The 142887-nt window shown below is 40.6% G+C and overlaps 6 protein-coding genes and 1 long non-coding RNA gene across 20 annotated transcripts in view; 4 read left to right on the forward strand and 3 right to left on the reverse strand.

Moving 5' to 3' along the window:
• SPX (spexin hormone) overlaps window positions 1-6428 on the reverse strand; it is a 7188-nt gene extending 760 nt beyond the window's left edge. The window contains exons 1-6 of the mRNA XM_013301306.3: window positions 5853-6428; window positions 4837-4917; window positions 4650-4707; window positions 3168-3230; window positions 2437-2520; window positions 1-248 (exon numbers count right to left, since the gene is read on the reverse strand). The exon at window positions 1-248 is cut by the window's left edge and continues 760 nt beyond it. Of these exons, the coding sequence (XP_013156760.1) occupies window positions 190-248; window positions 2437-2520; window positions 3168-3230; window positions 4650-4707; window positions 4837-4917; window positions 5853-5858 (351 nt within the window). The 5' untranslated portion in view covers window positions 5859-6428 and the 3' untranslated portion in view covers window positions 1-189. The remainder of the gene's footprint in view (window positions 249-2436; window positions 2521-3167; window positions 3231-4649; window positions 4708-4836; window positions 4918-5852) is intronic.
• An 11570-nt stretch (window positions 6429-17998) lies between these two features.
• On the forward strand, window positions 17999-18728 carry LOC129784762 (inositol 1,4,5-triphosphate receptor associated 2-like). The gene is made up of 3 exons (XM_055808642.1): window positions 17999-18281; window positions 18490-18566; window positions 18646-18728. The coding sequence occupies exons 1-3, from the start codon at window positions 18190-18192 to the stop codon at window positions 18726-18728; spliced, it is 252 nt and encodes an 83-aa protein (XP_055664617.1). The 5' UTR covers window positions 17999-18189.
• Window positions 18729-22563: 3835 nt separating this feature from the next.
• On the forward strand, window positions 22564-24529 carry LOC129784671 (uncharacterized). The gene is made up of 3 exons (XR_008747682.1): window positions 22564-22609; window positions 23845-23922; window positions 24475-24529. It is a non-coding gene; the product is annotated as an uncharacterized LOC129784671 (long non-coding RNA).
• Window positions 24530-26836: 2307 nt separating this feature from the next.
• IRAG2 (inositol 1,4,5-triphosphate receptor associated 2) lies at window positions 26837-55594 on the forward strand. 2 transcript variants are annotated; one of them, XM_055807293.1, is made up of 28 exons: window positions 26837-26880; window positions 26976-27075; window positions 28653-28766; window positions 29131-29232; window positions 32478-32641; window positions 34284-34398; window positions 34829-34991; window positions 37240-37301; window positions 38233-38298; window positions 39264-39375; window positions 40510-40657; window positions 41472-41553; window positions 45035-45081; window positions 45170-45234; window positions 45359-45472; window positions 47592-47674; window positions 47810-47882; window positions 48698-48752; window positions 48839-48866; window positions 49431-49571; window positions 50001-50135; window positions 50962-51109; window positions 51976-52013; window positions 52616-52693; window positions 52798-52862; window positions 53335-53436; window positions 53621-53725; window positions 54800-55511. In XM_055807293.1, exons 1-28 carry the CDS (start codon window positions 26852-26854, stop codon window positions 55041-55043), a joined length of 2778 nt encoding a protein of 925 aa, XP_055663268.1. In that variant the 5' UTR covers window positions 26837-26851; the 3' UTR covers window positions 55044-55511. The 2 variants fall into 2 exon arrangements, with proteins under 2 accessions (XP_055663268.1, XP_055663267.1); XM_055807292.1 differs by lacking the exons at window positions 26837-26880; window positions 26976-27075; window positions 28653-28766; ... (3 more) ...; window positions 34829-34991; window positions 37240-37301 and having other exon boundaries at window positions 39267-39375; window positions 54800-55594.
• DNAI7 (dynein axonemal intermediate chain 7) lies at window positions 55444-79472 on the reverse strand. 5 transcript variants are annotated; one of them, XM_055807290.1, is made up of 16 exons: window positions 79409-79472; window positions 78136-78156; window positions 74754-74835; window positions 73189-73280; window positions 71967-72068; window positions 69506-69643; window positions 67383-67529; window positions 66143-66246; window positions 64438-64717; window positions 62581-62683; window positions 60162-60328; window positions 59077-59221; window positions 58067-58281; window positions 57212-57379; window positions 56870-56983; window positions 55444-55782 (listed from the first exon to the last, which is right to left on the reverse strand). In XM_055807290.1, exons 1-16 carry the CDS (start codon window positions 79409-79411, stop codon window positions 55513-55515), a joined length of 2151 nt encoding a protein of 716 aa, XP_055663265.1. In that variant the 5' UTR covers window positions 79412-79472; the 3' UTR covers window positions 55444-55512. The 5 variants fall into 5 exon arrangements, 4 of the variants coding, with proteins under 4 accessions (XP_055663265.1, XP_013156776.3, XP_027646266.2 ...); XM_013301322.3 differs by lacking the exon at window positions 79409-79472 and adding an exon at window positions 76543-76590 and having other exon boundaries at window positions 78136-79139; XM_027790465.2 differs by lacking the exon at window positions 79409-79472 and having other exon boundaries at window positions 76543-79139.
• Window positions 79473-79606: 134 nt separating this feature from the next.
• On the forward strand, window positions 79607-82634 carry ETFRF1 (electron transfer flavoprotein regulatory factor 1). 2 transcript variants are annotated; one of them, XM_055807531.1, is made up of 3 exons: window positions 79607-79625; window positions 80385-80485; window positions 80580-82634. In XM_055807531.1, exons 2-3 carry the CDS (start codon window positions 80441-80443, stop codon window positions 80793-80795), a joined length of 261 nt encoding a protein of 86 aa, XP_055663506.1. In that variant the 5' UTR covers window positions 79607-79625; window positions 80385-80440; the 3' UTR covers window positions 80796-82634. The 2 variants fall into 2 exon arrangements, with proteins under 2 accessions (XP_055663506.1, XP_027646257.1); XM_027790456.2 differs by lacking the exon at window positions 79607-79625 and having other exon boundaries at window positions 79934-80485.
• Window positions 82395-109456, reverse strand: KRAS (KRAS proto-oncogene, GTPase). Of its 8 annotated transcripts, none has more exons than XM_055807530.1 (7): window positions 109270-109399; window positions 108007-108264; window positions 101678-101856; window positions 99153-99312; window positions 92235-92350; window position 89304; window positions 82395-86049 (listed from the first exon to the last, which is right to left on the reverse strand). In XM_055807530.1, the coding sequence occupies exons 2-7, from the start codon at window positions 108115-108117 to the stop codon at window positions 85933-85935; spliced, it is 684 nt and encodes a 227-aa protein (XP_055663505.1). In that variant the 5' UTR covers window positions 108118-108264; window positions 109270-109399; the 3' UTR covers window positions 82395-85932. The 8 variants fall into 8 exon arrangements, with proteins under 8 accessions (XP_055663505.1, XP_055663503.1, XP_055663501.1 ...); XM_055807524.1 differs by lacking the exon at window position 89304 and having other exon boundaries at window positions 85866-86049; window positions 92227-92350; window positions 108007-108129; window positions 108227-108244; window positions 109270-109404; XM_055807523.1 differs by lacking the exon at window position 89304 and having other exon boundaries at window positions 85866-86049; window positions 92227-92350; window positions 108007-108129; window positions 108227-108264.
• Between the last annotated feature and the right edge of the window lie 33431 nt (window positions 109457-142887).

The raw sequence follows: 142887 nt of genomic DNA on the forward strand, positions 1-142887 counted from the left end.
AAGCACAAACTTTACAAATACTTCCCTTATCTGGACTAGTAACTTTTAATCCATTTGCATTCAAAATTTTGCAGTGCATATATACGTCACCCTTTGGGAACTTAAGTGAGGATGGATTAAATACTTTGTTTACACAAGTCATGATTTCAGGGTCTATGCAATACAAATGTTAAAGACATTTGAAGTATTTCACCAGCTTGCTAGATTATCTGTCAAGTAGCCAGGGTGATCACTGTTTTCTTCTTCAACTGTAAGACAAGACACAATGGGGAAAAGTAAGTTGTAGATAAAGGAAAGTTCAGTCAGCCAGAGTTTGCAGGAGATAGAAGTGCCTCAGGCACAGGCCTAGTGTAATGTGACTGCTTAGCTGAGATGCAGGCACCTGTAGAAATAATCACGTCTTCTCCCATTTTAAATGTAGGAATTGAAAAGCAAAGATACAAACCATGTCCGGAGTGGTATCTTAGTACAAGGCACAAATTTTTTATGCAGAAGAAAATAACATATTTGTTCTTTATTTACACGTTTTTCTCAGTCAAGAGGATTCTAAAATCACCTGCAAGCGATCTTCTGAAAGTGCATGGCTTACCCAGGTTTGGCTGTCCTGGTATTCCCTACCACAATGATGGCAATGTTATTCCACACAGTGTTTTTCAGACAAGCTGCCAGTTCCTCCTAGCTTTCTCAGATATGGCCCCTTTCATTTCAGGGGGCTGTTGCTGTCCACTGTCTCCCCTGGAACAGCGACAGCAGGCAGGAGAGTACCACTAAAATTTATGAATCTTGAACTTGAAAGGATTTTCTCTTTTTGTTAGCACACAAATGACAGTCACTGATTTATCTCTAGAACTTCTGAAATAGTTTGTCGAAAGCACTGCGTTCATTGTTAATTTTGCCTTTCTCTCCCAGTCGAAACGTCACTGGATTTTTGTGGTTAGGGGAGTTCTGCCACAGCAGGGGGAGGGAGCTGAGCCTCGAGCCCCAGCACTACATGAGGTACAGTGGGAGATTTTCGGAGGTGGTGAGAGCAGGAGTGGCTCCAGCATATCTGTACACACACCAGGTAAATACTGTGAGGTGACCCTTACACCCTCTTTTCATTTCAGGAAAGGTGTGTGCTGAGGAGATACCTCGGGAGAGATGATACTGCAATGATGGCCAAGCAATTATTTATTAATTGCTGATGATGTCAAGGGCAGTAAGAAGCCTCTCTTATCATTCATTTCTGTGATTTTACTAAGGTTTTACTTCACATTTCCTAATGCAAGTAGAGCTCTTTTTTTCCCATCATGATGACAGCAATGAATAAGGAACTCACAACCAGGACAACCAGAACAAAGGTAGCTTTTAGACATCTTCTGAATCAAATAGGGGAAGAGTGTAACTCAGAAAAAGTCCTGGGATTGTATAGGCTCCAACAGCCTCCACAGCAACCAGGGGACTCCCCGCAGCCTGCAGGGGGGATCCTCCTTTTACAACCTCCCTATCCCCAGACCCACTTCCAAAAGCAGTCTATGCACCTGAAGAGGTAAAATGTAGAAAGACAGAGGATAGGGATAGCATAGATGTAGAGTCTCAGCCCGGTGAGCTGTATGTATGCATCAGACGACGAGGGGTTCAGGATAATGGCTTAGCAGGAAAGCTGGTCTATGGAGGAAAGGTGAAATATATAGCAGGGTGAGGGAGCTGGGGAACATTGGAAAGGGGATCTTCATCCAAGGGAGTGCAACATGCATGAAGGACAGGAGGGAACGCAAGTTATTTCAGCCTGACTCAGTAGCTGGGTTTTGCTGGGGGTTATTGTGGAAGGGAGATGTGGGCTCTGAGGCCCTGAAGTGAGGAAGCATGTAAGCAGGTGGTGAGGGAGCAGGGGGTGAGGATACAGAGACAGGAGGGTTAGGCAATATCTCTGGGAGGCTAGGAACACATGAATGAATTTGGGGAATTTTCAGACCATTTCAGTGCTCTGCCTCTAAATGTCACTGGAACCCCTCACCAGCTGTGCCTCTCAGGACCCTGATGTGAATCCCACAGCTTCTGTGCTGGGGGTTTTAAGGATTCTTTTAAGCCTTTACACGAGGATGTAAGATCCAACAGAGGAATGAAAATTTCACAAGCAAAAAATATGCTACAGAAAAAGGAGCCCCAGTAGAGTTCTGTTTTGGAAAATTCAATTCAAAATTGCCATTCCCTTGAATCTAAACCAATACAAATCTGAAAAGCAAATTAAAAGCAGAATATACAAAAGTTTACCTACTGTTGTTTATCTGATTCATGTTCTAATCTGTGTAACTGTACACTCTAACACAATGCACTCTGTGGAATAATATCTCATTTCAAACCAGACCTTTTAGATCTATTTACTAAATTGTTAGTAAATGAAATACTGATTAACCCCATTTTAAAAAGTCAGGATAAGACAAAACATGTGTTTACCTTCTTGTGCTTTCCATAAGGAGCTAAGGAACAGTGCTGCAGCTTCAGAAAGAGATAAAGGATTTGCATTTTGGCTGCGTGCTTCTAGAATTATAAAATCAAAGATGCGTGGTTTGTTAGTGTTTGACGACATTTCTTTATTTTGCTCTTTGCTTTTTCATCTCTATAGCTAGAGACCGAAAGACAAAAACATGCTGTTGTCTCCTTCACTGTATAACATTCTCTGCTCAAAACCAGCCCGATAAATATCTAACACTGAAGAGACTAGCAACCTTTTTTAAAAGGAGGCTATTTCAAAGTCACTTAGAAGGTAAAAAGAACATTTTCTTTTTTTCATATGTTCAGTCTGATACAATATTCTGTTTCCTCCAGAAATATTATCTAGCATGGATTAATGTCATCTACTTTTGTCATTTCTCAATTCAGCACAATTAATAACTTGATTTGATTTTTTTCTAGTGGAAATAGGAAGTCAGAAGTACTGATGGTAATCCCACTTAACAGCCAGGTCAGCTTGGAACTTACATAAATGAAGTCACACAGGTACACGAGAGAGGAAAGTCAGACATCTTTATCACGTGCGTTTTAGAATGAAGGAACTAACAAAAAGGAGTTTAATTGCTTCCGTGAACTTGATTCCAGGAAGACAAATCCCCTCCAGTTTCCATAGATTTCTCCCATAATCTGAGGAAAGATTGATGTGTTACATACAACTGTGCACATGTACTTACCAAGCTGCATTCTGTCATACAGATCCTTTTGCTGCCTTTCATCTGAGATGAATCGACGTCCCTCTACAAAAGCAGCGGGAAAAGGGTGAAAACAACCTCCCAAATCCATTGTAATTCCTACTTCACAATCCCTACAGTGGTTTTTTTTCAGTTTACAAAGTTACAGCATTACTTCTACAAACATAAAATGGGAGGCATAAGTCCATCCCAGGGTCCTTCCAAATCAGCAATAGCCCATCTTGAACCAGAACACTCCAAAATGCACGTTATTCCATAGAACTGGTGTTTCAGCACATTTCATGCTTGTGTTCACCTGCTGTAGGAACCGTATGTATGGAGGTATTTATTGTCTTTTCCTCGCTCTTTCCATGCCTGCTGTACAGTCAAAAGCCTTCAATCTCTTTGCTGGACTATAAAGTATGGCCTATAAAAGGAGTATTTCTATTTCAAAAATGAAAAAAACCACTGAAAAAAAAAAAATCACATTACTGCCTATGCATCAATAAGGTTGGTATAGAAGTAACAGTGCATTAGTCAGTTGGAAGAATCAAAACAAAAGAGGGCCAAATTCTTTGCTTTTATGAACAGAAATAATTAATGTCACTAGAACTTCTTTCAGTTACACTTACAGTTGTTTGGAGCCTATATTTATGTTGTGGTATTATTGTTTGTATTGTCTCTCTTTTGCATTTTGGATTGTGAGGTCCATTATTTTTTTTTCCAAGGAAGCTATTTTTCTTGATCTCTTAATATCTACCCCACCTGATAGCTCTTAATTTTGAAACAATTCAGAATATAATTTTTTAAAAAAACTTATTTCTGTTAAATCTTGGGGATTTGCATCAAAGAACAAAATCTCTCTTTGGCTCTAAATTTTATCTTTCCATTTAATTCTTCTTTAACTTTCAACTAACAATAGAAACTCTAAAGATCATTTGCACAACCTTAACACCGCAATATTGATAACAGTTACATCCAAGTTCTCCTTAGAAGAGGTGGTTGTGGTGTTAATACCAACCCTAATGCAAGATGCTTGTAATAGGAATATGTGTTCTATTGCTTGAGAAGATGTTTCAATAATGCCTGAGTAAGACTTAGGAATGATAACTACATCCAGTATGTCTTTAAACCCCTCTAAGATTATTTCAGATAAGGAAACTTTTTCCAACAGGCTTTACAATCAAGCTTTAAACTATGTACATTTTCTGCGCTTTGTTCTGCTTTTCTTCTTCCAACACTTGCTTTCTTCATTTTGATTTCTTTGCGAAATACTACTACTACTGGTGATGCCACTGTTTCAGAGACAAGAAGAAATAACTATGACAAGATAAAACAACTAATCAGCACATCCCTGCAGGCCTCAGAACAACTACCTCCACAGCGTCCTTGGAGGTTTACTGCTTGTGTGGAGCCAAGCAGATCAGGAATAATCCAGTGGTAATGAAAGTTACCTCCTCAAAACAAAAAAGGCTTGGGACTTACGTGCACCCTTTAAATAGAGCATAGCCTGAGGAGTCCAGTTTCTCCTTTGGAAATGAGCCTTTATGCCAAAATAGAGAAAAGAGACACGTCAATGTTGCATGTCATTACTAACCAGTACAAGTACTTAAACTGCACCAACCTGTGAGATTCACGGATGCTGCACATTCAGCCTGAGCGAGCAGTTTACCTGAGGTGCACTCCAGGAGAAAGATACGAAGGATGCTGCCAGGAACAGCGCCATTGCAGCCGCTGTCAGTTTGCGCAGTCCCTGTGCACAACAAAGAACCACAAGGTGCAGGAAAAGCTTTTCAGATCTGTAGATCCTCTCAACTTCACATCTAAATGTGAGGGTATTTCCAGTCACACTTTCTTCCTGTCTTGCTATCAAATATCCTCTTGGCTCAGTGGCTATTTCAGCTTCAATACACAGTGATCTGATAGGAGGATGAATGTTAAATCAAACATACATTATTCTCTTTAGTTATATTCATTATAAAGGTTCCATACTGGTGAGAACTGCCATCGAGGCAAGCACCATTTGTGCTCCTATTTACAAGGACATTACATTCTCCAGAAAGTAGAATAATGCATGAACTAAGGGGGAAAGGCAATATAAAGTATATCTGGATTTTACCAAAGCTTGAATAACAGAGTTGAGACAACAAGCAAATGTAGGAGACTTGCCTTTCCAAACAAACCAACCAACCATCCAGGAAAGTGAATCACTACTTCCTCAGGAAAAGGAAAATTTAAAATTTAGCATCCGATTTGTATCAACCACGATTAGACACGTGTCACGAGACAGGCTTTTTTGATTCTAGGAGTTTGTTCACTGATGCAGCACATGCAAATGAAAGCATTGAGCATGAATCCTCTGCAAATAAGTTGCACGTCTGCTTGTTCGCACAGACCATGCTATTATCCACGTATTGGTAACAGTGATGGGCAACAGAAAGCATCTAACATTGTGATTCACGGTGGTTTATTTCATCCTGGCTTTGAGAGTGCACCGTGCTATTAGTTTATTTTTTCAGTGCAGTTGTTTCAAGCACACTGAATATAATATCTATGTGTATATTTCTCTCAGGTCATTTTGAAGTTAAAAATATCAAGCCCCCCCTGTGGTTCCTAAATATTATACTTACATGAAAAAGCATTAACTACAAACTAAATATTTCCCACACACCAAAGAGTCTCACTCACCTTCATATTCAGTTCAGTGGCAAATCTTAGGTCTTCTTCTCTTGGGATAATGGGTCACGAGATCTCCTACAGGTTTGGGGATCCCTTTTTAAATCTTCAGAATGAAGGTACCCTCCCCTTCTGCAGCAGGGTGGAGGAGTCTAAAGGGATCTCTTGTCAACCCGGTAGATGGAGAAGCAGAAGGTCTGATGCTCCTGAGGGAAACCCGTAGTCTTGCAGGAAGTCAGAGAAATGATTGAAAGATAAATACGCTTGGAGATGCACCCCATTAGCCAGGTGAATACCTTCTGAATACATCAGCATCAGTCCTGTGCATTTGCAATACGTCACTTTCTTGCTAGATGATCGATAAACACAGCCAGAAGCACGTATTAATATGGACAATGAGTGTTAACCTAGGATAACCTAACATATATCATATTCCTATCCATTGTGGGAGCTGGAAAAGTTAGTAGATTACTCTCCAGTTGTAACATACCAACATGAAGAAAAGGGTGACTTGCCCAGTGTTGCTAGCTTGAGGTTATTGCTGGCATATATTTAGAGGTTGCCGTGTCTTGTTTGATTCTCTGACAATCTCTTGTGTCTAGCTTTCTTATACACAAGTAAAAATACAAAGATGAATTAAAAAAACACAAGAACCACCCCAACCCTTAATAGTCAGAAACACTTTTCTGTCTCATGGATTGGTTGGAGTAAAAACCTAGCTCATGGGCTTGAATGGGTCAGGCAGTGGAGCAGTAAAGAGAAAAAAGGCAGGAAGAGGCAATCAGAGAAGCCATTTCCATAAGCTGCTTCCACATGACTGTTGGACTCTTTGCAGTCACGGATAGTGGGTTTGGTCCTCAGGCAAAGAGCTACTCATGTTCAATGCCTAGCCTTGCTGGTTCTGCAGCTAGGGTTCTTTCCTCTCCTCCTTCTTTTATCCCTTTGCAAAACGGGAAAGGGAAGCAGAAGGGGAAGCAAAGAAAAAAAGGAGCTAGAAATTTGCTGATTAGAAGGTTGGCCAATAGAAAGTTTACTGAGGCAGCATCACTAGCAGGACCAGCTTGTGGTGTAACAAAAATACAGGTCAGCCCATACCTGTGACAAGCACATGCTCACCTATGCGGACTCTGAGTGAAGACTGTGCAGGTAGACACTGCTAAGGCTTGCTATGAATCTTTCTTCCCTGACATGGGGTATCTGTAGACTGCTCTGAAGCACACCATTAGTGAAGGTACAATTGCTCTCCCGCTTTTGGGGGGATATTGCTCTGTTCTCTGTTCATGCCGGACAGAATTGTTCATCAAACACAGATCTGGCATTAGCTGCAGCTCACTCTGGTAATAGATGCAGGAAGGAAGAGGGAAGTTCAGGTTTTGGCCTCGTGCCGCTCCAGAGATGGCTGGGAGCTGCTGTTACACGTCCATCCTTTTAAAAAGGCCATGCCATCATGCACCCTAGCCAGCAGAAGGGATTCTACTTGAATCTATTTCAATGTGAAGACTACATTTTCTCTGCCCTTTTCCTCTTGCTCTGACAGATCAGAGACATTTTTTGATGATGTTTAACCTTAGCCTTAGAAGGGGACTGTGCATTGCATTTAGGAGACATTTAACAGCGAAGACTTGGAGAAGATAAAGCTACTCGCCTATTGCTTTCTGGAGTAACTTCAGAGCCTTTTCTTTATGTGCAGACCACAGGACCAGAATCAAAACATACAACTGAGTCTGTGAAAATTAACCCTATTCCTTTGGTATCGGTCAATGTAAAGTATTCCCTCTTCACAACGGTTTTCCGTGATAGAAAAACCACAATGTGTTTGGCACTGAAAATAAGCCCTGGTTCTCCTGCTACTGGAATGAGACAAGTTAAACAGAAAATAAACTGTGAAGACAATCAGCTCAGCCCCTTCTGTTGGAACTGGGGAAAAGGGGAGGTGAATGGGAGTCATGGGAATAGATTTATTTGGTTACCACACTGTAGAAAGACAACTTCAGCTTTTCTTACCTTTTGACCACTTCGCAAAGCCTGAGCTGCTCTGAGTTCGTGTTGCTGGAGTCTCACACTCTGTTTCAAACCTGGCTGTATTGCGAGATTCCCACTCACCTCCTTGGAGAGATGGGGGCTTGTTTGAGGCTGCCTGGAGGGCAGCAGGAATATAAACTGGTCAAAACCTGACCTGGCTCGCTGTGGGATCAGGTGATCGTCAGCTCAGAAGCACATGCAGGGCCTTGACAGCGTCCTCTTAAATTAAACAGTTTTAATGCTCTACTATGAGATGTCTCTAATGGCACTAAGGTGTCTTAAAGTGAAGCCTTTCACTTCAACCTGTAGCAAGTGGCAGGGTACCTTGCCCAAACACCAACCAGGGCACCTGAGACATGCCCATGGGGCTGCCAGCTGTGACACAGGACCTGCAAGGGACCCAAGACTTGTGGAGAAGCAGCTGAAGGGTAGGCAGTATCCCTAGAGCACCTAAAATGACACTAATTGCTTTTGATTAGGAACTGAATTGCTCCTACAGAGTGGAGGGAAACAGGACTTCAAAGAGCACCCTCTGGCCACAGAGTGCAGAGTATTAAAAAGGAAGGACTGAATTCCCTTCTGGAGATGTCTGCATCTCGTCATCAGCTTCAGACAACATTTTTTGACAAAGACAACATCAGGTGAAATGAACCCCATCCCAAACTAAATTTCCATAATGGCTTTTTTTCCAAAAGGTTTTTATTTTTCCCTTAAATTCTGCATGCTTTTGTGACTTAGGGCCCTAAATCCATTTATTTTTACTATGACCAGCATTTCTAAGTTGCTTTGGTGTTAAAAAAAAAAAAAAAAGTATTTCAAACCCACTTCCCTGGAAATCTGTAAGAAGTCTGCATGCAAAGCAAAGAACTCCAGGTTTGTCAATGCTACTTTAGTGCTGAAAATTTAAAAGATATTTCTTCTCTATTCACAGCTCTTGTCATGATCCTATGAGAAGGTGGTCATCTTACACTGCCCAGAAATCTAACCACTTCTGGGATGGCGTATGGGACATGATTTATTTGCAAACAGAACTAGGAGGCAATACTTTGGGAAGGAAATGCATGTATTGGGAGTGCTTGCATTCACAAAAAAAATGTGCATTTGTATGGGCATATGTAAGCTTGTACTCTTGAAAAATGAAGTAGCCTATAATTGGGTTATGGATCATAACACACTAAAAAACTACAGCACTTCAGGATGATGAGCTGTACATGAAACACCAATTGTCAATGCTGGCATTTCTCAGCTGATTCATATAAATGAGGAAGTGGTTTGGCATGTAATCAATACCTTAAGTGAGGGAAATAGAGTGAAGCTTGCTATAGCAGCAGGACCCCTTATTAGAAAGAGCATAACCTATTCTTATTCTTAAAGATGATCTAAAGGGCAGAGACTGCTTATCCTGACACTGTAAATGATAAAAAGCCAATTTTGGGGATTGAAGTTCAGTGCTGAGGTGGGTGAAAAAGTTTTTGTGTGGTGGAGTTTTAACTAGTGGGGTCAAACATCCATCACTGACTTGTATCACAACCACATACTTCCCCAGATCCTTCCCTAGACAGACATTGTGGTGGTCGATTTTTGAACTGCAGGTTAGGACATTAGTGATCTGTCGCTTGGTCGTGTGTAAAAAGTATAGCTGTTGTGTGAAGGTGGCCAGTAGGTGTTTCCTTTGTGCTTTCCTACTCATTTGTTAACTCTTTGGGAAATACATCTCACTTCTGCCTGGCACCTGAACAGCACCTAGCACTGTGGAGTTTTGGCTCATACACACCAACCATAGCATCTTAAAAAGCTGTGAAATGTCATGGCAGAGTCTGCAAAGCAGGACACTGCAAATAAAGAATTTTGTGTTTAATTTGCAGTAAGGGGTTTTAAGTTAGATAGTAAGGCAAACTTTCTAACAGCAGCACAGTGCAATATAAATAGATTGCCTTGGAAGGGTCTCTTATCGCTGAGAAACTCAGAGAATAGATTAGCCAGCCCCTTCTCAGGTCTCAGTGTTAAGCTGGTCCTACCCAGAAACATGGTGATGAACCATACGACCTCTTAACATCTTCGTTCGGGCCTGGGTTTTGTGTTTCTGTGGTCTTTCAAAGCTGACTCTGGACTTTAACCCCGTACATCCCACTCAGACCAGGGGAAATTTGTGTCTAAGTTCCATATTCGCCTTGTAAAACCTGTTGATCAAGCAAACCTTATCTGCAATCCATCAGGACATGTTATGTGATCCATTTTATGTCACACAAACATATTTTTTCAGCATTATTTTTCAGAATAGGCCCTAACTTCTAGAATCATAGAATCATGCAATAGTTTGGGGTGGAAGGGACCTTTAAAGGTCATCTAGTCCAATCCCCCCTACAATGAGCAGGGACATCTTCAGCTTCTCTAGGAAGTTGTATTTTCGTGGTGCAGCTCTGAAGGGAAAAGATACTCCCTGATGTAAACCAGGTCCGTGGTTACAGAGGCCATTAGTGGCTGGCCCAAAATTTATCGGACTACTCTGTCACACATTCAGCACCATAACGTCTATGGGCCTGATTCCAGTGCTACTGCATAGTTACGAGAGTTGCTTTTCTTCTGTTCTCGAGAAGAAATGTACTAAAAACTACCTGAGGTACAGAACAAGCTGTAGAAAAGCCAGTCTGCTAGGGATTATGTAAATGCCTCACACAACAGAGGTAACAGAGCCTTTGTTGAAGACTACAGCGTGATCCATGACACATTCAAGTCCTGGCACTACTGTTCTCACCAGTGTATTGAAAGCTAAGAAATTCAAGGGATAATTGTAAGAAAAAGTTAAATATGTTATTTGGGGTGAGGGAGGTTTAAAGGTATCAGGAAAGAGTAGATATCCACGAATAGTTGAAAGGTGTCAATATGACAGAATGGGTATTACTTCTAAAGTTCAGTGAACCATGGGATGGTACAATATTTTTTTCAGTAATGAACAAGTCTGGGGAAAACATCAGGAAAGAAAGACCAGCTGAAAAACGGTTTTCTCCGGTTTGCAAGCTGGAAAAGAGATCCAACCAAGTACAGGCATTTACAAAGTACATTTGCAGAAGCTGTACAGTTCTTCAGACAGGCAGATACTACTGAACACATCTCACAGAACATACCTTTCTGTAATGACAGAAGCTCCAAAGGCCAAGAAGTCATCTGACCTTTTCTTCCACCCACATGAGCTTGGCAAAGAGGATTTTTGTCTTTGTCAAGAAGCTACCTAGTGGGCTACAAAATACACTGAGCATTACGCACGCAGCTGTCACCTCTTGGCTGAGCAGAACATCCATCACACAGCCTCACCCTTGGAGCTCGCCAACCTTGGGCAAGAAACGCATGCTGCTGCTGAGCAGCTGGATGCCAACATTTTGTTGTAAACAGTGGGTGGAATTGGGAGATACAAAAAAAGGCAAGTTACACCGAGAGACCGCATGATAACCAGACAGGTGTCAGAGACTGAGACAGCCTGCTCCATGTTCTTGACAAAGTGCCCGACCTCTGTGAGCACGGTCCATAAAATGTGCAGTCTCTCGGGCTGGTTTTCCTTACCCATTACCTTTAGGGATGGGGAGGGGTTGATACATTTGTATAGAAATACACATATTTATATGCAAAATACATAACTTGTGTAAAGGAAAATATTGTTACTGGCTAAACAGGAAACTCTGGGGAGTATTTTCAAGACAAACCACATAACTTAGGACCTCTGCTGTATTAACATTTGGTAAACTTTGAAAACATTTGTCCCCAATATTTGCCTATGCATACTTAACATGAGGTACACTTTGCCCTTAAGTAGCATGTATTTAAGTTCCACCATGCAGAGAACAGCAATCTTACTAAAATAAGAGTAGTTTTTTGTGTTACACTGTTCTAACAACAAGCATCACTGTGGTTTGAAACAAAGGTTGGTTCTAGAGGCAGAAGTCCAGTTTAGGGGCGAAAAAAATAGCTCTACCTGATGCACCAGGTCATCAGAAGTGACAGGCATTTCAGATGTTCCCAAAGTGGGTGGGAAACCACTTCAGCGGGCTCTGTCAGTGCCTACCTGTCTCAGCCCACAGTGAAGCTCTAAGCAAAACAGTGTAGCACAGCAAAGAAGGGCCATGAGCCACGTGTCCTTGAGCTGCACACTGTGCAAATGGGAGGAGTGGGACCTTCCTGCTGCTGGATCCCCTCCACCCCCCCATCACTGAGGTTACTTCTTTTTGTACTTTTTTGCAGAGCTGGATAAAATAGCACAAAACCCACAACTGATTCAGTTGTTGCACGACTCTTTGATTCCCCCTGTCCTGAAGGAATACAAAGGAAAGGACTGGTTGCAAGCTATTTTTTGAATTAGAAACTTTATTGTGAATGTTACATCACAAGATTTTGTGCAGCTTAACAGCTTAACTATTACACAGTGAGACTTAATTCTTTACAAAGTCCTGTGGTTTGTCACCTGAAGCAACACAAAGCGGAGGCAGACTAAGCGTATGAGGCTTTTATGAGTGTATCAGGTACCTAGTTTGTATCTCAGATCCTGCGAATGAAGCATTGCTTCCTGTGCCCCTGCTTTTCTTCCCATCTTTCTCAGTGTAGGCTGCAAAGTCCTTAGGCAATTAGGCAAGGGTCGTTTGCTCCCACACCTGCACAGTGCTGTACAGCAGCACAAATAGCATCACCACCTGGGGAACCTCCCTGAAGAGAGGTCACTTGTTCCTCTCAAGATAGGAAAAAATAGGGGTGCTGTTTTAATGTGGGAGGTTTTATCTTTAAATCAATAAGTTAAAAATCTTCCCCATACACATAAATGTCTCAAAGATAAGAGATAAAAGATCCTCACCTGGATTGGTTTGATCTCAGAATTGTTACCTCTGTATTACTATCAACTTTACTCCTGGAGGAAAGAGTGCCTAGTTAAAAACACACATCTGCTAATCAAACCAGAACAAATTCCATCAGCTCCATGGTCTTTGGTAATGCTGCTGGATCACAGTGCCAAGTTTTCACTTTTACTTAACAGTTTTCCCATGAAAGAGGGAAGAACAATGTCAACTCACTTCCACATTTTGGGTTTTAATCACAAAGTACCTGTGAGAGCACTGCTAATTTTTTTCCTATGAGTGCTGCAATAGATGGGGAGGTGTCGTTTCTCCAAGTGTCTGGAGAAGTCTGATGGGCTGCTGTTAGTAGCTACTGGGCAGGCAGTAGTATCCCCTCAACATTATTCTGTTTCCTGTTATTTGTACAGCATATACCTTAAGATCCACACTGTTAAAATGAATATCTTGTTTGAGAATTTATTACTAAAAAGAGGACTTGGTTATCAATCCTAATGACAAAATTCTTTTATTTTGCTTACAAAACCAGGTGCAGAGCAGAGTAACAGAGATTCTTCAGTACACCATCAGCCCAAGAGTCTTCAACACTTGTTTTCCCCTAAAAAGTGGTAAGAGCTATGAAATGTATACAGTTTCTGGATTCTCTGCTCTGTCACAGGAGAAACGGGGAGAGATCTGCTCCTGCCTGAAATTTTGTAGTAGGTGGGAAAAGCAAGAAATAGCTGCTAATAGAAGCAAGAAACACCCCAAGTACCTAAGTTGAGACACAGCAGTAAGCTGTAACATTGTTTCCCTCGCTGTTTTAAAAAAAAAGGTAGAATAGCAGAGAGACTTCAGGATGCACTGAAATTCCAGGCAATTCATTAAACAGCTGCAGGAGAGATGCAAGAAAAAAAAAAAAAAAGTAGAGTGGAGACTGATGCTTGATTTGCACCTTGTTGTAGCTCATTCCCCCCTGAGCCGGAGAGCTGTGGCAGGCAGCAACAGGTGTCCCTTGTAAAGCTGATTTTCCAGCAAATGAGCCCTCTGCTAAATTGAGTGCCAAAGTTCATTCAGCTAGTCCTTCTCAGAGAAGCAGCTCAAATAGCTTTTGTTACCCTGGGCCCTGTCTACCAGAGAGGAATAGAAAGTGTCTTCCATGTGCTAGTGTAAGTATAAGGTGTGGGACTGTTTTTTGTTTTGCTTGGTTGCTTGCTTTGAGTTTTTGGTTTTTTTGGGGTTTTTTGGCTTTGTTTTTTTTTTTTATGGGGAATTACAAGCAATATTTAAAAACACACTGTAAATAAAAAGATAAATATTCTTTAATGGAGCATTACTTATATCTGTTTGAAGGCTTGTGTGCATTTAGAGAACATACTTATAATCTAGCTGCAATGTTTTTTTCTTTTTAAGAGATGTTCTGTGTGTCTACTATAGGAGACTGCTTCAGCTTCCTGGTAGTTATTCTTAAGGTGTACATATTTTATAACAACCATAATAATTGAAAGAAGTCTCTTTAAAATTATTCCAAGATTCTTACTGTTGTCACTTTTTTGAAGTATCCTGTGGCTAAGGACATGTTTGCTAAGGTAGATGTTACTGCTTACAGAAACAAAGGTAGAAAAATAAACCTTGAGATCTTGACTCTGCATATATAAAACCAAGCTTCTGGCATGCAGAAAGTTGCTATAAACCAATTTAAGTAAAATATTATTTATGTCTATTGCAATCTAAATTAAAACTTACATGTGATTTTTCTGCTTTGCTTCACAAGATTATACAAGTGGCAACTCTCACGTTAAATGCTAGTGAAGCATGTTGCTGTTTTTCAGAAAATAACTATTTTTTTTCTACTGAAAAGGAAAGCAGGGAGCTAACTTCCCAGGGAGGGGGAAGTTGCTTCATTTTGTTTCTTGATGCACAGTTTGAGTGAAAAGACACAGTTCAGTGAAGTCTCTGTCCTTCTGGGGGGTGAGTTGGTATTTGTACTATGCGGGGGGAAATCCCTTCAGGGTCAAGGAGTCTGGTGTTCTGTCCCCGCAAGCAACCACGTCAGTCCCTCTCACTCACGTGGGCTGCCTCATGAGCTCTAGTTGTAAAGCTGCTGTTTAATTTTCCTTTCCCTCTACCCCTAGCAGAAGTCTGATGTGTGATGGTGCTGTTCTAATAGACTGGCTACAAGTGAAATGCAGTCTTGGAGCGTGTGAGGATGGTTGTTGTTGGTCATGTAGTTTATACGGTTAATATACACTGGACTTCTCGCTGCTCCCCTGCTTCGTACTTTAAAGCAAGTGTTATGATTTGTATGTGTCTTGGTTTTGAGGGTTTTTTTTTAAACACTGTATAGAATCTTGTGGAGATAAGCAATACAGTGTATTTTTAGAGCTGAGGGGCTGAAAGTGATAGAATGGTGGAAGATAGATTTTGTTTCTTCTGTCCTTGAAGGCTCACTTGAAATGCTGAAACTCTTCTTGGACTCACTTTTCCTGCCTCCTCACCCCCCCCAACCCAGTATCCACAAAGACCAAACCCAAAGGACAGCCTCATATTTTCCTGAAAGTAAACTTATTTAAATCTTTGCTTCTGAAACCTGTCACGAGATGCTTTCAAGAAAGAATACTTCAACTGACTTGTGTAGCTGTGGCTGCAGGGCTTGACTGGGAGGCCACAGAAGGAGATCAGAAACTGATAATGTCTATAGCTGTCGGAGATACCTTCAGTAAATAGCTGGACAATTGTTGCTGTTAGACCTGAGCAAAAAGTTATGGAAGCAGAGGAGGAAGTACATGCTACAGATGTGATCAGAAGTAATAGTTACAAAAGTTCTGTGAGGCTTTTGTTTCTTTTTAATGAACACTTTTTAGATTTTTTTTTTAAGACACCCAATTTGTGATAAATTCGTCTAAATAATATTGCTTAGTGCTTCCTTTAATGGAAAAAGATATTCAGCTCCTGGGTTGCAGAGAGTTCTTATTTTTTTATTTTTGTTCTCCCCGCCCTCCCTGGCGTGGATATTGTATGTAGGAATAAGTAGTGACGTTTCAGAAAGTATTTCTTCCTTTCCTTCCCTACCTTTTCCAAATCCATATCACTCTAGTTGCCTGGAGAAATAAACATCCTGACTGAAGGTTTCTGTCCCAGCTGGTATGTAGACCAAGGATTTTCAAACCCCTTGATACCAAAGCTCCAGCTTGTCTGTTGAATGGAAAACTTGGCACAAAGAGTATGTGTGTGCTCATCGTCCTGGCTCTGACATCCTGTTCCTGTTCTTTCCAGATACTTTGCAAGAAAGGGGCATTGATAATGTCTTCAGAACATGGAGCTAGCAAACGGCATCACAACCCAGTGGACAGTATATGCAGAAAGATCAAATCTATCCAAATGATGGATCAGGTCTCTAACCCTGCTCTGCAGATACCAAAGTTTCAGTCCTGTAACTTCGACAGTCCACAGTGCGGTATTAAAAAAAATCTGGAAGAAATACTGAAGAAAAGAACTCTTAGAAAATGTGATAGTGCTGGTCTGCACTTAATCAGTCCCAGTTCTTTCTCTGCAGACTTGATGTCACCTTATCTCAGGCGTCTCTCCTCTGACTCGTGTTCTGCAAATGCTACCTATTCAGTTCTTCAAAGTGAAGAGAGATCCAGCAGCTTGTCGGTGCCAGGGTGCCCTATGGAGAGCTGTTCTCCATCCTACTTCAGATCCAGAGAGGCTAATACCCAGAATAAACTCTGTGCTCTATCAGCTATTGAATCTAAAGATATGTGGTGTGAACAGAAGTATCTTACGTCTAGTCCAAATTTATTTTTCTTCACATCTGATAAAAAGCCAGAAAGCACTGTGATCCCATCTCCTGTGCCAAAGAACTTGCCTTTGAGTGAAAGAGGTAACAGTCCTGGAAAAACACCCTCCCAATCCAAAATACTAACCATTTGAACATTCGGCCTACATAGATGGCGTTTATTTACTACTTAAACTAGTAACAATATATTTGAGAATCACTCCAATAAGACTTCAAAAAGTTTGGAGTAAAACCTTGTATTTTCTCTAAAAAATATTAATGTGAATGTAAAAAGCAAACAAGTAATGAGTCAAGCCAAACACTTTTTCAAATTTTCTAATTCCTCTTTGTGGATAAGACCTTTAGCTATTAATTTAGTCTGCCTTTAATATAAAAAGATATGTGTGTTTGGGGGTGGGTTTCTGAGGCTTCTTATTAAGTTATTAAGAAAACAATCCTTAAAAATATGATCATGATTATTTTTTCTACAATATATCTGGAGGGGGAGAGAAGAGCTGGCCTCTTAGAATATTCTTTTCTGTATGTTTAGTTCATGCAAAAGAATAGCCAGAGTTGCCAAAAATGCCTGTGTTTTCGTTTTTTAATCATCTAAAAAAACCCATACAAACAAAAATTGACAAAAAATGTCATCCAAGCTGTGGAATGCTATGTATACTTACGCTATTACAAACATAATACTGTAGTTAAAAACAGTGGGGTATGAGCAAATAAAGATGGACAACAAACTTATTCTCCATAGGATGGAAGCAGCCACCGGAGTGCAAAGCTGACTTGTATGATGTGAGCTTGATCTGTGAAGAAGACCTACTGACCACTATCTTTTGTGCATGTGACTTAGAGCATACAGGTTTGCCAGTGGCTTTTCATTGCTCTGTTTTGTTCTCCTCTCTATGAATTTTCGAGGCTGGGTTTGAGTTATGATTCCTGAAACATGCTAATCTGTGATATGATTAGACTGACTAGCTCCCTTAGCTAGGTGTGTGTGGCAGGTGCAGAATAAACCTATGATTCTTCTGCATGGTGCCCTTCTCTTCCCTCCTCCTTCCCCCTCCAGCTGATCTCTACACTAAAAGGCAGTGAAGGAAGTTGAGAGGCAGCATGATTCCAGCAATCACCCTTATTGAAATGACTGTTTATTTCTCTTAGGCTTATTCCTCTTAGAAAAGAGAACTTTGGGAAACTTCAGAGCAAGAGAACTCCTCTGAGTTCCACCTCAAACATGACTAAAAGTGGTAAAGAAAGTAGTTGTCTAGCAGAGTAAGATAATGTCACAGGGTTTGCCTAGTTTGATGACATACCTGAAAGCAATAGCACTGCAAATGTGTCGTTTGCTTTTTTTAAACTGAAGTCCACGAAACTAGTAAACTGTGTTTTCACACTTCTGTATTAGTAAAACCAAACAAAAAGCTCTCAACTGTTTCTTTCCAGATCGAACTAGAACGCAGGTGTCAATTGCTTGTCTACAGCTCTTGAGGGCAGTTCAATATGCACTAGTGCAGATCAGTAGCGTGCCTTTTTTTTTTTTTTTTTTTTTTTTTTTTTTTTTTTTTTTTTTTTACAACTTTGTGTGATGGCCTGCTAGGCTTTAGAGTCTGGTGCATGGACATCTGTATTTATTTTAGGAAAAGTATCAGTTTCCAAGATAGTTGATTATTTGAGACACACAACTAGTCGGGGATCGGAAGACAGTGGTCTTGAAGAGCTGTGCAACATGCTTGACCCAGATCAGAAAGATGTCTCTGTGGACCTGGAAACATACCATGCCATCATGAAAGAGTGGATTGAGGACTGTAAGAGAAAATGGTAATAGTGTTTTTATCAATCAATCTCATAAAAGCTTCCGTGAAAACAGAATAGAAAGCTCTCCTGTAGCTTGTGCCTTCTGTAATCAGATGGTATCGGGACACTGTGACTACAGTGTGAGTTTTGGCTGAAAGCTTTTAAATGTTGCAAAGCTGGTAAGCAATCCAGTGACATTGATTTTGTGACTCTTGATGCTTCCTTATTTCAGGGAAGATGATGCCACTGAGGACCCAACAGCAAACATGGAAGACCTGGAATTTAAAGTGCATAAGAACACCTCTGAAGGTGCAGACCTCTTTATTCTTGTTTGATTTGGGAAAACTCCACTTTTTTATTCTATAACCAAAAATCCCACCTTTTTCAGCAAAAAAGATGCCTGTCCAGATGAATGTTACATCAGGAAGCTTGGAGGCCTTTGGTGGTGATGTGTCTAAAGGAGACATGTAAGTTCATTTAAGCAATTCTTGCTCAGAATTTAGTACTCTTAGTTTTGAATTACTTGAGAGCAGTTTCTAGAACCACTGTTTCAGAAAACTGTCTTGGCAGAGTTGTAATGCTGAACTTTGTCTGCAGTAGCTTTTGATGCTATCGTGTTCTTCCTCAGCTTTTGCTCCAACTTAAAAACACACTAGTAACTTTCCCTACTGATATCTTGGTCCTTCTGTGTCCATTTGCCGCCTTAATTCCTTGTGGCCAGAGTTTTGCTGTGTTTCTTCTCCTTTTTAAACTGGTTCCTTCCCTCCTCGGAGTTTTTAGGAGTATGACAATAAAGACATTATCTCCTGAAAATCTGGTCCTTGGTTTTGCTTGGGTTTTGGTTTTCTTTCTTTATAGTCGTGACTATGATTTGGGTTCTGTTAATAACAAATCACTTAAACATCAGAAATTTCAAAGATAAGATTTTTGACTACGCATAAAATGTAAAAGTTAAGATCTGCTTTCCATTGCTTCCCTACTGTTTCTTGGGATCTCAAGAGTGGTCCTTGTTCAAGTTTCAGTTGAAAGCATAAGTGGGAGGTGATTTAGGGGGAAAAGAAAAGGATCCAGAAATTGTGGCATTAATACAAAAGTATTACTGGTGTCCTAAAGAGGTGTTTAGAAAAGGCTTAAGATACTGTCATGCAGGCATCCAGATGTGGCACTTGTCTAGTAGCATACCTCAATTACGGGGAGCATTTTAAAAGTACTTAAAAACAAAACAGTTCCTAGTGTCCACTGAATTAGAGAACTGATCTGGAGATGATCAAATATCTCTGTGCAGAGAAAATGACTGTACACTGCAGCATTGCAAGTCCTCTGTGGGCTCTCCTCTCACCTCTGATCAGTGCAGCACAGCATCAAGACTTCTAAAAAAAAGTCTAAATGGAGAAAGGTGATTACAGTTAATGTTTCCTCATTTTGTTACCGGAACAGGGAGACTTCTGACTTGATAACCTGTGTTGCGGACCTGCAATACAACAACCAGAAGCTTCAGGAAGAGAACAACAAGCTGAAGCTCTCGCTAGAAGCTGTGGATGAGACCAACATTAAGCTACTGGCAGATAATGAGGGTCTACGTCAACAAATAAAAAGGTGAGAGACACAGACCCTGATGGCACCAGGTCTACAGTGTAATGGCCATTACAGTAGTTTTACAAGTGGTCTAGCCTTACTTTATGCTTTTAACCTCACCAGTGCTTCATGAGAGCAACTTTCTTGACTTAATGTAGTACCTGTAAGGTTTATCCCTCGTGCGTGATTGTTCTGCTCTGTACCTCCTCGTTCTTCTAAAATCAGTCATTCATCTTATAGTCTGCCTCTTGCAGCATGAGGTGCTGCAGAAGCACACAGGCAGAATCTTAGAGTAAAGCTAAACAAAATGAAACTACTTTTTTTTTTTTTTTTTAAATTACCCTTAACATTATGAAGAGAACAGCCAAGTTCTGGGAGGCTTCCAATCCTGGACCACACACTTGCTGCCAAGCAGAGGGGAAATGAGCACGCAAGAGCTGTTTTGCTAGTCCCTTGAGAAACTAGTGAGTTGTCTTGCCAGCTTCGTAGTGCTGCAGCCTGGGGACCCATCAATGCCGCAAATATGACCCTATTCATAATGCTCATCTGATCTAATTAATTCAGATGTGATATAGTTATGTCAACTACCAAACTGTTGCCAGTATCATCTGGGAGATTAAGGCAGGAGTCCTGCAGCATAGCTGGCATGGGATGTGTGCCCTCATGCCGGACCATGTCCTCTGCAGCCTGGAGCTAGCCAGGAAAAGGGCCTTGCCCCAGTGGTTATCTATACACTGGTTGGGGTATCAGGTCAGGATAAGAAAATGATGCAGATCTTATTCCTGAAAACCAAACTGAAATGGTTTCCATAACTGCTAACAATGAAGTATTGTAAGGATGAGCTTGTGTGCTCAGGTAGCCTGATATATTTGACTGTAACAAGCTAGGTTGTTAGGTGGATGCAAACAAGAGTGGGGTTTGGTTTTGGTTTGGTTTTTTTTTTGATGCTATGTTTGCTTGGGATTTCATACCTTACTGTGAGAGCAAAGGAGGCTCATAAATAGAGGATAAGTTTATGAGCCTTTACTTACGGAACAAAATTAATGGGCTTAAACTTAGTTGCTGCTCTTCTGTTGTGCCAAGGAATAAGTCCCTGGTGGCTTCTAAAAATACTGTTCTTGGTATTTCAAGCCTAATGACCAACAGTAACTCACTGAAGTTTCTGTGGATTTACTTCCCCACATACAGCATCCAGCATTCTGTGCTGAGAGCAAAATCACTGGAAGAAGAACTAGAAGAAACAAAAACTAACCTGAACCTGTCAGAAGAGATGAGACAGCAGATTCTCTGCCAGAATAAACAGCTAGTAGGTGCTTTTGTTTCTTAGCTTATGTTGTACAGTATCTCGTACCTTGCTGTGACACTGGCAGGGCCACTCACACTGTAAAAATCAGTAGCATGACTTTCTCTGTACCAGGGGGTACTGAAGCTTCTTGGAAGTGTCTTGAAACGTGTTGTGTTAGTGTTATGGAAACAATGAAGTATTTGCATGGAAGTTTCTCTAAACTATTGTCAGTTACAATGAAGAAAACCATTAAAAGGGACAGTCTCACATATAACTGTGCTTAAGGACCACAGCTCTCATGCTGCCATCATTGAGCCCTGTCTGTTCTGAAGTTGGTGGTATTATGCCAGAAATCCATGTGACTTCTCTAGAACCAGCAGGGACAGGAGACTCTGTTCAGATGTCTGCTCACAAGAGTCACTTTTCAGAACACCCCTAGGATGTTGTCAAGACCCATGTGGGCTGGCAGATATGACAAGGGCCCATCAGAGACCTGTCGGTGCTGGGCTGACAGCTGGAAGGCAGGCAGCACACCTCGGCGTGTCTGAAAGGGCACAAGTGAGAGTATCTGAATCGCACCCCAGGTGTCAGAGTAGCAGAGGCTGTGTGGCTGTAAGAAGTGTAACGCAGCCTGGCAATAAGGCTGATGTGGCCGCAGCTTTGGCAGGTGTTGCCAGACACCAGAGTGTAGGGTCTCTGGTGGACACAGGTTTGCGTTGCTGCTGTGCCTGTGATTCACGCCACAGTGGCCACCCTGCATCTTGCTGTGCAGAGGTAGCTGCAAGCTGGTGTTCTACAGCTCTGTGCCCTGCTGGTGCTGGGCATTTAGAAAGCAGGAAAAAGTCTTCCAGGCCAAGCAAGAACACAAGACTTTTTGGTGCTATCCTGCTGCGGCATGTGTATATTTCTTCCTGTTTTGCTTTAATTGGAGATTACATGCATAATTCACCCTGTGAGAAGGAGGTGGGGTAGGAGAGATAAATATTGTTAGAAGTTTTGTAGCCGTGCTTGGAAGTCCCTTAGTTACTGTCCCCTGTGCAGTGGAGGTACAGAGTGGGATACTACCTTTTTCATGTCTGATTAAAAGCAAACAAAAAAAGGTGTAGCGTGGCTTATAGACTTTCCAGACTTAACTCCAGGATGAGCACAACTAGACTTGCTCGCTCTGGCCTTGAATGCCTCCTTCCTATCATCTATGGTTTGAGTTTTACTCTGATTTGAAATGCCTGTGTCAAATCCTTCAGTGAGGGTTCATGAGCTGGACCAGCCCCAGCACTCCCCTCCTGGTGTGCTTTCTGGAGCACCACAGCTTCATATTGGGCTCTGGATGATGTGGTCTGTTGCTTTTTCACTTAGGGTGGCTTTGAATGTTGAACTTGACATGCTAAAAACAACTTTTTTTTTTTGTGTGTGTGTGTGTCTGTCTCCTAAACCTGATTAGGAAAGGGAAAATCAGTCTCTCCTCACCAAAGTTACTTCTCTCCAGGAAGAGGTAAAATAAATTGTGACTTTGCAAGTGTGTGTTCTTGTCTAGTTAAATGCTCACAATTTAGAAGTGAAATGTTTGTCAGACTTTGAAGCCTGACATGCTAGTTAGGTTATCAAAATACCTTACATTTTACAAGGATGACTTAACATAAAGCTTTGTATCTTGAAGTTGCACTGTGCTTCAAGTTTTGCGTTTGCTGGGTAAGTAAGGATACAAGGTTGAAGAAGCATGGGGGACAGGGACAAACAGTTCTCCCCTTCTCCTTTTCTCAAAGTACTATAAACATTCCAAATAATTCTAGTTAACACAGCTACCGATATATTGGTATATATTGAATATATATATTGAAACAATCTCAATCTAACACGTTTTCTTTTCATATTCACTTCTTTTTCTCTCTTTTAAGATCCAAAGGAGGAGCCCTGTATGGAGCTGTAACTCCACCCCCCCCCCCCTAAAAAAAAAAAAACCCCAAAACAACAAAAACAACAAAAAAATTGCAGTGGCTGAGGGCTCCACTCAGATGGATCCATCAACACTGGCCAGGAATCTACACGAGTCTTGTAGAGAATATACTGCTAATAGAGCTCTATCCCTAGGCGCACCTTTTTCCCTCCCCACACTCCCCCCTGTTTTTTGTTGGGTTTTTTTTTCCCCAGAGAAGTAGTAAATCTTTATTTCATAAAACTAAATATTTCATTAATCAGTTTTTACCAGGTGATAAAATGTTTAATACTTGCTTACAATCTGTATTTTAGACTGGTTAGGTTGCAATAGAGAAACAGGTTACATCATACATAGTAATGAAAAGCACGTAGTAGATTCTGGAATTTCTCATCTATTATAACAACGTGGTAATCTTGTTCTTTGCATGTTTACCATGCTCAAAATTTAGTCTTTGTGAAAAACTTGCAAGTCCAAATAGCTATTAAACTGCAGCTTTCTAGAAATAATTCTTGTGCTGCAGGCCTCAAAACTTTTCTGTAGATTTTCAGGTCTGGTGGTACTTATAAATCACTTTTTGAGGTTTTCTTTCTTTTTTTTTTAACAGTGTTCTGGAGAAATGGGGAGGAAAGGAGCACAAACTATTTCAGTGGGGCAAGCACACGTGCATAACTGTTGGTAGTGCTTTAGAGTAGGCAGTATCTTGGGGGTGGAGATGTCATTTTGCTTAGCTCCTTCAAGGAGAAGCTGTCAACCCATTCAGGCTGTGCCTAAATACTCTGTTTCTTGTTTAGAATATTAGGAATAGCATGGACACCGATGGACTTCAAAAGAAGATTTTAGAGCTGTCAAAAAATGCAGCAGATCTTCAAGTAAGCATTTCAACTTCAGGAGGAACAGAAAGACAGCCTATAGCTTATTCGGGTCTGGTGAAGGGAATTTCTGCTTCTGGAAGGTAGGCAGCCCTGAGCCTGTCAATATTAAAGAACTGCAGTGCAATCATCGCTCGGACAGTGCCACAGCTCTGGCGAAGAAGGTTGCTGTCTGGAGGCTAAAAATTGGGCTAATATAAACAATCCACAGTTTCATTCTTTCCTCAAAGTTAAACTTTGAGGGAAATTTTCCCCCAGTATTTGAGAAAATATATCACAGCCATGCTTTGCCTGATGTTGCTGAAACTATTAGTCTGGACAGACAAGAGGAAACAAAGGTGACCGAAAGTGGAGAACGCTTCCACTTTTAACTGGGTACAAGATTTGAACTTTGAAACACACCAGGCAAGGCATTCAAAGAAGAATTTGATTATTTTTTTTTCTAAACAAGGAATGTTTACCCTTTTCCCCCTTCGAGTAGGAGATCAGAACAGACTTGTATTACGGTGCATGCTGATGACTAGAATTATTTTTAATCTTTTCATTCTTCAGATACAAGCACATATCTATGAGAACACTGTGGTGACTAAAGAGGCAAGCTTGCTCCAGGTTAGTTGCTTTTGCTTCATTACTGTCTTGACTGAGAATACTGACTATGGGATGATTTGTAAAAAGGCAAGGCAGTAGTCTTCACTGTGGCACTTCTATTTCTACTGTTCTCACACTGCAGAACCTGATCCTATAAATGGCTTCAAAGTAGGCGAGATCTGCTTTAGGACCTGCATATGAGTCAGCATAATTAAAGGTTTCAGGAGTATACTTTTATTAAAAAAAAAAAAAAAGAAAGAAAATATCAGAACCTATTAAAACAAAACAAATTTGAAAACTTCAGAAAAATGTATGGAAACTTCCAACGGCTACTTCCTTCAGCAGCTGGTAAGAGAATATATCTGCAGAAGATCCTTCCCTTCGTGAATTTTACTTAAATTGTTGAATTTGTGTCAAACTAGAGATGGTGATTCAGAGCCCAATGGAGAAGCAAATTTGTCCTTTCTCATTTCTGATGTGTAATTATCTAGGCTTTGCTAAAAAGTGAACATTTTTGATGTTTTTAAGCATGTAAATTTTTTTTATTTGAAAACAAAGACTTAAGAATACATAAGGGCATTGACATTCTCTGGATTCGTGAATTACACAAATAGCCTTCTAGGCTAATTGTGTTTATTTATCAGAACACATTCTAAATCAGCTGATAAAATATTTGACTGTTAGGCTGTCTGCAAAAATAAGTGCAGCTGAATTAAGACAGTGGCAAGAGAATCTAATTTCAATGTGATCTAGCTGATAATTTTGTAGCTGGGTGTTTTTTAATAGTGTTTTTATTTGCCAGAAGCAGCTTGAGGGCACAAATGAATTCACTTTTTTTTTTTTTTTTTTCCAAAATAGCTTTCACTTTCTTCTCTTTGAATGATTCAAAGCTTTTCTGGGGCCACTCTGGTATCCTTTTATTTTAAAAAGGTTTGGTTGTTTTTTTATTTTTTTATTTAGTCTGTTGAATAAATGGGAATTTTGAAAGCAGACTGATAGATTGCATGTTTTTGTAGATAAAGGTAACTGGTTTGTATAATCTTGAAGAAACTGGTGTGGAAAACTGACTGCTTGTTGGCATTAGGATCTGTGGGATAAGTTTATACAAAAGCTAAAAAAATTCCCCCTCACAGCTCTTTATCCAAAGGTAGATTGGATAGGATTGGTCACTGAACATTTTGGCATAACCTTTCTTTTTGCATACCTTCTGCGGGCCTGGAAGATAGAAAACACTTTATTCTGCCCCCCCCCCCCCCCCCCCCAAGCTTCAGAACCACGTATCTGTTGTCTGACACTGCCAAGGCTGGAAGCCTGGTTCTATAACCTCACTTTTCATGCTTGGATTTCTGTGTATTTCATCTCTTTTTCAAAACTCAATTGTTTTTTTAAGAGGAAGAGTAGGAAGAACTCATAAAAGGGATGAGAGGACCAAAGCTCCTACCTGAAGTTCCTGTTTTCGCAAAGATACACTCGGCTTGTCTATGCAGTGTCTTCCACTGTAATGGCATAACAGGATTTAAGCCCATTGCTAGTTTGTGATAGTGAGAAAGATAATATTTCTAGTAACACCTCAGCCTTGCTGTGAGGGTTGATACGTTCTCTATCAGCCCTTCAATTAGGTGGTGTTTAATATGCAGAGTGCTATGCTCTGTGACTTTAATCATGAAAACCAAGAGAGTAAACTCAGAACACTGCAACTTGTTTTAAGGGTCATTTGGGATTAAAACTCATGCCAGGCATAATATAGTCTAGGTTTTCAGCTAGAACTAGAGTGCTTCTGTCCAGTTTAATCTGCTACTTCTGGTAGTGAAACCTGTTAAGTAATAAATTAAAACACAGCACCTGGAAAGTGTTTTTCCATCTCCTTCGGGAGTTACATAGAAAAGGTCATCTTGGCTTTCTGTTAGCCAATATGCAAGGTAATTGACTGTATTCTTCTAAAATTGAAGCTCTTTTTATGTAACTATGTTGCTGCTCAAACATAAATCGTGCAGCTTGCTGCTGTGGTGTAGGATCAAGTATAGCGAGTGCTGTTTTGGTTACAAAGCATCATAGCCGTAAATATTACAAATACACAACCTGACATCTAGCACATTGAAGTAAGCTTTAATGGCTCTTTTCTCCACAATCCCTGCAGAAGGAGCAGGACATCAAGGAACTGAAGTTAACCATTGTGGAGTGTTCCTCAGTAATAGAGGTATGGGACTGAGCTTAGGTTTTAATTACACAAGGGGAAAGCATGCATATCCTATGCTTATTCTGTGTAACAAACTAACACTCTAACTAAGTCTGATCTATGTTTTAGACTTTACGGGCAGAAAAAAATAAGCTACTGGAGAACATGCAACATATGCAGCAAGAGCTGATCTCGTGAGTATTGTGAACATGTTCCAGAAAATGCAGTTCATCAAATGTCAAAAAGGGCTGATTATTTTTTTTCTTCTTTCCCCCCCTGTCTCTTCTAGAAATGGGTTGAGTTTCCCACTGTTGTGTAAATCTAACGGTAATATTCCTGAAGGGATGAATTCACTGCACTGTGAGCTGGAACTTGCTCAGTCTTCTGAGGTATGAATCAAATCTTTATTGAATCTCATCCCAGTTGTCTTGTATCAGTAAAGGAAGAAGAAAGCTTGTTCCCTGTGAATTGTTAGATAGTCCTGGAATTCAAAGCCATTAATCCTAGCACACAAGGATAAAATGTGAGGGTTACAATATTGTCCCAAGTACATTGGAGAAAGTCCAAAAAGCAAACAGCACTGAGATCTGAAAAATGTGATGTACAAAATACATCTGTAAGAACTAGGGTCATACATTTAGCTGGAAGAAAAGCGGACTGATAGGAGAAGATAGACGTTTTCAAATATATAAAGGGTATTATGCTGAAGAAAGTAAGTTGTCTTCTTGTTGTACTACCTACACCAGACACAATTTCCAATTGCAGGAGAGGAGGCTTCTTTTTCCTTGAAGTCTAATGCAGTGAAAAAGAAAATTAGAGTAAGCGTCTTGACAATGTTGAGGAGTCTTCATCTAATTTATTCTTTAGATACTCTGATAAGCATCTTTCTGTAGGTACTACTACCTTGCTCTTCAGCAGGTGTGATGGAGACTGATCTTTAGAAGTACTGCCCTGTTCTTTCTTTTTTTTTTTTCTGGGGTCTTTGGGTAGTGACTTGGAGGAGGACAGGAGAGGCATCCTTCTGAGTCTGCCACAAGCTAACATACTCTTAATACTGCAGTTGAGCCTGTTGGAGTTGCAGTGTCCCCCATGTCCTCTGAAGAACACCTGGCAGGTGGTTTGATGACTTTTGGGAACTATGCTTTTGATCAGACATGCTTCATGTAACACTGGAAGCTTGGTCTCTAGTTTACTGCTCTCGTAGCTTTCCAGCACTCCAGTGGAGCGCTACTGGGAAAAACAATTTACGTGTACATTATGGTTTTATTTCAGAGTTTTTATCTGAGCTATTCTGTGCCTGTTTCCCTAAAGACGTTCCGTGGAGTCCCATCCTTTCTTACAATGCTGTCTTCCCTTCAGATGCAAGCTGTGCAGCAAAGCTGATAACAAATATATGCTATTGTAGTGATTTCTCTTGTAAGACTTCACTGTGCTGCTACTTGCTTTTGTATGTGGGGCATTTGCAAAAGAAAAAGAATCTAATAATGGACTAGAACTACAGGCCCAAAAATGAGAGGTGTACTTGGCTAGGCAGCTCTGTTTCAAAAATAATGTATTGTCCCCTATTGCAGCTCCCCACGGCCACAGTGAGTCACTATGTTTACCTCCCCAGATGCTGTAGTGAGACACAATCCCACCAATTCACCTGTAAAGCGAGTAAGGGCTCTGCTTATTCATCACTTCACAAAGCCTCTTCTGAATGAAGATAACTAATTATTGACTTCCTCTTGCCTACTCCTGACATGAAAATTTACCGTGGATTGCTCAGCAGCTTGGCTGGCTTGCTTTTTTAAAATCCCCATGACATGATGGTTTTGAAAACTTTTACAAGCTTCAAGTTTCAGTAGCTCTGACCTTCTGGTAAATAGGATGCAGGGATACTTCTGAAAAGTCTAAATGTCACTGATGCTGGTTTGTAATAAGGAGATGTCAAAATAAGCTAGCTGGATCTTCCATCTCTTCAAAGATTCTCAAGGCTGAATGGACGTCCCTGGATGAAACGCTGGATCGTGAAGTGCTGCTTTTGCTTCAAGGACCTGAATATGCAGGAGAAAAATTTAAGACTGTCATGCACAACCTGGTCAGTGGCAGAGCTTGTGTGAATAAGGATGTGCTCTTCTATCAGCCTTTTAATTAGGATTTCTCTAAGCACTGATGGTCAGATCGTGTTTTCTCCTTTTGAAAAAATAAGAATAGCTGCTCTTGGGGATGGAGGGGGTTACACTTAATCTAACAACATTTTGCACCTACTCCAACACCGTAACTTATAACTTGGGTAATTCTGGGCATTGTGTCAGGCTAGTACTAAAAATGCCAGCCAGGGTTTGGTTTTTTCGTGTGGTGTGTTTTTTTTTTTTTTTTTTTTTTTGAGGAGGAGGGTGGTGGTGGTGTTTGGTTTTTGTTGTTTTAGGGGGTTTTGAGGGTGTGTTGTTTTGCTTTTTCAGCAAAAGGAAGCCTCTGGAGCAGAGGAGCTTGTCATGACTGCTTTACAATGGGTAAAAGACCCTGATGTGAACATGCAACAGGCTTGGGAAAGTAAACTTCTGGTAAGCAACTGCTTCTCTGAAGCTATTTTATCAAATAGAGGGGCTGTGCAAAAACTTGAGGTGGGATCTTACTGCTGCATGCTAGGTATATTAAGTACTTGAGATCATAGCAATCCATTTGGGAGTTAGAGATGTCTGTATGGAGAGATATGTTTTGTAACGTTTTTTTTTTTTTTCAAAGAGAAAGGGGATGATTGATTTTTCCACTTAAATGCTGCACTTCTCCTGACTTGTGCAAGAGCTCGCTTTGTTAAAACTGTGCTTGAAGGGTAGATAAAGTCAGTTTGAAGAGGAAAATGAGGTCAGGTGGCAACACTATATTGCGTGAGCTATGAAGCTTTTTTTACTACTGCATGTTTGTGTGCCTTGAGCACCTCCTTTCCCCTGTGTTCTGAATCTGGCTATGGTAGCAGACAGTTTTGCCATCAACAGGAGGAAGGAGGTAGGTTTATAACCAGATTTCCAAACTAAAACCCTCATGGGGTTTGCTTTCTTTTCAAAGGCAGAGAGTTCTGCTTTTGCTGGACACGTTCCACAGTACATATTTTACAACTTATTCGTGCATAATTTATTTTTACTACTTCTCATATCTCTAGGAAGGCTTGAAAGTAAAGACTTGTGCTCAAGGTAACTGGCAAAAATAACTTCCACATGTGGTAGCAGTGATCTGTGGACGCAAGCTCTTGCTCTATCCTGCCCTCCCATGTAAGAGCATGGTTTCTGAAATCTTGATCTTGCTGCAGGCAGCTTTTTCTCTAATCTGCTCCTTCTTGCTAATCTGTTGTTAGGAATACTGTTATAGAAAACTCTACTAAACTGTATATTAATGGTATCTTTCAGCTCCTTAATACATGCAAAACCCTTAATTCATCCCACTTGGGTAATAGTAAGTGGTACCAGGGTATGTGCTGTTTTAAGCTGTTAGCTTTTAAGCAGAAAGCTACTCTTCTTTTCCTCTAATACTGCAAAATGTAGCTGGCCCTCTTCACTTTTTTTTTTTTCTGGGCAGATGGGAGAAATCATTGGAGGCAGCCAGCTTTTTTTTTTTTTTTTTCCTTCTTTTTGATGTAAATCCTGAAATCTTCCCCTTGGAGAAGCTGCAAGCATCTTGGTCTCTTCACCCTGGTGTGACTCTGAGTAGACTCTAGGAAACTGCTGGCTTGTGCATTGATGTAGGTTTTTGATCTTGACTGAAAACTTTCTCCTTTGAAGCTGTCACAGCTGCAAAGTGCTTGTTAACTTACCATTTGTGTTGGGATTGTATTCCTGCTCAACATGGGATGCTGAACTTTTGGTGTGGGTGTTGCAGTTGATCGTGGCAAATGAACCCTATTCTGGCTCTTAGAGAGTGATGCATTTAGAAACTAAGCTAAGAGATGATCAAGGAAGAACAAGATTCTTCAAAACCAAAAGCGTCCTATCCTTCTGGGACCTGTGGGGATGGAAAGTGACTTCATGTCAAATGTATTGTCTTCACCTAGCTAGAACAAGCCAGATCTGTGGGAAGTATGGTCTATGGTATATCTTGGACCATGTACTGTCACTTGAAGACTAAACACTTCCACACAATTCCCTCTGAAATATATTATGGACATGCTTTACTGAGTTTCAGCGTTAAATATATTTTAATATATATTATACATGAAGTAAATTCTAAGTATGCCTGTGGTTTTGTGTGTACATGCATATACTGATGGTGACAAAAACTTTTACGCCCTTCTCCTGCAGGAAGGCAAGACTGTGGCACATGTGCCCTGATAAACCTATACCACTTGTGTCAAAACTATGCTGTTTCTGAGAGCAAGTGCTGCCTGTCTTGGCTGACAAACTGATCTTCAGGATGTGGGCATTTGCACATGGTCACATCCCATGTCATCCCAGGAAACATATCTAGCAAAACTGCTCAGTCTCTGTGGATTTTTATTTATTTTTAGCTTGATACTTGATGTGTTACACTTTTCTTGAGTGAAGCAAGTAGATAACGTGGCCCATATTTGTGGGATTGATGTTTTCCCCTTTGAACTAATGTTCATATTTCTGGGATTTTACATCATTCTTACCTGACCTTTGTTTGACTCTCATTAAACATTCTTTAAAAGCTGAGAACTCTATTTTGTGTATTCAGTTGAACAAGGTCAGAGAAATAGGACTGGATTGTTCTTTCTCAGTACTTTATACTGCAAGCCACTGTTCAGAGAAATACGAAGGGTGCAATGTCACTTAACACCTCATTTTTTACCCTCTTCCCCCCCCCCTTTTCTTCCCACAAATTAGAGGTAAAAGCAAAAGCCTTGGTCACAGAGGTCATCCCTTGGACAGATGCCATCTGCTAGGCGTGTATGACAAACTGAAATATTGTCTTGATAGTTTTGGTGGGGTTTTGTATTTTGCTGTAATGCAAACTTAAATTGGTGCCAATGGACTCAGTTATACTTTGAGGAAAGCCTAAATTATCAATTTTAGGGCTTCTTGCAAGATGGTTGTTATTAAAACTTTCCATTGTGAAATGTTTTTTCTGCTGTATCTGGGCATCTTGTGATGGAGTTTTTCTGGAGTAAGTTGTAAAGATTCCCTCATGCACCATGTAATCAGCTGCCACACTTACCATATGTACTTGATAACCATGTATTTATTCTGCAATGGCTAAAGAGGAAGAGGACTGTATGTGTACTCTAGATCTGCCCAGAAAGAAAGGCTGAGAGTGACTTTTCACTCAGAAGTAACTTCTTGAAAAAAGTGGGAGCCATTTGACAAAAATTGAACTAGCTTACTATCTCTTGTGCAAACTGTTACACATTGCTCAATCTAAAAAAAAAAAATTTCTTGAAGTCCTAATACTTGGCAAGAGTCTAGCCTCTCTGTCCCCATATCCTATCAGATTCAGGAATTGGAAGGCACAGGTCTGAAGTTTAGGTAGCTTTGTTAACCCATTAGACTGCACAAAACACTTTTGCACAAAACCCACCCATTTCTCCCTCATCTCTTCCTTATTAAAATGTATTTCTCCTCACTTATCTCTCCTCTGCGCCCCACCCCCCCCCATCCCAACCAGATGCTGAGTGAGTAGATGACAAAACATTGTCAATCATCCACCTTCTTTATTACTGATAGCATCAGATGTAGGTGATGATATTAAATGGTGGAATAGGGAAATCTATTCTCATCATGTAAATTGGGGCTCTGGTTTACTCTCTGGCTCTGCTCCTCATCTAACCACATGACAGCTCGGTTTCAAAATTCCACAGGCTCTCAAGCAAGAACTAGGAGAAAAAAGACACCTTTGGATCCAGAAACTTCATCTCTTGGAAAAATACAAAGAATCCCTAGATAAGGATTTTATTCAAATGGCAGGCGATTTGAGGAGAACCAAGACAGAGCAACTTCACCTAAGGAAAGAACTCTCTGCCAGGTACCCCTTCAAAGCATGTGGGTCTGTCTTGGGTTTTTTTTTTTCCCTCCCTTTGGGTGTTTTTATTATTTGTTTTTTGTTGTTGGTGGTTGCGTCTCTGTTTGGTGGGGTTTTTTGTTGGGTTCGGGGTTTTGTCCTGTGGAATAAAAAGTTTACTGATTTCTGAAGGCTTTTTTCATGGAGGAAATAGTCTGCTGGTTTGAAGTGTGGATCTGGTTTTAGCATAACACATACGCTATGTGGGACTCTAAGGTTTACGTATGAAGTAGAGTCTTGGAGCTGCCTTTGGAAACACCAGGGAGACCACAGACTGAGCAGTTATAGCAAGAAGGCAGGGCCTATCTAACAGGTGCAACCATTAAATAAAATGTTGGGTTTGTGTGAAGCAGAAGACCTGTAAAATATATGCCTGCAGGTATTATTGCTTTGGGAGACAGTTGCTAGCTTCAGATGATCTGTGTCAGTTTCTTAAGGGTATCACTTCAATGAGTTATCTCATTACATACAAAAATGTAACTTAAATTTCAGTTTATTGGCACATGGTTCCTGCTATGAGTTTTGATATTACAAATATGACAGCAAAGGACAGCAGGTGTAAACCTCTGCCTGCCCACCCTTCCTCTTCTCCTTGGGCATCCAAGAAAGTAGCCAGTCAAACTTATTATTTTTTTTTCTAGAACAACTAACTTGAATTTGTTATCTTTGTGGAACCCAGGCTTACCTATAGTATCATCCTTCTGCTATCCTATGCTAAATATAAAATTTTGCATGCATGCCTCTACCTGGATTTGGGGTGTAAGGAGCTCCCTAGGGCTTTGCATCCTGGAGAGCCAATATGAAGCAGTCATGATGCACTTTAGCTTGACTTACATTCCATTTAACATTGTTAATATAGACTTCTTACATGCTTTCCCTTTACTCAGAAAAGAGCTGACAAAAAAACTGATGGCTTGGTTTCTTAAAGCTGCCTCTCTATCAAAATTGTTTATGGCGGCAGCAACAAGAAAAATATATGTGAAGATAAGTTAGAGAAGAAACAGGCAAAGGGTTTCTGCAGTGGAAAAAAAGGGTTCCTTGAAAGTTATCATCTTTAGCGCTGGTTCTGATGGCATCTGCTTGCTGTCAAGTGGAATACCCTCTGAAACACTGGGAAATCAATCTGGTGAAGCTGTGTAGCTGCACTAATAGCTCTGGTGTTTCTTTTCTAGAATGATTGACTCTATATCCCAATACTGTTTCTCCAAAACCATGAGACAATGCATTCTTTTGACAAAATTGTAAAAGTTTGTGCTGCTAAGCTATTCCTCTGCAAGAGTTCTCTGGATATTCCATGAGCTACCTCTACAGTACCCAGCTGGTTGAGGCTGGCCCTGCCCTTGTGCTGTTAGGCTGGGAGAAACCAGGGAAAATCTCCACCCCTTCCTAATTCTGGAGCTGCCATAGAAAAGCCTTGTCTGCCTACTGGGTTGAATTGTGCTTAGCAAGAACTAAGTCCTTGGTGCTGGGTCCTGGGGAGCTGCAATATGTAACGGCTGAATGTGGTTCTTGATGCATGTCTCGACAACTAAAGTGTGTCATCTCCTGGGCATGCCTGCTCTAAATGTCAGTAACGGATTGTGGTTTGTGCTCTCTCACCCCACAGGCAACGTGAGATAGTAGCTGTCAAACAGTTACAAGAAGAAACTGCTGGCCAGGCAGAAGCCCTTGGTTTAGAGCTGCAAAAAGCTACAAAGCAACTTGAGGATGCCAGTAAACAGGTGAGGGACAGTCTAGTTCCTTCTGTGCAGGAGACAAGCAAGCAGATGCGAAAGGCTACCTACAATGCATCGCTGCTCTTGGGGAAAGGAAATCATGTGTTCGGAACGGAGTGCCTCGTTGCAAAAGTGTAACCAGCAGAGGAAGTAAAATTTGAGGGGGTGGTGACAACAGTTTGCTGATGAAAGAGGCAGCATTGCATATTTGTGGTGGGTTAAAAAAAAAAAAAGAAAAAACCCAGCCAAAAATAGCTTCCATACACAGTCCACCCCAACGTAAAAATGCAGAAGTTCAGAGGGAGCTTTATCACTTCCTGAGAAAGAACAGATGCAGTTTGGTTTCATTTACATGAACTGTAGAGGTTCCTTGTGTTAGCCAGGCTGCTGTATTCATTTTTATTCCCTTTCTTCTTAAATATTGTTTTGTGCTTAGGTGGAGGATCAAATTGAAGCATTTCACACTGCTTGTGAGGAAGCTGCATCCTCAAAATGCAAGTTAGAGGAAGCCATTTCTGAGCTGCAAAAACTCAAGGTTGTGAATGCAGCTTTAATGAGCACCTGCCAGTTGCTTCAAGAAAAGGTGGAGGACCAGAAAAGTGAGTAACTACTGGCAGCATGCCAGCATTCACTCTTGCATGGGCAAATCCTTTATGGTCTAGTTATGGCAAGGGGATATAGGACTGATTTGCAGGTCATCCAGTAGAATGCTCTGTGGAGTCCTCCCCCCTGCCACCTCTCTCTCCCTGTCCCGTCTGTTTGTGTGTGTGTGTCGTGGTGTGTGTGTGTCCCCTCTTCTATTTTCCCTTCTCCTTTAAGAGGTCTGCAACCACAGCATCTGGGCTGAGAATCGGGTGGGATCTCAATGAGTGGCTGTTGGGCTGGACCAAAGCTGCAGAACCTCCTACCAAAATCTGCAGTCCTAGGAGGAAGCATTAGTAACTCTACGGGTGGCACTGGCGCTCCTTTACCAAAGGTCCTGTTCCCATACCTGAATGGCCCACCTTATTCTTAGTAAAGTCATACCTTTTTCTTCAGCTTCCTGTGCCAAACAGAACTGATCTTTACGTTCTGCATTCTGCTTGTATTTGCTTTGTGTTTTTGAGTAATGCCATGTATTACACTGCTCTCCTTAGTAGAAAGCAAGCGTGTCATTGCATTGTACACATGCAACTCTTGCTACAGAACCATGGAAACTTCATACTACCTCTTCACTCGCTAACATCAATACTCCAAAAGCTTGGGCAATTGGAGAATACAGTGGTTTGATTCCAGTACTTTTCTTTCCAAATTCTGGAGTGCATATCACTTCCTCATAGGGAAAAAAAAAAAAAAAATGACTGACAGGCTACTGAAGATTTGGCCTCAGGCACACATTTCCCAGGGCAATGTGACTATGTGCATTGTAAAAAAAAAAAAAAAAAAAAAAAAAAAAAAAAATATTACATGGGAACCCTGTGCTTTAGCTCTAAGGCACAATTGTTATGCACTGATGTGGCAGAAACAGCTCTAGACTGCTTGCTGATTTCTGAACAACAGTTTGGCATTTTTCACATGTGTGTGCTCATGTTGCTTTCATGCTTACTGCTTCCTTCAAAGTGTGGAGTTTGAGGTATAACAATGGAAATAGTGTGTCATTTTACAGCTCTGAATAGACAAAGCTCTTCTGCAAAGTGAGCTAGAGTGAGTAAAAAGAGAGAGAACCCCAGAGATGTGGGAGAGACTGGTGCCTCTGTGACTCAAAAAAAGAAAAGTAAATTATAAAAAAACCAAACAAACCAAAACAAAAAGACCTTCCCCACTCAAAAAACAAAAAAACCCCAAAACAAACAAACAAAAAAACCAAAACCAAACCAAACATTGCCACTCTGGAAACGGCTGTGACTTTAGCTTTAAATGACTCCAGGTAGTTTGCAGAAATCTCTTTATGCAGATAAATGGAAATCAACCAGTAGATGTGTAGAGATGTTGTGAAGTCTTATGAAGAACAGGGCTGCCAAACAAGGATGAGAGTGGGGGAGGACAACGATTTATCTTGGTTCCTGCAGAAAGCCAGATGGGTCTAGTGCCCCTTCCCCACCTACCTACCTACTCCATTCCCCTACTTCCTCCCACCTGTGTGGTAAGAAATGAGAAATTAGGGAACCTGTTGGCCAAGGAAGCTACTACACAACCTCAGCCAGCCTGGCACAGCTCCTTCTGTTTCAGATGACTAATCACGCCTCACCGCTAACTGCCGTGGCCCTGATCCAGTGAAAAGACTGAACAAGTACTGAGAGCCGCCTGGAATTTTCACTTGGCCACTAAAGTGACAGTGCTAATGAAACCTCCTTTCTCTCACACACACATCATTAACTGTAGCATAAAAGCTATGGCTTCTGGTAGAAGTCACCAAAGGCAGGCCCTGGCGTTGCCGGACTTGAACAAAGACTGTTTCCAAGTATAACATGGTGCCCATCGACTCTAAGAATTCTGAATAAGATGTCAAGTTGGAAGGACAATTGTGTCTCTTCCAGTAAGCCGTGATGGAGTCATCCGTTTCCATAGGAGCTGTGTGTGGCACCTGAACACGGCCATGAGGAAGCATTGCCCCCACCTTTATTGCAAGGGGAAATGTAACCACAGGGAAGAAAGTGCCCGGTGTTTTATGTAGGGTGGAACTCACAAAACAAAATGCACTTCTAAAATTCTCTTTCCTGTGAAAAATGGTTTTAGGTATAACCAGACTAAAGCAAAGTACAATGGGTTTGTGATAGGCAGAGGTCAGGTTTAAAGATGCTGTAACGTCCAGCTACTTGTTATCAAATTATAAGGAACCCTGTAAGACTTGTAAATGTCTTTTCATAGCAACTGCTAATGCACTGAGATGGGAACTGCTTCAAAGGCGATTCTGTGAATTGCTGTGTCAGGTATGATGCTTGTTTGGTGGGAGAAGAAAAGGTCGGCTTGCACAGGAGGTGTTCTGGTGGAAGGATATCTACAGCTGAGATAGGCTACAAGTAATTTGACAGCATCTGGTTCCTTCTCTAACATATACACGACTGTGGGGGCAGTAAACTGCATGTACTGATCTGTATGTTATTATTTTCCTTCAGTCTTCTGGAAAAAATGGGCTTACAGGTGTGATGTTGGTATTCACTGAGAATGGTTGTTGGTGATTGTATCAAATGGGGCTGAGGGAAGCTTTCCCTGATGCATTGGTGTGATTTGTCTGTCACAATCAGCCCTCTCTTCTGCAGACAGTCTTGTAAACAAATGTTTAAAATCTTGTAATAAAATATTTTTCAGTATCCGGATATTGGAATAGGCAGTGAAATAGTTATTACCTTTGTGCCCCTCTGTGGAAATGTGTTGGAAATTATATAACTCTGGAGTGCTTTGCTTTGAATAAAAATACTTTCTTCAAGTTTGGAAGGAGGTGGAGGGGGAGACATTGTGGGAAGACTTTTTTTCCTAACTGGCTTTGGTAAGGAACGCTATAGCTCAGGGTCTGAACGGTCTGGATTTAATGCAGAATAACAGTGTATTTCTAAAGAGAAACAGAAGAACCTAAAATTTATCCTAGGCTGTAACAGAGGCATCCAAGGAGGAGAATTAAAACTATGGACCAGCTGCATGTGAATAAAACTTGTATTCATGCATAAAGGTCTGCAGAATTAAAGGCTGGAAGTAGCAAGGGGAAATGGCTGCATAGTTTTCCTGATAGCTGAAAACAGTTCAATTGGATAACGTTCCATTTTGTTCATAATTGGTAGTACTGTTCCTTCTCTTTTTTCCTTTTTTGTTTGGTTTTTTTTTCCCTACGTTTGCCTGCCTTAAACTATTTCTCCATTTCAACAGTGCTGTGCAGAGTTAGAATCTGAGTGTGGTCTGCTGCCCACATCAGCTGAGCTGGTAAAAGGGAAGGTAAGTGTGCTTGCTATGACTGTTGCTGAGCCTGTTAAAATGTGACGCTAGTTTTGTTTGGATTTTTTTTTTTTAATGACTTGAAAGAAATAACTTTCTTGTGAGAAACTTTGCCAAGTTAAACATTCAATGAAAATAATTTCAGAACTATTTTTACGTATGCATGCATACACATGTATACACATACAGAAGTGTACTCAAAACCTTATTGCAAAACTGGTTTCCTATTGCTTCTGAACAGTCGCTGTGACAAGATACAGGTGTTTGATAAATTGTGTTTTGAGAGGTATCGGAGGCTGAAGATGGGGCTACATCTTCCCATTTCTTTTCCATTTTTCATCATTTAAGCAACATTGGGTCAAATGCAGCTGCCTAAGTGTTGCTTCAGAAGTTTCTTCTAGCTACCTTCAGATGAAACCTCTTCAGCAGCAAGCAAGTGGTGTGCATTCAGGGGCAGGGGACAGCCAGGGCAGTGCTCTGTCTCCATGCTGCTGAGCTGGAGCTGCCCTCCTGCTCCTGCTGAGGGAAACCTGACCTGTGTAGCAGGTGCTGAACACTGGATGAATGTTCCCTTTCTCAGTCTATCTGCTTGGCTTGGCTGAAAAGGGCAGTGGGGTTTTTTATGTGGCATTTTGTGTTTATTTTTTGTAGTGGTTGGGTGAGTGGGTGTTTGTTTTGTTCTTCTGTCCTGCTCATCTTGCCTGGCTATGTAGTATCTCATTAGATACCTAGCTTGAACTGACGTGTCTGTGCAAATGTGAAGTTGACTTATTCTATCTTTTCCTGTATCTGTTCTGCATGTTAAGGATATGAGCTTTTCTAGACAAAAAAGCAACAGATAATGTATTTGTATAACTGTTAGTATTACATTATGCAGATGCAACTGTGCGTGTGTGTGGGTAGTTGGTGGCATTAATGTATTCAGCGTGATTGAACAACAGCAGCACTTTCTATTTTTCAATTAGCAGCTCTACTGCTCTAAACAACTGTGGTGGAGTGAAGGGCCCACCTTGTGCACTGAACTTCCCAGGACACTGCCCTCGGATATTTCATACCAGCACAGCACGCCTCTGCTAGGTAAGACCTGGTGGTGTTGGCCGTTTTTCTGTCTCTCCTGAAATATAGGAAGAGTTGATAGAACAGTATCAATGGTGCTAAAAGTGCTAGTAGTGTGGAAAACCTGTTGCTGGCTTCAGCCTATTTTTGCCTGTAATCCAAGAGGCTGAACCATGTTTATAATGCTCGTAAAGAAAGTCCTGAGAAGGTGGCTGTCTGTCAGCCTAGCAGGAGTCCCCAAAAGCTTAAGGAACTACCAGTACAACCCATGCATCTAAGCATGTTCCTGACAAGATGCTTGCCAGTCTGTTTCAAGAGCGCTCAAGTTATGTCCTTCCCATTCACTCTGACTGGCACACACTGAGATGGCAAGTGATGTTCTGCTACTTTGCTACCGAGGTTAGTCCTGGTTTAAAAGCTTGAATGGGTGACATAGCTACTGAGATTAAAATAATTTCATCTGGATTTCTGCTACATCCACAAGGTGCTTGTACTTCCCTGCAACGCTCAAGCCTTATGGCTATGGTAAGTGTCCCTGACAGATAAGCATTGCAGGGCCACGGAACTGCAGAGTGCATTTGGAATTTTACAGCCTAAGCGTTTCTTCCAGCAGAGTCAAGAGTCTCTTCCCACGCAAACTATAAAGTGGTGAAACATAATCCTTATTCCGTTTCCTCCAGTGGGTTGTAGATTTTCCTTGACTGCACGTGCTCCTTGTAGGATTACCGCGCTGCCCTGAGCAGGCTGTTTCAGCAGGCCAACTTTGAACGCTGTTGCAACTTGCTGTAATATCAAAATCCAGCCACAAATAAGGCAGGTATCCTCAGCTTGCACCAGTCAAGTATTGACTTATAAAAGAAGATCTATTTCCTAGCCCCCTCTGCCACACAAAACGATTCACTACAACAGAACTGTCCTACATGGAAGCTTCTATAACCTGACTGATGGAAAATCCTCATCCCCAGATGCTGTGGGCTCTCCATCTACAAAATATGTTAAGGCCCTATAACCTAACCCTTTCATACTAAGGTGGAAGCTGCCTTATTGCAAATCTGTTTGGTTGGTCGGCTGCTTGATTATTTTAGACATAGTCAAGAACTGACATGTGACTAAATCCAACTTTACTAATGTCTGTTACTCTTGTCTCTTTAACAGATGCTCTGACCTTGGAAACCTCACGCCCAAGGAACTTTCCTGTGCACGGCTGGGATCAGCCTTGTAGGCAGAGCTCTGGCAGCCACGCGTCTGAAAGCTGTAGTCTGGGACACACGTCCAACTCCGATGTGACATCAGTGGGGAGCAAGTACGATGGCAGGATAACTGCTTTGGGGTGAAAGGTGGAAGAGTCCATGGGATCTGGCAGGTTCCAAGGGAAAGCTGTAGCCCCAGCACATGCAGAGTTAAACAGCAGGGCATCTCTTATAGGAAATACCGGCCACTTGGTGGTCAGCTAAGGGTGTGACGGGGTAATGCTTTGCCTCTGTTCACAGATGTAGTATTAAAATTTCTTACTGAAACTGTTGGTATGACCACCAACCAGATACAGTCAAGGTGTTTCCATGTCATGCTGGAGAACTGAGGCATGATGTAGGCACCCTTATGCCTATTCTCAGTATTTAACTCACAACTGACACTCCCATTGAGGAGCCAAAATCCTATTGGATCTGAGAAGTCACACTTTTTTTGCAGAGTTTAAAGCAGGAATTCTGAGGTTCTTGCTTATCAAACTGCTTTCTTAGATCTTTAAAATAGAGATTGAACATCTTAAGATTATGAAATCTAGCTGACTAGAGTCGGTGAATATTTTAAAAGCCAGGATGTTCCTGAAGATGCAGAGGCAGGCAGTCTGCAGCAAAAGACTCAGCAGATCTTAAAGCTTTTGCCACTGGTTTTCTATAGAATTGTGCAGTGTGGAGGAGGCTGGGAGAAGGGCTGGTGGTGGTTCTTGCTGTTCGGGGGAGGAGGGATTGATGTTAGTGATGAATTTCTCTTTCTCTGAGAGACCAGCTGTCTGACTATACAGATAGCAGTGAATTCAGTTGTTATGTACTTAAGAAAAATTGGCAATATATCTGACTGTTCTTTGGGCAATATGCAAATAAAATGTGTATTGCCAGGTGGAAAATATACTCTGCTGGTAACTATACTGATGCAGACCTTCCTGTTTCCATTACAATGATGGACGCTTCACTTACTGAGGTGAGTGCTGTCTCTGATGCCCGAGATATGGTTTTGAATGGGTTCAAGCATTTAGTGCCTTACTCGGACCCAGACTGAGCAGCTGTAAACCAGCACTGCTCCAAGGCAAATGGAGCTGGCATCATTCAGTGGGGTGCTGGGACATCTTGTTCTGTGTGGGGTAGTCCCTTCTATTTGGGCATGCTTCTGGAATACTGTAGTTCTAGACCCAAATGTCTTGTTGTTTGCATGCATCTGGGTCACGCTTTTAGCTGGGGAGTATTTTAAACGTGGTTTCAAGGCTTGAGACAGTGCTGTTTGTGCAGGAATATAAGTTCTGACAGGGAAGTCTGAGTGATTTCGGTCCTTTTATCTACCTGCAAGAAGCCACAGGATGCTTTATTGTGAATGCTGCCTTTCTCTGCACTTTCTCCCATGCCTACCATGTAACAGCTGAAAAATGACATCTTTGTGTGAAAACTTTCCTTCGGCTGCCGTGCTCAGATATGCCTTCACTGCTGTATTGAAATCCCTCATCTACAGCCTGAGCTGCCAGTTGGCTTTATCATAGCAACAGCAAGATGAGCTCCCGTTCAGCACACCTAGATATGCTCCGTGCCGCAGTGCTCGCTATTGAAATCTAGACCACAGCCCTGTCGTGCAAGGCTTCTCATTAGCTTTACAGATTTCAGCATTGGTGGTGGTGGTGATGACAGAAGAATATTGGTCAGTAGTTTCTGTCAAACTGGAAATGACTAGTGCCAGACTAATGAGCAGTCAACCTCAAACCCACCCTTTCTAGTGCATGGCAGCTGCAAGCGCAGCGGTTGTCTGGTTGTAGCAGCAAATCAAGGCAGAAAGTGCAGCAAGGGTAAAAATTAGGTGGTGAGGACTGCCTGTGGTTTCAGCACACTGCTTGGTTGGGGTAGAGCAGGTGAGGAACCCCTAGTTTGTGCTGCTGCTACTTAAGCTACCTTAAAGCGGATAATCTCAAGGGCTCTTGCTTTATCCAGTCCTTCTGGAAAGTCACAGCCCTGCTCAGTTGTTTGAAACGTCTGTGCTTCATTGGTCTGGAAACTTCTGTAATTCCAGCTAGACTCAGAAATGTCATTTTTCCATTTTTGCCTTTAGAATATTCACACAGAAAGTTTATATTAAAAAGAGGGAGAAAACCTAAAATATTAAAGCTTACCCCAGAGAAAAGGCAAACGGGCTGTGTCCAGTATCTGTTCCAAGAACTGTGACGTGCAGCAAAATTTGAATATCCTTGTTTAATAGAAAAAGTCTCCATAGTGTTTTTTTATTACACTGTGGTTGCAGATGTGTTTGAGCAGATCGAGCCCTTCAGCATGTAAGTAACACAAATTATTTTGTCAAAGCATTGTCACCATAGGAGTTTAGAGGCTACTTAATAAATAAACTCTTGTGAGATCCAGGCAAAGCTTGGGCTTTTTATACTTGTTTTGATTTGTAAGTGTAAAAGTCATATCACAGTCAAAACCAGATGATAGGCCTTCCAGCTGTTAATGCTTGGTTGGGAAAAGTTATACAGGACTGTGACCAGAATTTGTCTGCTGTGATAGAGCATCCTTGGATTATTATGCTTATCAAAGGGATGGAGGGGGGGAAAATGATTCAGAATGTACTGCAGGATCACCTTTGACACAATCCTTTTATTGGGAAGAATGCCTGTTCTCTCATGCCTTGTGCAAATGGTTTTTATTAGGAAATCTGGAATGTGGAGTTTTCCTGTTTAAGTATTCCCTGCCCAATCCATGGGAGCTCACAATCCTAATAGCACCGGGGTCTAAAAACCGAACTGAGGATTTTCCTTCATCACAAAGAGACCACTGACTGTGTGATTACAGGGAGAGGGCATGCAGAATAATGTATTGCTGTATTCAGTTCCAGGTGATGCAAGGTCTTTTTGGGTTTTTTAGGTGATGGGGTGTGTGTGTGTTTAAAAAGCCCTTTAGATTTCTTTTGCTTTCATTCCAACATGCTCTTTATTTTAACCTTCTTCACCAGTGCTCCTGTAGACCTAATGGCCTGAACAAGGCAAATACAATGCTGTACTTCCTTAAGCTTAATAGAGAATTCAAATAAGAATAAAAATAGCCTGGATTTGCATTAGAGGAAACATCAGTCTGGCTGGGGCAAGGCTCTGTGAGTGCAGTGAAGCTCTGATGGGGGGGGGTGGGGGGGTGGGGCGGGGCTTGGAAGGGAGAGAAGGCACTTACTGATGCTGGGAGCAGTCAGTTGCTCTCTGGAGTGACCAGGAACCCTTGTCAACTCCTTTTCTACTTTGCTGGGTTTCCTGGACCTTCTGAGGATGCGTGAGGGGGAAGGGAGGGTACCAGAATGGAGGTGATCACTGGCTGATACAGTTTTTCTGTTGTTACACCCACTTCAAATTTAATAGTGCTCTTGGACACTCAGTATGTAGGGAGCTACCCAAAGCTGGCTAGCCTTATACCTTCTCTGCTTGGGGATATAGGTTGGGTTTGGTTTTTTGGTTGCTTGGGGTTATTCACTCCTCTTCAGCAGTGGATGCAGTTAACTGGATTGCAGTTAGTCGCAAGTCATTACCAACTTAACCCTTTAAATGTCTGGTTTACCCTGTATTTTTTACCCATAAAGAGAGACCATCCTATCAATTGAATAAGCAAGCTGGAGCTATGCCCGATGAAATTAAGAGGGATGTTTCCCACTTAGTAGCTCCATTGCGTTAAAAGACTTAAGAGGATGTTGGTTTTGTCTGTGATGTGATAAGACTGTGGTCCAGAACCGCACTGCAGTGGCTAAAGGAACATGAGCAAAATTGCGTACCAGCCTCTGTTTAATTCCTTTCTGCTGTTTGCATACAAAGGAGGAGGCCTGAAGCCTTCTGAAATGGCTAGGTAATTAATATATATAATATTGAAAACTAGTGTCATTCAAAGACAAACATGAAAAAGTAGAACACAACATGCAAGTTTCCTGTGTTCTGAATCACCTGTTTGGTCGAGCTGTTAATATAACGCTTGTATTTACTGAAACAAGTGTGATGTCTATGGCAGAGTTGAAGCTCTGTGCATGTCACTTGTAGAGTCTGAGGTCAACACTTTGAAAATGGATATATCTTGATGCACAGCGTTAAGATAAAACAATGGTGTGGTAACACGTACATTGGTCGTTTGAAAAGGTATGTTAGAAGCAAAACATGAAGTCAGGAACCCAAATGCATCTCTAAGTATGATATTCCTGAGATAACTGTTTTTGCAGAAATCTTATTGCTCCTAATGATGATAACATGCTAAGCTACATACTGTATGTATGGGTGGCTTTAGACTAGCCGATGGATCTGTATGCACTTGGGACCTGTATGCGCTTACCAACTAGTTCTTCACTGCTGAAATGATTTTTGTGCAGCTGGGGGAACTACTAGAATTTTGACATACGTAATATCTACTTGCACAGCAACCCTTTCCCTGATACTGACTCTTCTCTCTTTTCCATTAAGATTAACGGTGCAGAGCCAACACTACCAGCCAGTCTGATCCCATCCAGGTCAGGTTTTGTTTTGTGCAAGCATTTAAAAACCTTTATGAAGACTGTATAATATGAATGAGTATCTGAAAGAACTTTGTTTTGGCAGTGATCACTTAACTTCACCCCAAGAAGCTCTTACATCGTCTTTGGAAAGCACTGTACCAGTAACAGGTAAGCCCTTAAGGTGGGTCACAAATGTGTGAACTTTTTGTACTGAAAGTCTTGGAAACAGATATGCTCAAGTCTGTGTTCACTGAACAGTAAAAGCCCTGTCTTCTGTTACCTGATATTATAGGCTGCCTTGTTATGGAGGAAAAATCACCCAAGTGCTCACGTGAAAAAGAGGATGTGCCAACTTCCGTAGCAATGGAGAAAAACAACGATAAGGATCCGGCTGGTCCTGTGTCAGGTACAGTAACTGCTGCAGCATGCTGGCACTCGCGCTGTGAGGAAATGGCTTGCTTCCAGCACATCTTTGAAGTGAGGAAGCCGAGTAAGAAAAAAAAACTTGTGAATTTCTATTTTTGCCTGCAAGTGCTCTCTACCCTCCCTGAAACTCCGAGTAGGAACAAGGCTTTACCTACTTGGAGAAGGCCAGTAGCTTACAGCATTGCAAGGAGCAAACATGAAATAGCTTAGTGAAATTGTGATGCTTGCTTAGCTGGCAAGGCGTTGTGTGGGTACTAAACCCCAGGCAATTCTGGGAGGGCAGAGAATGTTTTCATGGTTTAAAAAAAAGTTTAGTGACACAGCTACACTAAATGCTTTCCTCTCAAAACTGTTGCTCAGTGCACAAGAAGCTGAGATGGGTCAAGAGGAGAGATGAGGATAGAGGCTTTTGGGTATGGCTCTGTTGGGTTTTTTTCTTTTGCTATAGTCAACAACCAGAACAATTATTTTTACTGCATCTGATCGTACTTCTTCCTCTTAAAAACTAAAAGCAAAACAAAACTGGAGTATGTGTTCACAGTGTGTTTGAACTATTTTTAAAAAAGCTGATCTGAATAAGCAGCCCAGAATATGTGTGCATGTTTGTTTGTAACCATTTTTTAATCTCTACCTAAATTTAAGACTCTCTGTCGTCACTTCTGGTTTGGTTTTGTTTTTCCTTTAGTACTATCTTCCTGAAATCTAATTCAGGCCCCTCACTTAAATGTATTTTCTTTCTACTAATTTGCCTCTAATGTTAATTTTCATATGCGGTACCTTTGGCAAGGAAGAAACAGATATGCAAAACAGATCAGAAAGAGTCAAAAATACCTTTAAATTCTAAAAATCCTGTTAGCTGCTGTACATCCCTGGAATGAAAGCATTTCTAGTATTAGAACAGAGGCATTGATGAATTTTCACTTGTGCTTTTTGCTAGTACCATGCAATGTCCTTTAAAGGTGCTTGGGAGCCAGGTCAGATCCACAGGGCTGCTGTGAAAATTGGCAGGGACAAAAGGGAGTGCTAAGCAAAGGTGGTGGCTCATGTGAAGGAAGAGATAGCGCTTCAGACCCAAAGGTGGGGTTTTGGTGGTGTGGTGGTTTTTGTCCCCTGTGCCTCCCTCCCCATGACGTTTCTTTGGCTTGGGTTTGGGTGTGTGACTACGTAAACAGAAAAGGGGTAAAAAAAAAAAAAGTTTTAAAAGGTATAAATAGCTACCAGAGTTACTGCCACACAAGAAATTAGTGTGACTCTCAGACTTTCTTCAGTTTTTTTAATGTCTTCCTTTAAAATCTTTTTAATAGTTGTCCTCCTGGAGGTTTTTGCCTGCTCTAAAGCTTTTCTAAATTCTGGCATTTGAACTAGCATCATCAGTTCCTGAACTTACCAGTTAATCACCGCTCATCTTCTAGGGAAGAAAGTTATTTTGCTGGCTCTGTCAGCACCCTGCTAGTTCAGGTTTTAGGCACAAAGGACAGGCCAAGTGCAGACTGTGCTTGAACCTGATGGACACCTGGAATACCACAACTGTGTGCTTTTCATGACTTGGTTATGCCCAAGCTCCTCTGTAACGGCAACTGAAGTAGCATATGTTTCTTGACTTCATCTGATACTCCGTGATGTGAAAGACAAGGACTACAAATACTCATTTCTGTTAGTTTGTGCATAGGACTGTTTTTTACTTATTCCTGTGCTTATAGATTTCAAAATAGAAATTAATTTTTTAACTGCTTAAAATTAGCAAAGAAACCAAAACCAAACGCCCACCATTGCTGGTGGCAAAATAATGAAATTATTTATCCAAGGGAATATTACTGTAACTCTTGCAACTTCAACTAGAGTAACTACAACCAGGGGTAACAGTCTCACTTGTAGACATGTAACGCTATTTATTGGGATTTTTTCCCAGCCAAATATAGTTATAATCACATTTCTTTATGTCTTTATAGTGTTCTCTGCTGCTGCCTCTCCTCCTTAATGCCCTCTCCTGGCATTGGCTGCAATTTCTTTTAGCTTTGTTGTCCCGTGGCTGGTACACTGGCTGTTGCCCTTTTTCTGCTTTTGTAGTTACATTTAGGTTTGGAAATGTTTCTCCCCAGGAGTGGATATGACCAAGAAGCAATTCTGCCCCGTGAAGGAAGAACATAAAACAGCGTTTCAAAACGTTTTAAAGCAAGACCAGGTAAGAGCCCCGGTGGCGACAGTGAGACATAGCTGGTTTGGCTGAGCAGTGACAAAGAATGCTGCAGGAGGGGACAGGCTCTCCAGCGGTGGTGTGGCTGTTCCCTGCTGTAGCTACTCTCTGATATGCCTTTAGGAAGCGGACCTGGAAAAGAAAAATAATAAAGAGCAGAGTGAGGAAGCACCGGCCGTGGTTCCCAGTAGGAAAGGTAAGAGGTTTTTGCTGATGCCTTGGTGTAACTTGCTGGAGCGTGTGCCTTGGTCACCAGGGTCGAGCTGTGTAAAGAGGTGCAGAGAGCTCCTGCCTCACACCAGTTGCGGGGGGATTTTGTTTTAAGGAATAGTAGCTGCAGTCAGAGATCAAAACGGATTAGCAGTGGAGAGAAGGGAAAGAGTCTTATGCAAAATCTGCTTCTCTGACTTCTACAGATACTGATCTAACTAGCTCCATCTTCTCCTGCACAGGAGGGAAAATTTCTTAGAAGCCTCAAAGGAGTTGGTATATTTGAAACAGTTCTGGCATGCCTGTTCGCCCCAAAGATTTGTGAAGCAGCATCCTCTATGCTAGCTAGAACCTGGGGTAACATGATATAGGCCAGCAGGATGATGTTTCTACTGAACCGTGCTTAGACATCTCCACTCCTCTAGTCACCTCACCTTTTGCCTTTGGAGCTCACTAAAAGCTAGTGAGGTAGTAAGTCACACAACATCCTGAACCTATGGGCTGGGGACTTAAGCCAAAACCTATATTACACCATTTCTGTACTAATTAGATGCCAGCTAAAGCTAACTAAACTAACTTCTGGGGCTTTGTACAAGTGATGGTGCTGTGCTTCTTACTGACTCTAACCCTGATATACTCTGAGGTAAAGAAGTTGTTTTTCTTGGCAAGAGAAATGGAGCAATGGAAACCTTCAACAGTGGCTTCTGTTGCAGCTTAATAGACTTTCAGAAGCTGGGAGGCTTCTTCTTTGGGAGGCTGTTTTTTCACTTTTGCCTGAGAACTTTTTTTCTTTCTTCTCAGGCAGTTCACCCACCACAGGTGGCATTAAAGGGGATAAAACAAAGCAAAATGAGCCGTAAGTGTGTTGACTTTCAATAATCACCTGCAGGTATGAATTTAAAGCTGCAGTCTGTTAAATGGTTGCTTCTTCTTATCCTACAGTGACTCTCCTAATGAGAAAGAAGTGGAGGTAAGTCTCAACTGGTTGTATCCTTAATATCTCAGACATCAGAAAGATCTTGTAGATAAGCCTGGATTGGTATCTTATCCTATGTAAAAGAACGATGCTGAGTAGCTTAGACTGGGTATGTTTATATAAATGGGCTTCTTGAATCTGTCTTTCCAAGCCCAATGGAAATTCTGGAAGTGATGGGATGGGAAAAGATGGAAATCTGTAAAACTGAACAAAAGATTTGTCGCTACTGAATCATCTGTTTGCAAGCTTGAAGGAGCATAGCTGTGACCTCCTCCCAGAGGGAATGTGCTGATTTAAGACAGTTTTGTCGAAAGACACAGATGGCTCACTGCATGCTGCCAGGATATCACCTATTCTGGCTGCAGATTATCCCCCCCATGACTACAGATGGGAAGACTGGCTCTGGGGAAGGGAGCCACGTTCACTTTCTCTTCTGTATCTCCCCTATAACTTTGTTCATGGGGTATAGTCCCAAATGTCATGTCAGTATCCAAATCTACTTTAAAAACTTCTGCATTACTTGGATTATTCTGAAATTTTTTTCTTCTTCCATAACAGGCTGAATTTCTGAGGCTGTCATTAGGTTTTAAATGCGACTTGTTTACCTTGGACAAGAGAGTGAGGCTTGAAGAAAGGTCCCGAGACTTGGCTGAAGAAAACTTGAAAAAGGAGATCACAAATGCTCTAAAAATGTTAGAGGTTAGTATTGGCCAGGGCTGGTAGGGAGGATGGGATGAAGGATTGTGAAAGTGTCTCTCTCAATACAGCACTTCTTAGGGTGAGTGTGTGTGCATAATGTATTACAAGCAAATCTGAACAAAATTCTTAAGTGATGCAGTTGAAATATGAGAGACCTGGCATTTGAGGGGTAACCTTCATCTGAGTGTACTGTGTGCTCAGGCAGTGGGGAATCTTCCTGTTACACAGACATCTGGCAAAAACCTTTGTCTTCAGCTGATTTTATGCTAGATAAGGTGAAGTCCGTATCAAGGTTACACTGAGGATGCTGGATGCTGATCTTGTGACTGTGTGGACCTGAGCACAACTCCTCAGTGTCATCAGCTGGGTTCATCCTTCTTTCCCTGCTGATTTTCCTCACGCTGGTTTTCTTACTGATATGCATCTTAGGCTTTAGTTCCTTTGTGTGAAGAAGATAACCAAGCACAGGAGATCATTAAGAAGTTGCAGAAAAGCTTGCAGTTCCTTAGCCAGTACGCAGCCCGAGTCGCCAGTAGAGCAGAGATGTTGGGAGCTATTAATCAGGTAACTACTTCTATGTAAGTGTATCTTCTACAAAGTTAAAAGCTTCTACAGGTGAAAGGATAGCAGTATCTGCTTGCTAGGCTTCTAGTTCCAGAATTAATTTGGGAATCTTGTGTATGTCATGCAGACTGACCAGTACAGCTTAGTCCTAGCTTTCTCTTCTCAGACACACTGTGTGTTACAAGGAATCCCAGGCGTTACGAGCAGCTATGTTACACTAGCATTGCGCAAAAACGCACAACAGAAATATGGTCCCAATTCAAAACCAAAAAAAAGCAAACGAAAATACAAAAATTAATTTGCCGCAGAGGGATCTGTGCAGCAGCAAACGCAAGAATGCAATGTGGCAACAACAGTCTTGATGCTCTAATTGTATTTCTGTGCCTTATGGAAATGGTAGCTAATAAGGTAAACCTATGGAAATTTCCACAGACCTGCTCAAATGTTACATGTAACTGTGTATAATGCCAAAGAACAACATGAAAATATAACTTGGCAATACTAGCAAAAGTGTGGTGGCAGCTGAGACTGTAGATCAGAGAAAGAAATGAGGAGGAGTTGTAAGCGCTCAGAAAATGAAGACTAATTTATTCTAGGATAAGAGTAATCACCGGAGAAATGAGACCTGTGTAACTCTGGCACATGGTGGGAGATGGGTTGTAGTGAAACTCTGAAAGGGTGGACAAAACCAGAGGATGTCGCATTGTGGTGACATGAGAGTAATGGTAAAGGGGGAGGGAGCAGTGGGAAGTTTTAAAATCTAAATGTGATGCAGCTTCTCAAAGAGCTGCTGCTTTTTGCTACTGCTGTTGCCTTCACTCTTCAGGAGAGCCGGGTCAGTAAGGCGGTGGAAGTAATGATTCAACATGTGGAAAACCTGAAGCGCATGTATGCAAAGGAGCATGCAGAACTTGAGGAGCTGAAACAGGTCCTGCTCCAGAATGAGAGATCCTTTAGTTCTCTTGGAGATCGAGGTAACCCAGAAAAGCTGTTTCATCTTTCCACTTTCTAGCACCTGCCAGATAGACCCTAGAGTTGAGGGGTTATGTGACTGTTGTATCTCCTTTCCTAAAAATAGAGGAAAAATCAGCAACTTACAACTCTAATTTCAACTAATACTGTTAGTACGTAAGCTGCCATGAATCTCAGGGTGGGGGAAAATATTGAAAGTAAGCAGTAATGTTCTGGCTTCTAGGAAAGTGCACATGCATGTGGTGGTGAAAAATCTTATTCCTTGTGAGCAGTAAATCTGGGTGCTCACTCATGCTGGAGCGTTCCCAGCAGCTATTTCTAGGTAGCTGAGCTTTGACTACTCTCTACAGATGCTTCCTGCTTTTTTCTAAGAATTGCTGGCTCCTTAAGTGCAGGTGCTCTGAATTTCCCCCTTTAAGCAGATGGTACAGCGGTCAGGCTTTCAGACAGCACTGTGCACTTGTGGCTTTACCAGAGAAGTATTAAACTATTCTGAAAAACGGAGCATGTATTTTTACAAACAGAAAGGGCAGTCTTCCACACTAGTAAAATCATCACAGGAGCCTTCTGAATCGTAGGCTATTCCTTCCTGACTGTAAAAGATTGTCCTGTGACAGGACACTGATACAATAATAGAATATATTCAGTGATAGAAACAGAAATTGATGCCTGTAGAGGATGTATAATGTGTAAATATCATGCACTTATCTAATGAAATAGAAAGCTTTTTCCTGAAATCTCATTTCTGCTTTCTGAGAGTATTCCTATATACCCTTTGTTTAAATGGATACTGCAAAGTCAGACCTTTGGTTGCAAATCAAGCTTGCTGCATTCCTGTGAGCCTTTCTAATATTTGGTCTCTTCACAGATGAATCTACGAATAAAAAACTGCCAAATTCTTTTAAGGTAACGGCCCTTACAGCCTAAATGACATTTCAAGTGTGTGTGTGCACACTTTGTGGTTTTCTTTGCTTTGTTGTGTGCTAGTGCTCTGCTACATGCTTGATTTGGTCGGTTTCTGTCTCAAAAATGGGCTGATGTCATCAAACACAAGGATATATTTTTCAGTCACCCCTACCTCCCTGCGCTTTAGGGAACTGCATGTGGTCCCACTTAAAAGATGAAGTGTTCACAGAAGCTGATTTGGCTGTGCTCTCATGCAGTGGTTACAAAATACTGTTCATGTGTGGTTCTCTCTTGGCACAGAAAGATGAAAAAAAAATAATGTGAGCAACTCAAATTGACCGTAGGAATTCCTGCGAGTGCCGTTAGGGGAATACAGACACATTCAGTTTTGGTACTTTGCTGGAAGCTGTGTAGCCAGCCTCACTTCAGATGCTTAGTAGGGGAGGAAAGAAGTTAATACTGCTTTAAAGAATATGCTTAAAGCTAAGTATCAACACCTACTTTTTTTTAATATAGTCTGTATAAAAACAGATGGTATTTTATGTGATCGGTGAGTAATCCAGTCATTCCTTGATAGTCAGTAACGCCTCTTATCTGTATAGCCACCAGCATCCCTACGAAGAGTCAGCATTGCAACACTGCCTAGGAGTGCTGGAAATGCAGGTATTGGGTTGCCACTGGTAAGTAAGGGTTCCCAGATGGTGACGTGCTTTACCTTCTCGAAACTGGCTGGGCCGAAGTGCAAAAATGCCAATGCGGTAAGTGTGTCAAACTTCTTCTCTAGGCCCAGCTCCATGAACCTGATGGAGAAGAATGGAGTGATAAATTCAACAGGAGATCAAGCAGCTGGTAAAGTTACTTGGGCTTGGTTTTGAATAGGGTTAAATATATTTCACTTCCAACTGTGCCTGTATTTAAGCAGCTTATGGAACATCTTGAGGTGTAATAATGTTTAGGCTATTCCTTTCACATTAGTTTTACATGCTTCGATAGGTAAACTTCATGACTAAATGTTAGCGCTCCCTTTTTATTAAGGGTTGGAAGTTTTAAAGATTACCTTGACTTTCTTGCTTTAGAACTAAAATATGAAATCTAGCCGGCTGGCATTGATGGATCTAGTATTTGCTTTGGGTTTGTTTTGTTCATGTTTAGTGGTTTTTGTTTGGTGTGGGGTTTTTTTTAAGAATCCTCATTTCAGGCAACTAATTTTGAAACTTATTTGTCCAAGGCCTACCCAAATGAGTAGGCTGCTGCTGAATTTCTAATTTCCTGCTATATATCTGACGGAGAAATTAAGGCAAACTTGTGTAAAATATGACAGGGGGCGACTAGGAGCAAAGCAAAATGAGAAGCGTCCTTCACTACAGCGGTTCATTAGCACCTATTCCTGGGCAGAGTATGAAGATGAACATTCTGAAACAAAGTAAGTTGGACAACAACCTCCTCAGGGGTGTGGGGGTGTGTGCGCAGGGTTGGTTGGCTTGTTGTTAATGAGCTCGTAACTGTCTGCCACCTGAGCAGGGCTATAAAGTCAAGCTGTTGTGAGTGAGCTCTGTTAAGTTGAATGTTGATGGCAAAGCTTTGGAACTGTTGATGCTTGCTTCTAGAAATGAGCAGTCAGAATCACCTGCTGAAGTACAAGAACAACCATCCAGGAAGGAAAGTATCTCTGAAAAAGGAAAATATCCATCAAAATGGAACCTAGAGTCAGTGTAAGTTTTCTCACATCATCGTGAGGTAAAGCAATGTTTAGGTGGTGGACGGGGGAAGAGGAAGTAAAGCTGTAGCTTTGGTTTGGTTGTTAATGCCCACTTAAACCAACTGGGAATGAGTCATCTCAGGTGCCAGAGACTCACCCCGCCAGGGATTCATTACTAATCCTAAAAGGTGAGGTAAAGAGGAGCCTCGTGCTACGATCCCGCCTCTTTTGCTTGCTCCACAACTGTTAACAGCTAGGTTACTAGGTCTCGCTAACAGGTACTCTTGTAAAAATGATCAAGGATTTGAGGCCTGTGCAAAACTTAGCAGCAGCTTTGGCACACGCTGAGACACAGGCAGTCATCAAGACTAACTCCAGACTGCTCCTGCTAATTTCTCTGATTATCTCAAGTCTAGGAAGAGAGTGGTGTCCTAAACTGTCCCTTGGAAACCCCTGCCTTACAGGAAAGGAGGTTTGCTGTCTCTGCAGGGAAACTGTTCATTCCGTATGAATACACAACACAGCCTCCACTGTGAGCATCCCTGATCAAGGGGGAGAAATGACAATTACGCTAGTGTGTAAAACTGAGAAAACAGTGAGAACAAATGTATTTTTTCTCTATATTGTTTGATAAAGGATGGAGGTACCCAATGTCATGAGAAGTCTAGGATTTCATGACTTCTCCCTAACCTCAAGGAAGGTGCCAAAGCCCTAGAAAACAATAAAACGTAAGGCTAGCACCTTCCATACTTTCTACAAGCAAGATCTCGATCTGTAAAGCAGCTTTCATGACTCCTCTTCAGAAACCGTGTGTGGTACGGGGAGCGTGGATGGACTTCTAAGCTGGGTCAGTCACCCAAACAGCTTATCAAAACCTTGCTTACTTGAAGCCTGCGTTTTAAACCCAGAACACAAGCTACAACTGTACACAGGTCCCAGTACAGTTACAACCTTGTTGCCTTTGGTAGTTAAGGATCTGTTTGTATGTTTGTGGAGTCTGGTTTGCTTTAGGGGTTTGTGGGTGGGAAGAGGGTTTCCAAGTTTTGAAGAAAAACTCAACTGCTCTACAACTTCCTCTTCTCTGCAGGTGCAATTTAATGTCATCATGGGCATCCCACTTCAAGGCTTCTTTTTCCAATGCTAACAAAACTCTCTGGGTTTCTGTTTCCATCCTGGTCCTGCTTGCTGCTCTTACAAGCTTCCTCACTGGGCTGTCTCTTCAAAGACCAGCAGACGCAGCACCTGTAGGAACTGGGGACTCCTGGACTTCACTACAGCAACTGTTGTGGCCATATACAGGACTTCAACACAATGGACCACCCCCAGTATAACAAAGGTTCTGACTCTTGAAGTTATACTTACAAGTTCTGGACGACAGTATGAGAAGCTAAGATAGTATATTTAAGATTACATGTTCAGGTTTGTTTTGTTGGGTTGTGGGTGCTTTTTGGGGAGATTGGGTTTTTTTGTTTGTTCGCTTTTTTTGAAAGCATGACTTGAAATTGAAATTATTTTTTCTTCCCCATTCTGACAAGTAATCTTTAAAAGTACCTAAAAGGGTCTCAGTTCCATTCAGGTTTACAACAAAACAGTGATTTTGAATGTAGCTAACAATAAACACGACTAAGTGGTCTAGCCACAAAAGAATAAAGAACTTAGTTTGCTTTAACAAAAACAAATTGTTTGCATTTTAGTCACTGAAACTGCTTCAGTGATTTGAATAGAAAAGGATTCAAGACTTTAAATGTAACTTTATTGAAAGCTTTTGATAATAAAGTCTTAAAGGAAAGCATACAGTACTTAAGAGTATGTTAAAACTCTTGTAGCAAGGAGTAGCTGATATACAACATCAATAAACAGAAAGCTAGCTCTTTCCACTCTATCAATTGCTGCTTCGCTGGCAAAGTCCTTAAGCATATGGTAGAGTGTGGAGTGAAATTCAGAATCTGCTTCTAACTCCTCTGAAAAAGCTTCACTGGTTTCAGTGATCTTGAGCTTTTGTGCTTTCTGACCATTAAACATATAAAGAGACCAGTCTTTGACAGAATCTGCTTTAAGATGCTCACTTACCTATTGAGGAAAAAAAAAGTGCTTTAAGGTAAAGCCTGTGACACTGACAGTATAAATTGTAGTATGGAATTCTAAATTTTAGTATATTCATGAGTGTAATACAGAAATAAAACCAAGGCGCTGCTTTAGCGCTCTCTGCCTAAGAGACTATGTACCAGGTACTGGATCAGCATCAAAATCTTCCATCTAGCTTGCCCCTATAAAAGGTCTGGCCCCTCCAGCTGCTGCTCCTGACTCCTGTGGAGAGAGCAGCTAGGTGCAATAGGCATCACTTGTTCTAGTTCTTGCTCCTGGGATTAAGTATCAAGCATGTCACATACATTTAACTCGAGGGGGGGAGAACTGCTCAACATTCCAACAGTATGGTTGGTTTTGCATCTACAAGCACAACTGGCAGTATTTTTCTGTCTGTCTGGGAGAAGTTTTAATGACATATGGTTTAGTTCACAGATGGAAATAAATCAATGCTTAAGTTGCTTATTCCCCTGCCTCTGCAGTAGAGGAAAAAATGAAGCCCCATATGGACAAGAAGAAATTTCCAAATAGTAAATATAAAACTTGCAGCTTGGATTGCTGCTCAGAAGGACTCCTGCACTAGGAGACTTCATGAAAATTGGCATCCAGCTGTACCATCCCGGCTTTGGCTAAAGCTTCAATAGCTGACTCACCAGTTATGCATCCTAGCACATCAGCAAGTGTCTTTGTTACTGAGGCTTGTGTCCCATTAGAGATCTCACAAATGCATGAGCTGCGAAGCAGTGCAGAAACAGGCTAAGCTAGTGGTGAATGCTATTAACTAGTCAACCCCAAATCTTAAAACCACTGCACTAAGCATGGGCAGGGGTTGAAGACAATGTTTGAGATGAGTGTCACTTAAAGACACAGGAACAATTAACTTCTGTACTTGTGGCATTTTTCTTTTTCATAGAATGGTTTGAGTTGGAAAGTGTCAAAGATCACCTAGTTGCAACCCCCTTGCTGTGGGCAGGGACACCTTAGACCAACCTGGTCTTGAATGCTTCCAGGGATAGGGCATCTCTAACTTCTATGCTGATTTTTCTCTAAAAGTTTAGTCTAAACCACAGACCTTGAACACTACTTGCTCTTCACCAGCTTCTAGATTCCACTTGCTCCAGGCAAAGGCAAAAGCAGGTGCAACCAGTGCCATCTGCCGATAGGCTCCAGCTTCTGCTAGGGCAGCCTGTAATGCAAAAGTACAAGTTGGAAAATATATATATAATTCAGTCTAATTCCCTGTGGTATACAATTGTAAGAAAAAGCTTGCTTTACCCAGAATCTACTGACTATGTGTTCTGCCAGCTTATATTTACCACCTGATTCTACACAACAGGTCTTTATACTGAAAATGTTATCCAAGTGAAAAATAGATGGAAAAAACAATAGGAAAACTACCTGTTCTTGCACTCACCTTCTTGTTCACAGGGACATACTTGTGAGAAAACTCTTCTGGGAAAATGTTCACACCAGCTTTTTTCAAAACTGCTCTTAGGTCAAGTGGACTTGTCCATTTTCCTGTGAGGTGGGAAAGCACATCCTTCTCTTCCACCACTACTGAAGACAACATACACTGATTACCCTGTTGTACAAACCAGTGAAAGCAACTTACTGGTCATGAAAGCTATTTTTTACTTCAGGCATCAAATATTAATATTTTTGCCATTCTGGATGCTGCATACACAATCTACTACTCTGCACTGTAGACTTTCATTTATGTATCCTGAAGAAAGCTGCTTTTCTGTAGGATTTCAGAAATACACTGGTCTAGTGGCCCATGCGTATGCTCGTACAGACTCGCTTAAAATCTTGTGTGTTACTGAATTATATGGCAATGAGCATATGGATAGTCATGTGTAACTTGAACCTTTAGAAGGAACAAGTAGCATTAGTAGGAGGTTGCTTGAAATGCTTTTATTTCTCTTGGTGTAGTTGGGAGGAGAGAGAAACACTCTAAGTCTCTAACTGGTGAAACAGTCTTGAATTCAGCAAGGTAGTATCACTACCAAAGTATATACTTCCTGGAACTTTGCAGATCATACAGATGCTTTCTTTTGACCAGTTCACAAAAAAAAAAAGTGAAATTTAATCACCAGTACTGTTCCTTACAGTGCAAGGAAAGAATGACATCCTCCTTTTCACCGGCTCAGAGTGAGATTCAAATTGTTCTTGTGGAAGCACCCCAAGTCCTTTATTAAGGACTCTGTAATAAATCTATATTTTTTTTAAAAAATCTGCAAAATAGTTTTATTAAAAAAATTTACAGTACCTTAATTTGTATTTGAATCGTTGCAAAGGCTGTAATAACTGCAAGTAGTGCTTCATCTATACCAGTAGGTTGCAATTCCCATGCTTGATATGGCATGTTGAGATGAGCACCCTGGAAAAGTGCTATTGTATAAAAGGCATGCATCTCAAAGGTGGCGATCTTTTCTTGTGTTTTATAAGTTATGTTGCTGATGCCATCAGTTCTCCACTGTTGGCCTTTACAAAAGGGATGCAAAAATGCAAAGATGTATTTGTAAAGCTTTGGCTTGTGATACGTGCTGGGGAAGAATTAGTTAAGGCATCCTACATTAACCAGTACTTCCTCACAGTTAAGATAAACTATTAGGCACAAAATAAAGAGAATTCATTTAAGGCAAAAATTTCCCTCATTATCTTAAAATTAGTACAATCTTGTATTTAGACAGGAAATTTTCTCCTTAATCTCAAAAGAAATACAAATACTAACGTAACTGTTATTTCTTATTTGCTATATAGCAGGCTATAAGGTCATTTTCAAGAGTAACTTCAAACATTAAACCATCTTAATAGGTTCTACTCTCTTTCATGAATTCAAAGTCAGAGGTATGTTGTATTTATCTAATGAGTATCACATTTGGCTATTAACACTTAGTATTTAGTTAAAATAAGAAAATTAATACATGTAGTTAGGAGCCAGTTTGGCTTAGTGGACTTTACATGTCTTTACCCTAGCAAAACTTGTTTTGTGGTATACAGTGTTGTACTACTGCCCATTAAATGGCGTGGGTTTTTTCCATTCATATTGAAAAGCTACAGTAAAAAGCCCCAACAAGCAGTCCCTTGTTAGATACGATGCAAAAGCAAAACAGAACAACCCTGCCACCACTGCCACCAAATCAATTAACATTTAATTCCCCAGATTATTTCTGGGCTCTGAATTGGCTCTTATCTTTACAGCTACATTCTGGAAATAATCAAACTCGGGTATAAATTCAATTATTCAAACTTTAAATGTATATCCTAAATTTGTACCTGTAGAATCCCATCGGCCTATCACAGGATCTTCAAAATACATCACATTGTCAGGAAGTCTAAGGATTATCTGTATTGGTGGATGTGTGGCATCTTCAGTGTCTTCTGAGGGATATGGGTATAGTTCCAATCCAACATCAAGTACCTTTGGCAAGATGGGAAAGTAGCAGATAACATTTTTACTAGAAAATGCAGTACCCTACTTACTACTTTTCTTTAAGTCTACCTAATCTCCTGTGGAGTTTCCTAACACACCATTTAAAATGTATTACTATTAATGGTTTGCTAATATTGCACATTTTCAGCTACAGTCTTGAAGACAGTAGAAGGATGACTACCAACAAGGCCTTTGAACTCTTCATGTGCTGTTGATGGCACCCTTAAGGCAGTGCCACACAGTAGGCATGGTCATTTTCTAATAGAGCCACAATCTCAAAAAAAACCCCAAGAGCACCTGAAAGGGAAAACCAGATATAATTCCACTTTGCCCACACAGTGTCAAAGGGAACGAAAGAGCTCACATGACTGATAATGCAGGTCTGTGTGCTCATCTGGGAACAAAGATCCCATGCCTCTTGATCTGCTCACAGTCCCCATTCTCTTAGTTTGTACGGGAATTTCACTTATTAAAGGTTTTCTGCTTCACAGCAAAAACTGCAGTGTAGGTTAGCACTGCATCAGGAAAAGTAGGATACATTGGCTATAGTCCTCAAATACCTTGCAGAGCCTGCAATGGAATTGGCAGTAATTTTGTTACCAGCCTTCTTTAAGTATACCTTTCGCATATGCAAAACTAAGAACTTACCCCTTTGCTTTCACTAAGGCCAAGAGCATTTTCCAGCACAAGGATCTGTGCTAGCCATGCCGATGAGCACACACCTCTCTAATTGCAGGCTTATCTTTTCCCCACAGCTGCTCCAAAAATTGGCCAAATGTAATTGAAAAATTATTTGAAAACTTGTCCCCTAGACTGCTGCTCAGGAAATCACGTACACTGCATATATACAGTGGTGAAACACCTCGGGAATAGCTCTATCGAGGATGACAGGGAAGAGGACTGCACAGGGTGTAATCTCTTTCCTCACCTCCACCATACTCCAGTCCTTGATTTGTTTGACCTGAGGTGGAAGCTGCAGTGCATCGATATGGTACACACCACCCACCAGCACAAACTGTTGCAAATCAATGATGTTTTCATCAGTTACCACCTCTTCTTTTTCATTTGCCTCTTCCTGCATCAGTGGATCCTGAACTTAAAAAATAACCAAACAACATGAGTTAACTTGGTGCTTAAACCAAGACATTGAACTTGCCCACTTCTATTAATTTTTCAGTTTGCACAGAAATCCCACATGCTTGATGTGCTTTACACTCCACAGCGTTTCAGCACCATCTACTGGTGTTCCCCAGATCTTTTAAGAATTAATTTAAATGTGAGCAGACAGCTGGACAATGAAAAGCACTTCTTGTTTGTTTTGGTACTAAGCTTTTTAACAGATTGATCTCTGCTTTAACTTTGTAGTCAATTCAAAATGCTTTATATAGGACTAAGGTTTTACTGACAAAATGAGTCACGTCATTAGTTACAGAAGGATTTCACAAGTATGCAATACAGTAGCTTCTGGACAGGTCTAGTAAGATGGTAGTGGTATGAAAAGAAATAAGTCAAATAAGATATAACACACCTACAGGTCATGTGCTGAAGGTGAAAGCTGGTATTTATGAAGAGCATGAGTAATTTAACATTAAACAAAATTTTCATATAACAAACATAATTCACATTTTTTCAAAGCATAATAATGTGAATATTACATATACATATTAATTTTAAGTTTTAATTACTTGGAAAATGTTATTAGAAGGCACCAATGCCATGGAAAAAATGCCTAGAAATATTTTCTTTAAAAAAAACAAAAAAAGCATGCCCACAGAAAACATTGAGCCAGATGTTACAGAAGGAGGACAGAAGTTCCTATTTACAGGGCTCAAGATAAAGTGTTCAGTACTGTAAAAACAGCTACTGTAAGTGTTATTAAATTTGTTTTTTGTGAGTGAGATAATCTCAAAAAATGACAAATACTTATATAAACTGCCTTCAAACTTTTTAAAAACCAAGTAAAAAAATGTGTTAATTTTATAATGTCAGATTTAGTTGCATTATGCAGAGGTTTCATTCCACTCTGTTCACATAACAGCATAATTTCCTGCTGTAGTTATTTCAAGCAAAAAATTTACAGGAAGTAAAAACTACGTTACTACCAGCCACAGTGGCAGCTTGCTCTTTAAATTGATTTTAAAAATAATAGTATAAAAATATTTTTTTAAGGGTCTTATACACAAAACTGTTCATTCTCTCATGATAAATTAACTTCTTAACGCTGGTACAATTAAGTTCAACCCAGAGACCTGCTGTAGTTCTCACTCTTTCCCCTGTTCTTGCACTCCTGGTTTTTTCTTCTCCTCTACCCGGCTGCCTGTACCACTGACTGTGGTAACCACGTATCCTTTCAAATGATATTCTGAAAAATGGTTGAACGGGTTTCCAACTCATTAGCATGCCAGCAAAAGTATAGTTTCGTAAGTTGTCTCTCCTGATTAAAGCAGATAAACAAGCTTGAAGACATTCAGGTGTAATTAGTACTCTTCTGTGCACATACATTTCACCTAATATATGGTAGGGATTTTCAAAGCCTTACCAAAATAAAATAGTGATTTCCTCCAAATGAAGCCCAAGTTGTTTGTATTCTTTTTAAAACTGTCTTGTTGGGGTGGTCTTTAAAGTCTCGTCTGACAACTGGTTGCTTGGACTGTGCTCCGCAGAAAGTGTTGTGGGGTGGGGTTTAGTTTGTTTTAAAAGAAAAAAGGCTGTACTTTTTTTTAAAAAGGTCAGCTAAACTATGCTGAATAGTTTGCAGTTGTTCTATTTAAGACAGTACTACAAGAAATCTCACTCATTAAACCAAAGGACACCACACCACTGAAGAAATTTGTAACAACTTATGTGGGAGAGATGAACAGCTTCAGTTCCTGGAATCAGACCCTGTTTTAGCAAAGTGTTATCAGCAGGTATCTCGCTTTAAGCACACTTATAAGTAATACTCAGTAATACCTGCGCTACCTGAGTGCCGACCATCACACGCATTTGAGTAATTTTTTTTCTGAGGAAGTCAATCTCACCAGGTAGCCTGGCAGATTCATAAAGATTGTGTGTCTCACCCACAAACATACATAAACATATGCATAATAATACACAAATGTACATAAACATAATAAACATAATAAATAAATAAAAATAAGTGCAGGGACAAAATCCATTTTCCTATCTGTCCTACCTTCTCCCTGCATGTAATACGTCAACAAAACTCAAGTGTTAACAGAACATCAATATCTTTATAAACTTTGTGCCATTCACAAAGAGATCTATATCATAGTGTTTCCATATATAAAATAAAATATTTAGTACAATTATTTCTGTAATGCAGTGCATAAAAACTAAGCAAATACCTTGTGATGATACGTCTGAGATTTCTGATTTCTTCTCCATTTCCTCCTTTGTCTCATTTATATCAGCTATGCTACTGCTGTTTTCTTTGAATGAGATAGCACTCTATATAAAGCAAGAGACACTTTTTCATTAGTCAAAGACAAGACACAATAAAGAAGAAAGCATCACCTCCTTCAAGAAGGCCCAAGGAGAAACAGTACAGTTCCACTCCTCCAGCAGCATTTGCACCAATCTTGCTACAGGGTTTTAGGAGGAATCATTCTTACCTAGCTAGCAAAAACAGTTTAGATTGAAGGTACTTATCAACTTCGGAATCAGATACATAAATAGAGATAAACATAAAATAATGACTTCATTTCCACAGTAAACTCCATCTCAAGCTCCCCAAGTACGATACAAGCACTTAACCATTTTAGCAGTGTGTACACTCAAAAATTATGTTTATGCTGACTTTACAGCTGAAGAGAGACACAAAAAAACCTTAAGCCATTCTTGAATCCAAAGCCCTACTGAAATTCTGCCAGAACCCCTACCTGCAGTTTTAGCCTGTGCCTTGCCCGTGAATTTTTTCCCTTTCTCACACTGTTTTCTATTTCCTAAACACTACCCCAGATTCCCAGCCAAATTTCCAAACCAGATACGAGCTCATCCCTGTCCTAGCAGACTTCTCTGGAAGCACCACAGTAGACAAGTGGCAGTTCATTTTACGAGCCGTCCATTTGGTGCCCTGTGCTGTGCCTGCCAGTGTGTGGAAAGAACACACATTTCCTGAAGCAGGACAGAAGGTGAGGGGAGAGAAGTGTTTATGCACAGAAATGTGGGGGAACTCAAGGCAGAGCCAGACAGGAGGAGAGACTGCAGTAGCTGAGAGAAGCGGAGTCTTCAGACGGAACAGGAAAATTCACAAAACTAGATTGAGACAAAGAGAGTAAGATCTGGGAAAGAAAAAGAGAAGGAATGAAGTGAGGAGCTTGAAGGAAGTCTGAAAAACGTAAGTGAAAACTGCCAAAAGACAAGATTTGTCATACAAAAAAGAGAAAAGGAACCAACAAAAATGGGATTTCAGGCACTGATTCACTACAAAGGTCTCGGGGACTGAAAAGGAAAAAGCCAAAGATCATTGCTCAAAACATATTAAGAAGGATAAAACATGATGCTTTACAGTTATTTGTGCAGAAGTTTTAGATGAAGAATCCAAATCATTTATCTGCAGGTCACAGATGGTACCAAAAGTGAAAAACGCAAACCCAGTAAGAAGAACAAAAAACCAGGCAACCTCCACAACACCTAAAGCCAACATACTCCATTGGAGTGTGCTGGGTAAGAGACCTGGCAGCCAGCAACAGTATTTGGAAAGCTTCTAACAGCAAAGCTTCAGTATACAGACACAGAGCAACCAAGCTGCTGCACAACCAGCACCTACAGAACTATGAATCTTATTCTGCATGCTACAAATTTTCCTAATCTGGGATTCCTGCAGTGATTTTATAGGGTTGTCAGTTTCTCAGAAGCAGAATCCATTCATCTGGACATACGTCACACACTTACGGAAATACCTTACAATGGCACCTGATATTCCTCATGGCTTGATCCTACTCTTAAACTGCCAACCGAATGGTGACTACCACACCCTGTCCAAACTTCCTCTTCTACCTTCCATACAACAAACTCTGGTCATTCATCCTTCCATTCCCTTGAGAAGATCTATGACATAGTATTAACACAAGTTGCCTTTTTCTATAAACCACTTAAAAACGCGGCACCCTCAGGCACAGGACACATTAAGAAGCTGTTACACTGCAACTGGGCCTTGAGAAACAACAGCAATGTAAAATATCCTTCGGGTTTTTACCTACCTTTCTCCCATCGGTACACGTTTCTTCTTCAGTGGACATGTTGGGCTCTTCCCTGGCTTGCTTTTCCTCTTCTTCTGATCCTTCTACATTGTCTTTTGAATGCTGAGTTAACTTTCTGCTATCTAAGACTTCCAATTTTGGCACACTCTGACACTGCAGCCAAAGTGGAGATACGTGATCATACTGAGTATGCAATATGCGAACAGCAACATTGCTCACAGCCAGTGACTCTGGAAGATCAAATCCATGCTGTGCACCACAAAAGATGTGATTTTTGCACCTGTAAACAGTTAAAAAGATAACATTCCCTAGTAAGATTGTCTTTTGTCCCATGGCACAGTTGAAGAAATAGAGTTGGATGTCTCAATATGCTTCCTGTCGTGTACTGACAGCTGTCTGTTAAGCCTCTCCAGAAAAGCTGTAACTACATTAAGGCGCTCAGGAACTGCAAAAATAACAGTCCTGATAGGATGACAATGAGGCAAAATCAGATCACTGCTCTTCTACACAGTACGTTCATGGTAAAACTCACTAATTAAATGAATGAGCAAATCCTACATAGGTGAAGTCACCACCTGTCTGTGCTACATCAGTCTCAGCATCTTCCACATAAAACCCAGAGAGATACGCAGATGTAAAGGAAATGTTGATAATCAACAGTATTACACAGCCATCAATCCTTGTGACAGTGTAGGAACCAGGCTAAGAACAGGCACAGGAGACCAACTTGCATCAAATCGAGTTACCAAACTTGTGAACTTGGGTTCTTTCACCAGATGTAGAAGTTTGCTGCTCATTGCAATTCCTGCCCAACCGAATCCAGAACAATTAAAATAATACTTATTTTTGGGTAAGATCATCTGGTCACGAGTTCTAACAATCTTCCAGTAAATAAACATTTATTTTTTAATTCTTAGTTGAAAATTTTAGGTGCATCTCTAAGATATCCAAAATGCATTAACATTAAAACCCAGATAGGCTCTGCCTGCAGGTCAGTCTGACGTTGCTGAGCACTCAGACTTGTAGTTATCTTACCAAAGCTTTCAGCAACAGGTCCTTAGTCAAGGCAAAGTCATTTTACCAATTTATTCCTCATATTTGCAAAGTGGGAGTAGGAAGTCTGCTCAAAAATCTTGTTTTGAAAAGTATGTCAATTAAAAATTAAAAATAAAAATATATCAATCAAAAAAAAAGTTAAACAGTAATTTAATAAATTAAAAAAAAAATCTTTTATTCAGAACCCACTATGGAGGATACCTGCATCCCAGGTTCTATTATCTTTTATCTAACAGTGCTGAGCACAAAGCATCATTCATCGCTTTGCAAACAACTGTAACAGCTTAGAAATTACTTAACGCATCATCAAGAAACATTACTTCCAGAGCAATTTCATTTCTCTGCATGAGTTTTACAGTTTTCCTTTAAAAACTGTGCTGGCAGTAACAGGGTTCTACTGCAGCATTTTAAGAAACAAATCATACATCTATATATTCCATATATAAAACATTTCTGTTTCTTTAATAAATGTCTGATGTAACCAGTACCTTCCTTAGCAACAGATTGGTATGAAATTCATCAGTTAGGAGTCTGTCGAATGAATGGTATTCAACACGAAAAAGGTTGAGAAACTGGTTCTTAGAGCTTACTCAACTTGAGTAGACAAGGCCAGGCCTCATTTCAAATTAAGAATTTCACTATGCTGTACCTTACTTTCTTCTTCAGATTGGCCCATATACAGAAAGTAACATTCTTATCCTTTATGACTGCCTGCATATTTCCAGTTTCAGAATCTTCATACATATTAGCTGTCTTCAAAGAAAAAAGGCAATTAAATCATGTTTTCTTTTATTTATATCACTTTTATACTTACTTAAACAAAAAAGACACACAGAAATAAAAATACACCAGACCAGTATGTTGTATTTATGTACCAAAACTTAACAGTTATAAACTCAAATACCTCTGTTAAAATTTGAACTATGTTCTTTTTTTCCCTCTGACTTCATCAATTCTGTCAATCAAATACTGCCAAATACGGGATCTTACATTATCCCCTTCAGTAGTACTGCCTACCTCCCTTAATCATGTCCCCTCAAAAACATATCTCAGGTCAAGTTAAAAAAAAAAAAAAATAATACTTAGCACTAATGGACTCCTATCCCACAGTCACTGCACAGATTATAATATTGTCAATGTAAAACTTGTGAAATTATAATTACATTAGGAGTATAATCCTAAACTCTGTAAAGACAAGAATTTAATATTTCTTAATTTGGAGAGGGTTTTGAGTGTGAACATACAACTGCTTCACTATTTCCTTTACCCCTTTTCCTTTTTTGTTTCCTCTAGCAATATTCTTCTGCTAAACATACTTACATACAGGATTAATACAATTAAAATAGCAAGCAAGATCACTACCTATACATGCAACCCAGAAAACTGATTCCCAAGAACTTTTTCATTTCCTTGTTCAAAGACTCTTTACTCCTCTCAAGATCTTAGTTTAAAATATTTTTTAGTCACATGAACTTGTATTAAAAAACATACATAAGCTAACCTTATGACCTGCTTTTCACATTTACAATTTTTTATACAGTCAGCTAATTTTAATTTAAATCACTGATACAAAATAGGAAAAAAATGTCATACCATGCCCCTTGTTTTCAACATCTTCAAATCTCACAAAATTTCACCATAATCTAATCTTAAATTTCTTAATGATGGGAATTTCGCCTGCAAAGCTAAGATTTTCAGGGGTTCTGAAGGATTACAAGTCTGGTATCTGCTATACACATGATCTGGAAACTCCAGTGCTAGATTTGGAGACTCACATGCTAATCTCTATGACAGTTTATGAACAAACAAAAACAACCATCACAACAAAACACTTGTAGCTAAACCTGCATGCACTGCGCATACTACAGCTTCATAGTAGTAAATCTTACTTTAAGCAGGTGCTCTGTAGCTCCATTGTACTTCTGATGAAGCAGATTCTGCAATTTCAGAATAGATTCCTGGTACTGAGCTGTTTCTTTTTCTGTTATCTCATTTGATGGTGTGTCCAATAAAAGAAACTGCAACTTCTCAATTAACTAGGAGACATAATAGGTGGGAAAATTATCTCTGTTTTGACACCACCCTTAATATACTGTGTGTTCTGTCATATAAAAATCAAGGCAAACTTCCTTCCTTTGTACCTAAACATATCTTGGTCGCAGAAATAATCTTTTTCTATTATATGTCTAGAAATTGTGCTAACCCATCATTATCAGATAAACAGCCAACCATGCAAAGCGCTGGAAATTCCAGGGTCAAGTCTGTCTGCCTTCATTCCTCTAGTCAGATTCCTTCATTCCTTAACCTGTGGGCTGTGAAAAATTAGCTTACAAAATAAATCATTTATTGAACAGATCGGTCATATGAGGAAACCTTTTGGTCAAAAAGTAATTTACAGCTTTATTTTGGAACCATATGAAATCTTAAAAAAAAAACCAACAAAACAAACCCAACAAAAACAGATACACATACAGCAATTATATTTTAATTCTCAGAACAATACTTAGCATGAAGTTTGGAACTCTGTCATAACATTGTTGTCTTCCACTACAGGCTAGTATCTTTAACATCTAAGTGATTGTATAGAACTAAAAAATTCCTACCTACTAAAGTGACCTGCAGCACTGAGGCAAAGGGAGGATCAAGTTCTATTTTATGCTTCCCTTCCACACTTGCCAGACTCCTCTTCCTTGTAGCCTGTGGAATTGCAGTGCTACTGCTCGTTAAAGGTGTGGCAAAGCAGCAGCAGAATTACAACTACCACCATCTTTTTTATACTGCACCTTGAACATGGTCTACCTCGACAATGAGGTAGACATGATCTCACAGTTCAGAGTGTTTAACAGTTTCCTTTAAAAACACGTAGAACAAGAAAGAAATGCTCAAGTGTTTTAGACCAAGAGAAGTTAGGGACATGGTTTAGTGGTGGATTCGGCAGTGCTGGGTTAACAGTTGGACTTGATGATCTTACAGGTCTTTTCCAACCTAAGCAGTTCTATAAGACAAACAATCTTTTTGACATCACCTTGCATTTCCAGCAGGGGCAAAACAAAAATACCTACCTTCTATTATCACATAATACTCTATTGAGCATACAGTGCAAGGCAGCACACATTTGCAGGACCTGAAGCAGCTGTAACCACTTTAGTGTTGGACGGAAAACATACAGCTGGGGGGAGGAAGGGTGTTTGTGGGAGAGAGCTGACAGCAGGGAGAAGAGTGGGGAGAAGGAACAGAAGTGGGCAGTTGCCAGGCTTTTGGCTTGGGTTGCAGTGTAGAAGAGAAAAAGTGAAGAGTTATCTGCTGAAATTCTTGGAAAGGACTAGCACATTCCCCACTGGGTCAGAAAAAGGTTGCAGTATGCAGAAGGTGAAAATTGCAGCACCCAGCAAGCACTGCAAGACAGGAAATCTAACACTGGGAACCAAAATGAAATTTGTGTTACACATGCAACTTTCACTCCCAGTTTCTGGAAGACCCCATGTAACTTTCTGAAAAACACTATGAAGTTAGCATAAATTAAAATAAAATCCTAAATTTACAGAGCAGCCACAAATTCCTTAAAATTTCTTCGCAAGCTATCATATGGTTGGTGGACTGCATTTTGGAAACTCCTGCTCTTACATGGCGCCTCACTAGCTCTAAACGTTAGACAACAAAGCTGCTGTCCACTGAAGATTCTATAATATACATGAGCTCATATGTTCTGGCTCAAGACTTTAAAATGTGCATAAGCAGGGAAGATGGATGTTGGGATAAGAGAGCTTAGTGTAAAAACATTGCCACAATTTAAAGTTGCATATTTAAAGTCAATAGTCAACTTCTTTAGAGCAAACAATAAATCTGTAATTAAAAAATGTAAAAACTGAAGAAAAACTTCTGGGTTTTGAAGGTTATAGCCAATTTCAGTCATTTTGTTGGGGGAAAAAAAGGATAAAAAAGAAAGAAAAAAAGGGGCATCAAGGATATGTTCTAGTAAGCTTAAACTGAAAAATACCATTTTAACACTTACATTTAGCACCTGTTCCCCCTTCTCCATCACAAGTTGAATGTCCTCATTTTGATCTTCACGCCATAAGCTCATGAAAGTATTTATTTCCTGCAGTACAGTTGGGTCAGGACTTCCATCACAACTGAGGTAATGCTCCCACTACAGGAAATGTTCAAAGAAAAATAGATACAGGCATGTGGTACAAATGACTATCATTATTACAAGAAAAAGGAGGATTATGAAAGACAAATATATTATAGTGATATATTCACACCTGCATCTAAACAGGGCTGTAACATCACCTGGCTTATTACTATCCCAGAAAAAGATGGTTTACTTTGATATTAATGTGTTAAGATATTTCTGCCCACCTAACATTTGCTGTTTATACTTACTCATTTATCAGTGGTTTCTGTTCTGCTAGGTAGAGCTTGCATGCCTACAAAAGCAACAAATTCAGTACCTGCCACAAAAGACGGGCGGAAAGAATCAATAACTGAGAATATAAATGAGAATGTAAGTGCAGGAGGAAGAGGCAGATGGTTCTCAAACCAAATCCTGCCAACAAACCTGAAAATTCCTACACTGGCAACAAAGCTGCTTAAAAGCCTTCTGCTCCAACAAGTTTATTCCTCCTTTCTCTGTCTGTGAAGGTTCCTCCCCCTTACCAGTAGCAACTCCACTGTTACAGAAACCTCTGCTGGGGAGATGAAATCCAAGATATTTTTTTAAAACAATTTTATTTTCAAATCAACTGTTGGTCATTCTTACAGGCGGAGGAAGAAAAAAAACTCAGTGACAGACTAGACCCATTTAACTCTACACACGAGCCTAACATTGGCTCATGGGATCAATATATCACCTATAATGTATTTTTTTCAACCATATAGTAAGATATTAAAGAAACACTGCCTCCCTGTTTACTGTGAAGATTATTAATGCTATGTTACTGCTGATTGCATTACAATGTAAAATGGATCTTATAAAGCAAAAGCACTTGTATAATTGCATTCCCAACCACCTCCATAACCATTTCCACTGACTTAAAAAAAGCAATAATAGGTGAGTGTCTAGTACACTGGAAACTCCTGTATAAAAGATTGATCAACCTTCAGTAATTAAAACATCTGACCTCTTTTTTTAACATCTTTGCACTTAAAAGAGAGCATGGCTCCACATCTGCAGGGCTGCACCCAGTTTTGTGTCCCTCAGTACAAGAGAGAGAGTAGTAAAACTGGAGGCTCCAGAGAAGAGGCATCAAGATGGTTAGGGTACTGGAGAAAATCACGCATAAAGAAAGCCTGAGCTTTGTTATTTTGGAGAGGATTAGCATGTGCAATCTACCAGTACCTAGAGAGGGGTTACAGAGAAGACAGAGGCAAAACTTTCCTCAGAGGCACACAGGGATGATGCATCATGACAATTAGGCAATGATCACAAGCTGTAACAAGGGAAATGCCAACTGCATTTAAAGAAAAATTCTTACAGTGAGAGTGGTAAAGCAGTCAAAGAGGTTGCTCAGAGATACTGTGGCATGCCCATTCTTAGAAATTTTCAAAACCCAACTGAGAACATTGGTCTAACTTCAGAGTTTGCCCTTCTTTGTGCAGGAGGCTAGTGACGTGAATTTCACGAGTCCCTTCTAATGGGATTTATGCTGTGATTCTAGATTTGTTCCACAGAGGTTTTATAAAGGATTAAGCGATATACAAGACAAAGAGAAAATCCTTGTGTCCACAAGTCTATTTAACCTTACCTGCAGCCAAACTGAGCAAACCTCATACCAGGCTCTTACTGAATGATGTTTCTCCAAGACGGATCCACAAGAGCAAAATGTTCTACCAGTGTACTTCCATATCTCACTATTCAAAATGTAACTTTACAGGTACATAGTACTGTGTACGCCCTCCTAAATGTACCATTCCTAAATGGCAGACGTTAACTCTTAACTGCATTTTCATGTATTTCCAGCCCTGATATCTGACCTAGATGTGTGCCATGTCCTTCAAAGTTTTTGCCAGCCTCTCCCCAAATAATGACCTGTGATATCCAGAAATCACTGGAACAAATGTTGTCAATTGTCTCAAACACTACAAAAATACCTGTAAGCCCTGGCTGAGATTTTTTTGTGGAATGTTTAAAAGTAGAAGGAATTAAACAAATAGAAAAGGAAAGACAAATACCAGAGTATCTTAAATTACAAATGCTCTTGACTGCTGGGGTAAGCTGTAGGGTCCTAATACTTTCACGACCCAGACAAGCTCCTCTTTGCCCATGTTTCTTTTCTGTGTACACCAAAGTATACAAGATAGAAGAGAGTGAGCATGGCCAGTTACAGCCTTGAGATGGAACTTGAAATGCAGGCATAGCACACACCTAAATTCAAGAACCGGAAACTCCTGGATCCTGTAATGGAGACGCAGCCTAAGACTTCATTGTCAAACCTCTATGACACTTGGCAGATTTTGGAAAGAAAGCTTACCTTTGCATATGCTCTATAATCCGTTTTCCACTGCTGTGCAGAGAAAAACTTCTGTTCCAGTGAATGAAGTTCTGCTAGTTCAGACTCACTTCGTTTTTGATTCTGTTAAATGTGTATATATATATATATATGTCAAACAGAAGAGTTAAATATTTGGTTTACCTTTTACAACTATTTTATATCAAAGGAAAAAATTTGGGATATTTGAACGATTTATCATTTAAACAAACCAAAACACTGATCACTTGCTTTTTTCATGAAACATTTGAGAAAACTGCAGTAGTTCATAATATGTTAGTCATCACATTAGTTGCTGAAATATATGATAAACATAATGTATAACACGATTGTTAACCTCTCACTTGAACAGTTTTCAAATCATCATCCTGGAACTAGCTGTAATGAGCTGCTACAAAATGTAAGCGTATGTTGAAAAAACTTGTGCAAGATTTTTTTTCCGTATAATTACTACTATTTTATATTCCTCTTGTTTTTCTGAAGAAGAAAACAAAATTAGTTTTTTTAAGTAAACCTTCCTTTTTTTTTTAAATACAAAAATATTTAGGTATTTCCAATCAGGTGTTGTTATGAATTCCAGTCTTCCTGGAAAAATAAACATAACCTAGTACACACACAAATCAATGTATCTGCTCTAACCTACAACAACTTACAGAATTTATACCAAATTCTCTTGCCATAGATGTACCAAAAGTAATTATGGGGAACTCAAAAAATAGACCCAATTGAAATTATAGTGGAAATGAAAAGAGTTATTTATTCAAACTGGAGTATCACAAATCACAAAAGTTAATGCATTTAAACCACAGCACCTTTATGTAGCAAAACCAGGCAAGACTACTCATGTCAGGGAATTTTTCTGAATCAAAGCAACACTAAGCCAAACATTTGCTTAGTGAAAGAATACCACAGAAAAATATTCAGTACCATTTCCCTTGATTCTACACGCATTATGTTTTACTACTAATCCAGCTCACTACCGTTTCAGTTTGTGGGATCTTCCATAAGAGTACCTTTCAGGCTTGGAGAGATTTTTTATTATTAATTTTAATCTAGTGATGCTAGAAAATTTCCTCTACATTGTTCCCAACACTAAGGACATAAGGAAATTTATTTCTATGCTCACACTAAATTACTAATGTTTTACAAACCTTGTCACAAGATTAGAAATAGGATTAGATTTTTTCAGTGAGTACAAACTAACTTTTGCCTCAAGCTTTTCCATCTGTTCTTTTTCAATTCTCTCCTTTTCAAGTCTTGCTGCTTCTTCTTGTTGAGCTCGAAATTGGGCTTCCTCTGAAGATTGGGAAATACATCAATATATAATTATATTTAATAAAACCAGAAAAAGTATTTTGTTATTAGCTGTAATGACAACCATAATGAGCAACACAAACGTGTATCTTATATTGTGCAGAAATCTTCCAAACAAGCCAAACTAAATTGAATCATGGTACTGAAACACAGTATCTATGGCACTACCCCTATCAGCCTGTGACAATACAAGTGGAGACACGGATCAGCAAGCCCTCAGAAACAGCAGTAGGAGCACCTCTTCTTTTATCTACAGCTTCAATGGACCCTGGTTCTCAATCCAAAATCTATGGTGAAACTGAGTGGTTCAGTCCCAAGTTATTATTCTCCTTTGCTACAACCTTTGGTTTCCTACAACTTCAATCTTGCAGCTGTTTTGTTCATTGAAATCCTCTTTAGGATCAGTCACTCCTGATCACAGTTTTAGCTTTTCTTTGCTGCCATAGGGACTAGAAATTAAGAGGATGTGAAAACTAAAATTGATTTCAACTGCTAAGCCTTCAGCCTAAGCTAGCAGAGCCTATGCATCAATCCACATGTTCCCAGACAGTGGCTTGAATGTCACCACCTACACGTAAATCACTTCAAGTATCTGTGTTGCACTGAGGCAAGAGCAACAGCTGTTCCCAAGTCTGCCTGTACTTGCCTCAGCTGCTACTCCCATCCACAAAGGTTACTAGTGATTAGTAGTCACTATTACTAGCAATCATAGCATGCCTAAGCCCCCATCAGATCTGATCGGTGGCAGAAAGGGAAGTAGCAGGGATGGATCTGATTTTCAGACAGGGTATCAGGTCGTGATACTAAACTGCAGAAGCAGGCACATTCAAATGGTGAGGACAGGTAAGTTATGCAACTGGGATTTCATTTTAAGGGATACAGCGATGTACAACAGAAAGATCTTGAAGAAGTGCGTGGCGAACCAGTCGCTCAGTAGAGGCAGAACAAGCTCAAGCAAACTATATTTCAGTCAAACCTAGTTCGCAGCCACATTAACTGCTACCCCTTCAGAACACCAGCTAGCCCTCTGCCAACAGCAGTATTCTGCTGGCCTTCTCTGGAAAAAGTCCTTTTCAGAGAATTTCTCTTGACTACTGATACATAGGCTTAAGCAGGGGGAGGGGAAGAAATGCAATGTTTTGTGGTTTTCTAACTTGCTGAGAATATTTGGAAAGGTAATGGTAAAAGAGAAAAAAATATCTAATTATTCTAGGCATCCCCCTTCCCAAGTTCCTAATCACAGGAGAAATAACTAGAGAAAAGAGTATGGCTCTAATAGGAAAGTGAGATGCAGTCACACAGAATTTAGCCTACACAAGAAAAAAGAGAAGAATCACCTGTGTTTGTGAAATATAGACATTGATGCACATATAGTTTAGGAAATTACTTTCTGTCCATTTATTTAAAATCATTTATAGGGAATATGATGGCATAAATAACTTAAGTGCACAGTACCTTCGTCTCTCAGCCTCCTTTCTTCTTCTTCTTTCTGTAATCTCAGTCGTTCAGCTTTGCTAACTTTCTTTTTGCCACTGGACTTAATGTTTGCAATAAATTAAAAGAAAACAATTGTCAATATAATTTTAATACATTTTGGGAGGTACTTGCCAACTATAACTTTTCCCTTCTAATGTGATCCCTGAATTAATATTCTAGACTCCCTATACAGTCAATGAAGCCTCCAAAACAGCAATATACATCCTGGACTCAATTTTCTTCTCATTTTCATGATGCAGTGTATGCTCTTACAATTAATTTATTACTCTATGCCAGACACTCCTGAACACAGACACAATAGGAGAATATTAAAGTATCTTCTCTTAATGTAGAAGTTGAATAACAGGCAGATCTACTAAGAAAGTAGACGTTAAAATTTCAGACATTTTAGGAAATACTGGGAAATGTATTTGGGGACACAGGCAGGTCTGGCATTCAGAAGCATCTAACTTAGAAGACAACTAAGAAAAAGTTCAAGCCCTAGGCTGTTCCTAGAATAACTATATTTAAAATTTGTTCTCAGAAGTTATCGTCTTTATCAATTCTTTGCAGTCTGGGCATACATTTAAAAAAAATAAAATACAAGCTAAGTAACATGCAAAATCTACTGTCACGTAACAGATTAACGAAAACAAAACACTTATTTTTATACTGTAACACAGTATTCATAGATTCTTCACTGATACACATAAAAATTTGACAATTGGATCTGTGCACATGAGGTCACATTATCTTTAAGAGACTTGAACAGTAGAATGTAGAAAGCATAATTCTCTTTGGATTTGAAGGTGTTTGCAAATAACCCCCTCACTTCTTTTCCTCACTGGCAAAAAGGAAGATTCTTGGATGAATTTTGATTTTTTATTATATTTTGTTTGGCTTTTGTGTGTGTTTATTTTTAGCATTAACAGTCTTGGGATGCCTAATCAAATATGTAGGATCAGCACTGTGACTACAAAACAGCACTTAAAACAAAGACACATAGAAGGAAAATACTGGTTTCCTGTTAATGAAGCAGAAAAGGCAGCCTAAGGTTGCAGTCCTCACCAAGTGCATAGTGACTAAGGACTAAATCATCTTTATGCAGTTTTATGCAGTGTTTAAACAGGTAACACTGCCATTGTATTGCACGTATAACACACTTGCAGTTAATGTGTCTGGACTCCATCTGGAGTTGATGGAATGATACCAGGGAGGAGTGCTGTTCCTGAAGGCAGATCCTGCAAAGACAAGGGCTGAATAAAAGAGATTTAAAAGAGAAAAAAAATAAATAAAAAGGAAAAGAAGGGGGGGCAGGGGAGAAAGATGTGCAAGGAAGTAGAAGTGGAGCTTGTAAAAACAAGCAGGCTGATTTTGTACTGAATGGCAAAATTAATTCACAGCCAACATTCTTGTTTATGAGTGGGGCAGATAAAGCTATATTTTTGTACACATGAGAATATAAACCATGATATTCTTCTGCATAGGTTCCAACATACGGACAAAACAAAGAGTGACAGCAGCCTAAACTAAGGTTGAAAGCAAAGATACGGATGACAAAAGCTGTCCAGGAAAACAAATTACTTTCATTTGGTGACGTATTTATGTACTGGCTGAACAACGGTATTCTGCCTCTGACACATACAAATGAAAGACAATTAAATCAAATGTTTACTTTTGTAAAACATAGAAAATATACACTGTAAATGGGTTCAGAGCGTGAGGCAACGTGAAAAGAGGAGACACGTCCTCTATCTAGGCATCTAACCTGGATGTTGCACATCAGAGAGCCGAATCCCAAGTCTCCATGCCATCACTGGTGAGAGACAACGATTCAACCAGGTAAGATAAAATTACTAAAACAGTATGAGTTCCATCCACAGTGTCAGTAAGAGAATATAATTGGATGGTATCACAATATCAATAAGCCCTAAGGATCAAAAGCATCTGTCAGGAATCCAATCCTCCTCTTCCATAGAGAAATGAGTACAGAATGGTACCAAACCAGCACAGTACGGTAGCACAGTGCCCATAGGCAATAGAGAAAGAGGTCAAACACAGCTGACAGGGAGAGACAAAAAAAGAGGACTTAAGTCCAGACAGTTGCAAATGAACACGATGGTATTACGACATCTTCCCACCTGAGTATTCCTAATAATTTGGTAAATATTATTACAAGTAATTCAGTTGATAGGGAACTTAGAAATAATCAAGGAGAACTTCTGTCATTCATCACAGAAAAAGCGTGTTACAAATACTGTTATTTCACATTTTGATTCTGACAAGTGTATTTTCAGATATAAATAATTACTTGGAAAGCTATTCACTTTACACAGCAATAAATATATACATAAATATAACTTTGTGTACAAAGGTTAGCAGGAGCTTGAACAAAAACAAAGGTGAAAATTTAGAGTTAAAAAGCACCAGAGTTAGCATGCATCTCATCTCACATTTGCTACCAAAGCATTTACTTACTGACTCCTATAATAGTCAGTAAAAGCCATAGTTCTACCCTTTAAGATTTCAGAGAAGAATCAGTTCCTTTCAGTTAAAAAAAATATCTATATAAATCTTCGATTACTTTTCTTCCAATGAAAATAGAAAATTTGCTTGTTTCAATTACTTATAATCACTTTTTAGTCAACTTCTTTTCACATTCTTATGACAACATAGTACTGACAAAATTGAGATGCACAGCTCCCCAAGTAATGCATTTGAATGTGTTCTTTTGGGGGAAGGGGTAGATAATTTAATTATCACTGAATTAAGAATAATCCACGGGATGAATTTATGCAATCCAGTTTCCCGCAAACTTCTGTCTGTTGTCCCCCCTGCCCGTCACGTGGTCTGTGTCTAGCCTGTGGCTCGAAGCCAGGACACTGGCTTTATGCCCCGACATCTGCTGCCAAGCAAAACACACATTGGCTGCGCTCGTCACCTTCTCTCTAGTAGTTCTGCAGGAACATGACTCAGCCTCCTTGCAAAAGGCTCATAAACTTAAGTGTCCTGGAGACACCTGTTCCTCTTTCAAATTTCATGAAGCCTGACCAACTGTCTCAGAAATACAGATTAAAAAATTTTTAAAAAAACAACAACAAATCTTTTTTCCTTTTAAAAATCACATTTGCTTACAATTAAGGTCTCACACCACCTTTATTATGACAGATCCTCTTAAAAATGTCAAAATATATTTTGTAGACATTAAGGCCAGAAGTAACTGATGCTTCCTTTAATTTCAGCATGAAGCGCTTTGTAATTTTACTCACATAATTTCGAAAATAACAGAACTGTGCTGACATAACACTGAAATGAATATTGCAAGGGTCAAAACGCTGTATGTGAACTAGTGTCTACCTACCTTTTTCTTCTTTTTTGGACCCTAGAAGATCAGACAGGGGGAGGGGAGAAAGGAAAGTAAGCATCAGAGAACAGGGTATTAAGTATAAAGGAATAATTAGAAAATAAAACTATTCTGTAAAATTAGATTAGATTAACTATTGAAAAACTATAATGACAATAATTTCGATATTGCAGAAAATTAGCCGCTAACACATGACTACAAGTGGTCATAATCTATCAGGCTAGATTACACTTACGGTTATAGAAGTATATCTACTTATTCCCAGTGTTAAAAAAACCTAATGTACATCAAATATGTAATTCAGTCCAAGACATAATTTAGTCAAAAAAACATTTTCAGTGTTTTCTAAACTCCTAATCTGATACTGTGTGCTATTCCAAGTAACATTGAATTACATCATGGGATGACCTAGAAGAACACAAAACCACCACTGGCTCTTTTGTCATTCATTGGGAAACTGCACCTGAAGTGAAGAAATATAGTTAGGGGCCTTCTCCAAGTGACTACAGAAAATACAACAGATTCTGGAAAGCCAAACATCTAACAGCAAATCCCTTATTTGATTTACAAGACAATTACCTTTTCTGTGCAAAGTCTAAATATTGCTATGTGAATTTACATAATGTCGGTGTCATTAATTACACCCACGAGAATATTCCCTGTGGGGTGGCAAAAGGGGAAGAAGGAGAAGACAGGCTGTGCATGGGACGGTGGCGAAGTGTCTTATAATGGAGCGACACCAACAACGAAGCGTTAGTTACCTCCGAGCTGGGTGACGTGCTAAGCAGCCATAGTAACAAACCACTGCACAAGAAGCTTGATCAGGGGATTGCAGAAAAGCTAACAGGCCCTTCAAGGGGATTTTTTTTCAGTCTTAAATCTCTTTTTCCATACACTGGTACTTCAGTAACCGATGTGAAATACTTTGGTCCAACCCTCATCCACCTCACCAGCCTCTCAAGGCACCTGTTACCCTGCTCCTGCCTTCCCTCTTTACCTGCAGAAGCTCAAGGCCCTGCGGCTATACCGGCACCGCCCGGGCCCACCCCGCCGCGGCCCCCCGCCCGCCGGCACACCGCCCACAGGCCGGGTCCCAGACGTTGCCGCCCGCCAGACCGCGGCAGCAGCTGAAGGGCCACCGCCAGCAGCCCGCACTCTCAAGGCCGGTGCCGGCATCTCGGTCACCCGGGCCGGGCGGCAGCCGCCCCTGCCCGCTGCGGTGCGGGCCCCCGCAACGAAACCGCCGGCCCCAGCCCCGGCCCGCTCTCACCATGGCGCCACCGTCACGTTGCCTAGGCGACCAGCCCCTCCCCCCACGTGCTCTCCGCCACCAATGGCGGCCTCCCTTCCTCCCACGGCCCCGCTCCGCCCCTCGGCGCCGCCGCGCTGCCGCCCGCCCCCGGCCGGCCAGCAGAAGGGCGGTGCCTCCCGTTTACGGCTTTGCCGTAAAGCGGCGCCAGCGGGGTTTACGACGCGGCGGGGAGCTGGTGAGACACTGACCTTCTCGGGCCCCGGCCGGGGGGTGCGGGGTTCGGTACGAGCGGGCGCCGGCGGCACCGGGCAGGGTGGCGGGCACCGGGCACCAGCCCCCCCAGGCAAGGCAAGGGGAGGGGGTGACGGCGGCGGCCCCCCCCGTCCCGCAGTGCCAGGAGGGCCGACTGTGCTCCGCCCCAGCTGCCGTTGGTCAGATAAAAACCGGCCTACTTCTTCGGTACTAACGTTGTTTTTTCTTTTTTTCTTTTTTTCTTTTTTTTTTTTTTAACGTTACGTTCTGCCGCTGTGTGCGGGCCCCAGTTCATAATACGTTTAAACGATATTTAAAAAGGAAGATTTATGAACGCAAAATTTTCAGGGATTCCTGGTCTTATTTATATATATGTATTTAGCACTGTATGCATATATACATTTATGTATATAAATGTTTCTTTAGCAGACCAGAGATAACGAAGGTGCCAGGCCAGCACGTACAAAACTGAGCGTGTAGAAAGCGCAGAGGAGCAGCACAGGGATAAACGGGTGTTGCAGCAGTGAAAGTTCTTGGGTGTTTCTGGTTTTCTGTTAGAGGTGAGGACGGATGGAACGGGAGAAGAGAAAGAAGCTAAAGGGAAACAAACGGAGCCAAAACCAGGAGAGGCAGAGAGTGGAACCAGAACAGTGCTCAGTTAGAAATCGTGCAGTTTCTGTGGAGGATGAGGCTGGGATTTACAGACTCCCATGGAAGGCTAATATCGAACATTATTCTTCAGGTTAAAAAAAAAAAAAGTGTAGCAGAGGAGAATAAAGAATTCATTGAAATGTGAGAATGGCCAATTCTTTAAGAGGTGAAGTGCTGAATCTATACAAAAATGTAAGTTCTTAAATGCCACAAGCACTTCCCTTAACCAGACAAAACCCTTTCACCATGCACTCAATTTATTTAAAACATTTTTTTTTTCTTCAAGCTGCTGTACCTTGGAAGGGAGTATCCCAAAGGAGCAGACTACTTTAGAAGCCGTTTGAAAGCAGCTTTTCTAAAAAACAAAGATGTGAAAGATCCTGAAAAAATTAAGGAACTGATTGCACGAGGAGAATTTGTTATGAAAGAGTTGGAGGCTTTGTACTTTCTCAGAAAATACAGAGCTCTGAAACAGCGCTACTACAGTGATGACAATCAGTAACTGGTGCCAATGACTTTGCATGTAACTATATAAATCCATAAAAATAAACAATAAAAGAGCTGTAACCACAAAAGAAATGAAATCTAAATCCTTCCAACCCATCTAAAATACAGGTTAGGACTTTGCTTCCCTTTAAGTAGTCGCCTGAAGGATTTGGGGGTTGTATTGTATGGGCAATAGGTTTTTCTTACATATATGAAACAATTTTGCAGGAAGTAGTGGTAACATGATTCTGTTCCGTTTCACTTTGATTCACATGTTGAACAGAGCTCCTCTTACCCAATAGCTGTGCACTGGAATGCCAATTCAAGGTGCTACACTTAGAGGATTAATCTGACTTCAAAAGTCTTCCCCCTTCAACAATTCACTTCCACTGAAAATGAGCATGTTCTCAAAGAAAAGTAAATTCTTAAAAATTTTAACTACTTGGTGTGCCAGATTCACATCTGCAGGCTGGCACAGGTGCTGAAGCAATCAATTTGAACAGCAGTGGTTGAAGCACTTACACCCTGAATCCCTGCTACTGCTGACGTCTGATGCTGTGTAACTGCTGTAGCAGGAATACAAAACTTGATCCTTTTCCCCAGAAAGAAAAGTTTGATCGTGGATGCTTGCTCCATGGCTACCAGTAGACCTTGGCTTGACTAGCCCAAACTTGTGCCAGAACTGATATTCTGTTGCATAATCAGGTTGGTTGGTGTTTCCACCCCCCTTCCCCCCCCCAAGAACTAAATGACACGAGATAAAACATTGGTTTTCTTCTGAAATATAGCTAAGCAATCACTGCGGTAGAACTGTTGGCAGTAGCAAGTCTTCAAACAAAATCTAGAACAGAATTAAAAAATAATGGCAAATTCGACTGTATGGTATGTTGCAATGAAATCTATGTGCTTCAGTTTTCTGCACCGCAGGGACATATAGAAAGTCCTTCCACATCAACCAAACTCCTCTACAGTGTATTGCAGTTAAACCTGTTCTAAATTAATACCTCTACGTACAAAGTTTAACCTGCCCTTCTCAACAACTGATAAAAGATTATCCAGACATGGTAACAAAGGGCCAAAGTGTAACTTTATAGAACAGCAGCAGTTTCATGCTTTTTTCCTCATGGGACACACTCAGTAATAAAGAATGTCTTCCATGTTTTCTGTAAGTCCATGGAAGGCATTTGATAGAAGAAAAATGTGTACCTGGGAATGAATATCAGACAGCTATTCAGAGTATTTTAAACTTGTAGACCAATTCAAATCATGTCTGCTGTTAAGTCTTAAGAAAGCAAGGTCTCTGGGGCATGACTGAAGACTGTACAGCCTGAGCAGCACACACCAGTGAACAAGAAATGCAATCTACCTGAGGAAGGCTCTGCTCATCGCAGAGCGCAGAACGTGACAGCAGCACAGACCAAAGCAGGCGGATCGGTACTTTGTCAAAGCACAGCACCCAGTCTCAGGGGAAGGGAACCCCAATGGGCAAGGACAACAGCTTTGTGACGGGGAGAAGTACCAAAAATAAACAGAACAACTGCCAAATGTGCAATTACTCTGTTACAGAGATGAGGCACAAATTCCTGGGACAGAAAAAGGAAACTGGGACAGCAACTCACAATAACTATTTTTTATTACATTACAATAAATAGGAGCAGTACAGTTTGACAAAAAAATGACAAATTCCAGATCACCTCACAGCACATACTCCTAAAAACATTAAAAAATTTAAAACAAACAGTGGTCTTTTTTTTTTTTCTTTTTTTTTTTTTTTTTAACTTAATGTCCGGTATGACCAACATTCCTAGGTCACACAACCAAATGATGGAAAAACTGGATCACACTGCATATGTTCCACATCAAATAAAGCACAATGTACAAAATGTGCATGTTTCAGTTTACACTATACAAAAATAGTTAAAATACATTCCAGGTAAACATATTACATTAAGAAGTCATTCTAGTAAGAAGTTGGCACTCAAGAGGAAAAAGCAGAAGTATTTTCAACATGAAAACACAGGACAGTGGAATAAAGAAATGTTAGGAAAGATTTACCATCTATGTAGCTTTATGTAAACTTGAGACAATATGATTAATTTACAGTTTGATGGTTTTTGAAGGTAATAATTGTATTTGTATTGCTTTATAACATAGACAAGAGCAGAAGATTGTGTGTCAGTATTTAGTCATTACAGAGATCCTGTTACTGTAACAAAATCTATAGTGAAACTTTTTTTAACTTAGCAAAAATTTTAGGGCAATGAGACTAGTCAAAACAATTTCAGTTTTGAGAAAACCAATGATAAAGTTGTTTACCAGAGTTACATAAAGCTACTGTAAGAAGGTGTTACTCCCTGACGCATGGCAATTTAATGTATTAACATGGTAAGTGATTCACATGTTCATTTAGTAGTTGCTATCAGAGATAGCATCCAGGTATGTTCTTTGAAAGCATTTCAAATAGGGAAAGACAGAATAATTATGAGATCAACTTGTGCAAGCTGCAATCCAACATGCTTCACCAAATCTCAACAAATACTAAGACAAAACTGCACAACAGTGGCAAGGATGTGTTTTTTGTTGGTCATTTTGTGTTTGTTTGTTTTTTTTAAAAGTAAATTAAGGGCTAATCTAAATAGATTTTGTACTAATTTAACCCAATTGACAGCTATAGACCACATTTACTAAAAATACTGAACTATTTTATATATAGCTTTATAGTACAGCTATATAAATCCACATTTGATGATTAAAACATTTCAGCTAAAATTTCTCCTAACATTTTTTAGTTAAATGAACGTAAGAATTTTAGACCAGCCCTAATTTTACATGCAGTGTGACTCAGTTATAAAAAAAAGTAATCTTAAGATTACTTCCATTAACTCAAGGTATACTACCCACTTTTGCTACGTTCTTCATATATAATCAAGAGTGTCTAAAATGTGCAAATAACTTAACTGACTCCAAAATGTTTTAGCCTTGGAAGCTGTAAATGTTTTGCAACCTAAGATTCTGTTCTTATTCCTTATTGGTCCTTATGATATGTTAGGTTCTCCTATTACTGTTTTTCAGAACATTTCATAATCTATATTTCACATTGAAGCTGAAAGGAGGGAAAAGGGGTCTGGGTTTTGGTGGAGAGTGGGGAATAGGGGGCGCAGGCAGGGAAAGGCATTACATCTCTCAGCCACATTGAAATTAAAGAACACGCAGCAATCCAGACAGTATACATCCCCTGCCAGCTTTGCAGCTCTCCACCTATGAGAGTCACTATAGGGTTTTTTTTCCTGTAGACTCAAAAGAATACTTTTTCTCATGCAGCTGCACCTTTGATACCATATAAATGGACCAAGTTACACAGGTATATGAAAATTGTACTGTGTAAAATTCCCACCTAACTGTTTAGGTATACCTTGGGTTAGGGCAGTGCTGCTATCCCTGGTTCCAAACTTTCCAGTGTCCTGAACTATCCTACTTCAATGACTTGTGTTTTTATTTTTTCGGGTATACCAGAGTCACATTTTCACATTTTACCCTGCAGCTGAGTTAGGTACTATGAAGAAGTGTACCTGCAGGAACCCAAGCCTGAATGAAACTATCAAACAGTGTAACATTTACATCAAGGTAACAGGAACTGGCAACACTGCAATTACTGGCTCTTACTTTACTGCAGAATAACTAGACTACTGCAGTACCAAAAATGAAAAGCTTCTGCCAAAATTCTGCATTAATTGCAATAAAAAAAAAAAGGGGGGGGGGGGGGAGGAGGTAATCACAAGAGAACTTAATCACAGAGAAAGACATACATTAAAAACTTGGTCTAGCTTCATGATGGTCTAGACACTGGAATGCCACTCACCAACCATTTAATCTGTGCAACAAAACTAGTACTTCACAAACATCACACAAACAACATTGACTCTGGAAACCATATTCTATGCTTACAGTTTGTGCAATTTCCACACCATTTTTATGGCATAGTGGATTTCCAAATTATTTGCATGAAGCAGCTAAATTCAACTCAAACATTCACTCATTTGATGTTACTAGAATTTAAAATTCCTCCCCTATCTTAGAACAAAATGGGCATCTGGAAGTATTTCATGCCACTCTTGGGGGTGGGGGGCAGGGAAGAATGGTTTTACTTTGCTACATAATTTAAGATTCATTCTGATTTAATTCTTATGGTAAATTCTGGATCCATGTATGAATTAACCTAAGAATTTGAATCAACTCATCTGTTAAGGCTTTCTAGTATTTTCTAGAGACACTAAGGGTGAAATCCCGTATCTACTGAACAAAGCTACTTAAAGATTTGCCACTGGGGGTCAGGAGAGCTAGGATTTCACTTGGTCTTCAGACACAAAAAGTTAGTGAAAGTCTTAAAGCAATGCATTAATAATAGCAAATCAACCTAATTAGAACTTTTACTTTTTCCATTGCCAGATGTGCATTGTTGTCTTTTTTTAATTTTTCTTTTTTTATAGAAAAAATAGAGTATTTAAGGAGTGACTGTGACAAATTGCGGTGAAAAATTTTTTTGTGAAAGTTTTATCTTTACATTCATTAAAGTTGATCTGAAATGCTACAAGTCTAGATGCCTAGAAGCAAAATCTACAGGAAGACTATAAAGGCTTCTGGTCTCTCTATATTGCAGTCAGTCTAGAATAAAAGAAACGCTGAAATGAAAGTCTCTTTTGCTACCTAGTCCTTTTTCCCAACCAGATTTAAAAACAAAAAAATTAAAGGGGATGTTAGAACGTGTAGAGCATCGTTTCATTGTTTGGTTTGCACACAGAACAGAAGTTCACAATCAGTAAGAAAAATAGGAAGTTAGCAACTGTGCATGCACCGAAGAGTCCAAAGACAGTTCTCAGGTTTTTGTGTGTGATTTTTTGTTGGTTTTTTTTTTCATTTCTTCTTTTTTTTTATTATTTTTCTTCACAGGCATTGCTAGTTCAAGAACCAACAGTCATAGAATACTGGCACTTTTAAGAGGAATGAAGTTTCCACTGTCATTTAAAACAAGCATTCAGGTAAAGCTAAGAGGATCATGAAGCAGAAAGTAAAGTAATGCTAAAACAAATGCTAATAATTTAGTGTAATGTACAAAAATTACTTAAGTACTTCTTAAGAATAAGGATAAATTGTATTTACATAATTATACACTTTGTCTTTGTCTTCTTTTTCTTCTTTTTACCGTCTTTGCTCATCTTCTCTTTGTGTTTTCTGATTTCTCGAACTAATGTATAGAAGGCATCATCAACACCCTGAAAAGATACGTACATGCACACATTAAGATCACATTAGCAGACTCAGATGCCCACTTAGGTAGAGCTTGTTTTCATCTGACCTAAGCAGGTGAAGTGTATTCAATGAGCAGTCTGTTTTGCTGCCTGCCAGAAGAAGTTGTACTGTCTTCTTTTTGAGGCTTTTATGATGTCCCCTTAAGTAGACTGTGTGTTGGAGGAATTGCCAGGGCAATAGTCCTCTCGAGCATTCATGTTTCTTGGGAATGGGTGTGCTGGGAAAAACATACTCAGGTGGAGGGGGAACTGCAGTGTCCAGTCATATAAGAGGAACACGCCTGACTGCATCACCATGCAGAGGGGCCTGCAGGAGAGTAGCTTCAGGGAGTGGGCTGCCATCATTTGAACAATTAAACCTGGCTACAAGCTATTCCTCTCCAGAGTTCCAAGGAGCACTGAAACAACCACCTGAATGAGCTGTTTTGATGCCAACAACAGCTAACACCTGCCTTCTCTCTCAGCCATTCCCCAAACTGGGGTCACAGCCACCTGCAGGTGACTTACTGCTCAGAGGCTGACAGACAGGTCTAATTCCATTATTAATGTGGTAATTTAGCCTACTGCCCTCTTTGAGATGGAGAAGAGTGCACATGTTGTCCCACCTCAACCTAGAAAAGCACACATACCATGCATTTAGATTTAAGTATGTATACTATTACCACAGAATGAAGTTGTGAAGCATAAGCTAGCTTTGTTTATGCCTTATTAATCTATATGCAGGCTTAAAAAGTAAATACAAAGACTTCTAGCAGGAATTCAATACCAAAGACATAGTTATGATTAATCTACATATTCAGGTCATTTTTCAAGCACACTGATCCAGTAATCACATTAGTTTTATAAATCTTTACATATGCAAATCAAATCAATCCCCATTCCAATGATAAGTTATTAATTGATAAATAATTCTATTCAGCTTACACAGTTAAAGACACATGGAACACATTATTTATGTCCTGTATCGCATACAGTCACTTAACAGCTCCAACACTTAACCTATACAAACACTAAAGCTAATGTTTCTTCACATTAAACAGGGTTTTTTTGCTTTTTGGTTCTTGGTGAAGGTTTTTTGGGGGGGTGGGAGGTAATTCTAGCTGAATTACCCCATTAAGATTAACTTAATTAATTAACTTCAGTTAATTAACTAATTAATTAAAAATTAACTCTCATTAAGAGACCAGAATATCTTAAAAGCCAGATATGAACCATTATCAATTACAATGTCACTAAGTAACAACCTATTTAGGTGAAACAGTTTACTGCCTAGCTTTCAGGTTGCTCCAAACTCCAATCAAGTACCCATGTTGTCAGTCAGTCTCTACAGTTAATAATTTGAGTACCAACAGTTATAAAATCATTAAGATAAAAAATGATCTTTATTCTTCGCTGCCTTATCCCTTATATTATCTTTTAGATAGACCAGAAATAGTTGTATAATGTTTATGTATCACAGCAGCCAATTGCACCACTGTAGAACTGGTCTAGAAATTTAGCTCTGCAACTGGCAGACAGCTTCCTACCTCTTTATCAGCAGCAGAATTTGCCTTCAAGCTGCCAATAAAAATTAACACTCTGTTTACTCCTGTGTTCTACTTCAGTAAAAGAACTGAAAGTGAACTCAAAAAAGCGCAAGCCAAAAATCACCCAATTCATTACTGTTTCAGTCAAACACCAAATAGCAATAAAAATTCATATGGCAAGTTCAAACAACAGTGAGGTGTTAATTAGCTTCACTTATAAAGTAATGTTCCCAGTATAACCTAAATTTATTTAAAACCTTCACATTGAATTTCACAAAACATTTACAAACAACTGATGTTCGATCAAAGTCCTTGGCTGCCTATCTCCCAGTACTAATAGCACACTTTTGCGAGGTCTCATAATACACAAAATACACTTGCAAATAACTTATTCTACATTTTAAAATATGATTGATGAATATAAAATTGATGTAGCATACCTAATGGAAGAGTAGCCTTAGTTCTGGAAAAGGTCACATCCCCCATGAATCTTGAGAATTAGAAATGCTTGGTATTATTTTACATATAGCTTGTCTCTTTTGCTTGAAACTTCAGCATTAACACACAAAGTGAGTATTCAGCAATGTTCGTGTAAGGAAATAATCTAGAAGTAGTGACGGTTCAAAGTGTATCTATTGCAGTTCCTATCTCAGCCAGCCAGCTAGGAGGACAGTACTAAGAATCAATCACAAAAGACAGAAGAGTAATTCCATTCTTCTAACACAAGAATGGTCTAAGAAAAACCTCTGCACAACATTCTTCTCCAGACCATTCACATGTCCCTACAAAACTACCTATCAGTATTTCACACTCATCATTAATGCGCTAGATAAATACTCGTTACCAAGGACAGTCATTGGCCTTCAGTGGTGTCTTCAAATGAGACACAAACAAATTTGCAATTGATGCCTTCAAACAAGCAACCCTCCCACATTACATTGGTTTTAAAATAAGTGGAAATATCCAGAGACTGTTATAGGCCTTCAAACACACAACTTCACAAGTAAGGCTGAAATGTGCCACAATTCCTCATTAAATTTCGGTAATGAATGTAACATGACATACAGAACTACATTTAGAATACTTGTGAATTAGAACTGGAGAACTCAAGATAAACTGCAGTCTTTAACTTTTCAGCCTGTCCATTAAATTTTAAATGTAAGTAGTAGATACTCTGTTTACAGAAGTTCCCTAGAGGCATCAATACTGTAAGACCAAAGGCAGTCAACCTTTCTAGTTCCTACTTTCAGTAAGAAGGGACTGCATGCAGCTGACCTTCCTCCCCCTAACAATTGAGTTACTGTGTGCAAGCTTTGCGGGAAGTGTGAGATGTACTGAATGAGTGCTGTAAATCCAGGCTCAGGCTTAGAAAATCAAAATTCACTGTGCACGCTCAGAACTATACCACACTGCCTCAATAAAGGTGCATTGACAGAGCTTGCTCCTAGCACTCATTTTTCCAAAGGGCAACTATTAAAGGCAAAGGGAACAGAAAAATCAAACTGTTCCCACAGAAACAGCCTGCTCCTGGCTACAACTTACCTTTGGAGCACCACATGGTCCCATGACCATACAGAAGTCTGGATATGCATGGCTGCAAGCATGTACAAAACTTTGCAAGTAACCTGGCTAAGAAACCCTAAATTCATAAGGAACTGGAAATTCCTTAACACCCCAGCCCTCAAAGTAGACCCTTAAACAAGTTTTAGATTGTAGAAGAGAGTCTTTTTCAATATATATATATATTTAATATATAATATACACATGTATCAGTCATGAGGAAAAGAAATTATTTGTACACCTCTAGTGTGGAAAAATCATTGAATTACAGTTTTAAACTGGAAATTTCTTAATTCAAATCTGTAACTTCTGTAATTCAAACTTTTTACTATTAACCCAGATCAATCTGAATTACATTATCTAGGTGTCTAATTTATGCCCTAGAGAAACTTTTTGTTATAGTAAGCATTTTTTTTATAAAAACCTTTAACGCTTTCCAGAAAGAGATCTTTTGAGGATTTTTACACTGAGTTTTAGAATTTTCTTCCTGCTAGTTGGAAATTACAAACAGCAAAAATGTGACTTTCTGCCTTACTGTGCAACAGCCAAAGGAATGAACCTTTTGAGAAGCATCAGCAGTTAATGGTAATCTAGGCAAAGTTTTCCTTTTACAAGATTAATGGAACTAAGAAAGCATTCCATCAGCAGCAAGAAGATAAACTGAATATTCTAAGTAGTAGCAAAACACACTCAACCATCAAATGTGATTATCCACAAACAATAAAGGAAAATAAGTACTATCACTGCAAACTGTGTTATAATGAGGTTTTTTGAAGTCTAAAATCCCAGCTGAGACTCACATCATTAGGTGCTGCTCTCCTTAGCTAACTACTATGCATCAGACTGAAATAATATACATCATCTTACTGAATGGAAAGCAATACAAGCCAGACTGTTTTAAATGCCAGATTTCTCATTCCACTAGAATCACTACTGAAGTACAGCTGTACCACAATAATTTTGGAATATGCTCTCTCCAGCTTAACCTCCTGAACACCAAGTTGCTGAAATGGCTATCGATACCATGAGAGATTTCACCTGAGTATAAAGACGTTTCCTCCACTGAGCAGACTCTTGGAAGTTCTAGAGTCTTGTATCCAAAACTATTTTCTAAATTGGGTATGGGAACAAAAAAACACCAAAAAAACCCCAAAACCTAACAGTATCCATTTCTGACATAAGAGATTTCTCCTATCCGAGGAAAAAAAAAAAAACAAACCAAAACAACTAACCAACCATGCACAAACTCCAAAAAACGTATTTGTCTTGGACATAGGCAGAAAGAACCTAGGAAGCTGGTGGTAAGAAAGCATGTTCTACGAACTACCAAAAAGAATCTTAAAATCTGAGGAGCTACTTCCACTGGAAAAAAAAATAATTAAAACCACAATTCCTACCATCCTATTTACGTCATTTTTTTTTATCCCATACGTATGGGATAAAATCCCACCAACCTCAAGTCCACAGGAAGAAAAGCAGACAGAATTCAGGATGTTTAAAGTCCCAGCATACAAAAAGAAATTCTACTTTAAGGTATGCCTATGTTAGTAAGACAGTAAGAAATGGCAAAGCTGGTTTTGAGAATGCTACAGGAAGTAGGCTTAAGCAATTTAGTTCATATTGCTTTTTTATCACAAGTAATCTTGCCAAGGTGCCATCAGTTGTTTTTTTGATATCTAAGGAAGAAAAAACCAAGGTATTTTGATGGCATCAATTTTATTGCTGTTTGGATGCAGGACTGGGGAGCTTCATAACCAAAGTTTCAAGTTTCCTGAGAAGGAAACCTTTGATACAAACAATATTACAAAGTTTATCTTTTCTAAGAAAACACCTACAGAATCATCTCAGAGCAGTCATTCATCGCTTAAAAGCTAAGAGTATAATAGGCCTGAGCAGATCTAGTAAACACTGATATGAAACAAAATTTCTTCTCCCTCCCCTGGAAAAAGCAAAACTCCCTTACTGAAGTGAGTATTCCTACAGTTGTGACAGTCTCTTTAGGATACAAATCAAATTCCACTACTTCCATGCAAGCTGTTCTGAAGTGTCAAAAAACACCTTGAAAAGCAAACAGTTTTTCTTTTACACATTGGGAAATTCCAGGTCACCCGCCTGTTGGACAAGTACATAAAGAGTAACAACCCATTCTCTGCACTGCTGCAGGAAGAGATAAAGAATTAATGGGATAGTAATATATGCAAGGAGCTAGTCTGATGGTTTGTCCAAAAAGCACTGATTTAGATTAGATTACCACTTCTTCCCTATCACCTTTCTTCTTCCTTCTCTTTTTTTTTTTTTTTTTCTCCTTACAGTGGAATATATGCATAAAAACCAATTTTGTGAGAATTTGGGTATTGGTGCTCCCCAACCCCCCCCCCCCCCCCAGTTTTATTTCACTGTTGCTTTCCCCCTACCCCTTGTAAATGCTCTCAAAGTGAAACCTTACCATTTTGTCCAAATCTGGATCCCTCATGGCATTATAGCTGACAAAAAAGAAAATCAATGTACTTCTGGAAACTAAATTTTTTTCAGCTAGTGGAAAACAAGGGGAAAGTGGCATGGCATAAGGAAGGGCCTGAGATAAGATACTCTGGATGCAGCTGCTAGCCAAATACTACTTTGTTGCACTAGGAACCTCCTGTTTCTGCATTTGAGAAGGACTATAAACACTATAATTCTCTCCACTCAGTTAATCAACCTGAACAGTCAATCACTGTTTCTTTCAACAGTATCTGCAATATATCTGTAATAAAACGTTTTCCTCTAACTTCTTCACACTTAAAACTAGGTCGCCATTTCACAGGTTGAGAGCTTATATGCAGTAAAGATTTCTTGTTAATCTATTTATCAAAACCCCATGAAACAAAGCAAATCCATAGTACCTGGGTGTTTGCTAGGAATATTATTCAGGAATACTATACTGAAATCTGATTGGTTTTATATCTTAAATTATGTCATCAATTAACCATAAAACATCTGATTTGCAAGACACTGTCAATCATTTTTATTTTGCAAGTGATTTGTAAAACTTACCCTGTTACATTACAAAACTTACCCTGTTACATTAAAAGGCATTTTTTAATTTGCACACACCCTGGAGTCTTTTCTTCTTTGCTGATTTTTTTCACTCTGTACTGTCGAATCTCTCTCACCAATGTATAAAAAGCATCCTCCACTCTCTGCATTGTAAAACACAACTCCTTAAAAACTGCTTCATTAACAATTGTGACATATTGGAACACCCATGGCAGGGGAAAAAAAAAAAAAAACAACTAGAAAACCACTGAAATTATGAGCTTTACTTGAGAGAAGTATATGGATTTCCATTTATATATTTGAAGTGCTGGGATTGCATATTTGCTGCTTGATAAATACTTTTTAATGCAAGCAAAAGACACACGCTCAACGAATTTATTGATTACCGATTATTGTGAATATCCACAGTTCAAGCCCCTTTTTTTTCTGTGCAAGGTAACACTTGGAGAAAAAAAAAAAAGAATTATATTTCTTCCATTGAATATCGCACTGAAAATAATACCGCTGTTACTGAATCTTTTAATTTTTGTGGGCATGGATGTATTTAGCAGGCATAAAGCTTTATTAGATTGGTAACTGTGGGGTACTTACAAACACATGCAGTTAGTCACTTATTTTCCACTTCCTAGCCAAAGTAAGAACCTGACTGTTCGGACAAGCAAAGAAAAGTAAGCTCATTTGTGTTCTGTTCTTTATATAAGGAAGTGTACTTTCTTTGTAGAAATCTGTGGAGCAAACTAACAAAGTACAGAAAATGTCTAAACAGGTAATTTCCTAAGAGGTTACAAAGAGAAAAAATCTTTTAAGAATACTAAATTTTGGGCAATATTGTTTGTAAAGCTACTTCCTTTCCAGAGCAAGCACTATGCTATTAAATTTAGGAAAAGGATATTTGGGTGATGGCAAAGTGCTTTTAAGAAGCACCTTAAGCATACTGTATTTCAGCATACCTCTCAAAAATAATTACAGTAATTCTTCCCTGCAGAAAAAGCAACAAGTTCATTATTATTACGTTTAAGAGCTTGGTCCATGTAGGGTACAAGGCACAGCTAATCTGTTCTTTCTGGGCCACACTCGGGAAGCCATGAGGGTCCCATAATAACAACTAAGTGCAAACGCCTGTGAAATCCTGCTGCTCAGATTTTTCTCTGGTTGAAGAGAGCTCTTCAAGTCTTTCAGGGATGACACAGAACTGTATGTTTTACTTCTCTGGTCTCACACCCTACCTTTCTGCAGCTGTGTTTAGGTCAATTGGATATGACTGATGATACCATAAGCATTTAAAAAAAAAAAATAAAGAGGACTGAAGATATCTTTAAGCAAATACAAGACAGAGGTACAGCACCAGCTTTAAGTTATAGTATCTGTTATTTTAAACTGATTAAATCTGTGCATGAACTTTAAAACATAGATAAATCTGTGAGAATGTTCTTGTTAAAAAGATGCAAAATATTTAGTTGCAGCTTTTAAAGGAGAGCACAAATCTCTCCTCTGCCTTACTGTCAATCTCATAACTTGTCCCCTCAATCAGATCAACAGAGTATTTGAAAACAAAACCAGAACAGGCAGATGATCATGGAAAACAGTTTAAGCCTCAGAACTTTATTACAACCCAATGCACAGCCTGGCTTTTCTTCGGCAGACTCCCCATAAATTATCTTTCCAACTCATCTTCATATTAAGTACCTAATAAGAAAAAGAGCCAGCATTTACCGTCAGTTCATTTTGTATGAACCGTGCCACAGGTTATCACATTGAAGACTCATTCTTAACGTACTGCTGCTTATCTGAGGGTTCTTCTGAACTACAGCGACTTGAATTTAAACATGAAATTAGATTTCTTAGATTGTAGTTCTCTGTTTCTATATGATGTGCCCTGTTAGAATGTAGTGAAGTATTGACAAGGAGACAAGTCTTACATCCCAGGTCTGGGAGTTTCCAAAAAAATGTAAAACCATTAAAAGCAGCAAAAACCAAGTAAAGCTCATACTTTCATGTTGTCCTGGAAGGAAGTTTATTCCTGAAGAGGAAACAGTAAACACTGATCAGCTGCTATGTGCCAAAGCACAGGCTGTAAAAGAATCAACATTTTTTGCAAACCTGCTGTTTTGCAATAAAAATACATCATTTGATTATGGAGCTTTCACATTAATAATTAGATAACAATTCTTCAGTCAATGTTTATTGCCAACTTTCCCATCACCAATATGAGCTGTAATTTGCTTTAGCAATGCAGAGAGCGGGAGACATAGACAGAGTGAGAGAAGAAATTGCTACTACTGCCACCACCAAGAACAGTTTTATAAATCCTGTTGAGAGAAATTATTTTGAAAGAAAATCTGTACAGAAATATATTCGGTAATTTCATTAGCACAAGGTGACATTTTAAAGAGCCAGAGCCAGGTGCCAGCCTTAGAAACTTAAGAAGTCATTTCAATACCAATTTCTTTTAAGATTCTTCAGTATTTTTTCCTTAAATGAGCATGGGCCATATATCTAAGATATGATTAAACCAGTTCTTTTAGCTGTCAGAACTGGAAGCAAAAATATCCTCTGGCAGATATTAAAAACTTCCAAATCTAAACAGCCCAAAGAACCCATGACCTTGAGGCAATGTTTTCAAGATGCTTTTGACTCCTAGGAGAGCCAAACATTTGATTTTAAATATGACTATGTGTAAAGAAAGATTATTTCAAATACAGATCAAAGTACAAACAGGAATTTTCACATGTTCCAGTTCTTTAAATAGTGCTTCAAGGAAACTAATGAAAGCTAGCCTTCACATCTCAAAAGTGTTCCATATCCACCTTTATACACTCTATCAGAGTTGGTCCCCTAGAACCAACTGTTAGTCAAATAAAATAAAAGTTATTCATGAGGACATGAGCAGAAAGAATGCTCACTTGCATAAAAACACTCCCAAAATAAAACTTCATAGCAGTAAAGTCAGCTTAGCCAATACTGGAAAACATAAATCTGCAAAAATCTACTGGCTTGTGTAACATTTAGCTTACAGGTTAAGGCTAATTTTTGCCCTCTGTATAACAGAGGTAATACTTTGAAGGTGTTTGGAACAGTTACTACAACTCAGCTACATGCAGAACCCACCACTGTGGGGAGAAGGGGGATGTAAAGCTGACCAAGTCATTATCTTATGATGGTTAAATGCCAGACATACAGCAGTAAATTCATACTGCACAAAATCATGACTGAAGTTACAAAGGTAATCACTCCAAAGTTAAGGAACTGCCAGAATTACACCTATCAGCCCTACCTGAATTTCACCCACAGTGCACATGTATCCTATTTTTGCTGCACCTATTTATCTGTACATTATGCAAACAACAAACCTGTTTCCTCAGCATCCCTGAGGCATTCAGCACATGGCTGGATGCCAGAACTTGTTTCAACATAATCAGAACATTTTCTCCCCACTAAAGGGGGGACTAAGCTTTTTTGGAAGTTTTACCTTACAGCAAACAAGTGACATGAAAAAACTCAAGCCACATTGTGACGTCTGACAAAGTTGTAACCAATTGAAAATAATGTTTTAAAATGGAACCTGTACACATGAACTACATCAAAATTGGCTTGGAGTGAAACACATATAATATCATTAAACAGATATGACAAATCCCTAAAAAAATGGCAAGTTGATTCAAGCAAATTGTAAGTTATCAGTTATTCGTGAACCTTAACTGAGATGTAGGAATGAAGTTCAGACCAGGCACGGGTTCTGAACTTGCTTTTGTCACAAGTTTGGGGCCTAACTAGGATGCAGCTTTGGTGGGCTAAATCAAGTTTGCCTCATCTCTCATTGATACTATCGATAATATTGGGAGCTATACACTCATGTTGGCAGGGAAGGATTTGAATTTAAAGTTTATGTCAAACACAGAAAACTGAAAAGAGCTATCAAAATGAATCTAAGAAATTCATAACCTTTTGCATAAGGATTCTGCAAGAATAAGTGGTGCACATGCCTTAGAAAACCACCAATATTGACACATTTACATTTAGAAATAGGACTATCACTATATTTCATAAAGTACATTATATTCATTACAGCCAGTGGTCTAATTAAAAAATACTACTACTCTATAGTATTGTACCCGAGTTGTAGGTTCCACGAACTCAATTATTTGAATGAAAATTCACACAGTGATTTGGCTTAAAACATGACCTTTTTGCAGTAAGCTGAAGTTTACATCTTTACTGCCAGTCAGAAGCAAATAAAATCAAATACACTAACTTCTAAAACAACTTATTTTTGCTTGTCTAAAATCTTAACAACTGACTTAGTTGGAACTGAGATCATTCTGAATAAGTATACAATATTGTCATTAAAAAAAGTGTCTTGGCAATCAAAACAGACAACATGGAAAGGAATAGTCTATCTCCCCTGTTTCCTTCCCCAGAAAACTTCCTTACTCAGCCTAGAGCTCCAGCAAAAGTGAGGCACAGGGAAGGGCTGAAGCAAGAAGATTGTGGGGGCCCCTTCAATAGGGCATTAGTTCTGATGTTTCAGTGTGGTAGGAAGGTGCGTACAGGAAAGGAAAAGGTTCCTACTTTTAAATATTCATGTCACACTTTCTACAGACTCCATAAGTTACCAGACAACCAGCTACATCTGTTCATACTTGGAAGTTCTGCACTTAACCAGAGAGAACTAGATTATTTATTTATGTATTTAGCCAAGGCCTGAACTCTGCTCAATAAAAATATAGTCTATGGGCCATGTGAAGCTTGCAGAATTATTTGAAACCCCTAATTTTAAAAGTTACTTTGGAGAAAGGTGTATATATAGATATGCATATGCGTGTATTTTTTATATATGACAGGGTGAATGAAAAATCATAATATGTAAACACATGTATACACAGATATATACACACATAAACACATATACAAATATTTAGATGATCTTACTATAATTAAAGATCAGGTTCTTCCACCAATTCCCTTTCATCTTCTCAAAAATGTTTTATTAACACAGTATATTATTAAGCAGTTTCATAACACAACATGTTATGAACAGACTGCAAAAGAATCAGCAACCATACCTAGTGGTTCCAACTTACAGAAGCCAACATTCTCAAGAGTCTATTGGGCGTCTATTTTAAAATCCAAAAGACACCTTTAGGGACCCCTCATCTGTAGAGGGTGTAAAGCTCAGTTTTGAAGAACTAAAGCCAACAGTCAGATCCCTTCTGTAACATTTCAGTTGGCACCTCCAGAAATACAAAGTCACAGATAAAAGCAGTCAAATTATAGAATAACAATTCATATATGACTGAACTATTTTCCTCTGAAACAGGTACAAACCTCTGGCTGACCTCTTAAAATCTGAATGATAAAAAAGCAGATACTACTTTGTGTAAACAAATATTATAAAACTGGACAGGAGTGCTAATTTTTGAGCACGTGATTTTGTGTTGGTTAGGTATGATGGGGCTGCTTGTAGGAGTAAGCTGCAGGTGGGGTAGGGAGAAGAAATCTTGAAAATACACCATCATATCAACATACTTTTATTAGAAGCGGCTACGCAAAAGGAGCACTTCCTCAACAAAGCCTGACGCTCTATTACACAGGCTGAACACAGTAAAATCTAGATGTTAGTACAGAACTTCTATTATTTCAAACCTTACATGTAGTATCAGAGTTCTTCCATTTTTATCCTAACATCTCAATGACAGCCACTAATACAAGACCTTCCAAACAAGAATGCTGTAATTATTCAGTCCACTCATATGCCACATTCTTCAGAACACTCTTGTGGCCTAATTTATTTCCAGCCATTAAAAGTTGTGTCGTTCTTGTTTTTTAACCCTACCTAACACAGACTTTCTCTATTGCCAAAGTTAGCATTCCTTTGAGTCCTCTGTGAAGTTTTACCATTTAGTCCAGGTTTCAAATTGTCAGACACCTGGGTAGGTGTGGCAAATCTGCACTAATAAAATATTCATTCCTTATATCCAAAAATAACTTATTACTGTCTATGAGGAAATTCTGCCAAGTGATGCAGCCGAATTCTGTTCAGCAGTTGCATTGAGCAGTTACTCACATTGCAGTATTCTGCTCTTATTAGCCTCCTTCTGCAACACCTAATTCCTGATTCATAACTTGCACATAACACTTCTGATTATGCAGAGAGTACAAGTTATTCAGCCACTCGGGCCTGATCTAATTTGTACTGATACCAAGTCCTTACCCTTAAATGAAAAAGCATAAACCAGCATTTTTCAAAAACTACAGAAGTACAGAACCTATTTCATCTATATCTGTGTAACATCTCTTCTTCTGAATGCACAGATGTACACTATGTATACCTTTGTCCTAGCAAACCCTGAAAGAAGCACTGAAAGGACCCTAATGGTTGCCTCTTTAAGTCTTAGAAGAATGTAAGTTTAAACAAGCAATTAATCCAGTAATTTCAAAAAACACTTATGGTCCATTGCTTAGCTATAAAAAGGCATATCAAGTATGTCCCACTAGCACTGAATCAATGCCTTAAAGAAAAATTCCTTTTGTTATTAATCACAGAATCATTTAGGTTGGAAAGGACCTGAAAAGACTTAAAACAGAATAAACTAATTAGTTTGTCTGCTTCATCCTCTTGCAGAGGTGAAATGCTTTGTTTCCTCAAAGTAGAAGTGCTTTTTATTCTATTAAAACCTGTCACAACATTAAGAATGCTGCGACCATCTGACAATGGAGAGTAATAGCAGGCCCAGTCTCACTCTTTGAGTCTGCCCAGCTGAAGCAAATCACTCATTAATAAACAATTAATGGCTGTCAATGACTTTACAGAAAGAAGAGACCACAAGAATTTCTACTCTGAAGAAATCTATCAGTATGACCAAGCAATTGTCAGTGCCTACAATGACGAACATGGTAATTCAGATAAGAGTTCTGCATTTGTATCTAGCAGGCTTTGAGCTTTACCTGTCTTGTCTTTGCTGATGTTTCGATGAAAGGAATTCCATAACTTCTTGCTAAATCCTGAGCTTGTTTTGTATCTACTGTTCTGGAAGGCAGATCACATTTGTTTCCTACTAGCACCATTGGGACATCCTCAGAGTCTTTAACTCTCTTTATTTGTTCCCTAAAAAGAAAAGAAGAGAAAAAAAGGAAAAAAGAAAGGACAGATGGTATTTAACAGGTATTAATAGTCATAGTTTATGTGGTATATTTTAAACAATAAAAAAATAAGATTAACATACAGAATGATGTTGGAATTTACTGCACATACACCATTAGAAGCCACCAAAAAATAAACTGACCAACACTGTCACCATAAAGCTTATAATTTCATTTTTTTTAAAAAAGTGAGGTTGACATTTTGCAAACAACTATATATTTTGATGTCATTATACTTTCCCCTCCCCCCCCCCCCCAACAGCTAATGCCAGAACAAGGCTAAGCAGCTCCAGTATAAATCTTACTACTTATCTCTCCTACTCAACACTCAATACTCAATTCATTTGCTAAGATAAAACATTGTCAGAAGCACTATGCCTGTTGTCTTGATTTTGGTTTGGGTGGGGGAGGCAGGGGGGATTTGGGCTCGTTTGGGTTTGTTTGGTTTTTTTAATTAAAGACAGCATTACAAATTCTGCATTTAGACAGGGGATTTCAGCTTTGAAGACCACTGGTCTAGTTCTCTACAAAGAGAAATCTGTTAAGAGTCCTTTCAGCCATTAGTTAGAAAGCATCTTGAAATACTAGTTAGATGTTCTCATAAAAAATCTCAAATAACAGGAATTAATTTTACGACTTCTGCCTTCCCAAATAAAACAGTGACTATATTAAGGAACATACTGCTAGATTCAGTTATTTGTTTATAAGCCTTCAGCTTCAGTCTGCAAGGTCATCCAACAGGTGTGTTAATACACAGTAGAAACTCCAGCATTCAAGTCACAACATTCTTTGAAATAAACCGGGAAGGCCTTCTACAAATCCATTACTCTCTTTTAAAAGAAAAACTCCACACACAAACCTATGCTCCACCTTCCCCTTACATCAACATACATCTTACCTTTTTCCCTTCTTCCTCTACAACCAGAGGAAACCCATTTGTAATGATTTGGTTAGATAATGAAGAGAAGTTTCCATTTCCCACCCCCCCCCCCAAGAGCAATAGAATGTTTTTTCAATTTGTCACCCATGCTGTGCTAATTCTTACCATGGTTTTTGTCTGGGTTTTTTTTAAGTCACCAGTACCAATAAGAACATTTTTATATATAATGAAATTTATACGAAGTCTGGAAGAAAAAGAAAGTGCCCACATTCTCAATATTGATCTCTCTCTGGGTTAGTATGCAGCAGTTTTGCCCCTCATTTGCAACAGTACTCTCCTGATCCTGCAGCTTCTCCAGGGAGATAAGGCAGCAGTAAACTATTTCTGTAGGTAGCCATTTACCTGTTTAGCTACTCACATCAACATACTACACTATAAAGCGAGCTGACTTGCTGTCATACAGGAGAGAACGAAGCTATGCAATCAAAGCAGTTGTACCTTGTGATCAGGGCAGTTGCACCTGCTGACTTAGATTACCTTGAACTGTCATGGTATCCCACCTTAAATGAGAAACTGCAACATCTACTCATAACAAAAATCTGCAACTTCAGCTTATGAGTAGATCTTGAGTTTGCAGGTAATACCAACAGCAAAACACTTCACCACCACATGGTGGCATAGAACTGACAGCATTATAAATGCTTAACTAGGAATAGCTTAACATTATGTGTTTGGGACTAATCTTAAACTGATGCTGCTGAAGTGATCTCTGATGGGATTTGCATGGCCTTCTAACAGAACACCCAAGGAGAATTCAGTTTAATAGTAAGCTACTAAGTTATAAATCATCTGGTATGGTAATGACCACAGACTGCTTCTATTTCTGTATTTCTGTAGCTGACAAAGCAAGCATGAGTTGAAATTTTTAACTAATTGCTACCAAAAAACTAGTAACATGGTTTTTCAGCACTCATCCTGGAGCTTTGGTTTTGCGTTTGTCTGCCCTTCTTGGGCATCAGGGCTCACATGTTACTCTTTTAGTAACATTCCACAGGTTATTTCCCCTCCACTCCCAGAACAAAAGCTAGCACTTGACATTATTGTCTGTACAACTGCAATTGCGTTAAGTTTTTCCATCTTAGCAAACAATTTTATCTACGGAATGGGCAGAGTTTAACTAAGACTTCACTATGAACAGACAGAAATACTAAGTCACATTAGTATATACCAGAAGAGCTTTCAGATACTTTGCCTGCCTAACTTGTGAACAAGGCAGATTTTCAGATTACCCAAAATTCCAGTCCTATAAACACACAAGTTGCAATATTGCTAATTGGTAACTGTGTCCTTAGATGGTATTTCATAAGAGAACATTCTATTATCTAGTGGAAGAGCAAGCAACCTATCTACCTAACACAAGAGTTGGTAGATTATCTTTCAACATACACACCTATAATGGTGAATATCTTCAAAAGATTTTGTATTGTTTATAGCAAATACACACAGGAAGCCTTCCCCTGTTCTCATATACTGGTCCCTCATTGCACTGTATTCTTCTTGACCTGCTGTATCAAGAATATCCAAGAGACAGGTTTCTCCATCAATTACTACTTGCTTCCTGTAGGAATCCTAAGAAAAGAAAAAAAAACCCAAACAACATAAACCTCTGTTAAATACAAACAAGTAAGAATTTGAACACCTATAAATCAGGAGATATTAAAGTTGTTTACCAGTAATCGAGCATGACTGAAAACATTTCACAGTTAAAATCCAACTTTACAGAAGGGCAAATGACAGCAGGGAAATAGTGTCCCATACTTACATGTATATGGTAATCCAGAAGTAGAAAGAGCACTGAAAGGACATGTTCTTACCTGTATTCTCAATCTTCAGCGAGTAACAGTACATAAGTGCATACACGCACAGAAAAAGGGCAGTGTTATTTTGTACAAAAGGACAAAAAGTACAAAATGGATCCAGATCAAAAGAACCTCCCCTTTGTCTCTGTTAATAGACTAACTGAAGAAACTTGTAATCCTGGTTTTAAAAAGTTTGACTTAATTGATTAATCTTACTCAATTTACCAATTATTTAAGTAAAATTTGACCTTCATCCTATGAATGTTTATGGAAGTGTTGTGGGCCACAACACAGCGAGAGTACACAAGACAACTCCAAAAAAAATATCTATGCCACTATAAAGGAAATGAAGTATAAAAAGCCTTCTGTGTTTGGGACAGGAAATATGTTTTGTATGCCTAAACAGGTGCACATAATGATAGCTGTTTTTAAGTTATCAAAGTTGAGTTGACATACTTGAAGTTCAAACTTTTTAACCAAGACAGACTATGAGAGTCATATAAAAGCCCTGATGTGTTAGTTGAGGAGATGTTGGAACAAATTATTTCAATGCTATCAATTCAAAGCTTTCAGGTCACAGATTCAAGTGGCTAAAATCTGTACAAAGTCCCAAGCAACAAGATATTAATGTCTAGTTACAACTCTCTTTGGTCCTAGGCTTCTAAGAGTACATAGTTTTAGCAGTATGTATATAAGCATTACTTTCCAATTAACTTCTATAAACAACTATTTGAAAATAAAACCATGTCAATAAGCTTTAAAAGTAAGTACACAGTACTTGTGACAAAAGGTATAAACACAAAACCTTGACATTACCTTTCAGATCCCTTGGTTAGAGATTAACACAATATTGTGATTGTTCTTTTTAACACTATACAGAAGCAAACTTAAAACTACTAGGAAGGGAATTCGAGAATTAAACTTGCAATTCTAGCCATCTTCAAGATAAATTCAGAATGACCTTCCTTCTTCTGTACCTATTTTAAGGCACAGTACACCTACACCTGTGCGTTTTCTATCTATTTGTATTTTTACGAAAGGCTCTCTTCTTTCCTGTTGCTCATGCTAAAAAAAAGTGGGACATAAATGTGAGATTAGAGAGTTTGTTTAGTTTAAGATACTGATTCTGTACAACTATCTTGAGCCTGGATGACATTTAAAAGTATCAGGTAAAACAATATTGACTGTTTACCCTAAAGATAAAAGTTACCTCCAACATGATTTGGGAAATATTTCACAGAAGTGCAAATTCAGTGTTCAAGTAAGAAGCAGGTAACTTACTTTAGAAACATATAAGCCATTTTTAAATATTGATGCAGCTGAGACAAACACACAACCTCCAATGTGTTTTAAAATAACATTGATATTCTCTCTCATTGCTTAAAAAAAAAAAAAACACAAAAAAACCAAACCAAAAAACCCCACCAACCACCCCCAAAGGACACATTTTTATTTCAATTCAATTCAATAGCAGATCCCCCATGCCCTATGATACCTTTATCACAGTTCAAAGTACAACTTCTATCGTTATACTAGGCATATTGACAAAGCTTTCATTTTCTCTTCTTGCAATTTTACTGCTATTTTAAAAATATGAAAAACAGTTCTTGAAAAGCCTGTATTATTCCTTTACATCTTAGCACTTCAAAGGGAAAGAAATTCCGCTCAACTGAGCTCTAAAAACAAAAGCTTTAAGTAATTTTCATCAAAGAAAATAATTTTTAAGAGAAAAAGAAAACAACTTTGAAGAACTGCTGGCTTTAGCATGCCCACCAGGTTAGCAGTAGCAGCAAAGATGCACCAGCATAAAGCACAGCATTGGTACTGAGGGGGGGGGGGGGGGGGGGGAAGGTATGCTTTGAGATTATAGTTGTTTTGCCCACTTCTGGAGAGAAAATTCTGTCACTAGCTAGAAATAGGATTTGAGGTGGAAGGAAAAGAAAAACATGGGAGAGAAGATTCAAGCTTATGATTTCCTTAGAAGCTACTGAAATAATAAACCCTACTTTTTTGCCTCCCCCTCCACCCCATTCTGGCCCAAACATCAAACCTGAAATCCTATTTGTCACCATAGCTAAGAAAAATTGAAACATCACATTCAAAGCTCAGGCTACTGGGACCCCCACTCCCATCATGGTCAATATCAGTGTAACCATACCCAAGATAAATTTGTTTATTTAAGTATTACCATACTGTAAAAATCAAGTCCTGCAAAACAGAACGTAGGCTGTAACAAAGTGTTATGCCACTACAGTAGTCATGGCACTTCTGCTTCAAAATACAATCGCAGAACCCACAAGGCCAGATTCCCCCTCAAAAACAAAAAACCCAACCTCCTAAGCTATAAATTTCATAATGTATGAAAAACCAATAGCTTTACTGCACATTGGAAGATTTGCAGTAATGAATGGAATTAAGTAAAAACAAAATGCAAACTAGCAGTTAATTTCAAAGTGGTACCTCATTCCAAATACGAATTTGCAATTTTTCCCCTGTATGAAGACTCAGTATATCTATATAAACAGTGTTAATTTCATTAGTCACTTAACCTGCTTTTATTGGCCTTTCACAAACCATAAAAATCAGCATGAATTATGCTAAAAGAGTAATAATTCCATCTGTTCACAAGCACTGATAAGAAAATGTGATAGGAAATCTCAGCTACACGATACATATGGAATTTATCTAAAAAACCCACGGCCTAATAAATCCCATCTAAGCGAATAACTATAATTTTGTTAAAATCCATTATACCAGTGATATAATGTTAAAATATCACAGCTACTAAGACTAAGCTATAATTAAATATTGGTGGAAGTTTCACAGGTGCACAGGTCATTTAAGAACACAGATTTAAGTATCAGTACTCCTAAATCAACCAAGGGATTTTGCTAATCCAATTGAAAACCCCCTGACGGGCAACTAGGAAAGCCATTCTTTCTCTAGGACATTTAAAAGATGACATATATTTAGCACTAAAACATGCTGAAGCTGTAAAAAAATTAAAATTAAATTTAAAAAATTATATTGTTACAGAAGATATCCCAAGTAAAGATTTAACAAGCCTCGACCAGGAGAGGGCACTAGTCCAACTGTTCTATGTATTACGCCAGATTTACAAGGGTTAGTGTACATATAGTTAAAAGAACACCCCACACTTAATTTGCTTGGCTATAAATCTGTGCTTGGACGTTACTTAAAATAAGATATGAAACTGTGAAGCACATACAAAGCATATATATATACGAGCAACAGTAGCCACCCAAACATGCACTCAGTTTAATTCCTCCCTCTGCTCCCCATCATCTGCTATGCTCAAATATAAGCAAATAGAATACTCAAGCAGACCATGAAACTTGGCATTTTCCAAACAAGTTATTTATTGAATCATTAAGTCTATTCCACTGAAAACAGCAACAACATTAACATTGTAAATGCATCTGTGATTAAGTGGCTAGTGTATTTTTTTCTCCCTTCAACTACATCATGACTTCACAACATGAGACTTTGAAAGTGTCGAGTTTCATTTTGTTAATCACAGGAAAGAAAATTATTCAGTAACCGTGCAGTTATGAAATCCACCATAGATTACAAACAGTGATCCCTTTTCTCTGTCTATCCCAAAACATTTAGCTTGATTATTTATCTGTGAGGAAAACTTGAGTATTTTGACAACAGCCATACAGCAATGAAAGAAACAGTAGCAAGTGAGAAACAACAGTAGTGACACTACCGAACCATCTTAACTATTCTTATTTACCAGTCAAAGCCACTTTAGCCTTATTTCCTCATACTGCACAGAAAACACTTTACAGCTATTGTTCTTTGATCAGGCACCACAACAGCATCTACAACAGGAAGCACAAACAAGCAACCCTTCTCAACTAAACAGGATTCTGCCCAGGCAAGGACTGAAGCATTTAAAGACAATTAAAAGCCCATTCTCTGCAACCTGTCAGCCACTCCAAATTGCAGAGCACTCTTATTGTAAGAACTGAATTATTTCTTCCCTACAAGCTTACCTACATGATTGCATGAGTGCACACAAAGTGATTTACCACACGAGTAGGAAGATACAGTCTCCATCCTCAAGGTCTCAGAATTTACAGGACAAAAATGGTAACTAGCACTCAGACAAGAACTTGTAGGAGTTGCAGAAGATAATACTGTTGCACACAACAAGTTGTGGATTCTGGTAAAACCCAGTAGGTTAAAGGTTTCTTTCTTTCAGAAAAACTTAACTGATTATGGACCACCACAGTGTTACACTCATCCTGCACACTACTGAGTAACAGACACTTCTGGCAATTTAGGTTCTTTCTGTAAGGAACTGTATTTTCATTTTATTACCAAATACATTTTAATGTAAAATATTCTTCAAAATACTCGGCTTTTTGATTAGCTAAATCCCTCGAGTGATTTAGCAACACAAAAAATGCCATTATTCCTCGGTTGTTTACACAGCTCCGGCATTATACAACTTACAACATAGAACCTCCACAGTACTTTTTGTAATGTGTAAGCATACCTCTAACCTAAGAGAAATCCAGATAAGTATGAACAAGAATTACCAAGACCAACACCCTCTGGAGTTTCTTTTGCAGGAAAAAGTAAAACCTATTTTGCTTGTTCCTTTCAATGAGTTTTGTGTGTTTTCTGTTTTTTACGCGTGTTTTGGGTGGTGGTTGTTTTAAGATTTGACATCTTAATAACTGAAAGTGCTGCTCTCCTAGTGCAAGGCAAACACTGTTCCTCTCTCCATAGGTCTCTTCACAAAATCTTCTATAAGCATACATGAGGTCACCTGGCCATGCAACAGAGAGACATAAAGACACACAGGCACATTAAGGTAAACTCAAACTCAAGTCAACACATCTCTGTTTGGAGCATATTAACTGGGGCCTGCACTTTGCTCAAGTAGAACGGCTTCCTACAATCTCAGGGCACTGTATCCTTTCGCTCATGTCTACCTGAGAATGACTACACAGCCATTTTCCAAGTTACCATTTTAAGACTAGATTTAAGCCTTTGTGATTCCTTCAAGTGAGCTTGGTAGCACCTCATTGTATAAACATATAAATGAAGTCATAAGCTACAGAGCTTCAGTGCTGGGAACATAAAAATCTTGAGTAAATTATAGTGTCATTTCTCCTTTTATACAGTCTGTGGTTATTAAATCCAACGATCCACAGGAGATTTCAGACACCACCAGTATTTTTCTTAAATATAAGAGGCAGAGCTTGCCCGCTCATTAAAGACCTTTAAAATATCACAAGTTTTAAAGCTCCAACACAATTTCAGATTTTGAGAAACTGTGACATGTATTTCAAAGAATCCACTACAGCATCTTACAACATTTTACTAGATACAGAAACACACACTGGTATGTTTAAGAAAAAAAAAGGGGAAAAAATAAAACCAGACTCCAAATTTTTGCTGCATTTGCCATAATATTCCAGGACACATTTCTCACTGTGTGAAACTGATCCTAATGATGGGAGCTGAGAAAGCCTGACGCATACATTTCAGAACTACAAGTTTTCCTTCTTGATATCAAAAAGTTAAGTCACATTTAAGAGGTTGAATGCAAAGCCACAAATATTTTTGCCAACTATTTCCAAGTGAATTTGGCAAATACTTTTTCACAGAAAAAAAAAAGCATGCATCCAAACTGTCCAACAAAACATGGCAATTAACACCATACTTCAATTGATCAAAATTGTTAGTTTTTTACTGCAGTTGTTGTTCCCTTCTCACAGCAATTGCCTCTCCAATGCTACTCCAATGTTGACCATTATCTTCGAGGTCTTTTTATTATAAAGCCTTGTTCTATGTTTTTGTGGTAACTGTCCAGAAGTAAACAACTACCCTTATCACCAACAATCTCTCTTCATAAAAAGTGTAAGATGAAAGCGTTTACCTCTATTGTAGGGTCATATTCATCCACAAAGTGATTCTGAATTAGCTGTATTGTCAAGGCACTCTTGCCTACACCACCAGCTCCAACGACAACAAGTTTATATTCTGTCATTTTTTAGCAGACCTGATGACAAAGAAACCAACGTTATGCAGAGTCAGGCTCCGACTAATGAGGATGCTGTTGGTGCGTTTCATTCAGTATCAGGTTCCTTCACTATTACCGGAAAGCAACTCCCTCCCTGAAAGACAAGACAAAAAGCTACGAGGGAATGCTATTTCTCAAACAAAACTATACATAGGAAACATAGCGCGGGCACTAAGCTGAAGGGCGCCGGTTACAAAGACATAAGAAACAGAAGGATATACTCAATCTTGGAAAAGGTCAGAGAGTATTTCTTGGAGGGCAAAGATTTTGCTCTCCACTGCCTTCTCCCAAAGCCCCAGTGACTCCGGGAGACCTCCCGGGTTTTTACGGAAGCCGGGCCACATCGAGCGTCCCTCGGGCTGGGCCACAACCCCGGACAGGCGCCTCCCGCACACGGCCGCGGCGGGACAGGCGCGGGTGCGGGCACGGCTCCACCTGACGGCTTCGCTTCCCCAGGCTGTTCTCGCCGGGCGAGCCCAGCGCGGCCGCCCCAGCTCCGCCGGGCCCCCCCAGCTCCCCCGGGGCGCGGGTGCCGCCGCCCGCCCCGCTCCCCTCAGCCGGCAGCCAGCGGCCCGGCCCGGCCCGCCCGCCCAAACTTTCCGACCCGGCGCCTCGGCCCCGAGCACGGGAGGCTTAAGGATTTAGGAGGAGGTAAAAATAAAAAATAGCGAAAAAAAAAAAAATATATATGAGGAAAAAGGGAGGGGTGGGGGGTTGACTCGGCACAAGCCGGCCGGTGCCAGGCTCCCGGAGGGCGTTGGCCACCTGTCCCGCCGCCCCCTCCCGCGGCCGCCGAGCCACCGCCCGCGCCGCGGGGAAAGACGGCGGAGGGGCAGGCGAAGGAGGCTTCGGAGGATGCCGGTAGAGGGGAAGCGGGGCAGGGCGCAGCCCCGCGGGCGGCAGCGGGACAGGCGACGGGAGGCGGCCCCCGCCCGGCTGCCGGGGTTTCTGCCCCCACCGCGGGGCGAAGCCGGGAGGAAGACGGGTAAAAGGGGGGTGCCCCGCTCCGGGAAGCCGCACCGCTTCTCCCTGCCCCACCTCGAAAGGGAAGGGGGGAAGAAAGCAAAGCGCGGCGGCTCGCCCCGGTTCAGCGGGGTAGGGATAGGGATAGGCGGATACCTGCCCGGCGACTGCAGCGGGCCGCGGGAGCACGCCGGCGCCTCCCTTGCCCGCCCCGCCGCGGCGGTCGCTCCGCGTCCCTTTCCGTCCCGGTCTGAAATGGCGGGGGACGGGGAGGGCTGGGGCTGGAGCTGCCGAGGGAGCCGAGCGCCGAGCGGGTGGATGGATGGGTGGACGGCCGCGATCGATGCGCTCCGCGCTCCCACGCCCCTTGCGGCAGCGGCGGGCCCGCCCTCCCTCTCTCTCTCCTCCTCCTTCTCCTCCTCCCTCTGCCGCCCCGCCGCCCCAACCGCTGCCTGCGGGCGGCTGAGGCGGCGCGGCGGGAGGAGGGGGAGGAGGGGGAGGAGGGGAGGTCGGGACCGCCGCTGCGGGCACCGGGGGACTCGGCGCGGGAGGGAGGGTCTGTGGGGGAAACGTGCGCTCGGGGGCGGTGAGGGGAGAGAGGTACAGCTCCGGCGTTTCCTCGCCATTTCCCCCTCGCTCGGCGCTGAGGGGGACCCGGCTGGCACCGCAGAGCGGGGCGCTGAGGGAGCGGGGCCGCTACGGGCGCCCTGAGGGGAGCAGCGCGCTGGCGGCCCGGCCGCGGCCGGCGTGAGGCAGTGCCTGGCCGAGCGTGAAAAGCATTTTTATCCGTAGCTGGTCACGAAGATGTCAGCAGAGGCCTTATGGAATGGCCGCAAAACTTAGGCGCTTGTTAAAGTTGGTCGGCTTTCAGTCGTTTCCAAATAAAACGTATATGTCTTCATTATTAGCTATGGGGATGCTCTGTATAAAAGTTAATGAACACAAAGTTTTTGTGGAAGCAAGTTAACAATTGTGCATAGAAGCCTGTTTTCTTATTAAAAAGCCAAAAATGTAGTTTCATCTAATTGAAAGATTCAAATGTGTTGATTAATCTACTATAATGTCATTTATACGCCTGTGTTACATCCCAAGGAGCAAGATTTTTTTTGAAATATATCGCCAGGTCTCAGACAAAGGTAATTAACCCTGTTCCTAATGAAGCTTATTCCAAGGGTAACTCCAGCAACGCCAGCTGGCTCACACAAGGGATTAATTTGGCCAGTTTTGCTTTCCCTCTTTAAAGTGGATGGTCAAAAATAAGTGTGTCGTGTCTACACATCTGGTGTGCAAGAGTTTTAAGAGGCTGGAGCTTTGTTCTCTGCAACTGCGTGGGACAACTTCCAGCTTCTTTCATTCTCGGTGTGCATCTAAGGGGCTCTGCTTTTGGGCCATACCCAGCTGAGCATTGAAGGCATTAACCCTCTGGGACTGTTCTGTCTAATTTAGAAAGTGTGTTCCTGTGATTAATTCACATAAGTAAGGCAAAGCCCCTGTGGTGGTGTTCAGCACTACTCCCTGACGCTAAGGTGTTAAGACTCGGGTAGAAAACAAACACATCTTGGAGCTGTTGTGTGAAAAATGGTGTCTTCTCTGGCAAAGACCTCAAAAGATCAGACAAGCTTTTCTTGTATTCTTGAAGCGAGTCGTTTCTGTCACCGAAAGCTGTGACAAAAGTCTCGTGGTCTCTTACGGGAGCTTCTGTAAGGATACTCCTACAGCAGGAGGGTATATACTGTCATGAACTGCGGAGAAAATGAATTTGGAAAACTCTTGATGATCCCCTTTTCTCCTCTCCCAGGGATTTAGGTGTTAGTAACCTGGTCATTTTTTTGTTAAATGTTATTAGATCATTTCCTAACAGCCTCAATAATAATAAAAAAAAGACTCACAAAAACACGTGTGACAGTGTAACATGAAATCATCTTGCAGATCAGAGGTAAAACTGAGTGATTCAGTTTGCTTATTAACTAGGCAATCTCACATGAGCAGATATAAAAACCAAAAGAAAGACGTGCTTTCAAAGAACAAGTAGCCTGGTGGTAAAACCACAAACTTGGGATGTGGGAAACCCACATTCCCATCTGTGGTGTGAAAGAGGCAAAGGAAGGATTTGAATGCAGATGTTTGGTAACCGAGGTAAACGCCCTGATCAGCAATTTTAGGATAGCCGGATCTCACTTTCATATTTTGCCCCCCCTAGGAAAACTATTTGAGTGTTGTGGTTATTCCTAACGCAGTGGGAAAATGCCTGCGTAACAGGAAAACTTGCCCAGTTCTGCACATAATGCTGGTGTTCCACAAACAGCTTTGATGGTTTGTTCTCATCTTACAGGGCTTTATATGGGGAGAAGCTGTTCATCTTTAAACCCACACAGTCACAGCTGGGATCAGAAGAGTATCCAGAGAGCAGCTGCATTTGGTAGAATATTCTCTGTGAAAACTTCGGATCCCGATGACAGCCTGAATCGTTGTATCTCCATACAATCTCAATGAAATGTGCAAACAATCATTTTGCATATCGTTGGGAGGGAAAATGAATTTTTAGGATTCTGGAAAAAGCAGAATGCAAAGCTTGATTTTTTTCTGTCTGTGTGCATTATTTGTTTATAAATGTCTATTATGAAATTGCTGTTTGCTTTATTTAAATTTCATTTAGAAATATCTTCTCAGACTTATTTGTGAAGTGGTTTGAAAACAAGCTGAAATAAAGCCGATCAAAAATATTAAGTGCCAACCCATACACTGCATTGATATGAAAGCTGGTGAAAAGTCAGCACAAGTGATGCAACACCTCCTAGATTTTGCAGAAGTATTGTTCTATGAGTTACCGACTTCATTTCAGTGATTGCTTCTTCAGTGCAATTTGCACAGAGAATTTTGAACACAGGCAAAGATGCACGTCCTCAAATCCCAAAGCACTTCAGTGTGCTAGAGCTAAATACTTTTGTTAAGTTAAAGCATATTCATCAGTTCAAAGGCTTCTTCACATTTGCCTTAAAATACTCCAGTTCCAGTCTTCTGGATCCTCCGATATGGATCTTTGAGGACAAATCACCAGTCACAGCTCCTTACTCTGACAAGATGCTTCCCTTACGATATCAAGGCCAAGTACAATCACATCAGCTACCTATTTAAACTACTCAGATTTGCCCAGTCCTAAATATTACACAATATTTAATTTACACAATTTTTTAAAAAATAAATACACAAAAATTCAGTGACATTTAAGTTTGATATGTATAAGCATTCACCACCCATCAGCTGTTGCAAGGTTGGGGGGAGGAAATGTAAAATACTGCTCCAGCCTCAAGATAAATACGAAGTTTTCCCTGTTAACAGAGAGTGTCAGACAAGCTGAGACAAGAGTTAATTTTCCTGTGGCTTTTCCTGGCATTGAACTCTATGCAAAGCAGATGCAAAGCCAATGTTGAGTTACTACAGGAAGATAAGTGGGTTTGTGCAACGTCAAGATTGCCTGCCACGAATTGGGAATATTAGTAAAGAGAACTTCTCTGCCACACACAGACAGGCCAAGGGTCCCTAGCCAGTATGGCCAGTAGAGATGCATATGTTGCCTGCTAACCACCAATATAGATTCAGCCCTGGCCACGTGTAAGCACACAGTTGTACTTCAGTCGGTTTGGCCAGAGGCCACAATACTGGCATTAGTGGTGGTTTCATGCTTTTAGGCCACCATTATGGCACTTTGCACAGGGACAGACACTACCTGATCAGCCTGCGCCTGTAAAGTGTTTACATGACAAAGTTCTTAAAGACATTTGATCTGGCTGCATGGGTTTATATGGGCTGTGTGTTATGTTTTATGCAGGCACATTGTTTTGCTCTGGTGTAAGATTCCATGTGTCTACCCAGGAGCAGCATTTGAGATATTCCTGTCATTTGGGACATACCAGCCTGCAGTTTTTACCTTTTCGTCTTCTCCTCCCAGGAAAATTAAGACTTCTAAGGAAGTCCTGCCAACTTTGTTACGCTGCCCTATTATTAAGACCACCTACAGAAGATCTTTCTTTTTAAGTCTTATCTGGAGCAGTACAAATGCCCTTACAAATTTTTGTCTGCTGACACAGCAGGATACAATTATATATTCTCCAAGACTTCTAACTCACAGCTAGGTTGTCCACTACCCACTTTAAACAAAAGAATAGCACAAGGTCCTGCAAACCTTCCTTCTTTGTTATATGTAGGCAGTAAGGAAACATGGTTAATGTATTTTTCTGCACTAACATCAGATTTGGCTTGAAAGTGCTAAAATACACCACATTACTGGTATTCGTAAATGGTTTGACTTTTGGTTTAATTCAGCTGTCTCTGACTTTTTGAATATAGTTCTCTGCTAAAAATGGGGTGGGGTGAGAGGAACAGTTCAACTGTGAACTATTCTTTAGGAAACTGGATGCTTTTGCTATCCCACTAATGTCATCTGGCATCAATTAACATAGCATCTCTCTAATTATATTGTCAGCATACAGCCACTAAATTAAAATACAAAGAGAATTGTTAAAATTTCCCAATTTAACTTCGGTATTTCTTTTAAAGCATGATTTTTCAAGTTTTGTGTATATAGGAAATCATCCAAAGCCCACTGAAGTTAATGGGCTTCATTCCTATTAGGCCCAGAAATGTTTCAAAAAATCAGTGGGGTGTCCAAATTGCCTCTCTAAACCGAGCGATCAAAGGCCTTATTTCTGTTATTGGCACCCGCAGCTCAGCACCCAAAACGCACTGAATCTGCAACATTGCAGATCTAACGGGTCTCTCAAGGGACTGAAGACTACCCCCTGGGGAGAAAAGGAGGGCATTAAACACAGTGGGAGTTCACCATCCTGCTGCACCCATGCCTTTAGGGTGCCAGAAAGAAACTCTAGGAAGAAGGACTTAAGTAAGTAGATCTCTCCTATGCGAGACAGCATGGCAGAGCAGTGGCGGGGGGCTCCACGCCACACACCTGCAGTGTGGCTGGGTCAGTCGCAGAAAATGTAGTCCTGAGCCATGCTAGACATCTGCCCCTCAAGTGGAACCTGCGGGAGGTGAACAGAGAATGCCAGCCCCGGCATCACCCACCCCTCGTAAGCAATTCCCACCTCTCTCCTGCGTGTTCTCCTCTGCAAATGGCCCCTCAGCTCTACTTGGTGGGAGAAATCAGGTACCTGAGGAAACACGGCAGTGCTGCATGGCGGCACACCTTGCTACATCCCACGGTTTTTGCATTGTGCTAGGGTCAGCTGCTCCCTGGTGCTCTCCTAATGAATTTCGTGTCTCTCTTTCTTCAACTGTGGAGAGTAACTAGTGCCTTAGCAGAGCTTGTGCTCTCACTGCAGAGCTGAGAGGCCTTGAGCAAAACCTTTGGTTCCAGCTAAATCCACCTTGCTTAAAAGCACCCTGTCCATGGGCAAGAGGAATCTGTGTGTGCAGCTAAGCCAGGCTGAGAGCAACACCAAAGTACAGCACTGGGTTAACTTTGCCTTTTGGCATGACCTAGAGTTCAATCCTGCTCTCAGTGAGCAGCAGTTCCACCACTTGCTTATGCCTGGGTTTACACGTTAGCACTGCCTACCCTTCAGCATCACTAGCCTCCACACATATCCCTTGGTATGATGAAAATCTGAGATCTAGCAGATTTCTAGAGTTTTATTTCTCTGGAGTTTGGTAAAACTATATATCTCCCTGAGATGATCAGAAACACATGGAAAAATATTAAAATTTGCATAAAGAGAAAAAGAATGGAATATTTTCTTTCCAAAACAGCTACTCTTTTGCTGCAGACCTTTCACTTCAGGAAAAAAAAAAGAAAATGTTGTCAGCACTTCAGAAACTGTCTCTTTTTCCACCCCAACAATCTTTTGCCTATTTTGCCTAGACCTGTAAGCTGAGCACATTGCTACAGCTCAGGACAGCGTATGAAGACCTAACATTTTCCAAGAAGTAAAAAGCATTCCAGCAGCAGTAGCAGTTCACATTTTTCTTGGACAGGATGTATTTCCCCAGTTCCCCTGGGAAACAAAGTGGAATCCCAGGGTAGCCCCCTCACAAACCTCTGTGCTTGGGAGTCAGTTATCCTGGGGATAGGAACCAGCCTGGGAGACTCACCCACTGGAGACACTGGACAACTTGCAGATTTAGGGAAGGCTGGGAGCCCCTGATCTCAGTGGTTCACAGATCTCTCAGACAGCAGAACTCAGAACCTGAAAAGCTAGGCACCCAGGCTTGCAGTCCAGGGAACTGCCTGGTGGGTTTGGAGCCCAAGATCCTGGCAAGGCAAAGGACAGGCGAGCAAGAAATTAAAATTGAAATCACCAGTTTCACACAGAAAGTTCTTGTCGGCAAATCCCTGTTTCTCCATCAGGGCCATCATCTGGATGCAGCTGTTAGCCAGCTGAAGCTTGGTCAGCGTGGGGCTGTGTTAACTCCTGCTGGGATGCCCTGAACACAGACGGCAAGGAGCATGCTGGCCTCATCTTAACGTAGCCTCTCCCACAGAAAATGTGGCGCTGCCCCTTCCAGGCAGAAGCATACCTATCTTGCTGCAGTACCTTCATGACCTGTGAATGATTTTCATTCACTGCTGCCCCAAAGGCTAAAACAGGGCTCATAGAATGGTACTTTTAGCCCATCCAAACAGTGCAGGACTGGACTCCCTGTGCCCTGGGACTTCTGCACTCATGCACACCAGTGCCAAAATCTGTGTGGCAGGGCATTTACAAGGTCACTAAATGAAAGTAGTGGGATTTTACATAGGGAGAGGGGCAAGCGTGCACCCACGTTCCCAGTCATGGGGCACCTAAAACACATCTAGTCTGTGACCAGATTACTCTGCAAACCGAAAACCAAGCTTGAATATACCAAATTTTGTGCTTACACCTCTCAATTAAATAGTGCCTTAATTTAGATGGTAAACATTCTGGGACAACCCCTGTGGCCAGGCCCTCCACCAGCATAAAGGAATGTAGTGTATGTGGAGTGATACCAGTATACTCCATTACAGCCAGTACTGGGCTTCCCAAGGCTATAGGTGAAACTGAGTTTTGCAACTCAAATGACAGAGTGGCCAGAGGCAGAGAGGGCCTTGCCACTTCTGTGGTGGGAGACAAGGATGTGGAACTGGGACAAAACCTCTGGTGAGCTGAACTGTCCACTCCTGTTGCTGCCAAGGCATGGGGAGGCATGGGGCAGCGGTTGCTACTGCTGGGTATGGCAAACCCCAAACATTTTATCATCTTCATCCCACATAACTAAGCTCTTCCTCAGCACAGCAGCTTCCACATGCTGCCACAGCCAAGGGCAAAAAAGACAGTGGGGCAACACTGTTCCTGCGTCTTCCCTTACTGTCCTGGTCTGTTCTTGCTCTACATCTAAAGCCAACCCAAATAAATTATATATGTTAATATATGTATTTTATGGCAACCTACAAAACAATTCTGTGATCTCAGTTTAGGCCTTTGGTTGTTACTATGACGCGTGATAATAAATAAATAAACACAGGAAGAAGTAATACATATCTGCAGCAGCAGCAGTTTGGTTACCTGCTTCCCTGCACATATACACACTCCAATGCTAGAATTTAATTTTAAAAAAAGGTCACTGTACTCAAGAATACAGGTCCTACATTGCTGCAGTGAAATTCAGTTTTCATCCCATTTCATTTCAGGAGTTTCCACTTATCATCTTAGACGCTCAGAATTATTCCGGAATGGGTGCATTTACTCCAGACCTGAATTAGAACAAGTTATAGCAAAATTTGTCTCGTGGAGGCTAGTAAGTCCAATAGCAGTGTACAGCCCTAGGAAATGCATCTAGAAGCCCTGCAAGAATGTGAAAATGGCGGGAAGCATTGCTGAGGTGTAACACATACACTCAGAGATGGTTCTAAAAATAAAAGAAACTTCTGTTTAATCACAACAGTGGGACTTTTAGGATCATTTGCTCTTGCAGAGGCAGTTAAATAGATTCTGACATAGAGTACCAAGGAAGGAAATGTACATGTTTATTTTGGAGTGTTTGGATCATTGGATAGAAAGCTTATAGGAAAATGGAAAACATGCAGCAGTAATTTATTTCTAAAGGGAAGGGGGAGAAAAGTCAAGGAAATTCCCTCGCAGTCTGCTTGGAGCCAGGTTTTCAGATGGTGTAAATCTGCAAGCTAGGTTAAAATTATTGGAACCAGCTCATGTCCTGTATCAATAGAAAGCAATACAGCAAAGTTGATTTAAATTAGCTGGTGATTTGAGGCCCTAAGGACAGTCAGCATTACCAGACTCCTGCATCAGGGCAAGACCAGGGATTTGTCCTAGTCCAGCTCTCATCTGCAGCAGAGCTCTGTGGCCAGGTAGCAGACCCTGTCCCTTGTTACGTGGCAATAAAGGTCAGCCTCCTCCTCTCTTTCCACCACGCTGGCCAATCCCTGCCTGACCACATTAAAATAAAATCTGAGCTTTGCAATAATGATTTCCGTTTGCTTATCCTTAGGTTCCAGATCTCAGCAGCTTTGCAAACCAAAAGTGTACTCTTCGCAACCTCCTCAATATGGTTGCATTATCAGCTGCTACGTTTTTTATTACACATCATTGAATTTGATGCATCAAGACTTTTCTGCAGCTTGCCCCTGCTCTCTAAGAATTTCACAAACAAATCACTGACGTGCACTGCAAACTGTCAAAGAGCTGCTGACATACTCTATAGTAGAAAGGCACTGGATAACCTTTTGCACTAGAATGCTATTTTTAAGTACTTTAATAAAGAGCACTATTGTTTTTGAAAATATATGGCTATGGTGAAAGGAGTTAATGGTTTACACATGATGTATCACACCCATGATAAAATTCTTCATTGAAAAGTTTAAAATCCCAAGCAGTAACCACACACACAAAATTGTTACAGATACTCTGTGGGTTGAAGCTCTCCTCTTTGTCTGAGTATTTAGACGTTTCTAAGCATCCTTTGTGAAACAGGGCACAGATATAAAAACCAGGCTTAATGATCCAGCCACTTTTCCACACCATGGGGTCAGAGCCTTGGGCAAAATTTCCCCCATTCAAAGGCAGGAACAGAGGAGAAAAAGGGGTGCTGGATGTGTCTAAACAGCTGCCTCTGAGTGCCCTGAAAAGAAAGGCTACCAAAGCATCTGTTTCTTGGCACAAGGCTGTGGTGTTTCTGCGAAGGGGAATTGACTGTGTGCTGTTTATAACCACCCTTGTGGTAATCAGCAAGTGTCTGTATGCTCTTTAAATAGACACATTACCCTAAGGAAATACCCAAGTCAGCACCTCTGTATCCTGCTCTTAGAGAGGAAACCTGACCTACAAGGCATCAAAATTCGCTGCAGCTTGGTGAAGGGGCAGAAATATTTTAGCTAAGGCCAGACTGCTGCTTGCTTTCCTTGGAGACATAGCTCCATCATGCTTGGTTCAGCTCTCACATATGTCAGTTTTACTCTAGGGTGACTCCAGTTACTTAGAGGAGTTGCTCCATAATTAACACAAGTGGCCATGAGAAAAGAACCAGGCCTCAAGGAACTGCTTCTCAAGTAAAGCAAAAAGAATATGATTGAATAATTGATTAGTTTATAAATTCCTCATTTATTCTCAGTAATTGCTGTTAAATATGGAAATATATATTTCCAAATATTTGTCCCAGGAAATTACTGCTCTTTTATCTGATACTCAAGTCTTACTGTATGAATAATTTAAAACTAGACAAGACAAACCACTAGAGACTGTGTTAAGCAAAATGAGGATAGAGTTGCAGTCGATCAGAAGAACAGACAAGATAGTCTTCCTCCTTTCTCACTGCCTACAAAAGAAAGTTCTGAACTACAGTTTTTTAAACTGACACGGTGCTTGCGACAGTAATTCTAAAACCAGCTTCGCTGGAATACTTATCTCTAAAGAGGTCTTCGTAACCAGGTGACATCTGGAAAAAATGTGACTTCAAAAATATTATGTAAGTAAACATTCAGAATAGAGAAGAAAAAAAAGCACTGAAAAGGCATTGCGAACTGTAGCATCACACACACATCCATTAAACTGCAATTTGCTAGCTCAGTGAAGTCAGAAACTTTGCAATTATAAACAAGAAACAGAAGACAGAGATCAACATGCCAGATTTTTAACACAGTATTTTATATCAGAATCTGGTTGTATAAGCTAAAAGGAGGATACTGAAGCCAATGAAGCCATTTGGGAATGACCTTACCATAAGCGAGATCAGAACTAACTGTAATAATACAGTGTTAAAACCTCATTAATAACAGAATGAGTGGGGGAAATGTAATTTTTTCTAATACATTTCCTTTATTACTTGTCAGATTTTGACCAGCCTTTCCTGAAAAACTTGCCATTTACAGAAATATATATATTGGAGGAAATGCAATAAATAAGCCAATTTAGTTTCGCAGGGGATGTACCAAGGATGCACATACACTTACATGTAAAAGCACATAAGACTTAGTCTAGGGGAAATCAGCTTTACAAACACACTTCAGCCTGTCAACTGCTAATAATGCCTTACATTGTCCTCCTCCATACAGCCCATCTCTATCCCAAATTTGCCCTTTGAATTGTTGATTCACACTCTCATTTTTCAAAGGCATCTAAATAACTCCTTGTGAACAGCTGACATCTCATTTAATTTGTGTCAGAGAGAACTTCTGTGTCTAGTATAGCTCCTTGTCAGTGGACCTTCCCTGAACAGGCAGAAGGATGAGAAGTGTTGCAGTTAAGGAAGAAACACGAGTCACTGCGTTTGTTGCCCTGTCAATTCTTAAATTGCTGTATTCACGCTCACATTCGACTTGAGATTCAGCATGATCGAGCTGTGGCCAAGCCATACTTCTGGCCATGTCTTAAGTCTGTCCAGATGGCAGGCATCCCTGCTCCTCACTGAGGCAAGATCTTAACTTCAGTGACGGGCCAGGGCTTCTGACTCATGCAGCTCCCGCTGAGAACAGCAGCCACAGGGAGGTATAGCTAGTCGTGGAGACAAGAGCATGTGCCAGGGATGGGAGCAGTGGGATCCAGGGGAAAATACCTGATAAAGTAACCTTCTTCCAGTCTGCACCTTGCCTCTGCAGGATGGCTGAACTGAGACCTTAGCAGGAGTGAGGAGCAGCAGGGCACTTCCCTGCAGGGCGCTGCCAGTTCTGCAGGCACTTAGCACCAGCAGTGGTGCTGATGGGTGACTTGAGCTCTGGCTGCGACCACAGGGGAGGACACAGGCCTGCTGTGTCTCAGGTGTGGGGAGGTAAGTCTGGCTTGTAGGCATGCTTAGGGAATGCCACTTACATGCAGTTCGGAGTTTTTTTCCATTTGGATGCAAGCAGTGTTAAAACGATCTGGAGAACAGATGTAGACATAGCCTTTGTGCTTCTGATGTGGACCTCGCTGTGTAAGCTGCTTTTTCGCTTGGTGTGACTGGAAGATCATTAGTTACTAATGTTAACTGGTGTTTAAGGAGCAGAGGCTGTACAGTTTTACAGAGGACATAGTCAAAGAGTTAGTGAAGGCCTCAACTGTTTTCTTTTTCTGATTGGAACCACCTCACTCTTGACTGGGATGAGATACTTTATCGTAGGCATCGTAGTGTTTGGAAGACTTGTTCATGGTAGCTGAGCAGGGACATAAAGTGTGCTCCTGAGCACACTGGCAACACTGGGCTCAGGCTCTCCATTACAGCCTTCTTTAAGTTTCCGCCTCTATTTAAGAGGCCAAGAGCATTTCTGTGGCACTCTACACATGAGTGTGGACAGGGAGCAGGTACACACATTCACAGATCAGCCTAACAGGGACAACCATGATTCATTTACATTCTCTGTTCCCAGCAGGTCCTGTGTGTGGGTTAGCAGCCCTCTGTAATGAGTAATCCTGTAAGCCACGGATAGGCATGAGCAATACAACCGCTGTGGTTTGAACTCTGCGTTCGCAGCTGGTGGCCAGTCTGACACCTCGTGCAGCGCAGAACAAAGCTCACCCAGGCATTTCTGCAGCAAGCTCTGAGCTGCTCTGTAAGGTTTTACATGCCTGCAAAGGAGTCACCTACCAGTGCTACTAAATCTTTCTTCATGTCATGGACTGATTTCAGCTTTGTGGTATAAAGGGCTAAAGCTGCTGAGGCAAATACATCTCTAGTAGATAAATTTCTTATGTTCTTTGCTCCAGCACGCTTGCCAGGGAGGGTTCATCTGCCACCACAGCTGCCAATGCAAGGAACAGCTCCTAGGGAGGAAAGCAATCTGCTTCGCCAGGGAGCATGGATGAGGCAAGGGGAAGAGTGAAAGCCTGTTGAGGTGAAAGGCAAAGATAGCAATAGATCAGTGGAAGCATATGAGCTGACAGGTATATTTTCTATCAAGAAGACAAACAAACACAGAAGCATAGATCTGCTTTTTGTGAAGAACAATTCTTCATATACAAGGAATGTGATGTCACTTTACTGACTTTTGAAGAACACCTCTAAAATTCCTCTCGAGCATCACTGCTGGTAAAACTTATAAATCTGTTTGAGACCCGGGAAAGGAAGATGATGTATGACTGCAAGATGTCATTGCACAAATGGTGTAGTTCACCAAAAATAAGACCCTGAAGACTTACCCCTGTCCTCACCCTACAATTATGGGGAGGGAGTGACCATGGAACACAGTGTTTAGGACACCATGGAATATATTTGGCCTCCAAGCTGTTCTCAGAGCACCTTGACATACATAATTAGTGAAGATGCTGGTATTTATTTAGGGCTTGTGGTTGTGAAAAATAGAACAAAGATTTTTTTGGGTGGGCAATAATCAAGGCAGTAAAATAATTTCTCTCCTATCTTTGCTTTTTCTCTCGGATTTTCAATCATAGCAACAAATTGAACCCCACCCCTAGCCAGTTAGTTCACTTAGCTCACGCTTTCTTGACAGCTAACACATGCTATGCAAGATTACTTCCCTACATTCCCTTTTGCTTTCTACCTTTCTGTTTCATTCCTGCTGTATCATCTTAAAGCTAGAAGATCTTACAGTTTCAGTTTTTGAGAGCCTATAGTCAGACTGACAGAAGGCAGCAGGGAATGAGCTTAGCTTGCTGTTTTTCTCAATAGCTCTCTCTGAGATGAAAATTCCTCCTTGCCACATACAGTCCTAAATGAAAGAGTAATTTCTGACTTGCTTTCACATGCCTTTTGATTTTCTCCTTCTTTAGTCTGCACATGTCTCACAGATACTTCTCCAGACACTGTTCCTTATGGACCAGTATCACCTTACATCACTTACATTTTTATCAAAGCTTTCCTTTTAACAGAGAGATGCTCCTTAGAAAAAGTCCAAATCTAAATTTCCCTGAGCTTTGTGAGAGGAATCAGCATGGAATTTCATTTTTCTATGGTGCTCAAGTCAATGTTTTTCTGGGATTTTTTTTTTTTAATTATTTGGAAGAAAACTTGTTTGGGATAAAATTAATGTTACTTTTTGAAAATATAAACTGCTATCAGCACCTGAACTTTGTAGCTTCCATTCTTTTAAATGTCCATTAGTAAAATACTCATTTACTGAAGGCAGAGAAAGAATTAGTACCATCTGACATTACAGTCAGAAATAAAGGTTGCGTATAAATATGTGATCAAACAGTACAATCAGAGTGCAATAAAGAAATCTAATTTAGCTGACTATTCAAGGCTATTCTGCTCTGCAGTTCTTTTGTTTCAAGAAGAAATAAGATAAAAGCTGGCTAGGTGAGTAATAAACCTATATCACATATATTAATATACAGTAATCAGATAGTAAAATCTCATTCAAAAGGCTTATTGTGCAAGACACCATACAAAGGCAAACATAGTTCCTGCCTGGCAACTCAGTAAAGGCAAAACGGAGAACGAATCAGTTTTAACCTAAGTAGACCTTAATATGAAGCATAATAAAGTCAGTGCTGCTCTTTCCATGGACTTCCCTTGATTTCAGATCATGTGTCCACATACACGCATGTGTGCACACATGCACAGAAATTTGTTCCACCTATGTTTATAGATACACACATTTCACTTAGATGCAAGTCTTGGCATGACACTATATATGCATAGCAGTGTATGTGATCATACCAAAGAAAAGAATCCAGGCGTCACTCGGAATGAAATCAATACCTGTTCAGTTTAATTGCTGCCACTCTCCTGAAATGCATTTGTGTCTTAACAGTTGTATTGTGACAGAAGCAGGTAGGGAGGGATGATTTATCTTGAACAGAAGTAGAGGATTAAATTTTAGAAATAAGATATTTTTGTTGAGAATAACAAGCACGTATTTTTATTCAAACTAGCTGTTCTATGAAAAGAAGGAATTTTACAATCGGAGTTTTCTGGGTTTTAGCATAAGCTGAGGTACTCAAAATCCTACACTGAATGCATAAGCTACAAAGGTTAAACCTAGCAAAGCAGAGTTTTAGCAATGTGGGGGCAGGGTAAGAATGCATCTTTTCTTTAGAAGTGTTTCAAGAACTAGTTCTCACAAATTTTTGAAATATTTTGTGTGGCATTTAATGAAGTCACATCAAGACTCCCTTCCCAGCCCTTAAGAGATGCTATTGTCTTTTTTCAAAGCATACTCCTTCACTGGTAAACTTGTGATAAAAACAAGCATAAAAGACAGAGAAAACTTTGGGTAAATTAAACATTCAAATTTTGGGACAAACAAACAGCTCATAAGCTTGAGGAAAGAAGCCAGTGTTACAAAGGCTGATGCATGGAGGACAATTTTCAAACTTATGCTCAATGAAGTTGGGTGCCCTACCCCATACACAAAGATTGACCAAAACCAGTGTGAAGTGCTTGGGTCAATGCAAACTTCCAGACACAGAATTTCATGCTTAGATTTAGCTTTTATTTGTGAATGCTTACTCGCTATTTGCCCTTTAGCCCATTATGTGGGAGGCTGGCTCCTACGTAAAAGTCATGGTACCTTTAACCTAAATCCTACTTCCTAGCCCATTCCTAGTTTTTCCTAGCCTAGCAAGAGTAATGTTAGTCTCAAAATCCTGTCCAAACTTCAGCAGATAAATGCACTCTGCCTACCTAGCTTTCCCACTTAGTTTCAGTTAGGAAAAAACTATGCTGCAGTTCCTATATGGCTGTGTTTTACAAAGTTTGTACAACACAAATGTACTGAGCCTTTGTCAAAATGTGCTGTACATCAGACACAGCCACAAAATTGGGTCAAAAATTGCTCAGTGCACAGTGTACATCAATGGCTCTGGAATCTCTTTGTGTGAAGGAATTTCTATAAATGATGTATAAATCAATTTTTGTCATTTAAAGGCATTTCTTTTTGTGGTTTATTGTCTCAGGCTAATGTAAGCAGTTACCCACTGTTGTGCATTTACAAACTGGGGTATGAATAAATAACAACTAAACTGTTTATACTTTCATTTTTGAATTTTATATTCTACTGGCATTGAGAATGTATAATTTCAAGGTTGAAACCACAAGTGAGAAGCCACTATAAAGGAAGGATGCACATGGCTAAGTACTGGTTTTATAACATCTTGCTTGCAGATACTTCCTTTTGTAAACTCTAATGGGAGATGAGGGAAGATCCATGCTTCAGTTTATCTGAACAACCCGCGTTTACAGAGAAGGAAAAGAGTGGGTGGGAGAAGAGGAAAAGGGAGGGGAGGCTGGGGAAAAAAAACATTTCAGCCATTGTCTATCTATGTTCTAAATACAGGATCCTCTGATCTACCGATGCATCATAGTTCATACCAGCAATTTGATACCTTGAAAATATTTTGCACAGACCTGATGATGTTATGGATATTTTTCCTCCACCTCCTTTAATAAACAGTGCCATCGGATGATTTTCCTCTCTTAGCCTGAGTCATTTCCCCTTCCGTCACTTCAGGCTCTTTAGCCTACAACTGACACTAACCACCTCTCCATCATGGGAGTCCTTCAAGTCCCCGTCCCCAGCTGCAGTTAGCTTGCAAGAATTAGGCATTACTGTTTGGGGAAGCTATTGTGACACTTGCTAGGGAGTGAATTTAGTTATTGTGGTTTAACTGCCCACGTGGACACTTACTCTGTATTAAAAGTGCCTTTTTGTGGTTTAATTTGATACATTTCCAAAGTAGCCTATGCTAAAGCCACATGGACACATCTAATGGAAAAATAGCTTGTAATATCTTGTATTCCTCACTGCCTCTTATATGGAGATGGTTATTCCCACCCTAATTACACTCTGGAATTGCTTACTTAGATCTTGGGTAGTTTTACATAAAAAGCCTATTTTGTCTCTATTAACTCTTTTATGCCAGCTGTATAAAATGCGATCTTCTCTGTTTTCCCTTTTTCACAAGCATTTTGAAATGTCTTCAATGAGTAGTATTTTATAGACTTGACTTTAATACCACAGATAAACCACAGCTTTTTAGCAAAATTCATGCTGATGAGCTGTTGCTATAGAAATACTTAAAATACAAATAGCTTTAATCTGCAGCTATTGTGATGGGGGAAAAAATGACAAATACTTACAGCTTTTACAACTTTGAAAAGCTGCTCCAAACCAACAAACAAGGCTCTTGGAAGAGAGGTACCACAGATCCGGGTTTTCCTATGATGTGCCCTTTCCTTCTCTCAGCATCCCATCTGGGCACACTTGTAGGAAGCACAAGCTGAGCCAAATCTGCAGTTCCCGTGAGAGCAGGTCTGTGGTTTTGGCATTTATGGCTGAGGCTGGCAGGCGGCAGGTATGACAGCAGCAGGTAGCAGGCAAGGAGAGCCAACATGTAAGGCAACCGTGTTTCAGCAGGCAGGGCTGGAGGAGCCAAGACGGCAGAGGCAGTGCATTATTAGTGAGAGACTGGAACTTCTGAGGCATATTCAGAGGAAGGGGTTTGGGTTTAGGAAGGAGTGGAGTGTACTGGTGGGAAATGGGCTTCAGAAGAAGGACAATCCTGGCAGGAGGGAGGGTGAAGTGGGGAACGGGAAGGGCTGAAGGGCTCTGCAGAGGCAGAGGAGGGACAGACCTCTTCATCACAGGTGTCAGGCAAGCCAACCAGGATAGGAGCTCTGGCTGGGAAGGGCAGGAGGGCTCCGAGACAGGATGGCTGGATAGCTGGAATGCCCAAGGCACAGACAAGGTTGGATTTGCCTGGGACGTACTCCCTCCCAGACGTTCCCAGCTACATCTGCAATCTAGTGGGGGGTGACTTGGGTTAGTTACTTATCTTTACCTCCATCATCCTCATTTTACTCTTAGAAATGTGGCAGCTTAGTTCAAAACTCTGTGCTTACTGCTGGTAGGGCCTCTTTGAACTTCGGGGACTTCAGCAATGGACTTGAAAGAACTTGCTGCAGCAGGCTCTGGGGAGCAATTGCAGGGGTGCTGGGCTTCCCCAAGAGCTGTGTGAGTCAGGTATCCATGCACAAAGCTACTTCTTAATGACTTTGTTCACTTTTGAATTCAGAGTTGAACATGAGTTTGACTGGGACACGGAGCATATGAGGTACTGTAAACATAGATTTACAAGCTGGAAAACCACCATAATCCAAGAGATTTCAGACTGTGGTACACAGCCAGGACCCCCCCCAAGGAGAACATCAAAAGAGTAAAGTAGATGTTCTCACCAGGAGTCCCACAGACCTAGACAGTGAAATCTTTGTCCCATGGGGCTGCAATTGTATTTGCAGAAACACAGCTAAATAGAGACCTGAGCAACAGTCCACTTAACACCGTTAGTTTTCATTATTTCACTTACAGCATGGAAGATCTGTGGAGAAGGAACTGAATGATGAGTTGCTCTGAGCTGGTTTTATGTTAGAGAGCTTTATCTTTGAACCACCTGAGTTATAACATACTTTTAAAAAGCATTTCTCTATACCTAGCTTTTATAGACAGCCTTTACAAGAGTTGGGAGGGAAAGGGGAGAACAGCAGACATTTCATCCTGAAACATAAAGGAATCATGTGGATCTTGGCTTAGGGACATTCAAGTTAATTTCTACTTAAGTGATAAATCTATTTTTCATGGATTTGTAACTTGGACATAAAAGCATACTTGAAGACTTAAATCTTGGCAGTCAAAGCTTTCAGGTCAGGAAAATATTTTTAGCAATATTTTATTTAAAAAAATAAAAGAAACACATAGAAGGTTGTTTTAAAGTTTAGAAAGTTAAAGAGAGAGTTTTAAAAAGCATGGGTTGGGTCACATTTTGACACCCATGTTTGTTTGTTTTTCCTTTAAGGAAGAGCAACAAAATCCCCATCCAACCTGCTTCCAGCTTGACAGATAATAAAAGATATTTCAGATTTATCCTTTTAAAATTGCCCACAAGCCTGTTTCATATTCAAGAGTAAATAATCCATCTCAGCTAATAATCCTTAAAAACTGAAATCAAGGCACTGTTGTGAATTTCAACAGTTATTTTTAATGAGCGGGTTTTTAGCTCATACAAGTCATTGTAACCCCAGGAATGGTAATAGAACTACATCAACCAGCACTCGCTGAAGATGGGGTTAGTAAACATATAGTATACTACCTCCCCCAAAACATGTGACTAATTCAGTAATACTGAGGCAGTAATTACAGTAATTCAAACATTAGAAGAAATGAAGAACCAACGAGAGGACACCCATCAGCCCAGCATGCCACGTAAAAAAAGCATTAGGACAATTTTGGTCAAGCATACTGGGGCAAACACTTCACCACAAAAACCTTTGGTTTTACAGTTTCATTCAACCTCAGAATTACAGAGGGGCTGAGTCAACCCTGCCAGGATTGGAATTAGTGGTTCCATGGAGACTAGATGCTAAACCACTGGTGTAGCTAAGCAGGGGGACAGAAAAGGTGTGGAGCAGGCAGAGCAAACAGGAAGGTCCATTTCTGGTCTTTAACTTTCACCCTCTTGTTTGCCTTTGCTGCACAATCCCTCTTCTGTGATTTAGACTCCCTTTAATATCATGGGCCAAATTCAGCTCTAGCTGCTAGCGCTAACCTCTTTGTGTCATACCAGAAAGGCAAAGGGGTGTCCTAAAAGAGTAGCTGGCATTTTCTTGACACCAAGAGAAATCCAGATTTGGTACAAAGATGGGTCATACCACCTGCTCCCAATCCAGATCAGGAAACTCTTTAGGACACTGACTGGGCCAGACCTAAGGCACCCCCTGCAACAGAACTACCCATATGAGACTATTTTAAGAAGCTATGGGTTATATACCCTGTAGCCAAACTGATCCCAGCCCTGCAAAATTTTAAGGGAACAGAAAGATTACTTTGACAGACTTCACTCTCACCACAGGTGCTGCATTCAGTTCAGCTCATTTGGGCCTGAAGATCTAGCTCTTCTAAGGTAATCAAATCAGCATTTAAGAGCAAATCTCACCCCCTTAGGCACCCTTTATCTTCAGGTGTTTTGCATCCAGCAGTGACTTTTGTTGGCCCAATCGCTGTCTTAGTCTTTGTCTCTCCACGATGCTCCTTCCACCCTCATCCCCCCTTGCTCTCCCCTTCCTGGCTCCTTCCTCCTGTGGCTGGGTTCCCCAATCTGTGCTGTGTACACCCTGCTAATGACTGCTGCACATCAGCCCTTCCAAGCACACATCCTCTGTACAGCGTGTCACATAACGCACCTCCCATCCAGAACAACGGGCCTCTTCTTCAAGCTTCTGTCAAATAAAATGGCTTGGTCCGTACACCTAGCCACGGACCAAAATAGAATAGAGTTAGGAGGGAACGACTAGGCAAGGTTTAGGCTGTGTTTTAATGGGCTGGGTTTCATGCACAACAAAGCTGTGGGACAGCCATTAGGATAGTTGCAGCCTGTTTGCAATTAGCAAGGTAGCTACGCTCAAGGAGGTTAATATGTGCATTCACTTAAAGCAGAAGGTATGGGTCTGCTAACATCATTTAGGTGGAGAATCTCACCACTCGGCCTTTCCAGCCAACCTTTGAGCTGCTGTTGGAGTTCTTTCAGCTTAAGTCTAGCTATTATACAGTCCCCCTAGCTGTAGTATTGGAGCACCTCCCAAGCATTTAAAAATAGAAATCACAGTAACAATCTCCCTTTCTTACTTGGCAGCTAGAAGGAGAAATACTTGGCGTAAATTATACGTTTGTTTGCATATTCGTGGGTGGGATCAAGTTATTTGTTGATCTGTATATGGGAAGAATTAAATTTCTCTCAGTTAAGTTGAAAAGATTTTAGCACAAAAAAATGATGACTTCAGTGGCAGCTTTCCACGTATGCATACTGTAGCTCAATGAGCTGCCTTGTGTCCCTTTGGATTCCCTAGGTTTTTGCCCAGAGGGCGAAGGTGTGGTCAACTCCAGGATCTGGAGCATGTCCTTGTTGTTAATTAGCTACCAGGGTCTCCACAACATGAAGAACGTTGTGTCCTCTCATTTCTGCTTCTGGGCAAAGCACACCACTGCTTCTGAAACACTTCTGTGCTCTGGAAAGCCTTTTAAAACACCCGAACAGCCCACCCACATGGCACAAACACCAGCTGTTTATTTGTAGAAGTCTCTAATAGAATGTTCTTCACCCCACGCCCTTTGTCAACCAGAGTGTCTGCCTGCCATGGGATGTAGATGCTGTGTATCAAGAGCTGGATGCGTGGATGTGACTGTGCATGAAGTATGGTCATCGGTTCAGACATCTATACGTTTAGGGAGGACACACCTCAGACTGAGGTCAGCACATTGCTGAGAAAGGCAGAGAGCAGTTTAAACCTTCATGGGTTACCAATTTATCAGGAATCAAGCCCAGAAGGTGACTGAGCCTGGCTAATTAATGGGAAATGATGAAATTGCTCTCTGATCAATATCTGGAGGGGAGGGAAAGGGGAGAAATGGAAGAATTCAATCCAGTTGCCTGCCTTCAATATAAACTGGAGGCAAACACAGAGAACAGAAATAAATGCAAGGAGAAATATGAAAGCTAGAATACCTTCCCAGACTGAGATTTTCCTATCTGAATGCAATCTAAAGACACAGGATGTATGCTAGGACTGAACGCCTGAAGGTATTTTTTAGAAAGTTTCTACAGCTTGTCAGCTAGATGTAGGGAAGGGAGAAAGAACAAGGGGCTTTTGCTCTCTGAATGTGTTCTTGGAGACAGTAGGTAGCCTTGGATTTCTTTCCTTTCTGTCCTCTGTTTAGGCAAAACACATTCTGACTGTTCTTGTGTTATTAACTGATTTCCTAGCATATATGAAATTTAACATATACTCTCAAGATACTGGCATCCTTTTGCTTCTTGAAGCTTCAGATTTTCTGGTGAAGTGTCCCTGGAATAATGCAAAACTTTGGTGAAAGGAGCTTCTGTAAGTGATACTCATGATGGACTTAAGAGGCCTGACAACAGCCAAACCTGCTCCTTCTCACTGTGAAAGTTAATGCAGGTAGCATGGAGCCATCACCCATCCTTTTGAAAGATGCAAGATACCACCCGAAAGGAGTCTTCCTTGTAACACAGTCCCCTACAGACAAATGATGCAACAGATAAGCTGCTCCTGAGATGCTGGATGCTAATTTGCCTCTGTTGCAACGTGTCCTACTCAGCCTGTCTGCCTCCTGTTCCCGCAGTTCCACTTACCTCCCCAGACCTCGCTTCTGAGGCTTCCTGGTGGCTGTCTGCTTTTCCCACACGTGACTTAGAACAGCTTAAGCCTCCTATGTTGCCTGCTTTGATTTCAGTCCCTTTAGCCACACAACCAGACAGGTAAGCTAAAGATGTTTTTGTCTATCCCAAATTGTGGCTGACCAACCAGGGATAAAATAAACCTGACCCAACAGCCTCTGTATGGTCAGGTGCACTTAGCAACACACTGAGTTCATTCTGGCTTTCCCTCACACCATCAATGTCTTTCTGAAGAGCTTTCTAAATTTTTCACAGTATGGTTTATTGACGCCGCACGTATTCCAATGTGGTACATCATGATTTGTCTAGCTGGTCTTACAGGAAGCTAATCGCTTCTCCAGGCACCCCTGGAGATCATCTAGTCCAACCCTCTGCTCAAAGCAGGGTCACCTACAGCAGGTTGCTAAGGACCATGCCCAATTGGGTTTTTAATATCTCCAAGGACAGAGACTCCACAACCTCTCTGGGCAATCTGTTCCAGTGTTTGATCACCCTTACAGTAAAAAAGCTTTTTCTTCTGTTTAAGGTGGATTTTCCTGTATTTCAGTTTGTGCCCACTGCCTTTTGTCCTGTCACTGGCCACCACTGGGAAAAGCCTGGCTCCATTTTCTTTATATCCTCTTGTCATATATACACATTGATAAAATCCACCAAGCCTCCTCAGCCCAGCACTCTCTGCCTCTCCTTCTACGGCGGGTACTCCAATCCCTTAATCATCTTAGTGGCCCTTTGCTGGACATGCTCACGTATTTCCATGTCTTGTTTATGCTGGGGATCCCAGAACTGGACCCAGCATTCCAGACGTGTCTCACCAGTGATGAACAGAGAGGAAGGATCACCTCCTTCAACCTGCTGGTAACACTCTTCCTAATGTGTCCAGGAAGCCTCTTGCATTCTTTGTCCCTAGGATACATTGCTACTAATATTCAAGTTGTCCACCAGCCTCAAGTCTGTTTTTGCAAAGCTGCTTTCCAGCTGGTTGGCCCCCAACCTGTATTAATGCATGAGGTTACTCCTCCCCAGTTACAATATACTCTTTGTGACACACCGGAGGGGCAAGAAGATATCTTTTGTTCCCTGAGAAACCAAAACAAGCACCTCTTAGGATAAACAGAAGCGTACCTTTCTCTGTCAAAGGCTTCCTCTGTGCTGTGCCCTACCACGCTGGAACAGTGCTTCTTCTTGAAACTGTATTTTCTGCTAGCAAAGGTGTACACCCAAAAAGAACAGGAGAAACAAAACTACTGTAATTTTCCCTTTCTGTCACTGAAACGCTACAGCTATCACTGGACTTATCAGGAATAGACTGTGATTCATGTTAACTGGCAAACAAACACAGGTACTACGCAATTGTACCACAGTCATAAAATCCCTTCCATAGCTCTGGGCTTCTGGCATTGTTCTGACTATCATGATTAATGCCAGCCACCAGAAAACACCTGTACATGGACTCCTGAATTATGAGACACAAACAGGCCCATGTGGATCACTGGAGATATACTAGAGAGCTTTTGGATATCCTACAGAAAGGTTTTGAGCTGTTGGGCACAGTGACAATATTCTAGTATCCTGATTTTAAGACTGCCACTCGTGCAGGTAGGGTGTATCTTGATGGCAGGCTCTTACTTTGAAATTGCCTTTAACATAAGTCATAGTAAGGTAAAAGCAAGTAAGAACATTTATGTACAAAATCCAAAATCATTTACATGTTGTAAAGATTTATAAAGGCAGAGGCGACAAAGAAGACAGAAAGAAAATAATTTATCCCATGATTAAATCCTTAAATCATCCTTCTCTTCTCCTTCCCCCATAAGCTGATAAGCTGTAGATCCACTCTTAACCCATACGGTCAGGACCTGATTCTTGTGCACACTCCTGCCCTCGGGCAGCATTTGCAGGCGGTAGCATCACACCAGCTCTGCAGTTTTACCTTTGTTTGGGGTTTGTCGGGGGACTTGCTGGGATTCACAGCTCACGTTTCTCCCATCTTGGCCCTGCTTCCAATCCTTATAGACCTTTTCTTAAAGAACTGGTTTCAAACCTCCTGAAACTGTAGCTTTTTTGGAAATACTAATCCCTTTGCCAGGCCTGATACGTCACAGCTGTCCCTGAAGAGGTGTAAAATGCCTTTTCTCACCTGACAGGACCAAGTGCCAAACTCGGTGAGGAGCATTCCCCTACACTTGAACTTTCTTTTCACATGAATATGCACATGGGCAACCACACTTAAGACAGATACCTATGCAGGCCTGTTTCATGCAGTGCTGGCTCCTGACCGAGATTTCACCCAATGGTAATTAATTACTTCAGGCAATAATATACAAGGGAAAGCTGGGCGACCAGTTCTGGTTTTGGGGGTGTACATCACAAATTTGCCAGGGTATATTAAAATAAGCATTATGTACCTAAATTTCACACTTGGTACCTCCTTGTTTACAAGCGTGAAGTGATGCCTTGATTTCCTCCCGCTTCTCACATCTGCAGTTGCATGACTGGGCAAGATGCAGAACAGCTTCCTCCCCTGAGTAATTTTTTTCCCTTGATAGTAATAATATTGAACACTTAAATAGCACTTTTCATCCACAAGGTGCCTCACTAGTGTTAATACAATTAGCTAACTTAATTCTCCCTCCTCCTCCTTCCCCCTGAATGTGCACAGAACAGGCAAAAGAAGACCAAAGGAAGTGTTAAGAGTCACTGGCATCCAGTCCTGAGGCCACTCCCTCTATGAAGAAAATGATATAAGACACCCCCTACAAAGCCCCACTATTACAGCTGCAATTTTGTAAGCACCTTTTTACAGCAGCTTTTGTTCTTTATCATCCAACCCATTGAGCAAATAGCTTCTGGGAAGGAACACACTCATGTTTACCTTTGCTCTATGTGCCACCATCAGCACTATCCGAAACCCAGACAGACATGAAACAGGTGCCAGAGTTGCATATTTGAGTCACCATCAGTAAAGGCTGACTCATAATTACAGTGAACAAACGTATAGTCTGGTTTTGGATCTTTGGTTAGAGATGTAAAAACTGAATGTCACATTAAAAAGAGGCTGTCACCCTCTAGGTCTCTAAGGAAAAAGGTTTGACAGTAAAAATGGGTTATGATATTAGTTCTGGAACATTTTTCAGAGTTTATGACTCCTAGACTTTACACAAATCAATTAAACTTCTCTCTGCACCCCCTACAGAAATATATCTGAAAAAATACAGATTTATGGGAGAAGTCTCTCAGTTGTCCCCAGGAAAAAAGCTTCCATTTAAGTGAACGGAGGTTAAACTGGGACAAAGACCACCCGTTTTAGCGCAGAATACAGTCACAGCTGATGCAAGGCTATGTCAGGCATAGGTGAGTCTTCAATATGGGAAAGTTAGCTCATATTCAGGCTCCACTTCTGCACAGTCTGTGCTCTGCTCTCATTACAGAGGATGGTCTCTATCTCTTCCAGGGTACCTTCAAGTTTAGAAAGGGCTCTTCCCTCCCTGGGGACCAATGAGGAAAATTATGTACAATGGGCTTCTTGGGAGGCAAACGAGCATGAGACCTTTCATTTCTGTAGGAGTCTTTCCTACCTTTGGACTAGAAGCTCTTTTCTCTATCCCCTTCCCTTCTTTGCAGCTGGCAGCCGGGACCAGCGGCTGGAGTCCAGCTGCAAAGGTCATCACTACATTAACCCCTGCTGTTCTGGTTTCCTACCCTTCAAACCAAGAGGAATCTGGACTGGGAAGGTCTGACCGTACCTTGGTGCAGGAGTACCAGATGACTTGGTCCATCCAAAATACAGCGAAGAGTGTATGTCCTATCACAAGGGAGCTATACAGGTTAATGTGCATGCACAGTACTTTTAACTGCAATAGCACATTGTCCAAGGATTACAGATCACTATTTTTAAGTGAAGGAAATACTATGATGCCCACTGTATAGAAATATAAGGTACATGAAGTTTTATGTAAACTTCTTAAATGGACATAAAAATCAGCATCTAGGCTGCAAACAGAACCCAGGTCACCTGCTGTAAACTCTCACTGCCTCCTGTACTCCCTATTTACCTCTGCTGGATGTATTACTTCAGCTATTTCAGAGGCAAACCATTTCAGAGGTTAGATTTTCTAAAAGTTGCAGGAAAGCACCATGATGACTCAAAAGACAAGAATAAAACACAGACTCACATTTCATCTTCATTGCCTCATCAAGAATGTACTTGAGAATGTAATATCTACTCAACATCTGGTTACACACCAGCTAGCTTCCACTAGCATAACCCCTAACACTGAGCAAAGAGTCCCACCAGTGAGCAGATGTGCAGCAGAACAACCCTGTTCCGGTGAAGCAAGAGCCACTTCCATTCATTACGATCATTACACCAAACCAGTTCCTTGGGAGACAATCTAATCAAGTGATCAGTTTGATCAAAGAGGTTTCTATTAAAGTTTTATATGCTCCTGTCCAGCAAGAATAGTATAATGCCAGCCAAGTTCTGGCATGTTTGAAAGATTGAGAAATAACAGATTCCAGGAGTAGCAATTCAGAAGACGTTTTGCCAGCTAAGGCCCAGATCCTGCAATCAAAAGTAGGTGAGCAACCTCCTACACCTACAAGCCATCAGTGACAAGTCAAATTTTATACTGACTACAGTTCTTGCCCATGTGTTCCCAGTTATTACACTGGAGCCAAAGACTGCACCTCCTAGCCACAGGCAGATTCACAGGGAAACAGAAAGTCTACAGAGGCTGCATTCACACCATGCACATGTATTCCAGCTGTCATCCAGGCCCACCTAAATTGCATTTGCTCTTGGCAGAACAAAGGCAGCTTTCTTGTATCTCCTGATGAGGTCTTCCTCAAGGATGATTCTTCCCTTTCCCTTTTCTTTACCTTCCAAAGTTTTGCATATTCATCTAATTGTCTCAAGGAAACCCCACACTGCTAGCTTTCATACACTCCCCTCCTGCATCTACTTCTGTTTCCACGTACTGCTAAATATTTGAAGACTATCTGAAGTTATCAGTCTCCTGCCCTACTTCATTAATGCCATCTTTCATACCCTACAACATTATTTCTCCCGTCACGGAATATCACGCAGACAAAGAACTAAGTATTTAATCTCTTACGTTTGATCATATTGTCCCATTTTGTTCTCTACTCTTCCACCTATTGTGGTGATGGACTGAACAATGCACTTTAATCTGAACGAAAAAAGAATGGGGAAGTTGAAATCTAGAACTGCAGCTGAGATCATCTCTGTAAAGGGACAATAACAGCAACAGCAAGAACTAAAATACAATTAGACTTAACAAACATACCTAACATTGCCCAACGTCCAAAGAACTGACGTGAGTTTTTCTCAAAGCCAAGGTTATGGAGCTCACCTAGTTCACCATCAGCACGATGGCATATCCTCCACAGTTTTAGCAACTCCCTTCTAGGTCAGGAGAGTCAACACAGACCACAGTATCCCTAAATTTTACAACCATCCACTCCAACTGCATCATGCTACCTGGGAAACTTTAGCAGCTTTGGTGCTGACCTCTGAGGGCTCAGACACGTCCTGTTGAAGTCCCAGTGAAGAGGCTCAGATCCTCATTCCAAAGGAAGAGGGGGAAGAAAATTTACCTTATGGAATGGGTTTTAAGAAGCATATGCTCATTTACTTTCTCAGCCTGTACAGGGAATTATGCAGGCAATTACACATGTAAATTAGGTATAAAATAGAACTTTGCATAAGTTAAATTTAGACCTTACATCATGTCTATTTACAACTGCTAATTGTGAAAGTGCTAAGCCTTTGTCCTGGTCCACAATTAAAACTGAAGCCAGTATAGTTACAGGAGAGCAGCAGCTCCTGTCTGGGTATGTGGGAACAGGCCGCTTCCTTCCAGCGCAGCTTTCCCTGGAAAAAACACTTTCTGCTACATCACCAAAGGAGAGTCCATCAGCTGGTACATCATAGTGCTTCCAGGTTACATAACATAAGCTGTCAAAAATAAGCATGTGATCACAAACTGGTTCTGCAGTAATTGGGAAATTTAGCTCTATAAAGCACCTATCTGGACAATTCTCTTTGGGTAGGCAGTCTCTTTATACCCTGCGCAGTACTGAAAACGCATGTAATTAGTACTCAGTTCTAATGGTCCTATGATGATTTCAACAGAGTAATGCAGTGTGATTCAAGGTCAATGCTCCCTGAATCAATTTTCCATGGTTTATAACCTTTGCTGTAAACAGCCTGCTCTACAACTAAGAAAGCAGAAAGGGTTTTTAATGCCATCAGTTTTACCCTTAATACCGTCACATTAAGCTCAAAGAGCTGAAAGGATTTCATATGATTTGTTCCAGGCTTGTATCAGACTCTACAGGAAGGCACCTCCCTTATTCCAGACCACCAAGGTGGCCTCTAATGTTTGCCTCTTCGCAGGACCTGCCCTGTGTTCAGCATAAATTAAAACAGCTGCGGGATTATATCTAAAGGAGTAGGCAAACACTCTCAGTGTAACCTCTGCCCTGTTCACCCTCTCCATGCTTGGCATGTACCCATATCAGGAGCAAGACAGAAGGACCACAGGCAGCCGATGAATGCGTTACCTTCTCTTGCAGCATGGAACTGCAAAGAAAGCCAGTTCTACCATGTAGTGTCTCCTTTGAACAGCTTCACAGGCATTAAAGGGTTCACAGTGTTGGGGAGGGGTGAACTGGTCTCTTTGTTTCTCATTTCCACCCTGCAGTCAAACATCCATTCTGTTTTTAGTGATCAGAACTATAATAAAGTCTCCAAAGGCATTTTCCCAATGTTCACCCCCAAATAAACCACACAAGAGAATGCCACAGGGTGCTAGAAAGACTTTGAAGTCCCTGTGAGAGAACTTTTCTGGGATGTTCTCTCCCTTATCATGCCTAAATTACACTTTTAAAAAGACAACAACAAAAGAAAGATAGGCCATACCCTTCATCTGCTACTGTCTCCATTTAAAACTGAAACACATGAAAAGCTGTAGATAAGGTCTGGCGTAAATAAAAGCAGAGACTGGGCTATCTATAAAATCACAAGTTAATATGATAAGTAAAAAAGAATTTAATAGGAGAGAAATCATCCCTGCAATTCTCCAAAACCTCAGTAATACAGCAGGTTTTCCACAACCTGGTGGGGTGTTTTTAGCATTATACTAGAATACTGTGAAATAGTGACTGTGTAAATAATAGCAATTAATCAAAAGCTCCTTCCATTGATATTTCCCAAAGCCAGGGTGGTAATACATCCTGGCGCAGGCCACCTCAAAGCTACCGTATTGCTCTCTGATACACCCACGCCAAGCAGACCACCCACGATGCAGCAAGAGACAGTACTGCCTAGTAGAGTAGCATTGTCACCATGTGATGAGATCCAGGGGAAATTGTATTCTGACAAAACAGCCCACTCTTTATTATTTTTTTTTACTTCTGTAGTATCTCTTTGGAAGGAAGAGACTGCCCAAGTGCTCACTATAGCTACTGAAAAAAACCCAAAAAACAGTGCCAAATGTTAAAAAACAATCTCAATTTTTGACATTTCATATGCTTCTGCCTTATTTTTTAAAAGTCTGCAGTACCAATGTTTGGATTTCAGAAGTCCTCAAAAGCGTTCAGTGCTTGGATCTCAGGTGCTGGTTTGAATTAGCTCTTATTTTCAGACTCTGTTTTCCCTTACCATCGGCATAAGTACATTTTTACTGTATTATTAGCATGCCTTTTTGGTTTTTTTCATTTGTCCTCTGTATGGATATGGGAAAAAAAACCCAATATTTTTGATGTAGATCACAGAAACTTTTTTTTTTTAAATAAAATAATCTCAAAAAGAACAAGTTGTTGCTTCCAAAGTCCTAAATCTTGCCAGTCTCTTATTTTGGTGTTTCCCAAAACAAAACCAGTATTTCAAAATTAACTGAAACATTTAACTTTTCCAACACTTTTTACTTGTGTTCAATGAAGGTATCGAGTGAACTCAGAACGAGGTCCCTGCCCCCACCAAAACTACATTCACTGATGGATGGACGGAAGGCAGGAAGGAAAGAAGAAAGGAAGGAAGGAAAAGTCAGCTCCACTTATCCTGCAATAGAAAGTAAACCAAGAAGAAGACACAGTAGAAGTACACTGTGTCTTACAGTACAGATGTGAAGAGGTTTTGTGCTAATGAACCAGCTGTTAATGGACACGGCTGTACAGAAAGTATGCCAGCACACGTCTCCAGCAACACCTCACATACAACACTCTGTATTTTACAGAAACAATGGGTATGGGTCAGCACCTTGGACTCACATCTAGACTCAGAGAACTGCTGCTTTTTCACTACGATCTTCTTAGAAACAGACTGCAGAATAACATTTTGCAATCTTAGAGGTGGGCTGTTTAAATAATGGCTCTCAGTTTGCTTTTGCAAGCTGCTTCCCAAGGCCAAATCACTCCTGTGCAGTAGGCGTTAGCTCCATTTTGCAGCAGGGGAAACCGAGGCACCACAGACTCAAATCACTTGCCTAAGATGACACAGTAAACCTGCAACAGCCCAGCAATAAAGCCCAAGAGTTACAAGATAATGATAGGAACTGTCAGCATATCATTTTCTCATTACTTCACAGTTTGATGAGGGATAACATATTACAGAACAGCTGCTGTTACATGTGAATTTGTTAGCCTTAACTTTTTGTATGTGTGAACTATTAACTGAAGCAGTCAATAATGCTGTGGTTTTGTTTCTGTATCCCTTGCATGTGCATTTTTCATGCAAATGTCAGCTACAAGGTGTTGTAGTGGGGGTTGAGGGAACAATACAAATATTGTAATATAGTCAGTTTGTTCAGTTAATCTTTTTGTCAGTCTTCGCAGCTTTTTTGTGGCAGGTTTCTGCAAGCACTTGAGGTGCCTGGGCAAAAACATTCCATCAGTCCACTTCCTCAGTTGTACACGTAAGCATTTGCAGAAAATTAATTTCAGGTTTGACTGTGCAAGAATTCATGCTCCAAGTGCGTGCACAGAACCCAGGCAGGCAAGAGAACCGTGCTCAAGGTATTCAATCACTCTCACAGGTCAACCCATTTCAGACTCAACGCTTCCCTACTCTGTAAAATGTGTTCCTCTTTCTCCGTGTGCCACTCCACACAGGTAACTTAATGCAGCTTTTGTCTCCTTTGCAGAAGTACCTTTCCCCTGACTATTAACAACAGCTTGCCAGGCTAAACTGGGATTTGTACTGGTGGTGTTTTGCTTTCTGTTGTGAGGTGTAGTAAGAACACTTGGCCAAACTAATTTCTGGCAAAATTCTAACTTGCTTTACAGCGAAGTAATCATCCCTCTCCAAAACCTATTACTAGTAGCAGTTGTAACACCTGTTTAAAAATCCTCGTTTTGATCACTTATAACCAAAATCGATCCTGTGGTTCCCTTGGGTTCTCCAGGAACCACGGGCCACTGGTATATTCAGGGCTGTACCAAGGGTGGGGCAGAAAGCAAGCCAGCTCTGGATGCTCCTCCAACAGAGGTACAAAACGGGGATGAGAACAAAATACAGCAGCTCCTCGTGGATTTGCAGATCAGTGCAAGACCCTGCGGGGAGCCTCCACGGAGCAGGAGGGCAAGCAGGAGAGTGTGGAATTACTGTCCTGCCCCAGACAGGAGCATGCCTTGCTGCAGGCCTGAATATCCTGTACCCTGAGCACAGCAGACTGAAAGTTCTTGCTTAACTGATCAATAGGAAAATAAGGTTAGCCTTATCTGATGAACCAGGAACCTGACTGCATAACCCCACAAGCAAGCGATCGGGTTCAGGCTTCACAGCAGTAGGTTTCCACCAAGCAACAGTGATTCAGCTTCAAGGCATCAAATGAAAACACGCAGAGCTGGGTCCAATGGAAGTCTCACATGCCTCATCCTCAGGGGCCTGTTTCCTGGAGTGGGATAAGAAACGCCAATCCTGACAACTAAGCTGCTTACCTGTCTGCAAAAGGAACATTAGGAAACTTGGAGTAAAAAAAATCAAACTCATGGAGCCTTCAGAAGAAGAGGAAAAGTGGGCTCTTTTTCAGATTATCTGATAATACAGTGTAAGAGCACATTGCTGGGAAAGGGAGATATGGTTTTGAACCTCCTTTGGCTGGGAGAGCATTAACATCTTCTATCTCATCTCTGCACAGGTGCTCTAACCCCCGGGTATTACATCCCCTCTGCAGAGCTGATGGAGGCGGCTGAAACACCCTGACCCTCCCACAGCTGCAGGACGCTGGGCTCCCTCCCCAGCAGCCGCAGGGCGAGCCGGCCAAGGGCTGCCTGTGGGCACCCTGCCCAGCTGTGCCCCTCCGGGGGCAGCCCCAGGGTGACTCGGGCTGGGACTGCGCCCAAGTGCCCCAGGCAGAACGCCAGGTGCCAGAAGCCACACAGCTGAATGGGCAGCGTGACAGGAGTGGGGACACTTCTGGAGTTTGTGCAGCAGCAGCTGAACAGGGGGACTTTTAGGAACTTAGGTGCCCCTTCAGTTCCACTTACTCCAAACACTAATTTGACCCCTAAACCATATATTCGCTATAACCCTCAGTCTCACCCAGTGATGGACTCACTAGTTCTTGCTTTCTGCGCTTTGCATAGCACCAAGTCACCGACACAAAAGGTCCGCCAAGGTAAGGCAGCACTGTGCCATTGATGCAGTGGGTATAACCAGGGTGCCACCTGAGGCTGCAGAAAATATGCTTGACCCAGAAACCTGAAAATGCATTTTTGTACTAACCAAGGAGGTTCCTTGTCCCGGAGAAATTCAAAATCTCTGCTGTCTTACAGATAACACACAAGAAGGTAAATGCTAAGGCCACTGGCAAAGGAGTGTAAATTACTGTGTTTTGAAGTGTGGCAACCTACACCCTAACCTACCTAACAGGTTTTATTTAACTGTAAAATAAATGAGCCCTCGCTTTAAAAACACATTAACGAAAACACTGCTGCTCATTTACTTGAGAGAGCTTTTGGTTTACTGATATTGAAAGCATATAAGGAAAATTTATTACAACTGCCTATTCTTAGCTGAGTAAACATCACAACATTGTCACAGCAAAAAGTGATGTCTAAATGCCATCACTAATGCTTGTTGCTCGAGATTCAGATCCTGCGGCGGTGGTGCATGCTGAGAGATCCTTTAGCCCTTGAACAAAAATGCTGAGCTTTTCAAAGAGTCAGGTTAACATCATCTGATCCCAAATAAGCTCCCTAGCCTCAGAAGAAACAAGAAGGGCAATACAAAGGTGTTTGTAAACAGCATGTGCCAATGGGCCTGAACATAGTTGCAAATTTCACACCAATTTCATACCAAAAAGTATTATCAACTTTGTCAGTGTGGGTTTCGCACTGAGGGTCCACAAATGGGGCTGTATTACCTGTGCAGGAGGGGACACAGAACGAACTGTATACCTGGCCTTGGAACGATACACTCGGGTCTGCCGCAGATTAATCGGGTAACTTCGGGACAGCTTTAAAAAGTGGTCTGTAACTCTGAGGGTTGCAATTTCGGCAAAACCCACATGTTAAAACAGCTGCTTTCCTTGCTAAATGCTGAAAAATGTGAAGCACTAGCTTGAGGCCACTTTCTGCCAAACTTCTCAGTTTTCCCATCTATAAAAGAGGCACAGAATTACCCTGCATTGGGTTTTATCCTACAGTCCCTTATTGAGGGGGAATAAATGTAGTTATGCCAGGAGAACTATTTTGAGTCTATTCATAAAAGAAACAGTTTGCAGAACAGAGCTCAGAGATCACTGCATGGCACATCCTATAAACAGAGGTGTAAAGCCGGAGAAAACTAAATACGAGATCTTTAATCCCAAGATGTGTTTACACAAATGTGTTCTATTTCAAAACTGCCTCTAAATTACTTCAAGCAAGCAGAAAACGATCACTCCCCAAAGTGTTAAATTATGCACAGAAATTGCAGTTTGGTTCCAGTAAAATACTCATTCTGATGCTAGATCTATTTTTCCCTCCTGATTAATTGCATGTGCGGAAACAACTGCAAAGTCCACAACAACCTGAAGCCATTTTACTGAACGCTGCAGAGGTCATTTAAGAAAGCAGCATAATGGATAAGCAAGGCAGTTCTTGTAATTGGCCACAAGGCCTGGATGACACACCTTCTGTACACTATGCCTACCTG

The sequence above is a fragment of the Falco peregrinus genome, chromosome 6 (assembly GCF_023634155.1).
Source record: "Falco peregrinus isolate bFalPer1 chromosome 6, bFalPer1.pri, whole genome shotgun sequence".
Taxonomy (NCBI): Eukaryota; Metazoa; Chordata; class Aves; order Falconiformes; family Falconidae; genus Falco; species Falco peregrinus.

Bases quoted from the DNA above. Each gene is read 5' to 3' on its own strand.
- DNAI7 (XM_055807290.1), bottom strand. The intron at 72,069-73,188 runs GTTAGTTTGTAC...CACATTTAACAG, and splicing joins TGGAAAAGCTTGAGGCAAAA to AATCAAAAACGAAGTGAGTC. The intron at 62,684-64,437 runs GTAGGTAAAAAC...TGCTTTATATAG, and splicing joins CGTGTACCGATGGGAGAAAG to AGTGCTATCTCATTCAAAGA.
- LOC129784762 (XM_055808642.1), top strand. From the start codon at position 18,190: ATGCTTGACCCAGATCAGAAAGATGTCTCTGTGGACCTGGAAACATAC. The intron at 18,282-18,489 runs GTAATAGTGTTT...TCCTTATTTCAG, and splicing joins GAGGACTGTAAGAGAAAATG to GGAAGATGATGCCACTGAGG. The intron at 18,567-18,645 runs GTGCAGACCTCT...CACCTTTTTCAG, and splicing joins GCATAAGAACACCTCTGAAG to CAAAAAAGATGCCTGTCCAG.
- IRAG2 (XM_055807293.1), top strand. From the start codon at position 26,852: ATGCAACATATGCAGCAAGAGCTGATCTC. The intron at 52,863-53,334 runs GTAAAGTTACTT...AAAATATGACAG, and splicing joins AACAGGAGATCAAGCAGCTG to GGGGCGACTAGGAGCAAAGC. The intron at 53,726-54,799 runs GTAAGTTTTCTC...TCTTCTCTGCAG, and splicing joins AAATGGAACCTAGAGTCAGT to GTGCAATTTAATGTCATCAT.
- ETFRF1 (XM_055807531.1), top strand. From the start codon at position 80,441: ATGGCCAATTCTTTAAGAGGTGAAGTGCTGAATCTATACAAAAAT. The intron at 80,486-80,579 runs GTAAGTTCTTAA...TTTTTCTTCAAG, and splicing joins TGCTGAATCTATACAAAAAT to CTGCTGTACCTTGGAAGGGA.
- KRAS (XM_055807530.1), bottom strand. From the start codon at position 108,117: ATGACAGAATATAAACTTGTTGTCGTTGGAGCTGGTGGTGTAGGCAAG. The intron at 99,313-101,677 runs GTGTGTATGTTG...TTTTCTTTTTAG, and splicing joins GAAGATATTCACCATTATAG to GGAACAAATAAAGAGAGTTA. The intron at 92,351-99,152 runs GTAAAGCTCAAA...TTTACAATGCAG, and splicing joins CATCAGCAAAGACAAGACAG to AGAGTGGAGGATGCTTTTTA.